The sequence below is a fragment of the Quercus robur genome, chromosome 11 (genome assembly GCF_932294415.1).
Source record: "Quercus robur chromosome 11, dhQueRobu3.1, whole genome shotgun sequence".
NCBI lineage: Eukaryota > Viridiplantae > Streptophyta > Magnoliopsida > Fagales > Fagaceae > Quercus > Quercus robur.
Window position 1 is genome coordinate 30909989 of NC_065544.1, and position 125228 is coordinate 31035216.

Below are 125228 nucleotides of genomic sequence, written 5' to 3' on the forward strand. Positions count from 1 at the left end.
ATCTAACTTCTGCAATAATCTGGTAGTGTGTTTGGAAAAGGATAACAGATGGCATGGTCGGAAATTCGAACCCAACTCCGGCTAACTCATTCTTCCTATGTATTCCAACAACTAATTTGCCCATGTAATACAGTTCTTCCCACAAAGCTGAAGTTAACTATTTTTTGTTTTACAATTTCTTTCAAATAGTCCAAGGCCAGACACTCAATATAAGAAATGCTCAAGCATCTCTACAAATATCATTAAAAAATAAAATCTGTTAGAACATATGTCAATGGAGAATTGGTTAATCCTTTGACAAAATGCATTTTACATATAATTGGATATGAAAGTTCAAATAGTGTAAAAACACCCTTAAACGTTTAGACCCCCAATTCACAAATTACCAATTCAAGCTTTATATCAAACAATTAATGTGCGGAACATGAACAAAAGCTTAATACAGAATTGGTAAACAATCTAAGTCAATTAAAATCACAACCACAGCAGAAAATAAAAGGCAAAGATAAAGGGATGAGAAATGCAAACACAAGGACAACATACGATGTGTTATCGAAGAGGAAACCGAAGCTCTCGGCGTAAAACATCTCCGCCGCCCTCCAAGCGGTAAACAATCCACTAGAAAATGTAGTTGGGATACATGAACAACAATAGACCCTCCAAGCCTAATCTACCCAGTGTACCTAAGCCCTCCAAGCTTCTTGCTCCAACGAGGTTGCGCCGAACCTATTTCTTTTCTAGCTTCCCAGATTCCGCTACTTGACCATAGCATCAACCAATGTAAATTGGTTCCTTCCTAACTGCTTCCCAGAACACCAAACAGCCCTCTCACAGTAATGGATATGGTGAGAAAATGTTTTGGTAAAATGCCTCTCAAGGATTTAACAATGGAGAGGAAAAGAGTTGAGGAATTTAAAGAGTCTCTTATGTAAAGATTATGGATGAATCAATCTTGTTTTACTCTAGGGTTTCTCTCTCAAAATTTTCTTTAGAAGCTCTCTTTCTTTCGTGGGTATAAGGGGTATTTATACTAGGATGAGAATGGAATGTAAAACGTCAAGTTTTTCAAAACGGGATTGGCTCGCGACTTGACTGAGTCGCGAGATCCAGCCGCGAGATAACAGAACGACCAGTTGTCCTATTTTGTCCTGTAGTGCTCCAGCTAGCATGACGCTTCAACTTCTGGCATGTTTGGCACGTGTGTTGCTTCTGGCGGCTTGCAGCTGCGAGTCACTTGCGAGATCTAGCCGCGAGATTCTTTTTTCTTGCACACTCTTGAGCATTCAACACTCTATCTCACTCACTACCCTTACAACAAACCCACCTAAATACAGGGTTACTAATTGCTGAAATAAAAGCAAATTTGGCACGGAATAAAGCCAACAAGATGTGTTTAATACTAGGATGTGTTTAATACTAGAATGTGTTTAATACTTCAAAGAACAAGAGTTCAAGTCCAAGTGTTAAAACCACACAAATCTATCCAAAAATCAAGTAAAGAAGTGTTGGATTTTAAAACTCGACAGCTAGCTCGACAAATAGAATCTATTGAGATTTAAAAGGCTGTGTAAGCCCAATGCTCGACAGCTGCTCGATAGATAAGCTATCTATTGAGATTTACGACAATCAAATTTTCAGTTCTGATTTCACTCCAATCAGTGTATATTTGTTTAGGCTTTCTTTTCTTACAACCCTAAACATATATAAGGATTATTTTAGGAGCCATCACAACTGATGCAACTCAATGCAAAAGTTTTTCACAAACATATTGTAACCGGAAACATATGTACTAGTTCATCTTTCTCTTCAAGAAGTTGCTGCGTTTGTACGCCGTAGGGTTTTGTAACCAAGGAGTTTCGTGATCTTCATCATGTTGATGAACTGAAGAACTTTGCAACCAACATCATTCTCAAGTTGGTGGTTAGTCACGTACTTGGATCTGTGCATCGATTGGTTAGTCACGTACTAGGAGCCGTGCATTGAAAATAAGAGATTATCACTACAGAACAAGTCCAATTGGGTATTGGGGTAAAGGTTCAATTGTAGGTTGGTATAAGGTACTGGGATTCCTTTACTTGTATCCGCTTGTTGTGATAATAATGGATTCTCGGGAGTGGTGACCTTAAAATCACTCAGTAGGGTTTTTGCCTTGGAAGTTTTCCCCATTCGTAAACAAATCACCATGTCAACTTTATTTTCTGCTGCATATTAACTTAGTTGGTGATTTGTTTGTGCTACCACGCATATTGCTTGTTAATTGGATTGATTAATTAACTTGACTAATTAATTGGTTAATTCATCATAAGGGGTCAATACATTCTTGGCCTATCAAGTGGTATCAGAGCAGGCACACTCTGATTAGGGTTAATCTTTGCTGTGTGATCCATTGACCCCTATTGTCATGGCTACAAGCAGCATGAAAAGATCTTTGTTTTCAAATACATCTTGTTTTTCTAATCTCTACTTGTTTGCGTGTATTAGAAAATGCAAGTCTAAAAGTTATTTGAATTCTATCATGATGATTATTGGAAAAGATCTTAGTTGGACAAAGAAAAAACTAGACTGTCTTAGAATGAAATTGTGCAAAGGAGTTCGTCTGAGAAGAGTGAAAGTTAAAAACTTTGCTCATAAATGGTAGATGAGAGAAAACACCATTCCTACTAATCTGTCATCTAAGCACAAGGTGTGCTTCTTGATGAAGTCCACATTTAAGGTTATGGACACGTGTTTGTGGTACCTTGATAGCGGTTGCTCAAGACACATGACTGGAGACCGATATTTCTATAAGGTTTTCAAGTCTAAGAAAGGTGGTAATGTCATTTTTGGTGATCGGAGCAAATCACAAATTAAAGGAAAGGGAACCATCTCTCTACCTGGATTGCCAAACATTGCAAATGTGCTATATGTAGAAGGTCTAAGAGTGAACCTGTTGAGCATAAGTCAAATATGTGATCAAGACTTTATGGTGTTGTTCTCAAAAAGGGAAATGCCTTATGTTGAATGAGTTTGGAAAGAAACTCATAAGTGGTATTCGCACTCTAGACAATTCTTATGGTTTGGTTCCTGGTGCTGATATTGTGTGCAATAGCATTCATTTACCAAATAAAGATCTATGGCACCAAAAAAATGGGACATGCTAGTTACAAACATCTTTCAATTGTATCTAAGCATGAATCAGTTTTGGAGATACCAAAGCTCAATAAAGCAAACAATGTGGTGTGTGGACCATGTCAGCTTAGGAAATAGACGAAAGCCAAACATCTGGGCACTCAAATATCCGCTACATCTAGTCCATTGGAGCTACTACATCTAGATCTCATGGGTCCAACTAGAATCAAGTCTCTTGGTGGGAAGAGATATATCGTGGTTGTGGTAGATGACTTCACTAGGTACACTTGGGTCATTCTCCTAAGTTCCAAGTCAGATGCTTCTGAGCATATTGAAGCCTTGTCCACAAGATTGCAAAATGAGAAGAACCTAAAGATTGATCGAATTGGAAGTGACCATGGTAAAGAATTCGAGAACTCTTACATGGAGTCCATTTGCACTAGATCAGGTATATCTCAAGAATTCTTTGCTCTTATTACTCCTTAGCAAAATGGTGTATTAGAAAGAAAGAACAGGGTTATTCAGGAGATGGCTAGAGCCATGTTGCACAACGAGGATGTGACTAGAAATTTGTGGGGAGAAGCCGTTAACACTGCGTGTCATACGGTTAACAAGGTGTATTTCAGACCCGGTACCAAGAAGACTCCCTATGAGTTATGGAAGGGAAGGAAGCCAAATGTTAAGTATTTCAGAATCTTTGGTAGTACTTGTTTCATTCTCAAGGATAGAGAGAATATGGGAAAATTTGACTCCGAAGTGATGAAGGAATATTTCTGGGATACTCCTCTACAAGCAAGGCTTATCGAGTTTACAATAAGAGAACCAAGAAGGTAATGGAAACTGTGAATGTTATGATTGATGAAGCCTCAAAGTCCGGTTTTGAGAAAATTAGTGAGGAAATTCCCAAAGAAATTCTTCCTCCTGAGCCCAAGGATGTTCAAGAACTTGTTGATCAAGAGCCCGCATCTCCAAGTACTCCCACCACACCAATTGTTGTAGAAGGTTTAGCAGACATGCCCACCTCACCTGATTCTGAATCCCATGAAGAGAAAGGACCTTCCTCTAAGATTAAGTTGAATCATCCTCTTGAAGTCATTGTGGGAAACATGAATGAACTTACACTAAGGAAGCGTACAGTTGATCAATGTGTTGCTAACTTTGTGTCTTATTCTTGTTATTTGTCATAGGTTGAACCCGTTAAGGTTAAGGAAGCTCTTCAGGATGAAAGCTGGGTTGAATCTATGCATGATGAACTGCTTCAATTTCAAAGGAATGATGTCTGGACTCTAGTACTTAGACCAGAAGGTGAGCACATCATTGGCACAAAGTGGATATTCTGCAATAAGTCTGATGGGGAGGGTAATGTGGTTTGCAACAAGGCTTGTCTTGTGGCTCAAGGATACTCTCAAATGGAAGGAGTGGATTATGAAGAGACATTTACTCCAGTAGCTCGTATAGAGTCCATTAGGATTCTACTAGCCTTGGCATGTCACTTGAAGTTTAAGTTTTACCAAATGAATGTAAAGACTACTTTCTTGAATAGGTTCCTTAAAGAATGTCTATGTGACTCAACCAAAAGGTTTCATTAATCCACACTTTTTGGATTATGTGTTGTACCTCAAGAAGGCACTCTATGGTTTAAAGTAAGCCCCTATAGCTTAGTATGATCGACTCACACAATACTTGGTGTCACATGGATTCACAAGAGGAAAAGCTTACCAAACTCTTTTGAAAGTTCAAAAACGTGTACAAAAACACTTTTGAACGTTTAGACCCCCAAAAACCAATTTAATCAACACACGCAATATGTTAAACAACTAGTGTGCGGAAACTTAACATATGCTATAACATGGAATTGATTAAACAACTATCTAAGCCACAACAAAATAAACCACAGCAGATAATGTAAAGGCAGAGATAGAGGGGAAGGAAGATGCAAACACAGCGATAACACCAGATATGTTATCGAAGAGGAAACCGAAGACCTCGGCGAAAAACCTCTCCGCCGCCCTCCAAGCGGTAATCAATCCACTAGAAAATACAGTTGGGATACAAGGACAGCAATAGACCCTCCAAGCCTAATCTACCCAATGCACCTAAGCCCTCCAAGCTTCTTGCTCCAACGAGGTTGCGCCGAACCTTTTTCTTTTCTAGCTTTCCGGATTCCGCTACTACACCGTAGCATCAACCAATGAATATTGGCTCCTTCCTAACTGCTTCCCAGAACTCCAAACGTCTGTCTCACAGAGATGATAATGGTGAGAACCAGGTTTGGTATAATGGCCTCTCAAGGATTTGACAATGGAGAGGAAGAGAGTGAGGGAATTTGATGAGACTCTAAGGTAGAGATTGTGGGTGAAACAATCTGGTTTTTCTTTAGGGTTTCTCTCTCAAAATTCTCTCTGGAAGCTCTCTTTCAATCGTGGGTTAAAAGGGTATTTATACTGAAGTGGAGTGGAATGCGAAACGTCAGGTTTTTCCAAAACAGGGGTGGCTCGCGGCTTGACCTCGCGACTTGACTGAGTCGCGAGTTTCAGTCGCGAGTTAACCGTATGGCCAGTTGTCCTGTTTTGTCCTGTAGTGCTCCAACTAGCATGACTGTTCATCTTCCAGCATGCTTGGCACGTGTGCATCTTCTGGCGGGTTGAAGCCACGAGTCCAGCCGCGAGTCCCAGCCGCGACACTCTGTTTTCTTGCACACTCTTGAGCAATCTTCACACTATCTCACTCACTACCCTTACAACAATCCCACCTAAATACAGGGTTACTAAATGCTGAATTACAAGCAAATTTGGCACGGAATAAAGCCAATTAGATGGTTGAATAAATTCAACCTTACAATCTCCCCCTTTGGCTATTCCGTGACAAAACCCTAAAACAGACTCTAGACTTAACATGTGAGTTGGGAACAGTTGATCAAAACTCACTCACACCTAATTCTAGAAGCTGTGAAGCACTTGAATCATATGAACATAAACTCCTGAAACACAACAATACACCATGATCATTGTAAGCAGAAAATTATAAATGCATATGAAACAGGCAATATGAGATCAAGCAAAAATGGAGTTAATAAACAAACCATGGCTTGATCAACCAAGTGAACACCACAAGGTAGTGATCACAGTGTTCATTCACACTTGGAATGAACACAAGGACATACAAGTTAATAAGCATAAGGCAAGACACTTGTATGTACAACACTCAACCAATGCATAGCACACAAGGCATATGCATCTAGGAACAATCCTACAAGGGCACAAGAGTGACAGTACAACAATCATAATGCAGAACATTTAGATTAAAGTACTGATTTCAACATAGCATAAAGGCTGCACTTAAGCATGGTACATACCACAAGGCCTACAAACTATGCATAAAACATAAACCCTAAAAGCTTACAAAAGCATATGGGTACAAACCAACAAATATCTGAATAACATCATCAAACATATATTAAAGTTTAAACCAAGAGTATATGAAAAGAGTTAGGAACAGTTATACACCAAAACCCAGTGTATTAAAACCATAAAAACCATAAAAACACTAATTACTCCCCCTCAACAAATTACTCCCCCTTAAGAGCTGCTTTTCTGCTTCTCAATTATCAATGAACTTCTCCCCCTTTTTGACATGGAATGGCCAAAGGGTCACTTGTCATGCTGAGTTGTGAAACTGTCGAGTGTAGCAGCCAAGACATCAATCTGGTCTTGCATGGCTCTCATCCTGTCAGAATGCTCAGTCTGGACTGCCCTGATCCCATCAAGCCTTTCCAGAATGATCTGGAAAGCATCTGGAGGTGTGTCTGCAGAGGTTGAAGCTCTGTGTCTTTTGCCACTTCTCCTAGGTGTTGAAGTTGATGCAAGTCCAGCTGCTTCTGCTTCAGTCTCCATTGGAGCAGCCTCTCCTTCATCACCTTCATCTTCTTCTCCTGGAAGCCTGACACTTATCCTTTTACAGGTGAGCTTGTTGATTGCAGAGGGTGTGGACATTGGACTGATGTCTTGAGGGATTGGAACTCCTTTACTCCTAAAAATCCTCATTAGCAAACTTGGAAAGATCAATTTAGGCCTAGAGGTTGTTCTAGTCTCATCCACAATGGTGTCATAAATGTGAGAACTTATGTCTATGAAGTTCTTTTCCTTGAGATCCATTAGAAAGACTGCTCTAGCACAGTTGATTGTAGTCAATTTCCTAATGGGATAGAGGTTAAACATCATGATTATGGTAAGGCACCTCATGTCCACTGGAAAGGCAGTGGTATTCAAACATTTCCCTTCTCTCTGCCCACCTATCCTTTGTTGAATTGTTTCAATAGACACACTCCTATCCTTGTAATTGATAAATTCTTCATCATCTAATCCTTCAAGCCCTAATGCATCATCTATGACATGAGCATCTAAGACAAACTCTTTACCCCTTACCCAGCAACTCAATTCATTATCCTTTATCACAGCATTTGAGTAGAATTCCCTAATTAAGGGTTCACACACAACAGGAAAACCACTCAGAAGTTTTTCCCATCCTCTTCCTTCAAAACAACTGGGAATAAAAGTTTGCCTTAAATCTTCCAAATCCACAAATCTCTCTTGAATGATTCCAGCATTCAAGAAGTTATCCTTGTATCTCTCAAAATGGTGAACTGACCTAAACAATCTAGGATCCATCTTAAGTCTTTTGTCAGCCTTCTTCGCAGTAGATTTCTTCTTCTGAGGTGAAGGAGCCATCTGTGAACAATCAGAAAAGGCCACAACAACATATAGCAATATATGTGCAGAACCAGTCAGAACCATGTAGTAAACAGAGAGAGATATCAACCTAACAAATGAATTTCAAACACTTAAACAGCAAGCTATTTAGTTCAAACATATGGATAAACCAAACCTAGGACAGGAAACACATGAACAACATGATGAAACTATCCTGAAGGCAGATGAATGACATTGAGGCAGATTATGAAAAAATGATATGACAAACAAACAATATATTGAACCTAACAGAATCTTCCCACAGATTAACAATCTAAGACATGCACATCTAGCAAAGGAAAACTCACAACCTCAAACAGAACCAATAGTAACATCTCAACAGCTCAACGTTCAGATTGAAATGAAAGGAATACTTAGCTAAGCACAAGAGCAATAGGAAAAAAAACTACCATTAACACAACCTATATCAACAGCATCCACAAGCTAAGCAAGAACAAAGAGCAGAGACCGAACCACAAACCCATTTCAAAAACACAATCAAATGCGAAAAATCAAGGGTAAAGCACAAAATCAAGTAGAAAAGAGTGAAAATCAGAAAACCCATACCTATAACTCGACGATTTTGGGCTGTAAGAATGCAACACAAGAGATTGGAAAAGGGAGCACGGAGTGTTCGGGAGGGAGAGTGTTTAGAGAGAAGATGAACAGTCACAAAAATTCGAGGGAAAAACTGAAAAAGTTTAAAAACTGCTCCTGTTTCTGCAAAACACGCGATTTTCGCGACTGGTTCAAGTCGCCACACAGTCGCCAGCTCAAGCCGCCAAAACACTCAAGAGGAAAATTTTGAAAAATTTTTCTAAGTGTTTTTTCGCGACTGTAAGGTCTACCCGCGAGTGAGTCGCGAGCTGAGCCGCGAAAATCTTTGAGTGAATCTCGCGACTGGACCTTCCACTCGCGAACAAGTCGCCAAAACTGACCAGCGAAGATGCGACTGGAACACGCGACTTGACATACCCGCGACTGAGCCGTCAAAACAGGGCAAAACTGTATTTTTGAAATTTTCAGATTTTTCCAGCAAAACACTTTCCAAAAACACCTAAAACACTCAAAAATCTTTTTGTGCTTGAATTAACAAAGATTGAGCATGTGAAAACACATTTTATCAAGTACAATCACACAAATGAATATGACATTTATCGAACATAAACTTGTGTGTTGTGTGTGGATATCAACAATGAGATAGTCCTTTGTCTAATGTGAAGCTTCAATGATCAATTCAACCAAGGCATACACAATTAGCACTAGATCATGTGACCAATCTCAATTATAGAAATATGAATATATGACTTCCCACACAACTTGATAACATAACTTGGAGCCTTTCATTTGACTCCACTTTCAGCCATAACATTTGATCTTTTTGAGGCAAACATCTCTCATTGTGAGAGGGATAGACAACACTTTTCTTTGAAGAACAGGCCTTTGGCCTTTTTGAAAGAAATTTCACTTTTGATATAAGGTCGCTTACCCTTTTTCCTAGTCAAATACTAGAATGTGCGACAGGCTTTTGCAGCTCAATATCTCTTTTCATTTGGAGATTTACATTTGGTGAGCTCTTTTTAGCAAAAAAAAATAAAAAGTGGGAAGAGATATAGACACAAGTCTATGCATGTTTCAAGATCAACATAATCATTCACTAATCATTCATGACAAGTTTGAAGATCTATTTACAACAATCACATAGATTTCAAGATTTTTCCCATAGTGATATGAGTGCATGAAGACAAGCAATGCTCGAAAATGCACAAAGCCATTAGCACAAAGGTACAAGGCAAAACGAGTCTTAAGACAAAACTCAACAAAGTTGATCAAGCTTTTTGATTTTCAAATTTTTATGTAATTTTTGGATTTTTGACTCAAGAAACAAAAAGATTGATAAAACACAATTAAGAAATATTCACAAACAAACAACCAAAATCAAAAAAAACAACAAGCATACCAAAACAAACATAGTCACAAAGCATAGGAAGTATTAATGCATGGACATGTTGTAATGCTTATGCATGAGTACCCCTTTTCACCCACACGTCACTTGCGTTTGGGGTGATTTCCTTAAAGGATTGGGTACGGGAGTTAGGGCTTTCAAACCTTCGTGAGAAGCTTTCCAAGCAGTTGGTGAATGCACCAATCATCTTCATCACGTCCATCATTCCGGGATCTCCATTTTGCTCTCTAGGTTGATCCCCTGCCCAAGTTCTCCTATCAATTCTTGGTCCTCCTGACCTTTGAGGAGTAGCACTGTTCTTTGCTCTCAGCTTTTGGCAATTTGGTCGAGTGTGCCCTTGAAGTCCGCAGTAATGACACACATACATTCCTCTAAGACCTCTTTGTGGTCGAGGACGTGACTTGGCACGAGACTCAGACCTGCCCACATACTGATTACGATGATTCAGCATCCGTTGGTCCACCACATTCTTCTTCTCCTCCACCTCGAGCTTCACACCAATAGGGTCAGCTGCAACTGGATCTTTGGCTTTGACAAACTTCACTTCTTTGGTGACATTTCCAGTTGAACTACTTCCTCCGCTATATCCCAGTCCGGATTTGTCTGAGAAACTCTTTTGAGAAGATATAACATCGTCAAGCTTCTTGGTGGTGACCCTCTCTATTTTTGCATTTGCTTGAACAACCTCACTTTCAAGAAATCTCACTTTAGTGTAAGCTTCGGAGAGCTCACCATTCAAAGTTTCAATCTCGCATTTGGCCTCCCTATACCGGATTAGGAGACTTATGTAGTCCTCCTCAGCCTTCTTCATCTTTCTCACAGCAGCCTTGGCCACCCTTGTGTATTCACCAGATTTCTCCAAAAGTGAGTTGTAATTTTCTTGAAGAGTAGCTGTGCTTTCTTCTTCTTCAGCTTCCGATTCTTCAACAATTCCTAGTGAGTCATCCTCACTATGTTCTCCAAGGTCTTGAACAAGCAAATTCAATTCATCCGAAGACTCAACATGAGCAATAGTCATGAAAGCTGAATAGTTCCCTTCTCCATCACAGCTCTCTTCAGATTCTGAGTCGGATGAGTCTGAATCACTCAAGGTCGTGGCATACACCTTGCCTTTTGATTTCAAATAATTAGGACATTCCTTCTTGAAGTGTCCATGCCCGTTGCATTCAAAACAAGTAACACCTTGTGTGGATTGGGATTCTTTTCCATCTTTCCTTTTGAAATCCCTCTTCTCCCTTCCAGAATTTTGGAAATTTCTCTTATCATCAAATTTCCCATTGTTTTTGAATTTCAAAAACTTCTTGAAATTTTTAACAAGATAGGCTACATCCTTGTCCACCATATCTTCTCCCGACGAGCCTTGATCTTCCACCTTCTCATTAGTGGTCTTTAGAGCAAGGGATTTGCCCTTCCGTTGATTTGGCAGCGACATCTTATAGGTTTGTAGAGAACCAACCAGCTCCTGAACCTTGATGTCGTCAAGATCCTTGCTCTCTTCAATGGCTGTTACTTTGGCACGGAAGCTTTCCGGCAATGATCGAAGGATCTTCCTTACAATCTTAGAGTCCTCCATCTTCTCCCCCAAGTTAAACTTGCTGACAACCACTTCATTTAACTTCCCATAGAACGAGTCGAAAGACTCATCCTCACTCATCTTGAGCTCCTCAAACCGAGTGGTCAGCATTTGTAACTTGGTATCTTTCACCTTCTTCGTGCCTTCATAAGTTGTTTCCAGAATCTCCCATGCATCTTTGGCAATAATAATGTGAGAAATCCTGTGAAATTCATCTGGAGACACACCACAGAAAATAGCATTTAGTGCTTTACTGTTAGCATTAGATGCAGTAAGTGCTGCCTTATCCCATGTGGATTTGGCTGCTTCAGGTTTGGTCCAACCCATCTCAACAGCATCCCACACGGATTCATCAATAGAGCATAAAAAGGCTCTCATACGAACCTTCCAAAATGCATAATTACTTCCATCAAAATATGGAGGTGCATTAAGGGATTGAGACCTATCCATCTCAAAAAGAAAGGGAGTCAAGGATCACACAATGGTAATAAAACCAAACAGATGTGTACCCGCTCTGATACCAATTGAAAGTTCAAAAACGTGTACAAAAACACTTTTGAACGTTTAGACCCCCAAAAACCAATTTAATCAACACACGCAATATGTTAAACAACTAGTGTGCGGAAACTTAACATATGCTATAACATGGAATTGATTAAACAACTATCTAAGCCACAACAAAATAAACCACAGCAGATAATGTAAAGGCAGAGATAGAGGGGAAGGAAGATGCAAACACAGCGATAACACCAGATATGTTATCGAAGAGGAAACCGAAGACCTCGGCGAAAAACCACTCCGCCGCCCTCCAAGCGGTAATCAATCCACTAGAAAATACAGTTGGGATACAAGGATAGCAATAGACCCTCCAAGCCTAATCTACCCAATGCACCTAAGCCCTCCAAGCTTCTTGCTCCAACGAGGTTGCGCCGAACCTTTTTCTTTTCTAGCTTTCCGGATTCCGCTACTACACCGTAGCATCAACCAATAAATATTGGCTCCTTCCTAACTGCTTCCCAGAACTCCAAACGTCTGTCTCACAGAGATGATAATGGTGAGAACCAGGTTTGGTATAATGGCCTCTCAAGGATTTGACAATGGAGAGGAAGAGAGTGAGGGAATTTGATGAGACTCTAAGGTAGAGATTGTGGGTGAAACAATCTGGTTTTTCTTTAGGGTTTCTCTCTCAAAATTCTCTCTGGAAGCTCTCTTTCAATCGTGGGTTAAAAGGGTATTTATACTGAAGTGGAGTGGAATGCGAAACGTCAGGTTTTTCCAAAACAGGGGTGGCTCGCAGCTTGACCTCGCGACTTGACTAAGTCGCGAGTTCCAGTCGCGAGTTAACCGTATGGCCAGTTGTCTTGTTTTGTCCTGTAGTGCTCCAGCTAGCATGACTGTTCATCTTCCAGCATGCTTGGCACGTGTGCATCTTCTGGCGGGTTGAAGCCGCGAGTCCAGCCGCGAGTCCCAGCCGCGACACTCTGTTTTCTTGCACACTCTTGAGCAATCTTCACACTATCTCACTCACTACCCTTACAACAATCCCACCTAAATACAGGGTTACTAAATGCTGAATTACAAGCAAATTTGGCACGGAATAAAGCCAATTAGATGGTTGAATAAATTCAACCTTACATCTTTTCATCAAAAGGAAAGACGACGAGTTGATAGTTGCTCAAGTCTATGTTGATGATATCATCTTCGAGTCAACTAAGGATGAACTTGCACATAGTTTCTCCAAGCTTATGCAAGCCAAGTTCGAGATGAGCATGATCGGAGAGTTGAATCACTTCCTTAGGTTGCAGATCCGCCAGCAAGAGTCAGGTATATTCTTATCTTAATCTAAATATGATAGAAATCTTGTGAAAAAGTTTGGTTTGGAATTGGCTAGTTCTGTTAGAACCCTTATGAGCCTAAATGTTAAACTCACTGTTGATTTGTTAGGTAAAAGTGTTGATTCATCTCTATATAGAAGCATGATAGGTAGTCTTTTTTACCTTACTGCTAGTAGACCTGACATTAGTTACAGTGTGGGAGTGTGTGCTAGATATTAGGCTAATCCCAAAGGGTCTCATGTGATTAATTTGAAAAGAATCATAAAATATGTCAAAACCGTTACCAACTTTGGTGTGTGGTATAGCAAGGACACAAATGATGTCTTAGCTGGGTATTCTGACGCAGATTGGGCTGGGAATACTGATGACAGAAAGAGTACATCAGAGGGTTGTTTTTATGTAGGTAATAATGTTATCTCCTAGATGAGCAAAAAGTAGAATTCCATCTCATTATCCACTGTAGAGGCTGAATACATTGCTGTCAGTAGCTATTTCACCTAACTTCTATGGATGCAAAAACTTCTCCTTGATTATGGTATTCGTCAAGAGCACATTATCATCTACTGTGACAATACTAGTGCCATTAACATCTCTAAGAATCTGGTTCAACATTCTAGAACTAAACACATAAAGATTCAACATCACTTCATTTGGGAGCTTGTCGAAGATGGTACTCTCACTCTTTAGTTTATTCACACTGATGATCAGAAGGTTGATTTGTTCACCAAGCCTCTTGATAGTAAACGGTTTAAATTCCTTCGCCAGAACATTGGTGTCATCTCCATGGATTGATCTCTTCTTCTCCTCTTCCATCCTCATGTATTTGCATCTAGTTTTATGCTTTGCTTTTTTTAATATGTTTTTGTTTATTTATTTTCAGTTTTGCTTTATTTTGTTTTCATTAAATTTTTTTTTTTTTGAAAAATCAGAAAAAATACAAAAACAGTGTGTGTTTTGTGTACATTGGTATTGAAACAAAGTTTTATAAACTTTGTATCTTTTGTAGCTTAAATGAGCATCTCCATGCACAACTAAGCAAGTGAGCTTTGTGATTCATGTTTGTGATGAGTAAGATTAAGTAATCTTTTGTATTTAACACTTGTATCACTCTTTTTTACGGGAGGGACTAGAAAATCCTAAGAGAAAGGCATAAATAACTATCTCACCACTGTTGCCCGCCAATTATGAAATGACATCTGTATGCTTCATCATAGAAAAAGTGCAATGTCAAAAGCTTAACATCATTGGGTATTTCTTTTCTCTCTTCTATATGCCCATGCATGGTTTGCTTAAAAGAAAAATATATAAAGAACAATAAAAGCAAAAAGAATCAAAATGCTTTATATATGATTGCAAACGTGTCTTCTAGGAGATGTGGGAGTTATAAGATGTACCTCAAAAGTGATAGTCCCCATCAAACAGTTATGATTGTGTGTGAGTTAAAGTGATTTTCTCATATCTCAAATCGTCATAACATGTAGACACTTATGCAATCTTGCGATGTTATTCACACATAACACGTAATATTCTTTGCTACTCTTGATACATGTGCAGGTACAATGTGATTTGGCCATCACAAGGAATAGAGGTGTTAATATATGCTCACTAAACTGTCTTGACTTTTTTGAAATATAAAATTTGTTAGACTTGTTTAGTGTCTGTGTGTTTTGGATCTGTATGCTTGACATTTTTCTTGTTAAGAGATGATTTTGAGAGTTTAAAATGTTGTTTAGATCTTTGGTTAAGTAGCATGCTTGATTGCATTCATATTTGTGGTTTTCGCTTCTCTAAAAACTATTTTTGAGCAATCTCGACAGCTGCTGGACACCTCTCGACAGCTAGGCTATCTATCGGGCCTATTGAGCTTCCTTTCTCAATAGCTGTTATCGCAATTTCGATCCATCAAGGAAGTTTCTGTATGCTCGATAGATTCTTGATAGCTTCTCGATCTATCGAGGTCACTTTGCTGTGGACACCTCTCAATAGCTCCTTGATAGCTTTATTTGTCGAAATTTAAATCTCGACACCTTTTGGTACCTCTCGATCCATCAAGAATCATGGATTTCTATATAAAGCTTCAATGCAATTTCTCACTAATTTTTCTTGATCTCTCTCGACTCTTTTTGACTCCTCACCTTCCCAAACACCCTTTTCTCACTCTAAACCTCTTCCCCACTCAATCTTCGGCCTTAAGATCTTTTTCTTCCTCTGGTATGATTCTATTTCTCTCATTTAATCATGCATTTCATCTTTTTTGACCTAACTTTTGGGGTTTTTGAAAGATTTTGGGATTTTTCAAAATTAATGAGGTTTTTGTAAAACTTTTGGGATGGGTTTTGTTTAAATGATCTTAAAAAATTCATGCATTGCATCACATTTGCATTTTAACAATGTTTCATATATTATAGACATGTGTTTATTATGTTGAAAGCATGTGTGCTGGTAGGATTGGATTGGGTTAAGCCTATGATGTTTTTACTTTTGCATGTCACATGTTCATGCATTTTTCATGCATACGTACCAATTTTTTTTCCTTTTTATTGATATTAACTGTGTTTGGTACTTTTCTGTGTGTTTCTCTTTCTCTTCTTTTCAGTTAGTTGCTCTATGGCACTTAAACATAAGTACACTCTGTCCCAAAACCCTCTTCGTTCTGGGGTATCTTCTTCTTTTCCCTCTACTAATTCTACACCCTCTCACGTTCAGTTCCATGATGAGAATGCCCATACGAACCTCTTAGAGAACTTTACGCGGCATTCATTCGGAACACCAAGTCGTCCTATCAGACTTTTCTGATACTGACCTTCCTATTGTCATCTACAGTAGGGGTTGGGGGCCACTATGTGGCATCCCAGTCACTTCTGTACAAATTTGATTCTTTTGTACCTTATTTCATCACTCGTGTTCGAGGTACGCGCATTGTAGTCACTCTGGATCTTATATTCGAGGTGCTACACGTACCGAGGGTAGCACATCCTGACTACCTTGGCTATGATTGTCTTAGGACTATGTCCAAAGATGAACTCTCATCTCTCTTCTGTGAGACACCTTCATCTTGGGGTGACTGCCAATATACCCCTTGCTCAGGCTTTACGAAAGATCCGAGGTTCCTTAACTTGGTGATGACATTTGTTCTTCATCCCTTGTATCACTATAACTCCATTACTGAGCCTCGTGCTTGATTTTTGTTATCCTTACTTGAGGGACTTACTATTGACTTTTCCTCTCACTTCATACTCTCCCATATAGATGTCTATAAGGATTCAGTGACCCGTGATAAGCTTATTTTCCCTTCGGCTATCACACGGATTCTCCACCATGCATCTGTCTCCTATCCTGAGTCTCCTCACTTTTCAGTGATGTGTGTCATGGACGCTACTACTGTTAGATGAAGTGAGGCCCATTTTTTACCAAAGTGGCCATAAACCGAAACAGCAACTCCTCCATCATCTTCTACTCCATCCACATCCGCTCCTTCCTCTTCTACAGGTGGTGTAACCCTCGAGGCTATTATGGCGCAACTTCAGTGCATGGATGCTCGCCTTGACACACTCAATGATGAGTTGTGTCAAGTGAACACCCGTGTTGGTCGTATTGCACGACAACACGCTAGCCTTGGTGGCTTCATAGAGTCTCCCTCTCCTTCTCCAGAGGCATCTGAGGACAAGGACGATGATGGTGACTCCAACGATGATGATGATGATGATGATGAGGATGAGGATGCTAGCTCTTCCGGTAACGACAAAATGACTACTTGAGTTACTTGCCCTTTGTCATTTGTGACAAAAATGGGGAGTAGTTTTGGATATGAGAGTAGTCATGTTCTTAGGGGGAGAGTTAGTATAGGAGATAACTATTTTTGTTAAGGGAGAGTTTTTTTATGAAGGATGTAGTGAGGACTTATTGTATCTTTTCTTTTCTTTACTTTTTAGATACATTGTTTTTACTTTGTGATAGCAAACCTTGTATTAATTTTGTTATATATATTGAGGTTTGTTATTACATTCTTTCACCTATCACTTCATGTGTTGTTTCTTTTCTCTCTTTATGCACATGCTTTTTATTAATTGTATGCAATCTTTTATATTTTTGTTTCACACTAAGATGCCGTGATGAGTTTTGTTTAAAGTATTTCAAAAATACAGGTTGTCAAAGTCTTTCTTGCCATGAATTCTCTTCTTGCAAAGTTTTTCAAGAGTTTGTGTTAGGATAGATTATATTGTATTCAACAAGTGAGTATAAGTTGAGTGATTTATGTCCTCTCTCATATGTTCATTTGTTTGTTGTGGTTTTGTCATAGATTACCAAAGGGGGAGATTGTTAGGATATATGTGAATAATGTTAGGAACATACGTAAATGTAGAATTGGCTAATCCTTTGATAAAACACACTTTACTTGTAATTGGATAGATCTAGGATGTGTTTAATACTTCAAGGAACAAGAGTTCAAGTCCAAGTGCTAAAGACAAGCAAATCTTTCTAAGAATTAGGTGAAGAAGTGCTGGATTTTAAAGCTCGACAGCTAGAATCTATCGAGATTTAAAAGGCTGTGTAAGCCCGATGCTCACAGCTGCTTGATAGATAAGCTATCTATCGGGATTTATGAAAATCAGATTTTCAGTTCTGATTTCACTCCAATCCGTGTATATTTGTTTAAGCTATCTTTTCTCACAACCCTAAACATATATAATGATTATTTTAAGAGCCGTCACAGCTAATGCAACTCAATGCAAAAGTTTTTCACAAGCATACAATGACCTAAGACATATGCCCTAGTTCATCTTTCTCTTCAAGAAGCTGTTGTGTTTGATGCCGTAGGGTTTTGTAACCAAGGAGTTTCATGATCTTCATTGTGTTGATGAACTGAAAACTTTGCAGCCAACATCCTTCTCAAGTTGGGTAAGGGTTCAATTATAGGTTGGTATAAGGTATTGAGATTCCTTTACTTGTAACCACTTGTTATGATAATAGGGGATTCTCGGGAGTGGTGACCTTAAAATCACCTGGTGGGGTTCTTGCCTTAGAGGTTTTCCCCATTCATAAACAAATCACCGTGTCAACTTTATTTTTCATTGCATATTAACTTAACTGGTGATTTGTTTGTGCTACCATGCGTATTGCTTGTTAATCGGATTAATTAATTAACTTGGCTAATTAATTGGTTAATTCATCACAAGGACATTCTTGGCCTATCAAGACAATAAGCTTTAAATATATTTGTTGGGTTAAGATAGCTTGACCCCGATTAATTAATTCAATTACCCAAGTTGATTAATTTAGTCAAATGACATGCAAATTATGGAGGCACCAACAAATCACCAAATAAACTAAGAATAGTAGAAATTAAATTGACATGGTGATTTGTTTGCGAATGGAAAAAACCTTTCGCAAGGTAAAAATCCTACCGGATGAATTTAAGGTCACCACTCCCAAGAATCCACTAATCAATAATCAAGCGGTTACAAATATGAGAAATCTTACTACTACCATGGCCTATCTCAAAATACCAACCTACAATTGAATCTTTGCTTTAATACCCAATTGGACTTGATATTGTAATAGCCTTCTTTCCTTTGTTGCACAAATCTCCAATCTGTGACAAACTCCTTTACACGAATCCCAATACGTGACTAACTCCAGCAACTTGAACGATTGTTGTTGGCTACAAAGTTCTTCACTTCATCAATAATGAAGATCAGGAAGCACTTGGTTATGAAACCCTAAGACGTACAAACGTAGTAGTTTCACACAGAGTATATAAGTTATAGGTCTCTGGTTCTATACTTGATGACTGTTAAAATAAGCCTTATATATGACTAAGGTTGTGAGAAATTAAACCCTAATCATCCAAGTCATCATAGGCCGAATTTCAGATCTAGAAATTCTGAAATCGTAGATCTCGATAGATCGAGCTTATGTCGAGCTTGTCCATTAAACTTCGATAGCAACATTTATCGAGCTTCTATCGAGACTTAATGAAATAACTTTTCTTCACTTGTTTCTTGGATTAACATTCATGTCTTTAATGATACCACTTGATATGTTTGAACAACGTACTTCATGATATATTAAACCCATCTTAGATCTACCCAAATATAAGTAAAGTGCGTTTTGTCAAAGAATTAGGCAATTACATAAAATATATGACCCTAACAATATTTATAATATTTAAAAAACTGAATAGATCATAAAACTTACAAATTTGTCAATAATTAGATTGTATTTATTAAGCCAGTTTTTAAAATTTTCAAATACAACTAGTTTGCGACTAAAATCAACCAAGTTAAGTAGGTTTGGGATACATGGAATGTGCTTCCATAAGATAAAAGTTGCAGAAATACAACAATAAAAAAAGTTGACTCAGAAAAATTATATTTTAAAAATTATAACTATTACCAAGGACATACTAAACCCCAAAATTAAAATGACTCATATGTAAACCCTAGAACCTAAAAACTATGGAGTTTCCCATGCTCTTCCCAAAATATAATAATAGTAAATAATGATGAAAATAAGAAGATATTACCATTTTATTTTCGTCATTATTATTACTAGTCTCAACCCCTCGCGATGTACGGGAATATCTGATTATTTTATAAAGAAATATGATCTATAATTTATTTTCTAAAATATTCATAAGATCATATATTATTACTAGTAATCTATAATAAAGCATTTTTCTCATAAGAGAATTTAATTTTAGATTTATTAAACTATTAATTAAGAAGCGGGGTTATATATATATATATATATATAAATATATAACCCTTTACCAAACCAACAAAGGGCTTTTTTTTTTTTTTTTCTTTTTTTAACATAAACAATGTCATATTGCTTTCTTTTTTAAAATAATGAATTTTGTGTCTCTATAAATAAAAAATTATATATATATATATATATATTTTTTTTTTTTACTTTCTTTTTATATTAAAATTTTCATCTACTCATTTTAAGAGCTAAGCTAGAGAGAATATAGGGGGTTTAAGTTTTTCCAATTATGAGAGTTACTGTTCTCCTTACTTGATCAAGGTATCTTTTCATCCTTTCACCCTTGCACTCATAGTCTCCATTCACTTGGCTAGCAACGACCTGAGAGTCGCAGTAAATGACCACGCTCGTGGCTCCTGCTGCTTTGGAGAGGTCAATGCCTGCTACTAATGCTTCGCATTTCGCTTCGCTGTTGGTGGTGGGGAAGTCGAGACAAACCATACATTCAACTGTGTCTCCTTCGGGTGACAGTAGTACGATGCCAACCCCCCCGGCCCGTTTGTTGGATGATCCGTCTGTATGTATGCTCCACTGAGGGGACTCCTTTGCCCCCTTGTCTTCGTCGTGGGTGAATTTTGCTATGAAGTCCGCGACAATCTATCCTTTGATGGCGGTCCGCAAGCGGTACTGGATGTCAAACTCGCTTAATTCTATGGCCCATAACGGCAATCGACCTGCAGCTTCAGGGTTGCTCATCGCCCGTCGCAGGGGCTTGTCGGTTAGGACGTTCACCGTATGGGCTTGAAAGTATGGCTTGAGCTTGCGAGCTGCCGTAACTAATGCAAAGGCAAGTTTCTCCATAGGTGGGTATCTTTCTTCGGTACTGCGAAGCGCCCGGCTCATATAATACATGGGCTTTTGTACTTTTCCTTCTTCTCTGACCAAGGCAGTGCTGACGGCTGCAGGGGAGACAGCTAGATAGAGGAAAAGCTTTTCTCCTGGTTGCGATGGACTTAGCAGCGGCGGGGAAGAGAGATAAGCTTTTAACTCCTTGAATGCCTGTTGACACTCGGCAGTCCACTTGAATGATCTCTTCAGTGTGCAGAAGAAGGGCAAACACTTGTCCGTTGCCCTTGACACGAACCTATTTAGTGCTGCTATTTTTCCGTTGAGGCTTTGTACTTCCTTCACATTTCTTGGGGGTGCCATCTCCATTATGGCCCAAATCTTGTTTGGGTTGGCCTCGATGCCCCTTTGAGACACCATGAATCCTAGAAATTTTCCTGCCGTCACTCTGAAGACGCACTTTCTTGGATTGAGCTTCATGTTGTAAGAATGAAGGGTGTCGAATGTTTCCCTAAGGTCCTCTAAGTGATCTTCCTCCCTTCGGATTTTTACCAGCATGTCGTTAACGTAGACTTGGACAGTCCTCCAAATTTGATGTGCAAACATTTTGTTCATAAGCCTCTGGTACATCGTGCCCGCAATTTTCAAGTCGAATGGCATCACTTTATAACAGAAGAGGCCTTGGCTGGTCACGAACGAAGTTTTCTCCTGATCAGTTTCGTGCATTCGGATCTGGTTGTAACCCAAGAAAGCATCCATAAAGCTTAACAGCTGGTGTCGAGCCGTAGAGTCTACTAGAACGTCGACCCGCGGGAGGGGATAGCTGTCTTTGGGGCATGCTTTGTTAAGGTCGGTAAAGTCCACGCACATCCGCCACTTCCCGCTAGCTTTCTTAACCATCACTACGTTTGCTAGCCAATCGGGGTAATAAACCCCCCTAATGAAACTTGCCTCCTGTAGTTTGCGGACCTCTTCCGCTACGGCCTGATCTCGCTCCGGGGCAAATACCCTCTTCTTCTGTCGAATGGGTGGGAAGGAGGGCGACACATTCAGCCTATGTACCATGACTGAAAGGTCTATCCTTGGCATGTCTTCATGGCTTTAGGCGGATACATCCTGATTACTTCTAAGAAAGGTCGTAAGTGATTGACGGAGCGCGGGATTAGCAAAGGTTCCAATTTTGGTTGTTCAGTCGAGCTTGGAGTTGTCAAGAAGTATTTCTTCAAGCTTTTCTACGGGCTCCGTCGCCATGCAGTGTTCTTCTATGTTCATAGTTTGGAGGTGGTCATCCATCTCCATCGTGGCTACGTAGCATTTGCGTGCAGCCACCTGATTTCCACGTAGTTCTCCCACTCCATACTCAGTAGGAAACTTAATCATTAGGTGGTAGGTTGAGGTTACAGCCTTCCATGAGTTGAGGGTGGGTCGTCCAATGATAGCATTGTAGGTGGACGAGCAATCAACCACTAGGAATGTTACGTCCTTGGTGATCTGCTGAGGGTAGTCACCTATCGTGACGGATATCCTGACTACACCCAAGAGGAACACCCTTGTTCCTCCAAAGCCGACGAGCGGGGCGTTTGTCGGAATCAATCGTTCTCTATCAATCCCCATTTATTGGAACGCTGGGTAGTATAGGATATCCGCTGAGTTGCCATTATCGACTAGCACCCGGTGCATGTTGCAGTCCCCTACTCGAATGCTGACAACAAGTGCGTCATCATGCGGGTAGTGAAGCCGTCGCACATCTTCTTCCGAGAATCCAATGACGGGGCCTTCTGTTCGCGCTATCTTTGGCACGGAGCTTGTCAGCTAGACGCTCTGGACCATCCTGAGGTAAGTCTAACAGGCCTTCTTTGATGACCTAGTAATTGATGTTCCCCTTATGGTCATCCTAATGTCTCCTATGGGGGGATCTAGGGAGCTCATTATCCCGTTGGCGGGGCTACTCTTGAGGAGGTGGATCCGCTTTCTCCTTTCTGACAAACTTCTGCAATTTCCCTTGCTTGATAAGGGTCTTGATCTGCTGCTTTAAGTTATAACAATCAGTTGTGTCATGACCGTGGTCACGGTGGAAGCGGCAATATTTGTCCCTCGATCGCTTGTTAAGATCTCCCTTTAGCGTTCCGGGGTAAGTTAGGGCCTCCTCATCCTTGATTTGCATTAGGACTTGGTCTATTGGGGCAGTTAACGGGGTGAAGGTTGTGAACCTTCTTCTCGAGGGCCTGGAGCATCTTTCATCCCTTTGGTCTCCTGTTCTTGCCTTCTTCCGCCCTTGGTCTTGCCGCGTGTCTTCCTGTCTCTCCTTTTTCCTGGGCTTTTCCTCTCGAGCCAGCAACGCGTCTTCAGCATTCATGTACTTGGTGGCCCTGTAAAGTACTTCTAACATAGTCTTCAGGTCGTTCTTATATAGGGAGAACAAAAATTTTCCCTTCCGCAACCCATTCGTGAATGCCGCTACAAGTATCCTATCGTTGGCTTCGTCAATCGAGAGTGCTTCCTTATTGAAGCAGATATGTAGGATCTCAGCGCCTTGTCCTCTTGCTACTTGATGCTCATCAAGCAAGTCGTAGACTTTTTATACCTGTGTCCCTCGATGAAGTGCGCAGTAAATTGAGTGCTTAACTCCTTGAAAGTGCTGATGGAGCCGGGCGTCAAACGGCTGAACCAAATTCTTGCCGCACCCTTCAGCGTCGTAGGGAAGGCCCTACACATGATTTCATCGGCTACTCCTTGAAGGTGCATCAAGGTCTTGAAGGTCCATCAAGGTCTTGAAGGTCTTTAGGTGATCAAGAGGGTCCTTGACTTCGTCGTAACTATCTATTTGCAGCATGCGAAACTTATGCGGTAGGGGGAAGGAATTGACCGAGGCGGTGAACGGTGAGTCAATTCGGTTAACGAGATCATCAAGATCGCTGGACACTCGTCTCTTAAGGGCGTTCATCATAACTTCCATCAGTTCCTTTATAACCTGTATCTCTGCGGCAACATGCGGCGGAGTCACATCTGTGAGGGATGGGAGGCTTACATTTTGTCGCTCCGGTCTGCTTGGGGCATTACTACCCTCTGGTCACTCTCGGTCTCGTTGTTCAGCACTGGTACCCTCCTGGTCCTCTTCCTGAGCACCGTGTCCTGCCTTCCGGCGTAGTTGTTCTTCCAAAATCTGGTTTTGCTTGATGAGGCGTTCCACAGCCGTTGTTAGAGTCTGCACTTGTCTCTCGAGAGTAGATGGTCGCGGCTCGCCTTTGTGAACGTTGTTGGTGGTCGCCATTGATCGAGTAAGTACCATGCAACTCTTTGTCCGGGAAGCGTTTGCTATGACTTACAAATTCTTCTTTCTCATAGACGGCGCCAACTGATGATGCCAAATAAGTCACCAATGAGCCACTTGCACACTCAAAATAGCACATGCGCAACACAAAAGAGAAGTCCTTGTAGAGAGCACTGGTGTGGTGCCGGCCAAATACCCTCCGAAGGTCAAGTTAGAACTTCTTACAACTCTAGAGTGCTAGAGAGGGGTGAATTATGTGTACCTTGGCTAGTGAGGGCATTAGGATTTTTATAGTAGTAGAGGGTTAACATCTCTTCCTTGGCGTAGAAGTTTTTTCCTTATAGGAGTCTTCTTGGGCATATTTGGCGGGATCCTTTCCGTATAGGAATCCTTTTGAGTAGCGTCAAACGTGGAGGGCAAGACATTTCCTTACATAGGCAATCGTGGGCAGCAAACAATTCTACATCAAAGTCGTCAACTTATTCCATCTCTTTCAGCTTTAATGGTGTTAGCCTATTGATGGTATCAGCCCTTGGGCACGCCTTGCGGACTCCCCATAGTGCCCCTACCAAATCTCCCTTTGTCGGCACCTGTCAATGGAAGCCGATAGGTTTAACTACAACCGTCAGCTTATGCCCTGTCGCTTTAGCCGTTAACTTATGTCTTAGAATGAATAAGAATTATTTTTATCCTTATCAAGAGACAAGGTGCAATGGGATAAAGAGAAAATATTTAATCACTTTGCACACAGGACACGCATGGAGATTATGTCCATTCCTTTGCGACAAATTACGGCTTGGGATGTCTTAATATGGAAGGAGACTAAGGAACAAACTTTCTCGGTGAAATCTGCTTATTAGGTGGCTATTAGAATGAAGGAGCCCACACTGATAGAGCACTCAATAGCAAGCACTAACTAGCCCCTATGGAGGAAGCTCTGGAGACTAAATGTGCCTTCTAAGGTTTGAATGTTTCTTTGGCGTGCATGCTCCAACCTCCTACCAACCGGGGAAAATCTACATAGGCGAAGAGTGCAGGTGGATCCCCGTTGTGAACTGTGCTGCCAGCAACCCAAATTAGTAGGACACCTGTTATGGGAGTGTCCTCTTGTAAGAAATGTTTGGGCACTCTGCTATGGTGGAATTCAAAAGTGCCCAAACAACCGCTGTGATTTTTTCCTGCCTTTTGGATGTTGGTGGACAGACTATCTGTGCTAGACTTGGAAAGGTGGACGGTGACATCTTGGGCAATTTGGAATGCAAGGAATAAGTACTACTTTGAAAGGATCCAAACTCATCCCAAATCAATTTTGAATGGGGCTCTCAGGTTCTTGCAAGAGTACCAGAATTTTATGGCAGCACAAAGGCACACCTGAGACATTGGTTTTTTCTTGGTGCACAAATGGTATCAGGACTTCAATGTTGCTGTGTCCCTGCAATACAACATGATAATTTTTAGGCTTGTGTTAGTTGTTTTTTCTCTTCCCCTGTTTTCGTTGTGCTTGAATAGGGTTTATTCTTACTTGTACTTTGGTTCATATCAATAATATTTCTATCTTTTACCTAAAAAAAAAAAAAAAAAAAACAATAACATCAACACAGTTTTAGTTCTTAATTTTGAGGTCTTTATGAATTTTCAATAAACTAATCAAGAGAATTTATATATGATCCATATTCATAAAAATACTAATAAATTTTATTCTCACCATTAATCTATTGAAATATGGCCCCCATTGTCATCGATTTAAGACTAACTAAAACCAAACATTTTGATGCTAAACACTCACACAAATGAAGTTATAACTTATAAGACTATGCTCTACCTAAATTTTAAAAACCCATGGACTAAGTGAGATAGAGAATTTGTATTCTAATAATAAGTTGGGGAGATATCTCAAAATTGACCTTGAAGTGTAATTGCTAATAAATTAGGCCCCTAATCATTGCCATGATTCACATGTACATGGTCTATAAATAAATAAATAAATTAAGCACAAGTTGGATAGAGGCAGAGGGCCCTTTGACCCATTGGTACCTCCTGTTAGGTTATAGACTCATAGTAAACAAGGTTTAAATAAACAAACCAAACCATTTTCAATAGCAGCATGCATGAGCACAATGTGGTTGTGCATAGTTTGTTTCTTGGCTGTAATCAACTTGGTTGCATCACAGTGGATCATCAATAGCCTCTTGGGCTTTTCCAGTGATCTTCCTTTCAGAGTAGAAACTGGGTGAGCATATATTGTGATCATAGTTTCATTTTTTTTCTAAATTTTTATGAACGATCATAGTTTCATTTAATTTTATGGGTAATTTATAAGTTCACATTATACTAACAATATAAATCCTACATGGTAGACTAAATCATTGTGCACATTTGTATAGTCTATAATATCAGAATAAAGAGAAGAAGCATAAGAAGCATGAAGATGTTTATCAAGAATTAGAGCAGGACTTGACAAAAACAGGAACAAGAGAACTTGCTGAATTAAGACTTGAAGAACCTGCAGAATTAAACTTGAAGAAGACAATAGTAGCTTAAGAAGACAAACATGTAGCTTTTGTATTTATTATTTGATATGTTAGTTGCAACACATGAGATAGTTGGTTAGGATTCCGTTCACACGTGTAGAGGTTAGTTAGTTAGTTTCTCTTAGCAGTTACTTTCTTTCTTTTGCTTTGTATAGTATATAAGTTGTACAGCTCGATTCTTAATGAGATTTGAGAAGTATTTTCCAATTTTCTGATTTGGTATTAGAACAAATTCCCAAATTTTGTCTAGGGTATATACTTCCTCTCAATTTTCTCTAAGAAAACTCTTTCTTTTCTCTAAGAAAATTCTTTCTTGCTAACAATGGCTTCCACTGCAACTTCAAATGCTCCTGTTGGAGAGAATGTATCATCTTCGTCCTCACAGGATTCACCAATGGATGATCCCTTGTTCTTGTATCATGCAGAAAGCCAAAGTACAGTTCTCATTACACAACCTTTGATTGGTGGAGAGAATTACTCGGCATGGGCTCAAGCTGTGAGGAAAGCTTTACTCACCAAGAATAAATTGGGATTCATTGATGGTTCTTGTACCTTATCATCTCCATTGGTGTCTTCTCCCTCAGCTGTTCAAGCTTAGATCAAGTGTGACAATATGGTTGGAACTTGGCTAACCAATTCAGTCTCACCAAAACTTGAAGCAAGCATCATCTATAAAGACATAACTTTAGAGATCTAAAACAATCTAAGGAATCGATTTGCTAAGAGCAATGGGCTAAGGATCTACAATCTTCAAAAGGAAATTGCAAAGCTTCATCAAGGTGAAGTTTCTATGACTGATTTCTTTACTTAGTTAAAAGTGCTTTGGGATCAGTTGCAAAATTACAACCCATTTCCTTCATGTACATATAGGAAGTGTGTGTGCAATGTGAACAAAAGGCTTAGTGATTTGCAAGTCCGAGAATCAATGATGAAGTTTTTGATGGGATTGAATGACTCCTTTTCACATGTTAGGACACAAGTCTCACTCATGGATCCTCTTCCATCCATTAGAAAAGTTTATTCTTTGTTGATTCAAAAGGAAATGCAGAGATCCATTACAAATTCATTTGGTGTAAAGGTTGAGTCAATTGCTTTAGTTGCTAAGATATGCTAATCTTGGTGCTAATCTTGGTAGCAATGCTAATGGTGGCAAGGGTAAAGACAAACCAGTTTAAACCCACTGTGGTAAAACTGGTCATACAATAGACAAGTGTTATAGGTTGCATGGTGTCCCACCTGGCTTCAAATTCAAGAACAAGCCTTCAATGGCTCATCAGGTGTCAGCCATTCAGTCACATGAATTGATGCCTTGCACAAGTACGAGTAACTCAATTTATACTCCAGAGCAGTGTCAGTAGCTTCTTGCACTGATCAGTCCTTGTTCTCCTCTGGTCTCTATTGTTCATGGAAAGGATGCATCCTTGGCAAATGTAGTATCTTCTCCTACCACTGCAATGTCAAGTATAGACCTTTCCTATTCTGTTTTTTCTGCAAAAATTGTGAACATAAGGGCTTATAGTTCTGACCCTTAGGTCATTGATACTAGAGCAACTGACCACATTATTTGTTCAATGAGTCTCTTGTCTACCATTACTGCTATTGCTCAGTCCATAGTTGAACAGCCCCATGGTCTCACAACACAAGTCACAAAGTGTAATACAATGTGAACAAGTTCGGGACACCTTGGTCGGCCCATTTTGTGTAACTTTGTGGGCCCATTTCCACATAATAATAAACTACACCGTGAACCAGTTCGTGACACTTAGTATCGGCCCTCTTCATAGGGCCCATTTTAGCCATCTACCCATTGGATTTTCGAATTTTGTACTGATCATGGAAAGCAACTAAGAATGAATGGTAGGCAAAGAAAAGAGGTAAGTGAAGGTAGTCAGTCGGGTAGCTAATTTGGTTGGTAGTAGTTGACTTTTGACTCTTGAGGTCCCGCTGCTGTAATATTTCAAAATAGATTCATGATACGACAATGATGATTCCAACCTCGATATTTAGCAAAACAGCCAAAACTAAATCAACCCTTAAGTTCAAATTTAGGATTGAATGTCAAACAAATCAAGATCATACATAATACTTTGTTCTTGAACATTAGACTTGATTTAATTATGTATAATATTAATATATTTTTATAGGTAAGTTTAAATATATATATATATATATATATATTTGAAATAGAATTATATAAATTTGTAGATAAATTAATATAATATTAAATTATTGTGTTATTAATTGATAATATAAAAAAAATTTTTGTAGCAAAATTTAAGAAGGTAACAAATTTTAATCATAGTTTTACTATATATAAGAAAAGAATAAATTAATCAAGTAGTCTGTGAATAAGTTAGTGACGATTTTTTTTAGTGCTTCGACTTATGGGTTTTATTAGGTTTGTTGGATTAGGTTGGTTTTGATGGTTTCAAGAGTGTGATGCAAAGGTTTTAAGGGTGATGGGATTCAACGTTGATTGGGTTTATTATTATTATTATTATTATTATTATTATTTATTCTTTTGCAATTTTGGTTGCAGCATTGCCAAGAGAGTCAAACACTTCCATGAAGTCCTAAATCCCAATCCATTGTGACCATCCAAGTTTGTGTTTCGCATTTTAAGTGAAACTTGTCTATTTAAGAGACAAGATCGAAGTGGATAAAAATTTTAAAATGTAATCTACCAAAAAAAATTAAAAATTAAAACGTTCACATTAGTTTAGCTAGATTAGCATGTTGTTTAGAGAAATCGCTTGACAAGATGAGATTTAGAAAATGCTATTTTCCCATAAAAGTTTCATATAGTGCTATTTTGTTAAATTTTAACAAAAAGAAATTATTAAGCAAAAAAGGCCTACATGGGGGGCCCAAAAGTTTTGAGTTATTCATTAATACTTAATAGTTTTAATACTTTTTTTTTTTTTTTTAATAAATTGAATCAAACAAGAAATGTTTCATGAGATGACCTTGCACTTACAAATTACAATATATTTCTTTGAAAAATATGTAATTGAATAATAGGTGATTTCCAAATTTGTGACAAAGCACATTTCGGGGTATTTGGTAACGTTATTCTAGTAATATTATTTGTATTTTTTGAAAATACGTGTGAATGAAAAAATGTGTGAAAATACGTGTAATGTTGTTTAAATATTGAAAACTATTGTTCTAGTTACACTGCCAAACAGCCCTCATTTTCACAGATCACCTTAATTCCTCTGTTTCTGTGTAGGTCCATTATCATTCAACTATGCAAATTCCAGTGGGAATAAACCACGATTCCTTTTGAACCCCTACTCATGGACAAAGGTATGAGAATTTGATGGAAATTTATATAACTAATTTTGATGGCATGACTTCCCCGTTAGACAAATTTATGGAAAAGTAGTATGGAACATTTTATTTTAGGTTGCCAACATAATATTTTTGGATGCGCCTGTTGGTACTGGATTCTCTTATGCAAACAATTCAGAAGGATACAACACTGGTGATACATTATCAGCAGCACAAACTAATCAATTTCTGAGGAAGGTAAGAAGACTCATGCCAAATGAGAAAACAGTTTGGTCATTGAAAGATCACTCCCCAATCACAATTTCTAACCCATGTCATTGACTAATGAGTAGTACCATGTATTAATTTTATCATAATGCATACTTAATTGCAAGAATTCGTTTCTTATCATGGTGCAGTGGCTCATGACTCACTCCACTTTCCTCTCAAATCCACTCTATGTTTCTGGCGATTCTTACACAGGCATAGTTCTTCCTATCATTGTTCAAGAAATATGGAAGGGTAACTTATTTATTTCTTTTTCAATTTTTTTCCTGGAATTTATATTAAATTTGGAAAGAGTAGGAAAATGTTTCAAAATAATTTAAAAGTGCTTTTCAGATATGTCAAATATAATAAAATGGAGGAAAAAAAAATACATGTGATTAACATCAATTAGTCTAACAAGGATCCATCCAATGCCAAAACATTGAAGCTAAAATTTGGTTGTGGTTGATATCATCTGGCTAGAAGGAACTCATTCATATATAACGATTGATCATAATAACCAGATTGTTGAGCACAGGAAACATGATATTCTTTTGTATCTAGTTGTGGCATTTGCCTAATGTTTAATCTTACCACCATGCTGTAGGCAACGAAATTGGACTACAACCACTGATGAATCTCAAAGTAAGTAATTTTAGTTGAATCGTTTGGGTTACCTTTAATAAAATTATGTTCATCATCAATGCATTACTTACATAGGGTTTTGAGCGTTTATCTATTTATTTGTATTATTTTCATCGCGGCTGGGCTTAAATTTCTTCGAATTGAACACAGGGATATGTGTTAGGCAACCCATTTACAGATGTGAAATATGACCTGAATTCAAGGGTAAAATTTTCACACCGAACAGCACTTATATCCGATGAGCTTTATAAGGTGAACTCTCTAGTAATGTTTTCAGTTTACTTTTTTCCCCTGTATTTTTCAGTATACTTCACACACATATACATAGATTAGGTTAGAGTAGAATTTTTAATTAATATGGAGTGTTTGTTTTATGCAATCCAAAACATTTTTTTGGCCTATGGGGGCATATGTGGCAGTGTTTTGGGCTGTTTTCTAGTGTGGTTGGCCTCGTTGTTCTTTGATCTTGTGATTTTAGTGGTTTGTTTCATGAATCAATAGAACGAATCGAATGATCAGTTTAGATTTTTTATAGAACCAAACGGTGTTGGCAATTTGGATTGATGACAATGTTGTTTGATATGGGCAGAATGCTATAGAGGTAGTAGAGAGAGTTTTTTGAGAGCTTAGACTCTGTTACCATGTTCATGTAATGACTGAGAAAGAGTGTACTATAAGTAAAGTACAATATGCTTAAACTGGTTAGGCTTGTATGCTAACAGTCTAACAAAGTCAATATTGTTTGGACAAACCAATGCAGCAAACATAGGAGTTCACCCAAATTTTCCTCTAGACGTTATATTTTACGTTTTTGACAAACATATTTGGATTCCATGATGTTTTCACACGACTTTTCGGATAAGTTGTAATTCATTTCATCTTTGGCTGCAAAAATATTATCTTTGTTTATAGTCAACCAAAACAAACTGCAAGGGCGAATATATGCGTCCAGATCCAAGCAATGCAGCATGCATAGACGATCTTCAAAGAGTTACTGAGGTAAGTAAGATTAATAGTGATGACGTCGAAAACCGTCACCAATGGGTCACACCGTACTCGCGACTCGAATCGAACCTGCACGACGAAACAAACAAAAGAATCCTTCAGAGAAGCACCGGTGTGGTGCCGGCCGAAGGCTCTCCGACGGTCAAGTTAGAATTCCTTTGTTTTACTTAGTGCGTTAGAGAGGGTTCATAAAAGCATACCTCGATTTCTGTGGGTATTACGCCTTTTATAGTGATAAGGGGTTGACTTTCCCTTTTTGGTTCCCACATCTTTTCAATGTGGGACTCTATTCCCAATTCTTCCAAACGTGGTGAGCAAGGATTCTCACTACCGGACCATGGGCCCTTGCTGCGTCAGTAGTGATGGGCCTTCAAAGCTGGGACCATACTTACGCAGGCCCAAGAGACCCAATCCGTCAGGCCCATTAAGGTAAGCCCATCATGCCCAATATTTTATCATCTTCAAATAGCATTTCTTGCTTTACATTTATATATGCCATGGCCTCAAGTTTAAGTGGAGAAAGAAAATTTTACCAATGGAATTTGTAGTGCATCAGCAAAGTACAACAACCCAATATATTGGAACCCGAGTGTAGTGCACTCTCTCCAAAACCAACAAAATTATGGGGTTCGAGCTCTCTCAGCGAGAGTTACATTGATATCCTCACTTCAACACCTCAAGCTCCGGGACCATGGTGTCGGGTCTGATCTCTCTCTCTCTCTCATACAAACACACATGTCGTGCACAAATTCAACTATCTTTAAGCAAAAGAGATTAATTACACTAACGGGTATTTTTTTTCTTCCAGAACTATAACTATCTGTTCTGCTACATTTGGGCTAATGATAAAACTGTGCAAAATGCTCTTCACGTCCGAGAGGTATGTTAATTATAACTGAGATAGAATTTAAATTCTTTACAGATTCACTAAGTTTTATTTAGATGACAATCAGGGAACACTAACAGACTGGGAGAGATGCAATAAGAGCTTAACTTATGCACACGATATCATAACTAGTATTGAATATCAAAGAAACCTCACCAAGAAAGAGCTTCGAGCTTTGGTTTACAGGTAACCAGTATAGAATAATGCTTCCTAATATAGGTGACTTTTACTTGTTTACTACAATTTTTTTTAAGCACTAGAGTACTCCAAATCATATGTATTTTAAGTGTTTCACACAAGCCCAAGTATGACTATTAAATGTATTATAAGTTATTGTTGAATTCTCTAAGCTTTCGATATCTAATAAGTACTTATACTTTCATAGTGATGATCATGACTTGGTTATTCCCTATGTGGGCACACAAGAATGGACATACTCGCTGGGTTTAGTAGTTGAAGATAGTTGGAGACCTTGGTTTGTTGATGGTCAAGTCGCAGGGTTGGTTTCTTTTTTTAACTTCTATAACTTTTGCACCCTACCTGTTTAAAGATACACGTTAATAAATTTGATACCATATTAATCTTAATTATAATTGCTTTCTGCAGATTTGTCACAATATATTCAGAGAATAAGTACAGTTTGACATTTGCAACTGTAAAGGCAAGAACCACTCTCAGCTTTAGCAAGTTTCTTTTTTACGACGAACTCAAGTAAAACAAAGCAAAATGTATTGTCATTTTTCCCTGTGCAGGGAGGGGGTCACACGGCACCAGAGTACAAGCCCAAGGAAACTCTTGCCATGATGGAAAGGTGGTTTGCTTATTACCTTATATAGCACATAATGGTGGCTCCAAATTATCTAACGGCTGCCCTCTTTGAGCGATCACCTTTATATTTTGAAGTAATTATTAAGAGAATTTACAATCTGCATGTCCAATAATAGTGCTATATCGCTGCAACGTCTTATTTGAGGTGAACCTGGTGCCTGGTGAGATATAATTACCCGCATAAACTGAGTAAAATCATTTATAACTTCCATGCCACAAAGAATGCATCGAAGCCTATTTATTTGGAAAAGGTATATAATATGTTGTATCCTGGATACACAACTTGCCTCTTACAACACTTAAATCCACATTATGTGTTGGGAAACCACAAATCAACTCCTTACAATCAATCTAAAAAATATCCATCGGACGCGATGTCAAATGCCCTAAAAAACTTGAGTGCATTTTTCTCATCATTAAAGTAGAGTGGCACAGCTCACAATTGACAAGTGGTATTAGAACCAAGGTCATGGGTTCGAGTTGAGAGAGCATCATCATGAGGTGGATTGTTGGTAGAACCACAATTGGCTTCCTAAGAGCAATGTTGAATGCCATAAAAGACTTAAGTATCTCTTTCTCATCACTAATTGGTTTTGAAGTGAAATAACACAATTCACGGTCTAACATTATGTAAGAGATTGCATATGTGAGATACATCATATTATTGTTTGCTCATCTAACTTTCAAGTAGAAAACTAACTCAATTAAAAAAAAAAACAAATAAATAAAAGATTAAATACCACATGGCAAAATATTCTCTTTTTAGCCCAAATCAATATCATAAATTCATAGATGAGTAATGGAGAACAGTTACCCAAAAATCGTGATTAAGAACGATGACGATAATCGGAGCAAAGTAATTGAGCAAGAACAGAGAAAAGAGAACCAAATATCGTGAAACTAATGAAGAGAAAACCAAGGACTGAGGATATATATATATATATATATATATATTTATATATATGGGGAAGGGATAGGCTAGTATTTTGATCATTAAGCATGAAGTGTTGAAAAAAAATTAGCGGTAACTCAATCTTGCAAATCACATGATGTTGACATTTTCTGAATTGTGAAAATCTACCAAATGCAATTTCCTGAATCGCGAAAATCTACGAAATTAAAAATGCAATCCCGTAGATATCACCTAGCCAAACGTATCATCAAAATCGCGTTTTATTTCTGTTTTGAGCTCTCTAAATGCCTATGTGGGGGCCTATTAATTAGGAGGTACTATTAAGGCTGTACTAACTGGGCCTATGGCCCAATCCGAGGACATTAGACCATCCAAGGATGTCTAGATGAGAATAAAAGGGGAACAGAGTGAAGAGAAGAGTGGAGATAATAAAAGATAAGTCCAACGAATGTCCGAGGAGAAAAGCCATCTCGGCAACAAGGGTCCGAGGTCAGTAAGAGTGTCATATCATCATAGGCCTTCTTCGAAGTTACATCGCAACTAAGGGTTGGACGTTGGACAAAGTGTAAGAGAGGAGAAGGGCAACAAATATCTTTAAAAGGTTGCTACATCCGCATTAAATGCCTCCCAACCAACTCTCTGACCGCATTAATGTGGAGGTGATGCCTGAACAGTGGTCGAGCAGTCTTACAACTATTAGTTGATGGTTCTGAGAGGTGTTGGATGGGATAGGAAGAAGTTCTCTGAATCTAACCTACACGTGTATGGTAAGGATGACACCAAGATTGTAGTATATAGCATGGGAAGATGTACTAAAAAGGGGATCGGAGAAGAAATCAAGCGGTTTTTACGATAAGACTGAAAACTCTTGTAAAGCTTTGTTGATAAACAAGACAATATAATATAAGCTCCTCAAGCCACTCCGAGAACAGACTTTCTCATCTTACTTGTGTTTAGTAGCCTTAAATTAGCAAATTTTATCGTTTTTCTTCTAGAGTAGATCTAGTTCTTTCGTCCACGATCTATAAATTTATTATTTGGGCTTCTTGGGCTAAAACCCAATCCTATATTGGGTCCAATCCAATTTCAATCCTTACAACCTAAACAACCAGCTCAAAGCAACTCTTGGAAACCTAACAAGTCATCAAGTATCTAGCCCACCCTTATAACCTTCTTTCTTTCAAGAAACAAACACACACAAAGGAATGAAAATGAAGTGTTAACATAAAGGCACATCACAAACTCACTAAAATTTCATTATAATTTTTAAAGAAGATTAGGGCAAGTTATCACCCTTATAACCTTATATTCCTTTAAGCCACTTATTATATGATAAACTGTTGACCAAAAGTCTGGAACCAAAGATATTTGCATAAAGTTCACATGGCACTTAAACTGAATTGAGTTTATTACAGAGGTGTAAAATCTGTTTGAGGGTCGTCTGAACTCTCTATAAATGTGCTTCAATTATTGAAGTTCAATACCGAAAAGGATTCGAATTTTTGCTTTTCCTCTGAGTCTTCCCCTGCGTTTGGGTCTGGGGCCTTAATGGAATACCATTCCATATTTCTTTCGTCGAGTATTCCATCTCTATAACCCCCAAAAATTACACTGATCCTTCTTCCTCCATTAGGATGAGACAAAGAGAGCAAGAGAGAGATAAAGGGTTAGGGTTTGATCTAAAACTAAAGGGCTAGGGAACAACTATATATATATATATATATGTATGTATAATTTAATTCCTTTCCCTACTCTCAGTTAAATATACACAGCCGGTAGTTTGGGCTTTAATATATAAAGCCCTTTCAATTTGCTTTACCGGCTTTTTTGTGGGCCATCATTTTTAAAGCCCACCCTATATTCCACAATTGGCTACTATCTTGATTTATGTTCCATATGCTATTTCTTATGGAATCAAAGATATAATGCTTATTAATATAAAAAGTTATGTAAAAACAGAGTATACAACTGGGGAAATATGAGCCATTAATTTCAAATGAGTCTACAAAATATTGATTTGGCCTTTATGGCCTATCACCCCTTTTTCTATACTTTAAGAAAAAAACAAACAAACAAACAAAACAAAATAAACTACAACCTATGGCCTATAATATGGCATGTTCACAAAAAAAAAAAAGAAGAGGATTGTAGTTTTGAAGGCAAGTAACATAAGGAGAACAAGGCTTGTAAGCATCCGAGTCTCTCCCTGAATTAGAGTCTTCTTGGAAATATCAGCCCTCTTTTCCTTTTTGAATATATATTAAAACAATATAGTTTGTTCTAAAAATTCTGTGCACAATCCATATGTTTATTTTTCTGTTCCTCCTTTTTGTTAATGCACTTAAAAGAAAACTAAATTTGTGAAAAAGAGGCTTTTGCACACACGAACAACACATAAACATATCAGTTAATCAAAATACAAAGCAAAGGTGTAAAATGGAACCTGTTGGTGATGAGTCACATCTTTTCACAATTTCTGTAAAGGCAGTTTTTTTGTTAACTAACTTGCCAGGGATCAAACATTTCCCCCTACTAACACGTGTTAATAATTTTCAAAAGATGTCTCACCTTTGAACAGCTCTTTTTAAAAGGAAAAGAATAATTGGCCAAGGTATAAAAGGAAAGAAACTGCTTTCCTATCCCCATTTTTCTCTTTTCCTTCTTATCTTCTTCTTTTCTGAACTCAAATCTTAGAATTTTTCACAAGCACAAAACTCATGGGTGTCAAAAGCAATTTGAGATCTAGTTCTTTAGAGGCCACAAAACCTTCAACCCCCAAAACCGATAGGCCATTGTTCGATAAGAGTTTTGATTGGAAGTCTGTTCCTTACTCTGCAAATCCCTCCTACACAGCATGTGGAGAGCCTGATGGTCTTCTAACTATGGATTTGGAGTTGAAGCATATCCCTCGGCTTGGCACTTATAGAGGAGATTTTGCTCCTACCACTTATGTGATCTTTAAATCTCACACTTCTGTTTCAAAAGGCTGGAGAAGTTGGTGTTTAAGAGTGCTGACACACCCTCCTTTCATGGATATCTTATAGATAGTGCACACTGTATTGGTGTTTTCTAGCCTGGACATCAGCAAGGATAGTGAAAGCCTCGTCTCTCTCTTTCTTGTATTGATGGAATTCTACTACCCACACTTTCTTTACAGGGTGTCAGGAAGTCTCTCTCTCTCTTGAGGATGTTTATGAGATATTAAGACTCCACCTGTTTGGTGATGGAGTGGTAGCTAACATTTCCTTATCTCTTGGTGAGGCCAAAGCTGTAAAGTTCCTTGAAGATGCAGTAAAGAAAACTTTAAAGAAACTAGTTCTGAAGGCAGCGAGGAAAAGGAAAACCCCTAGTGAGGAAGTGCCAAAAAACACTAGTGTTGGTGGTGACAAAAGTTCCAAGGCCAACTTTTAGGGATGAATTAGATACTTCTAGAGGGAGTATGCTGATGGCATGGATGAAGAAGCCAGCTCAGATTCTTTAAAGAAGGGCACAGACTTCGTTGTGAGAGAAGGTAATTCTAACCCTTATGAACTCGAGGCTTTTGTTAATTTCTTACTATCCCATCATTTATTTGAACGATATCCCCATGAAAAGATCCTAGGTAGACATTTCCCTATAATTGTCAAGTTGGCCAAAGGATATTCTTTCCCCTTTGCCCCTTATTTCTTAGGAACTCTGTATTCTCATTTAGATTGTTTCACCCTTGACTTACAACGCTCTTAGGGTAGATTCCAAGTAGAAACATTTGTGCTTGTAGCATCCTTACAAATCTGGCTGGGGGAGCACTTTAAAAATTATGCTCCTGTCCCCAAAATTTTAAGTTCCTTGAAGACCAGTTTGCCATCATCCCAAGGATTACCACAATCATGGGGTTGGAATAAGGTTGTGGTATCTCCTAATAGCTTCCTTTGCAAGGTCTTGGATGGCCCTACTGATTGGACAGCTAGACCTTATTCCCCCCTTGAGAGTGGACTTCCATCTTTATTCCATTCCTTGAAAAATGAAACTATTTCTTGTTATAGAGATGCTCCTTGGTTTGCAAATGAGCTTTCTTTTTTTGCTTGTGCCTTTACTTCCTTCTTTAGGCACATTTTGAGGATGACTTTGAAACCCAAGCCTACAACCTCAAAGATTTGCTCGCCAATTGGTTTTGACCAAGGCGTACTAGAGCATTTCTCCACTACAACTCCACCTGCTATAATGGCATCATTAGTTTTCAAGAGTAGGAATCTCATTAAGGTGTTGGTGCCTAGTTCTAAAGTTCCTCTTGCCCCCCCATCTAGAGTTGGATTACCTGCACCCAGGTTTAAAGCATGGTGGTCTGGTATTAGGAAGCGTGTCAGGAATTTTGGAGAGAGTGAGTCTCAACGTGTGGAGATTCCACCTATCTTCCAAGGTGATTTGGCTTTGAAACTCTCTGCCAAAGCCAAACCTTCAATGAGCAAAAGAAAAGGGAAGAACGTCAAGGTTCCTGCTGTAAAGAAACCAAGAGTATGTACTTTCCTTCGTTATCTTATTTTTTTGTAAAGTTTTTCTTGATCAATGGTGTATGTGGCTTTCTTTTCTTCTTTCTCTTTTGACCTTTAACAAGTTAAAGAAGTTGTTCCTCATACTCAAACCAAAGCAAAAGCCACTCCTTTGGCACAACATGCCTTTGTATAGGAAATGGTTTCTAAGGAGGAAACAAGATCTGATGCTGAAAGAGGGGGATTCTAATTAGGTGTACACTAATAATCCCCAAGACAAAAAGGATTTTACAGAAGTAACTTCCAAAGATCAAGAAAGTAAAAGAACCTAGGCAGACCCCAATCTATTGTGCTTATTGCTTTCTTCCCCTTTGAAAGTAGTGTGTTCCAAACTGTTTTTAAAGTATCCTGAGATAATGGAAGATACTGACAAGTAGATACTACCTTTTAGGAGCTTTATGTTGGAGCAAATTGGGTTTGTCGTATTCCAACTGCAGTCTAAAGGTAAAGAGGATAGTCTGACTCTTTCATTTGATGAATTCCATTCCACACTAGGTGATGCTGAGAGCATGGGTTTCAATGTCAAGTGGCTAAAGAGCCATGTCATCACATTGAAGGACCTAAAGAAGGCAAGGCCTTCTATTTATGCTTCTTTGTCCTCGCTTCAACAATTGAGAGCTAAAAGAACCTCTTGTATCAACAAAGCAAAGGAGACAAAAGTCGGCTATAGAGGCGCACAACACTTTATTCAGCCAGTTCTAGGAATCTATAGCCAAGCTTCAAGGGGATTTGTCATCCAAGCAGGAAGCTAGTTCTGCCTTTTAGACTCAACTAGAAGGTGTTGTAGCAGAACAAAGTTTTTTGGACAAGGAAATTGAAAAGTTAGAAGGCGAGTTAGGTGCTCTAAGCCATCCAAAATTTTCTCTTGAGAATATTAGTACTCTTACAGACATTATTTAATTTTCAAGTTTGTAATATTTTATGGTCATAAGAGACCCAACTATTATGAACTCTATTATGTTTTTATTCAGTTAGGATATTGAACTTTGCATACATATCATGAATAGTGAAAGACGAAGTAATTGAATGGAAATGGTCTTATTTATAGTAGTATAAATAATGTGGAATAGAAAGTATTAGCTTAAAAATTTAATCATAGTACTTCTTAAGGTGAGCTCCGTTAATGGGGCTATACACTTTTGTACCTACCTGATATTTCAACCAATAATGTCCTATTTGGTATGCTTCTTCAACAATGTAAGGTCCTTCCCATTTTGATGAAAACTTGTGTGTGATGGTTCCAGCCACATCTTATACACAGGGGGTTGTTTTCCAAACAAGTTCTCCCACTTGAAACTTTCTTTCTTTAACTTGGCCTTCATGCCTCACCTTCATACTTGCCTGGTGAAGGTAGTTATGAGAGGCAGTGTTGTTGCGCTTTTCTTCAACAATCTCTAAGATGGCTTCTCTAGGTATCTCTGCTATCTTTGCTAACTTCACTACTGGCCGCACTAAATCTATTAGGATGACAACTTACATGCCATAAACTAAGGAAAAGGGTGAGGCTCCTGTAGCTTGGGACTTGGTTGTTCTGTAAACCCACTAAGCTGTAGGAAGTTCCTCTCTCCATCATTTTCCATTCTCCTTAGTCATCTTTCCCAATATCTTTAGCAACCTTTTGTTGAAGGCCTCAACCTACCATTTCCCTTGGGATAATAAGGTGTTGATGTCATGTGAGTTATGGAATACTATTATGTTAAATGACGCACATCCTTGTTTAAGAATGTTGTGCCATTATTAGAAATGAATATTTTTGGTACCCCAAAATGACATATTATATTTTCCCTTAAAAGTATGGCCACAACTTCCACCCACTTGTTAAATAGCTCAGTGGCTACTAAGATCCATATGCATCCTTCAAAAGGGGGATTTATGGGACCTATGAAATCCAGCCCCTAGTTGTGGAAAGGATATGGAGCCATAGTTAGGTAGAGACTTTGGTGGCTAATATGTATCTCATCTCCTCGCCTATAACATTCTTGACACTTCTTAGTGAAATCCTGAGTATCTCCTTGCATGGTAGGCCAGTAGTATGCTTGGTGCAAAGCCATTTGCCATAACTTTCTGCCGCGAGGGTGTCCTACTAGCTGCGCCTCATGCAAATCCAAGAGAATACCCTTTTGTTAGGATATGTGTCCTTTAAATCCTATTGTATGACATAGTTAGGTAGAGACTTTGGTGGCTAATATGTATCTCATCTCCTCGCCTATAACATTCTTGACACTTCTTAGTGAAATCCTGAGTATCTCTTTGCATGGTAGGCCAGTAGTATGCTTGGTGCAAAGCCATTTGCCATAACTTTCTACCGCGAGGGTGTCCTACTAGCTCCGCCTCATGCAAATCCAAGAGAATACCCTTTTGTTAGGATATGTGTCCTTTAAATCCTATTGTATGACATTATGTTGTGATTAATAAATTTGTTTTATTATTATCTAAAATAATGGTAACATGAATATTTGGACATTATCATATAATCCATGAGATGCATAGTATGTGATTTATTCACAGAAGATATAAATCACAAATTCTTTATAAACTAAGAATTTTAGTTCGTAGTCGGTGATGAAATTGGGCATTTCATCTGTGAAGACTATAACTTATCAACTAAGATGATTTGTCTTGATCATGAAAGTCGAGACTTTTAGTTGATATGTTTTAAGTGTTAAGACATATTGAACTAGATCACTGTGAGATTTATTATTTTACTGACGATTGTCAAATGAATAATAAATTTCACGACTTCTATTTACACGAACTCTTAATCCTGAGAGACTAATGAACCTGATCATGAAGTGTAGGTTGCTTTGATATATTAAGAGTGAGATCTAGAGTCACGATCAAAATCTCAGTATGTTGGGCAGCCACATTTAATGTTGAAGGAACATATATTCTCAAGATGGAATTCATAATCTCTTAACGGAAATATAAAATATTCTCTTGAGATAAGTTTAATGGGTTTGGTTATTCAGAGTGTTAGATCTAACCATTTTAGTAAGAAGTTACTAAAGTATATGATGAATAACTTAAAGAATTAAACCGGATACTCAAGGATTAAGATGTAATAATCTTCAAAGTGACAGTTAGCATTCTTGACTTTGTATTACTACGAATAATTTTATGAAAGGCTTGAATGTATAATAAAGTCTTGGTATATAATTTATTAATAAGGCCTAGAGTGCAATTATATTTATATAGTGATATTAAATATAATTAATGGTAATTTTGAGTTTGTCAAGAGTTGACAGAAAGGCCCAAAACCCATCGAAACTAGAGTCTTATTTGTCCCTTTTAGTCCCATTCCAAGCCATATACTAAAGCCCAATTGGAATGGCCCAAAAGGTTAGTCCAATTAGATAATCAGTTATATATAAAGAGAGAAACATACAGAATTTTATATTAAATGAAATGGTGTGTATGTGAGTGTGGGCCACTCTTTTATTCTCCATTGAACACATACATATAAATTGATTGAGAGACCACACTTCTTGAGTATAAAAGGAATTAGAGTGAAGATTAAAAGTGTTCCAAAGTACTTCTAATCTTTGGTTTTGAATTTCACTACACCAAGGAATGCTCTCTTATTCTTAAATTCTGAAATTTACATAGTACATGTTATCAATTGCGAATAAAATAGATCCGTTAATTTTCCACTGCGTATGATTTTTATGCGATACAAACCATGTTTTTTCCAACACCTTTATCTCCTTGTTGGAAATGAATAGTATCCATTTCCCTTGGAAGCTTCTCTTGAACAACTTTCCATCCACCACCTTGAATCTTGTTGCATATTTCTTCAGCTTTTTCTTTTTCAACCGATCAGCAGGCAGTACACCTTTTAAAAGGTACCTTAAGTATGAATCCTACCAATCTTCTTCTTGTACTTCGCCATTTAACACTTCTGCTTGATCTGGGGGTTTAATAGAACAAGTCTTGCAGTCTCTTTCCTCTTCCTTGGCATCATTGGTCATCTCTAACCAAAAGACCCCTGGCCTCTGCAATCTTCTGTATAGGCTAACATCCAGGTTTACCCTACAAATATTGTGGTGTAACCTATGCAGTTATGTTAGCCCTTCTTGCCTTGAGACACACTTCATTAGCAACCCTTCTACTCCTCTGAAAAACAAGTCCTAATTGATCTTGAGGAAGTCATTCACATTTGATGGCAAACTTGACTCAATGTCCCTACCTTGGATCATTGCCTTTAGTAAGGGCTCTCGCCAATCTTCTAGGAGGGAAAACCTGCCTTTAATCAGGCCGAGCTATTTCTTCACATGAAGTTTCATCTTCTCTTTCTTCAACACAGACTTGGTGACTAGGGTGGCCAGTGAATTAGCCAACTTGTTTTCATTCCAGTTAATCACTTTGCATTCTATGGAGGTGAAGTGTTTCATTAGTTCCTATGTTGTGGCCTTGTAGGTGGCCAAGCTAGGATTCTTCACCCCATAGTTTCATCAATCTACTTAATGACTAACTCAGAATCCCTAAATACTTTTAACTTTTTTATGCCAAGTCTCTTGGCAACCTTCAATCCCACTGCTAGGGCTTCATACTCTGCTTTATTATTTGAACAGGGGAAAGGCAACTTGTAGGCAAACGTGTGTTCTTCCCCTAGTGACTTCAACACCACTCCTATTCCCCCTCCTTGGAATGTAGATAAGTCATTGAAGTGCATAGACCATTCTTGCTCCTCTATCGCCAAAACTTCCTGTTGGGGAAGTGAGAAATCACTTGTCCCTAGGAAGTTGGCTAGCAAATCAGCCACTACTTGGCCCTTAATAGTAGATAGTCTTATGCACTCGATTACTCTTGGCCATCAACTGTATACGATGCCTTCGAAAGTAATGATTGAATTTTGACACAACAAAGCTAAGGATAGACATACCTTTTTAGCTGTGGAGTACCTCAACTCTGATCCCTTCATGAGCCTGCTAATATAGTACATTGGCTTCTCCACACCTCTCTGATCTTAGGCTAGCAATGCCCCCAACGATTGCTTCGTGTTGGCTATGTATAACAAAAGAGGCTTGTCAGGCGATAGAGCAACCATGATATGAGAATTTGCCAGAATAGATTGTATTTTCTTAAATGCCCTCTCAAATTAATCACACCACAAAAAAGTGATCCCTTTCTTGTTTTGTTCAACCAAAGGCTTTAAGATTTTAGCTAACCGTAGAATAAACCTTCTCAGGTAGGACATTTTTCCCATGAAGCTCCTTAACTCCTTAAGGTTGCTAGCAAGGTGAGTGCAGCTATTGCCTTAACTTTGGTGAGATCTAAATCAATCTCTCTTTGGTGGACAAGAAACCCTATGAACTTCCTTGAGGACACCCCAAAGGCACACTTCAAAGGATTCATCCTCAGGTTATTCTCCCTGCCTCTTTCAAAAACTTGTCTTAGGTGCAATAAATGATCAACTAGGTTCTTTGCTTTTACCACCAGATCATCGACATAATCCTCCACTTGCTTGTGTAACATGTTAGCAAAAATCAAGGTCATGGTTCTCTGATAGGTAGTACCAGCGTTCTTTAACCCAAAAGGCATTATATTGTAGTAATAATTCCCAAAGGATGTCCAGAAGGCAGTCTTTTGAGCATCTGCTGGCTCCATGAAGATCTGGTTGTAACCGCTATAACCATCCATAAAGGAGAAAAGTTCATGACTAGTAGATGTATCCACTAGAATGTCAATGTTGGGCAGTGGGAACTCATTTTTAGGACAGGCTTTGTTAAGATCAATAAAGTTCACACATATCCTTTTCTACCCAACTTTCTTCTTCATAGGAACTATGTTTGCTAACCATTTTGGAAACTTGATCTCCTCTATGAACCTTACTTTCAAGAGCTTGTCCACCTCAACCTTGATCTTTTTCTTCAACATCCAAGCGGTACTTCCTAGCTAGCTGCTTCATAGGCTTGGCCTTGGGATCAACATTAAGCTTGTATGTCACTAGTTGGACATTCTTGACAACGTCATTCATACAATCTTGGACGTTCTTGACAACGTCGTTCATACAATCAGCACTTCTCTCAAGGATTCTTCAGCTACACGCTCCCCTTTCAGCTGTCGGGTAAGGCTAAAGGGCTTAGGCCCACCATTCTCCCGACCCCCTTCCTTTGACCATTTGAACTCATATACCACCTTGCCATCAGGCTTGGTGATCCTCCTTATCTTAGGAGGTTTCTCGGGCTCCATAACTTCTCCATCATCTTCTTCCTCCCTTTCTAAGATAGTGGCATTGAAAGGAAGAATCTTATTTTCTCCTTTAGGCTCAAACTCTTGATACAAAACTGCCTTTGCATAATGGATTTCTACTCTGTCATCAGGCATTTTGGTAGCCTCAATGGTCATAAGTTTGCCTCTCCAAATAGCCTTTACACATTGGTGATATGTAAAAGTAGCAGCTTTGTGCACTTTGAGCCAAGGAAGGCCCAAAATAATGTGATATGAAGTATCACCATCCATTACATGCATGAGAGTATGTGCCCTAATGGGTCCTACCCATAAATCTAAGGACACATGTCCCAAAGTGCATTACTGCAACGCCCCTATCTCTGCCACTTGAAGTGGTTCTTGAATGATTCTTTTGCGCAAGATACATAAGGCATCCAAAGTTAGAAGGTGCAAGATATTGGTGGAAGCACCAGTATCCACTAAGGCCCTCTTGATTTTAGAGTCTCCCAAGAAAGTGATGACATACAAGGGCCTTTTGCCATCAACTGCTTGGTTGGCTAAGTTCTTAGTAGAGAAGGTCATCGATTCCCTAGTTTCCTAATATGCTACCTGCAATAAGCTTCCCTTAGAAGCAATCAATCCCTATCTTCTTTCCACCACTCAAGTCAAGGCCTGTGCTACCTCCCTTCTAGTTGATGGCCTGAGACCTATTCTCTCAAGAAAGGAATGAACTTTATTATCCTATTGGATTCTCAATTTCATTTCTTCATCTTGCAACTGTAGACATCGCATTTTGTACCCCATACAACTTGGGCCCTCATTCCCCAATAATGGTAAAATTCTAAAGCCCAAGGTTAGTTTTGGGCCCGATCAGATTATAAATTGACTTGAGGAAGGTTTTTATAAAAATATAACTCTTTTATGAATAAAATAAAGCTATTTTTTGGAAAATAAAGGCTACGAAAACCCTAGAGCTTCGTATGCATACACACATATGCATATGCAGGATTGATATATGCGTATGCACATATAGACCCATGTACGCAACTAGGATTCCAGAAGCTATGAAATGCAAGTTTTTTCTGCATTAAAGTTGAGATTTGGAATGAATCCCACATCGTCTGGGAGTCATTCCAAACCCCCATTTTTCAACTATATAAAGCCTTACATGGTATATTTCAAGAGGACACAGAAAATTTGAAGGGAAAAAACAAGATTCACTAGAAATAGTGAATCAAAGAGGAAGTTTTTCACAAAACATCATCAGGTCAATATTTTATGATTGGGGAATTTTTTGGCCTTGATCTTTGAGTTTTAAGATTACTAATCACTCTAATATTTGATTGTGAATAGATTTAACTGAGGGGAACAGTCAAAATCAAGTCTAGGAGCTTTTGTTTTGAGATAATGTTCTAAGTCTCTTTTTCTTTTCTTTGATTTGTTTTGATCTTCCTTTCCTTGTTTCTTTTGTTTATTTTGGTTATAATATGCTTGTTTAGTACAGGTTTACACAGTTTCCTAGTTTTAAAGCATGTTAGGTTGTTAGGTTGTTAGGTTGTTAGTTTCTTTAGTTTTTGTTTTTGCTCTATTTTCTGCATTTCTGTTTCTAGGTTAGGGTTTTAGGATGTGTCTGTGTGCGCATGCTTTTTGCATGCATACGCAGGTTCGAAGTATGCATACACAAATAACTGGGCTGCATACGCAGGCCTATCGATGCACACGCAAACTCATGCCCAGAAACCCTAATCTGAGTTTTTCTACTTTTGTTTCTTTATTTCTTTTACATAATATGCCTCTGTTTTGACTCTCTTTTATGTTTTTAAGTCTCTATTTCTCTGTTTGATTGTTTGTTTGTCTTTAACATGCTAGATAAGGGTTTCTCTTTAATGATTTTTTTTTTTTTTTTTTTTTTTTTTTGCCATGAACATGCATTCAAATGTCCATGCATTGATGCATAGGTGATGAGATGCAATAAGGTAAGTGAGGTAAGGTATGCATTCATATGAACATGCATTTATCTTGTGCTTTGGTGATGGATATGAATATCCCTGATTGAATGATATGTAGGGATATCTATCACATGTTTATTTGATCTTGCCATGCCTCTATTTCTTCCATAATTTACTTGCTGTCTTGGATGTAATGAGATAGGAACATGCTAGGGTTTATGATGATATGATGACATGATGACATGATATATGTATGTTAGGGTTTTGGAATGATTGATGTCATGTTAATTGTTAGATTTATGTCTCTGTGTGTGTGTAGAATGCAATGTTAAATATGCCTTTAATGAGATTAAGATGTAAGACACAATTAGTGGAAGCCAACCCACAGGTCAGGTGATTCTGGGTTCCTAACACCTTCCCAAAATCATACCTAAACTCCGAACACATATTTGGTAGTAAGATTAGTCCTTTCACATAACGATGCTATGTAAATAGTCCCTAAGCATATTCTAGGTGGCGACTCCATCTTTTCTCCACCCTAGTCCACTCAGCTAAGGCATACTCTCCTTTCTTAGGAGAAAACCACTGCGCCCATAGTAATGGCGGGGGTGCAGCACTACAATTAACCATGCTCCCAACCTCAACTTCCATAGGGTTCTCACAACCTATGAAAAAGGTCATTGCTACCTTGGGTCTGTGTATCCTTTGGTTTGTACACTTCCCATTCTCGATGACCAAATCACCCTTGACCACCTTTTCATGAAAGATGTTTCACAAAGTGTAGTAATCCATGGTATCGTGGTCACTCCTTTTGTGATACCTACAGTAAAGTGCACCTCGCTTTTCCTCCTCTGTTGTCTCACGTTTGCACTTGGGCAAGACCATCACACCATCCTACACCCAAGCTTCTAGGATGTTGTACAGGTCTTCTCCTATGATAGAAAAAGGGGGAGGAATACCACTTATTTCCCTTTTCCTGCCTTTAGTAACCTTCTTTGTCTCATCTACCATAGCTATTTCTGTCTTTTTGCTCTCTCACTTCCAAGATTGTGTAGGAGCACTCGTGGCTTGTGTAGTTAAGCTCTTGAAAGGTTGTCTCACCGACATGCTTGTTCTCCTGGATGCTTCCACTAGCCTTATGAAACTTGTTATTTGCAAGTTCTCCAAATAAGGGTGGTACTCATACAACATACTAGCAACGCAAATATCCACCAATCTTTGCTTCTTTCTAGGATCATAGCATATCAAAGAGAGGTCCTTGAACCTACAAATGTAGTCCAATAACCCCTCAGATATCCTATACCTTTCTCACTTCCAGTATACAAAGTAAAGGCTCGACCTTCTAGGGACTTGGAAAATTTCCTAAGTCTCAACTCATGGTCAAGAAAGTGAGCAATCAAAGCATCCACATACCTCCTAATAGGCTCTCTAGCATTCCCAATCATACCATTATACTTAGGAAAGATAGGAGGCGTGTAGTTAGCGGGATAGGGTTTCCTAGCCATCTCCTCAGGATAAGGGGGTCTCGTGTCAATGTAAGTAGAACTCTTCGCCTTTCTAGCCTCAAGTAAAACAGCTGTAACATCCTCCCTAGCTAGATAAGGAGATGCATGAGATCCCTCAGGTTGTGAAGGTGTTGTAGACACCTCATTTTGTACTTGATTAATAAACTTTAGTCCCCAGTCCCAATGATGAGCTTGACATGTCTACGAAAGGTAATTGAGGTTGTTTTGATAGTTTGGAAGTAATCACAACTCAAAAGTGCTCAAATCACTCTGAAAACGATATTGAAAAATGACCTATATTCACTGTTTTGGCCATAACTTTTGATCCATAAAGAATTTTTGAGTGAGGTTTATTTCATTGGAAATTAGACATCTTGGGCTTCAATTTGAATATATATTTTTCCTAATTTTGAATGATATTGAGTGAATTATGGCCATTTGAAGTTAGGTTATCAGAGTTGTCGAAATTAGGGTTTCTGGGGATGCATATGCGCGGGGAGTATGCATGCATACGCAACCCTAAACCTGCGTACACAGGCTGCTTTCTAGAGGTCCAAAAATTCATGTTTTAGGGCCCAAAGCCTCTCTCTTTGATGGGGCCCGGCCCCTAAACCCTTTGGAATGTCCAAAACCCTAAAAATAAGCCTGAAAACTCTAGTTTAAACCTATAAATATATCCTTATGCCCCCAAACTCAAACCCTAGCAAGAGAGAGTTGATTTTTCACCTAAACTTCCCCAAAACACTTTTCTAACTTTGATTTTTTGCACACACAGCCACCATGAACGTTTTTTGGTTCTTAAAAACCTCTTTTTAGTAGCCTTAAGGCCGAAACTACTTTTTAAATCCTTTCAAAACCTTTTTCAAAACAATCTTCTCAAGAACTTTTTTTTTTTTTTTTTTTTTTTGAGTTGTGATCACTTATGAACTGTTGAAATAATTTGATTCCTTTGATTGCCATTTGATCTTGTTGTGTAGGCACTGAGGGGCCGGTTAAACATCAATCAAGTTTGTGTTCCATAGCAAGGTGAGTCTCTTTTCATGGCTTTTCCTTGATTTGGATCTTTTATAACTTGTGTTCTTATTGTTTTTATTTGATTTATTTGTTATGCATGCTTAGAAATATGTTTCACTTTGTTTAATTTTGTTTTGTTGTGTCTTTTCATGTTTTTATTGGAGGGTTGAATGATTTGATATATTGATGAAGAACAAGACTTAGGTATAGTACTTAGGTGCTGTTCCTTAGGTTCCCTTTTAAGATTCTGCCTTGTGGATTTTTTCTCATGGGAAGGAAGTGTAATTTCTAATTAAGTAGCCGCATAGCTAAATCTTAAAATGGGAACCTAAGGAACAGCACCTAAGGTATTGTACCTAAGTTTTGTCCATTGATGAATATGTTTTGATGTGTTAAGTGTTTCTTTTATTTGTTGTTAGAACCAATGCATGTTTAGGAGTAGATTTTTTTTTAATCTTTGATATATTTATTTTAATTTAGGTTGTTTAGATTTATATTAGAAGCATGTTAGGATGTTAGGTTTATCATTTTGAAGCTCTAATTTAGTTTCTATGTTGCTAGGCTTTCTAGGCTGAAACCCACATGCGCATAATCTTGGCTGCATACGCAGGCTTGATTATTCGCACGTGGGCTTGTTCATGTGTGCGCTTGATCTTGCCCAAAAACCCTAATTTTTTTTATTTCATTTCTAATTTCACATGCAATACTTCTGTCTTAGATCTTTTTTCATATATTTATGGATTTAATATTCTGTTTCACATGCTTGTTATTCATTTGCTTTTTCACATGTTTAAATTAGGGTTTGTTTTAAGTTTTCTTGTTTTGAGGCCATGAACACGCATTCACATGTTCAGGTGCAAATCTCACTCTTCCCAAAGGTGGTCATGCCATTGGCACGAGCCAAAGATCGTCTTCTTCAGCCAACATTTCCCTTCCTTTGCTCACATCTATTCCACGTGTAGGGTCTAGACCTAGCCACGTCAACATTCTCACGTGCCTTGGTTCGTGTAATGTGCACATTTTATGTCCCACCAATCACAACTTGCCATGTATTTGTTTAAATTTCCTTATAAAATAACCAAAGTTTAAAATGAAAAAAAATAAATACATGACAAGTTGTGATTGGTAGAACATAAAGTTGAACACAAAATGTGGTACAGATGATTTGTATTCCTACATTTCCATTAGTGTTCAAATTAATTTTTTTTAACTGTTAGTATAGTTTAATTTAGCAAAAAAATTAACTTCAACTAAAATTTATTATCTTGTTAATTGTTAATATTTAATTTGGGTAAAAATTCTACAAATTAAAATTATACTCAAATTAAAATTCTATTACCAAAATTTCAAAGAAATTTTAAACTAAGTTTTAAGAAATTTAAAAATCTACTTCAACAAAATTTCTATTACTTGGTTCAGCAATAGTCTATTTCCATGGGTAGAAGGGGATGAATTTACTATATTAAAGAGATATTACAATGTTAACTCACTCATAGGAGCACTCACAAATAACAATGATGGTGTAGAGGCACTTTCACATAACCTAAAACTCCCAACACATCCAAATAATGATCAAGTACAAAAAAACAAATAACAAAATCTCTTTAGGGCTCTCTCAAAGTAATCCAAAGTCTCTCCTCAAGTGGAGGACCTTTAGGCCAAAGCCATCAAACCCTTTGCGATATTGTCTATTTATAAAACTACAATACATATTTCTTGGTAGACAAGAAATACTTTTATTGGTAGACAATGAATTTTTTTTCTTGGTAGACAAGGAATAAATTTCTTGGTGGATAAGAAATATATTTTCCTTCACACCAAGAAAATCCAAACTAAATCAAATTACAGAGACAAGTGGCATTAATCTAAGGGAGTTATGAGATAATGGGCAGTTACCTTAAGGAGGACACGAGCAATAGTTGCCTCAGGGTGTTTTTGAGAGTTTTCCAAGTCCTGCCAGCAGCAAGACACTTAGCAATGGGAGAAAACTGGATAGCAGCCCATGGAAAGAAGAACTAGGCATAACCATTAAAGCCTCAAGTATATATAGAGATTGAGTTTACAAGAAAATGACATCATACACAATCAAGAACATGCCAAAACACTTCTGAGATCATATGTACTTAGATTCTTAGGATATCTAGTAGTTCTTTTGCAAGTCAAGTAATCCTTAGGATTTGTAGAAGATTTTATGCTTCTAAATTGGTTCCATTGTAATCATGATCTTGTTTATTCAAGTATTTACTATGTTTGATGCAATATTTAGTTATCTTTTTCGTGTCTAATATGATTTCCTGCTTACTTTGAATCAATTTGGTGCTGGAAGAAACACTTAGGATTTAATCTTTTGTAATTTCTCCAATCTAATTCACTTAGAGATGATTTTGCTCTGGTTTGTACACTTCAAGATGATTTACTTTGATCTGATTTTCTTCAAGATGGTACACTTTGAATATGTTTAGTTTGATTAGGCTTATTTCGAATCAAAGCAGTTGGAAACAATCAGTTCAATTACTTTGAATCAATAGTTGTAGTGATAACTTAGGCTTGATAATCTAGGCTCAATAGTTCAACTAAGTCATTTAGAAATTTAGTTATCCAGGATTTCTTATTCTTATCGTTAACTCACGTATTTCCCAAAAAGTCCTCTTAAGTGAGACATTTCCAAACCCTAAACCCTAATCTATGAAGTTAGATTTTCACCAAAAACTAGTCACAATATTTGAAGTTTTACTTCTAGCAAAACCTGAAAACATTAATAAGTGACCAAGGTTAATTCATTTAATATTCTGCTTTTGTTTATGATTTTCCTAGTGCCTTAATGGATGTAAGTCCTTGTTTCATTATAGTTTAATTCATTGCAAGTTCATTGGTACAGTTTTAATCATCAATGGTAGTTATTTTTTTATTTTATACTAGCAGATCATTGATGGTAGTTTATTTACATTAGTTTTAGCATCGAAATATTAAAGACTTGGATTTATATGTTATAGAAATTGACCTTAGCTTAGTAATGCATTACATGGCACCTGTAATTTGCCTTATTATTATTATTATTATTATTTAATTTGATAATTTGGGATGGAAATTTAAATTTAAATGTCTTTATTAAAAACACCAAAATGCACAAACCAATTGAGTTACAACATTCTTCACATTCGATAATTATCATTGCTATCGAAATTGCTCTTCGAACTTTGTCAGAGGTAAATCTAGACCTACAACCCTTAAAATGAATTCAAAATAACCCATCACCATCCAACTCTGTAATACAACATCAAAATTCAACTCTCATAAAGGTTAGACTGCGATATGGCAACAATTTCACATAAACAATCACTTAAAAACCACATAAAAAAGAAAAAAAGAAAAAGAAAAAAGAAGTGGCTCCAAGATATGTTTACGAGAGATAGAGAAAGATATTACATTTGATAGCACTAGGGGTGTAGCTAGAAACTTTTGTTAGGAAGATCAACTTATGATACTAATTTGTTAGCCTATACAAACTTTCATAAACATGCACAAACACATACATACATATAACTTAGTATCCTTCATAGTAAATTCTTAAAGTTTTCATTTTTTATTTAAGTTACCAAATTGTCTACCAAAGTGAGTAAAAAAAATTCAATTGAACTAATGAAGTATTCAAAAACATGATTGATCCAAAAATTTAACAGCATAAGAACACATTTTACAATAAAAAATGAATGTGAGGAAAAAAAATATATATTCTTTATAACTACTAAATCAATTGGACAATTTTTTAAGAGCATTATTAAAATAGCTTAAATATTTGGAAAGACCAAATCTCATTTTTGTGAGCTAATAATTAAAATGTTAAATATTTATATATAGTATTAAAAAAATTTTAAAATTTTGTTTTTGGGGGGCGGGGGGGAACAGTCAGGGACATGGGGCAATCTACCATCATATTTCCATTCTACCCTTCAGGCTTCGGACATTTAGTTGGGAAAGGAAGCAGTTCATGCACGTGACTCGAAGTCTGGAACTGGAAGGTGAACCAGTGACAGAGGACCATGGTATCTAATTTTTTTGGACAAACCCATAGAGATAGGACTGGAAGGTCTATCATGCTTTTTTTGGACAGATTTGACCTCATGTCATGTTGTGTGACACATATGTTGCTGTTTTGTCAGATGATTATGGTCCAGTACATGACTACATATTTTAGGAGTAAAAATAAGGCTATAAGCTAATTAAAACTTAAATTGTTACTGAAGTGTAAACCTATAATTACTTTTTCATTATAGTTTAGAAAAACTTTAAAGTTGAGCTGGTAATTTTTTATTGGTTCTCTTATTTAAGTTTATTACTAACATTATTTTTTTACTTATTTATAACAACTTGTCGGATAGATAGAATTTGGAGGTTTCCTTTTTCATTTTTTTACTGAAAAAAAATATATCATGGAACAAAAGAACAAAAAGGGCCACTCATAGGTCAACTTGGAGATTTGAAGTGTTTTTTTCTGAGCATAAATTATGGTAAAATGGCATAAATGTCAAATATTGCCTAATTAACCCCAAAAAATTACTCACATCAACCTATATATATATATATATATATATTTTTTTTTTTTTTTGGAGGGAAACATCAACCTATATATTTATTGTGCAAAATATATTATTACTACATTATTTGTGCCAATATACACAAGTGTTGTTGTGCATTTCAAAAATAATTTTAAAAAATCAAGAAAAATTAATATTTTAATGAATTAGAATTTAGAACAAATAATCTAATATAGGTATTTTAAAAGAATGATTAAGTAAAATAAATAAAATAAATAAAAGTTTTTATACTAAAATATATAAGAATTTTTGCACAAGTTGATATGCACGCCAGAAAGAGTCTAATAGACTTCTCTCAATTACGTGGTTCTTTGGCTAATCCCTCCTATTAAGGGTCCGTTTGAATACAACTTATTTTTGCTGAAACTAAAAACTGAAAACACTATAGCAAAATAATTTTTAAATGTGTGAATAGTACTGTGGGATCCATTTTTAATTTTTAAATGCATGAACAATGTTGCTACAGTGTGGGATCCATTTTTAATATTTTTAAATGCACGAACAGTGCTGCTACAGTGCATGAACAGTGATAATTGTCTCTTGTACAGTAAATCCATGTGATTTTACTATTCATGTGCTGAAGAAAAAAAAAAAAGTGAAATGGAAAACATAGACGCACAATAATCTCTATCCAAACCGGCACTAAGAGAACAATAAATTGGAGTATTATATTATATAATATAAAATTATGAACTTTAATATTTACAATTACATGAAAACCTTTAATATATATATAGATATATATGCACACTCTAGGACGAAGTCATAACATAAAATAAATATATTATATAATAAATTAATTAATTGTTTATTCAAAATCTCATTCTCTCCGTAATATAAATTTGTTTAGTTTCACAAGTTTTATGGTCGAAAAAAGTCACCCTTCATCAAGTTCCAAAGAGGTAACATCTATTTCTTCAGCTTGGATATCGGCTATGGAAGCATCACAAAACTACTAACTGAATGTGTCTGAATTTCAATAAATGAGTCACATCTCCTTTATTTTTGTCTTGCACATATGTCTTTAAATTTTAGGAATTTAACTCAAGAAACTTGAAAAGAATGATCTCTATTATTCTTCTGACATATACTTTTTCTTATGACGTGAATGGATAACTTTTAGGCATGGCAGCACAGCAGCAGAAGTTTGAAAGTAGGTTCAGCTCCACTGTCATCACCTTGCTCTGGCTGCTTGCATTTTCTATGTTGTGCATGGTCCCGTCCCAGTCAATTGTCGAGACTCTACCTGGCTTTCCTGGTAAACTTCCATTCAAACTTGAAACAGGGTAAGTCATATTGAAATGCCATCTTTCCTCTCTATCTAGCTCTCTCTCTCTCTCTCTCTCTGTTTTATATATGCTTGGATTTATATGTTTTGCTTCTCAGATATGTGGGGGTGGGTGAAGCAGATGATGTGCAACTATTTTACTACTTCATTGAATCTGAGAGGAATCCCAGGAAGGACCCTCTGCTGCTTTGGCTTACTGGAGGCCTTGGTTGTTCTGGCTTCTCGGGACTGGTTTATGAAATTGGTTTGACTTCTCAGTTCTCACTCCTTGTTTTTTCTTATTCCTTATGGTATTAAGCTACTATTAGCCTACTTCTATGGCATATAATTCTAAAATGCTCTCTCACCCTCACTACTTGATGTGGGATTATGTTCATTGACAGTGTCTAATTGTTTTTTTTTTTTCTTTTTTTTGAGAATCAGTGTCTAATTGAATAACAATGTTTATAACCTTCATATAAAGTAACTTAATCAGCAAAAAAAAAAAAAAATTTGTAAACTGCAGACTATTTTTTTTTTTTTGTTGCTGATAATTTGCACTGTAATGTAGGTCCACTGTCATTTAATTACGAAAATTTCGATGGGAATGAACCAACATTCCAATTGAACCAATATTCATGGACAAAGGTATGTCATCATATACTCCTATATTTTTTTTTGGGAGTGGGGGGGGGGGGGGGGGGGGCATCGGTTTTTATGCAATGTAAGTGGTGATTTCAATTGTAAAGACTTCTTCGGCTCCACTTCAACCATAGTAATTATTGATTTATTTCCAGGTTGCTAGCATTATATTTTTGGATGCTCCTGTTGGCACAGGATTCTCCTATTCAAGAACCTCCCAAGGTTACAATATGACAGATACATTATCAGCAGCACAAACCTATGAATTCTTGAGGAAGGTGAGTGAAATTCTACAAAATAATGAAAATTTTTCGTTTTGCTCACCTTTCTTTATAATCAAACGGGAAATTTTCTAGCAAATGGAAAATAAATTTTTAAGATTACCCAGGCAGGTTTTATTATGACAATTACTCTACTTTTGTTTAGATATGGCAAAACGGATCAGAATTTTCTAACCTAACCCAACTCGACCCGAAAAATACATGATTGGAACCCGATTTTTTTTTACCTGAAGCAAAAATGGGTTGACATGTGATCCGACCCGTATTTTTTTGCGGGTCAACCCGTGACCCGACCTAAACCCGAACCCGAACCATTTTTTAAAACTTTTTTTATTTGGTAAAAAATAAAATAAAATTAAGACAATATTGATTTAATTGTTTTTTGTGAGTTTTAAGGAAACAATTGAGACATTTACATAACTATATGCAAATTAATTGAAAAATTAATGATTGAACATTCTGTAATGAGTAAAGATTTTTAGATATCAAATAACAAAATACATGCTAAGATAATCTAATTACAATACAGTTAAAAATATAGATTTAAAATTATAGATATGTGTGAGAAACATTCACAAATGTGAAAATAGTAAAGCCAAAAATCAAAATGAATGCTTAGACCTATTTTTTAACAATTTATGTCCAAAATAAACGATTTTTCAAAATAAATTATGATATTTCCTAGAGTATGCGCTGCTTAACAATGATATGATATTCATAAAAGAGATCATGTATGAATAAGTAAACAATCAAACTTTACTATATATCTCAAATTGAAATCGAGCGTCAATTACAATTGACAATAGATTATAAAATTAATTTTCAAAATTGTAAATTTCTTTTATATATATATATATATATATTTGAGGGGGAAAAGCACATACTTGCTAATACATTTGATTTGACACAGTGGCTATTGGATCACCCAAAATTCTTGACAAATGTACTCTATGTTGGTGGCGATTCATATTCAGGAATTACTGTTCCAATCGTCGTTCAAGAAATACATAATGGTAATTTGTGATGACTTATGATAACCCAATTTTGGCATCAAATCGAATCCAATTCGGTTACCGAGAAAGCATAGGACGAGTGGTTTACTTCAAAACAATCAGAGTTAACACTTTTTTCTTATTTGCATCCATTTCCCCTTTCTATTATCATAAAGGTCAGTTTAATTTTAATCTATCTTACATTCTTGCAGGTAACGCTGTTGGAAATGTGCCATTCATGAAGCTAAATGTAAACAATTTTAATCACACAACTTGGATCACAAGAGCTAGTTCTATCTTATTCATTTAAATGTCTTCTGGATTTTGGTTTCTACTAGCAAATAAATCAAGATGTTTAAATTGAAAACAGGGATACTGTCTTGGCAACCCAGTTACAGATCGACGTAGTGATGTCAGTACACAAATTGAGTATGCTCATCGTGTGGCACTTATATCTGATGAACTCTACGAGGTAGTTCAATTCCCCCCAAAATGCAAAATTGGAGTTTCTTATGTTTATGTAACTGATGTGGTGGCAGATTGAAATGGTGTAAAATAAAAAAATAAAAACTTACCACTTCAGCAGAAGTTGGTATTGAAAAATGTTGTGTATGTTGCATTACTCATACTTGTATACCCTCCATCAAAGATAACATTAGACGATTAAGACTAACAAATAATCTAACAGCTCTGTCTTAAATTTCCAGTCAATCAAAGAAAGTTGTCATGGTGAGTATGTGAGGGTAGATCCAGAAAATGTGCAATGTCTGAAAGATATTCAAGCTTACACAGATGTAAGAAAAATCGCTACTTCTGTATATCCAAATTACATATGATATTCATCTTTCACTTTCAGTGTGACTGACTGACTGACTGACTGACTGACTGTGCTTGTAGTGCATTTCAAAACTTGATCCTGCCAACATTTTGGAACCAAATTGTCCTGTAATTTCCCCAAAATCAAAAGGAATAGGATGGGATCAAGCAATTTTTGAAGAAAACCCTATGGATATACTCCTTTCGTGGTCTCGAACTCCTACCTTATGGTGCAGGGTAAATTGCTTTTTCTCTATCTCATGTTAAAATGCATGACTAATTTTACATTACTGTCTAGTAAATTCCTAAAATTTATTTTGCAGGTTTATAATTATGTGCTCTCATACATTTGGGCTAATGATGAAAATGTACAAAATGCTCTTGGCATCCGGAAGGTACACTGATTGTACCATTACACTTTATAGTTAACAAAATCCAAAAACGAATGGATCACTTCATCATATTGTTATGATGACACGCAGGGAACAAAATTGAGCTGGTTTAGATGTAATAAGACTTTGTCCTACACATATGATGTTGTAAGTACCATTGAATATCATCGAAATCTCACAAATACTGCCTACCGATCTCTGATTTACAGGTGACAATGATGCACAACATCCCTTTCTCCTTTTATTTTTTCCCTATATTTTAAGCGTCTCGTTGAAATTATATCAAAGTTAAGCTTTTTGGTTCACTTATCTTCTTCTTCTTCTTCTTCTTCTTTCATTCTTTTTTCGAATGGTGAAAATATTCATTTGGACCATGACACAAAATGTTAAAGAGAAGCTAATAATATGTGTTATTCTCTTGTTGTTGAAAATTGAAATTCAAAAAGCCTGACATAATTTGTTAGAATGAGTCGAACATAATAATGTGAGCCTCATTATGTTCGACATTTTTTTTAACTCCTCATGCTAAGTATTTCTCCTCTCACACAGTGGAGACCAAGACCCAAGTGTTCCATATGTTGGCACCCAAGAATGGATCAGATCCCTCAATATGACTATCACAGATGATTGGCAGCCATGGTTTGTTGAGGGCCAAATTGCCGGGTTGGTATCTAAAATTTGGAATTAATATATCTTTAGCACTATTGTCAAATTTTATCTTTTTGCCTGTATGAAATAAAGCTACTTTTATTATTATGACACAGGTACACAAGGTTCTTTACGAAGAATTTATACCATATGACTTTTGCTACGGTTAAGGCATGAAAAATACGCCCTGATTATTTTTCTTCTCCATTAATGTTATGTTATGCAAGAATAATTAAAGTTGACCTTTTATTTTCCTATTCTAATTGTACATGTAGGGAGGGGGTCACACAGCTCCAGAGTACAAGCCTAGAGAGTGTTTTGCCATGGTGGATAGGTGGCTTTCCTACTATTCTCTCTGATCTAAAAAAGTTGTAGCTGCAAATCTTAGCAACAATTTGATATGTAAGCAGCCAGATGATGATAGAAATTGCAAGTATGGCCACTGTGATGATGAAAACAATTGGTGTTGTTTGTAATAAAAAGACTGAACCAACCAATAAGTATTGTCGTAAATTTTACTATATTTAGTAGGCACTTCAACTTTTAAAAATATAGGAATATTAAATTATGAAAGGCTTAAAGGTGAAATCTGACTCTAATGTAGGTGGTTATCTCATTATGCATTTGATTTTTAGTCAAAGGCATGGCCCTTTCACCATCCAAAAAAAAAAGTAACATCCTACTCACATAATTGTTAAAAGTTAAAATAGTACTCACTGACTTTGATCACTTCATACTGAAGTACTAGTATTTTCTTAATGTAACTTCTCTGTTTTTTGATCTCTTTGAATTTCAATTCCTAAAAATTTCTTATCAACACCAAAATCTTTCATCACAACCTCACCACTAAAAGTAGAGGGTCCTCGACATGTTTGTATCAATCAGGATCTTAGCTGCGATGAGCATCTCATCGACATACAGCAAAAAGAAGACATAACTATAACTATCTCATTGGAGAGCTTGTGAATTGTGATACACATAACTATCATACTCACTTCTAGACATAGAGTAATTGTGCCTAATATCATGCTAGTATCAAACTACATATACCACTGATTTGGACTAAACCATATAGTGATTTGTCAAAAAGCAAACATGGTCTTATTTTTCTTGAACCTCGAAATGCTCTAGCTAATGGATATAAACAGAGTACTCTGCCCTTAAAATAGAGTACCCTGTTATAGATGTAGCCTACATTGTTCCTACAATATATATACAAGGAATTTGATTTCAAACATTATAAATCGTCGAAACTTGAAAGGTGATCTAGTGGTTGAGGGTCATTACCAAAAACTACTCTCCACATGGGAATAAATATGAACATCCTCTAAACACCAAATTCCCTTTATGTAAGTATATTTAGCTCATTGGGCTTGGGCCCAATATCCAATACTTACAGTACAGTCATATTACTTGTACTTTATACAAAATGTGTCTATTAGCCTCTCTGTCTTTAAATAGAAAGTGTTCAAACCCATACTCCTCAATAACAATTAAGCCAACACCTATAACCCAATCTTATTTACTAGAACACTATTAAAATTCCCGCATGAGTTGCTCAGTTGGTGTGGAGTTGAATTTCCTTTCTTGTTTTATTAATCTCTCTTTTTCTTTTTCTTTTTTTTTTTTCTTTTTTTTTTTTTTTTTTTTTTGAGGATAAACAGCAGTACTAATCTTTCTAATTTAAGTATGTAAATTGTGTCAATTGGAGAGGGAAATCCTTTAGAAAGCAATTCCCCCCAAAAGTTTTTGAGGAAACTGGTCCAAAATTATATCACAATGGTAAAGAGGTGCTCTGCCTAATCCATAGACTAGAGTCCCAGTTCAAGAAAAGCCTAGATTGTTCTGGGTGGAAACTACCTTTTCCAATTCTTTTGAAGTTCTGATTTTTTTTAGCTATAATTTTCCTCAGTCCCCAAGTCAATTTTGAGTTCTAGATTCATAGTGGCATCCCATTAGGGACGAGCAATGTACGCTAGTGGTCGTACGATTTCTTCCTTGAGGAGACGATTTTCATTCAAAATTGCACAAATCATTCTATCTTCTCACTTAAAAATAAAAATAAATAAATAAATAAAAAAGACCCTTCTTTTGGGCTTTTTTTGAGATTTTTATAGTTTTTTTTTTTTTAAAGGCTAAGGTCTTTTTACTAATTTAACTGGTAAAGTACCCACACGATGGGTGGATAACTTTGTAAGCTATTATATGAGAATGTTAAGTAAAATGTTAAACTTATTAAAAGTCATAACATGAAGTAAAACCTTCTTAGTGTTTATCATTCAAAAAAAAATAATTGCAAATGAATTTTCAATCATAATTGCTTAATCTATACCAATGACATTCACAAATTAGTTATATGTTGCATCAATACATTTTTCCATTAACATAACATTTATCCTCAACTCCATAAATTGCAAATGACTTCAATAATAATAAAAATAAAAATAAAAATAAAAATAAAAATAAAAAGAAGAAGAAGGAAGCACCAATTCACCTGAAGTTAAATAAGGGCAGCACTAATTGTCACTAAACTAAAAAAACTCAAAAGAATGTGTTGGACTTAGGAAGCACTAATTGCATATGTTGCTTGCGATTCTCTTTCAATGTTTTATAGAGCATTAAGCTCCACCACAGGAGATTTTTATCTATGTAGAAAGAAAGGATGACGGATCAAATGAGAATTAAAAATAAAATTGGATGCCTTTCATCATACATCTAGCAAATATAGTAATTTGTTTTTATTTGACATAATCCTAATGGAAAAATAAACAAAAGATATGGTTTATAAAGCCTAAGTATTATCTGCCAACTTAAATCCTATAGTCTACGGCAGATGAGTCCATAGCAGAATGATCAAATATTTGGATGCTAACCAATCAAATGTCTTCACCCAAGCACATCCCATTTTCTGATAATTTGGTTCAATTGGTCTATATGTTAAAGGTCTATTGAGGTACAATTTTTCAGGTCCTAATTTCATTGGCCCACTCAATAAAATACCCATACAAGCCTATAAACTATTTTGTGCCCCCACAAATATTTCCAACATATTACCCAAATATTTCCCACATGTTACCCAACTTGGGCTCTCACAAATATTCCTCATATAATTACCCAACTTGGGCTCCCACAAATATTTCTCATACAAGCACCATAAATTATTTTGGGCCTACACAATATTTCTCACATATTATTACCTAACTTAGGCCTACACAAGTACTTATCATACCGTTACCAAATTGGGCCACAAAATTATGCCATCTCTATAAAAGCCCAAACTCATTTACCTTATGGGCAAAACCCGAAAATCCCAACAAAACTCTCTTACTAAAACTTGTTTCTACACGGCACTTCTAAAATTCGTTGCTACATGGCACTATTACTAAGTCTGTTACTACATGGCACCTTAAAGTCTGTTGCTACACAACACTCTTACATAACCCATTGCTACACGGCAATATTTTTACAAAATCTCAAAATATTACAAAAGCCCAATATTATTTTGGCAACACTCTTAAAAAAAGCCCAATACTATTTTGGCAACTCTTACAAAAAGCCCAATTATTTTGGCAACATTTTATAAAAAAGCCCAATACTATTTTGACAACTATTTACAAAAAGCCCAATATTATTTTAACAACTTTTACAAAAAGCCCAATATTATTTTGAAAACTATTTACAAAAAGCTCAATATTATTTTGGCAACTTTTACAAAAATCCCAATAATATTTTGACAACTTTATTTTGACATCTTCTATCAAAAACCCAAAACTATTGGGCAAACAATTATTCTACCAAAGTCCAAATATTATTTGGCAAAAGAATTATATTATGCTCAAAACCCAAAACTATTCTTTGGCAAAAACATATTTTGATATACTAAACTCCCTAACTCATGGGAGACATAAATTATTTATGATATATTACCCATATTTCAAAACTATTTCTTCTACAAAATTTATGAGAACTATGCTTATTTTTTTCCATAAGAAACTCTAACTACATTAAAGTTCACTTGAATAACTAAAATGGTTAGACCAGCCACAAGTCAAGTTTCAACATGACTAAGTTGACAGTTGGGACCCACTACCATCACTTTCAGCTTGTCAAATCAGATCAGAAAAGGACACGTGTCCAACTGAACTTACACCCTTCCTTGGCAAGCTAATTTTCATGATTATTGATGTGACATAAAATTGTGATGACAAGACATAAAGCTGTGAGGTTGAAGCCAGCCATGCTCTCTCTCTTCTCTAACACAATCGGTCAAAGAACAAGGGGCAACCATGAACAAACCATAGAAGCTTCTGGAATCACTTATAAACAACTCATTTGCATGCCAAAAATGTATATTTTTTGGTTCATAAACCAAGCACATGAACCCTAATGAGGAAACTTAGGAAAATGTGGTTTGGAGGGCACCAAAGAGATTTCTAGCAGAGTTTCCAACAGAGAGCTCCAAGATTGACACCTGGCTTGGGGTGACACAATCTGCCTTAGGAAGCTCTAATACTAGCAGCAGACAACTAAGGTCATTAGCCTAATACATGCTCTAATCTCATTGGTTGAGGACAATTCACAAATATCCCTCACACCTCTACTCATAAGCTCTCATCCATCCCCCAGCAGAAAGTCCCAGCAGCTTTGCTAAATGCTCTCTCTCACTACTCATGCTACCAAAATAACCCTCACTACTCACTAAATATACTATCTTCATAAGCATATCCTAGCATAATAATGATCTTGCTGCGCTAACTGGAATCTCTCTCTCTCTCTCTCTCTCTCTCTCTCTCTCTCTCTCCCTTTATGTCACACTAAACTTTCTCCATTATTTGCTATAATGGACCCTGTACTATTTGTTTATCCATTTACTATTGAAGGCTATAATGTATTTGTTACTATAGAGGTTTTTCCTCATGTTTTTATAATGGAGGACTTTCTTTCAATGGATCCTTCAGATGATGATTTTGGAGATATAGAAACTCTCTTTAATTTATGAAATAATTGACAGCTAGAGGTTTATTCTGTTTTGTCTTATTTTACTGCTGGAATATTTTACTACTGGGCTATTTCTTTATTGTAGTAGGCATTTTCTATTATGCTGATGTGTCTACTGTAGGAAACGTTTTGTGTCATCCCATAATCTTTGCCAGTCCTAACCTAGGCCCAAGGCATAAATAAGGTGAATTTCTCAAAAGTTTCACCAATAGCTTTTGGGTCGTGCTTCAAACCCATTGTCGAGTTTAGGTTTAGGCTCCCAAACCAAAACAAATCTCATTTGTTGGGGGGGAAAACTTTTCCACACTTGAAAAGTTCTTCATAAACTAAGGCAAAAATAATAAAATGAAGTCGATCAATGGTATAATAAAATAAATAAATAAATAAAAAAGTAAGATGCTTCATTGTTGGTTGAGCTAGAAATGATTCAACATATTTTATGAATAATTAACAAAGGTGTACCTATAAAAACATATTTAACAAACTTTTAATACCAAGAAGCAGACACATTCTCATATAAAGAGATTCTAAGTTAATATATGTAAAGTTGAATTTATTCAACTATGAGTTGGCTTTATTCTATGCCAAATTTGCTTGTAATTCAACATTTAGATATCCTGTATTTAGGTGGGAATGATGTAAGGGTTGTGTGTGAGAGATTGTGAAGAATTGATCAAGTGTGTGCAATCAAGAGGCAACTTGCGACTGGATCTCACGATTGACTTGCGAGTGGTAACTCGCCAGAATATGTCACACGTGTGGAGCATTCCAGAAATTGAAGGGTCAGGACAGTTGGATCACTACATAACAAAAAGTACAATTTGGCCATTTAGTTATCTGGCGACTGGAACTCGCAACTCATCCCAGTCACGAGTGACTCACCAGTGCACCCTGTTTTGTTGAAAAATAACTTTTCACATTCCTTCTCATACCCTACTATAAAATACTCTTATACCTACAAAATGTAGAGAGTTTCTAGAGAGAATTTTAAGAGAGAAATCCCAAAGAACAACAAGATTGATTCATCCACAAACTTATACATTTGACTCTTCAAATTCCTCTACTTTCACCCTCTCCATTGTTATACCCATGAGAGGATCTTAAGTCAAATCCTTACCTCACCACATTCAAAGCAGTGAGAAGGTTATTGGTGTTTGGGAAGCAGTTCAAGAGAAAACCAATTCATTTTGGTTAATGCAATAGGCTAATTACGGGATCCGGTAAGCTAGAAAAGACAAGGTTAGGCGTAACCCTGTTGGAGCAAGAAACTTGAAGGGCTTAGGTGCATCGGGTCGATTTGGCTTGGAGGATCTCTTGCTATTCATGTATCCCAATTGATTTTCTAGTAGATCATTTTACCGCTTGAAGGGCGGCGGAAAGATTTTTCACCAAGTTCTTCGGTTTCCTCTTCGATAACACGTGCCAGTGTTATCTTACGTTTGCTTCTCTCTATCCCTTACTCTTTGCTTTTAATTACTGTTGTGTTGTGATTAAATTATGGCTTAGAGTAGTTTGCATATTTAGGTATAACTTATATTTATCATTCTGCACATACATTGTTTGAATATAAGCTTTGTATTGGTTAATTTAAATTTGGCGGTCTAAACATTCACTAGTGTTTTACACACTAAGTGAGCTTTCAATATAGATTATGGGCTTACCTTCAAATAATGGAGAAACTATATAATTTGTTGCTACCCACATAATGGAGACATCATTCTGAGTTAAACAACTAACGTAATTTTTTTCCCTAAAAACAAAAAAGAATAAATAAAAAAACCTCAACAAAGCAACTATAAACTTGAATCACACGAGATCTTAAACTTACCTAACAAATGTGATATTCTCATCCACCATTCCTATGAACCATAATGAATAAAAGAATGAGAACATAGAATATTTGAGTATCAATGAAATTTAAAAGAAAATATTTTATTACAGAATTTTGAAACAGAATGTGAGAGGAAAATAAATATAAAGAAGTTGGAGAAGGGTACTACACTGCATATTTAAATTTTTAAAAAGAAAAGAAAAATGAGAACAAATAACTCAGGAACCAAAAAAATACCATTTTATCAAATCATATCATTCACTAATCAATAATATGTTGCATCAATACAATTTTCCATTAACATAACATTTATCCTTGGGGTGAGCGAGGGGTTAAGTTTGACATGGGATTATTTTATCAAAGTTTGACATGGAGTAAGTATTATTTTATTCTGAATCCATAATATTCTCTGCTTTCATATATATATATATATATATATATATTGTAGGGACAAAGTTTGGAGCCTAAGCCCAAATGTATGGAATCCTGGTCCAATAAGCCCAATTCAATGAATTTTGTAGAGTATGGGTCAAAGAACTAGATCTAGATGAGTTGGACAACGGCTAGCATGGAGTTAAGAATCAATCAAACACGAATAAAAGCTAATATGACCAGAAGACCTTTCATCCAAGGAGACCAGAATTTGACGTATATATATCACAATATTAGGATTGTTTAGCATGCTACAGTATTCTCTCTCACTCTCTTTTTCTGCCTCCCCTTCATGGGGGCTCTTCCACATTATATAGGTCCTTCCTGATCATCTAGGCCTTACACTTGTTGATCACCTGGATCCCTACTTGAGTTCCCATCCCATCAGACACCCATTTCAATCCTCTGTGAGTTGCGGCAGCCGAGACAGCACTGTTCAGGGGTCTTCTCCACATTAATGCGGTCAGAAAAGTAGCTGTAGTGCATTTAATGTGGTGGTGGCAGCTTTTCTTTAGATATTTTGAGTTTTCTTCCCTCTCACATGTTCAGGGGGCGCACTTCAACTACTTGAGTATACACTTGGTCTGCGTTTGTCGCGTCCGAGGAGGAGTTCCTCCTCAGACCTTCTTCTCTTTGTCTCTAACTGATGAGACTTGTAACGTAGATCATTTAAGTCGTGTTTCTCTCCTCGGACTTGTTAGTGTCCTCGGACAAGGTCCAAGGTCCAATACATTATTTTGGGCCCTAGCCCCCACATATATATATATATATATATTGATTAGTTTTTATTAGTGAAAATAGTTAGGTGATAAAAGTGAATATTAATCTTCGAATCAGCAGAGGGTAGGTGTCTAATAACTTTCCATCAAAACTAACTTCAAACTTTGAAATTTTGGTTAGGACTTTTGCCCAAGGTTTCAAAAATCGATTCTTGGACCATAAAATCAAGTGCCACTCCAATTTCTCCATTGCAATCCCTGAAACTTGAAGTGAATTTTCAGACTCATGTTTAGGGTAGGCTACATATGCATACCCAAAGAACCAGTCATATATAATCGATTCAAGCAAATGGGTTGAACCCACATTTTGAAAGACTTCCAAATATGATTTTTGCCATTCAATTTTTGTTTGCCTTTTTTTGTTGGTATCGTATATTCATATTGATGTGATATAGTTTCAAACAGAGGAGAAATTATAAGCCTTCACTTCAAATGGCATTGAATATTATATTGTACTATATTACTTATTAATGTGAAAGTTGAATAAATTCCAGGAGAAATTATAAGCCTTCATCTCCTCTTGCAAATAGTTTGATTAGGAATTATATTTTGAAAATATGAAACAAATGTTACCCTTCCTCTCCCGGATCAATCCATGAATCTTTCACTTGCTTAAAAGAGAGAATTATGTTTATTGATGTTATTGTTTTTGATTGATTGTGTGCAACCCAAAACCTTCCTGTTTTGTAATTGGAAATTTCTTGAATTGTCTTCAGTATTTCATCATCATGAGGATTTGATGATGGCCTTCAATGATTGGAGCTCTAGGAATTGAATCTGGCAATTAATTAACTCTCAATGTTTAGGGTTTTGGTGGAATGATTATGAAAGCTTGTTTGATGAGGGAAGAAGATTCGGTGATTAAAAATACACTTCTCTCACTCATTGATTTTCTTAATCCTTTTCTCTTGATTTTACAAAGAAAAATGGTCTAGGAAATTTAAATTTTAATCGATCTCTAGAGTATTTGTACTCATGTTTATTCTCTTGGTGATTTGGATAAGAATCTAAATCGAAAAATATTGTCGAAAATTCAAGATCGGAGGTTTCAGAGCAGAAGTGTCATTCAACACTTCAAAGTGATCACATTTTCTATTCCCTATATGTCATTCAAACACTCTGATTTTAAAGTGTTGTTTGGCACTTCAACTAAAATCTTGGTTTTTCTCCAATTTTGAATTTTGCTCGATTTTAACTCACTTCTCTAATTGATTCAAGGATAATTAAGAACTTAAAACTATATTTCAAGCCACTTTATGATCAAATTACCTCTAGAGATAATAAAAGTTTTTTATATTTCAATTAGTCATCTTTTTTACGATATAATTATTTAATAATTCAAAGCCATGTTTTTCTATAGAATTTATCCGGTGCATTTTATTTCATCCATGTCTAAACCAATGAGATTTTGACATCTAACTAATTCAAGTCATTCTTTTTAAAACCAATCAAAAGTAACTAATACTAATCACATGTATTGAACCCTAGTTCATAAGAATGCATCTGATCAACTGTTTAAAGTTGATGTGTATTGATCTGGTGGTCCAATTTTGGCATTCAACGCGTTGTTCAAAACATTATGAGCATTAATGTATTTTAAAATTAAGTTATTGCTCATCCAATGATTTAAAGGATGTTTTTACCCTTCCATACTTAAATTTACTGTTTTCCTTTGATTTGTGAATAAACTTCTGGCTGCAAAGTGGGGTGCTTACGTTTGCACCTATGCGTCCATTAATCAGATAGTTCGAGTGCAATTTCGACCTCTCTCAATCTATTGAAATTTAAAAAATAAAAATAAAATAAAATAAAAGTTTTATTATTTTTTTATTTGAAGTAGAAAGATTTGAATATTCAAAATGATATAAAATGAAATATAAGAATTAATTTTGATTTCATTACTCTTTCTGTATTCCATATGAATTATTTTTAAAAAGTTGTTTCCATAAAGAAATTTACACTTTAACTCGTGTATTCAATATACTCCCTAAAAAATCCTTTAAAAAGGAGGGAATTAAAAAAAATTAAAAAAAAAAAAAGGGATCTACATTAAATATAGGTAAAACCATGCAGATATATAGTTTATATATATAAAATATAAGAATTTTTTGGAACCTTTGAAATCCGGTATGCACGTTGGTAATAGTACATAATAATAATAAAGCAATAATAATTATAGGTTATATATATATATATATATATATATATGAGATGGGTTTAAGTTATATCTAGTTAAACCCATGCGTCCATTAATCAGATAGTTCGAGTGCAATTTCGACCTCTCTCAATCTATTGAAATTTAAAAAATAAAAATAAAATAAAATAAAAGTTTTATTATTTTTTTTATTTGAAGTAGAAAGATTTGAATATTCAAAATGATATAAAATGAAATATAAGAATTAATTTTGATTTCATTACTCTTTCTGTATTCCATATGAATTATTTTTAAAAAGTTGTTTCCATAAAGAAATTTACACTTTAACTCGTGTATTCAATATACTCCCTAAAAAATCCTTTAAAAAGGAGGGAATTAAAAAAAATTAAAAAAAAAAAAAGGGATCTACATTAAATATAGGTAAAACCATGCAGATATATAGTTTATATATATAAAATATAAGAATTTTTTGGAACCTTTGAAATCCGGTATGCACGTTGGTAATAGTACATAATAATAATAAAGCAATAATAATTATAGGTTATATATATATATATATATATATATGAGATGGGTTTAAGTTATATCTAGTTAAACCCATGCGTCCATTAATCAGATAGTTCGAGTGCAATTTCGACCTCTCTCAATCTATTGAAATTTAAAAAATAAAAATAAAATAAAATAAAAGTTTTATTATTTTTTTTATTTGAAGTAGAAAGATTTGAATATTCAAAATGATATAAAATGAAATATAAGAATTAATTTTGATTTCATTACTCTTTCTGTATTCCATATGAATTATTTTTAAAAAGTTGTTTCCATAAAGAAATTTACACTTTAACTCGTGTATTCAATATACTCCCTAAAAAATCCTTTAAAAAGGAGGGAATTAAAAAAAATTAAAAAAAAAAAGGGATCTACATTAAATATAGGTAAAACCATGCAGATATATAGTTTATATATATAAAATATAAGAATTTTTTGGAACCTTTGAAATCCGGTATGCACGTTGGTAATAGTACATAATAATAACAAATCAATAATAATTATAGGTTATATATATATATATATATATATATATGAGATGGGTTTAAGTTATATCTAGTATAACTCTATTAAAATTACACTTTTTTACATCATAGATCTTTAAGAGATTTAACAGTTTAAAAAACACCATTAAATATTAATTCCTTACCAACTCATTTACCTAATTAATAGCATTTTTTCTCACTCCTTATTTATTACTTTCCATATATATTTTTTATTTTTTAATGGTTGAGATACTATTCTTTTCCACATCATTAAATGTCATTCTGCCATTTTTTCAAGAAACTTTTGAAGCCTTAAAGGTCACCCCGCCATAGCCAAAACCTCCAATTTTAGCCTTGTAGTACCCTGATTGAAAGGTTTTCTTATTGACACTATTTCTTAACCCCCAAAAAAAAAATAATAAATAAATAAATATAATAAAAGAATTGCAAAGATGTCATCTTTAGTAATTTGTTGCTTGATAGGGCATTTAACTATATCGCGGCTTTTGTTTTAATAGGGTACCAATGAAATTTTCCTAGCAAGGAGATATCAATGGTTTTTCACTCACTCATAATCGCATTATGAAACAATTTTTTTATTTAGCCTTTTGGCAACAATATCTACTAGTATTTATTCATGAACTTGATTGTTTGTAGTGGCGTCAACTATATATAAACTGATCTTTCAAATTTTTTTCCTTGGATAGTTTCGACTATTTGCTTGTTCAAAATATTACAAGGTTGTGTCTGTTTTTTAAAATGTAAAGTGGGAACTTGCTTCTAATTTAATAGAGTAGTTCTACCAAAAGAAGAAGGAGAAGAAATGGAAGCTAGGAGGGTAAGAATAATTAAAGAGAGAAAAAAAAATTGCTATTATTTAGGTAAATAAGTTGGAAAGCGATAAATAGTCAACTATGTTTTTAAAACCATTAAATCTTTTAGATATCTACAGTGTAAAAATGGTGTAATTTCTATTAAGTGTAACATAAAAAAAAAAAATATATATATATATATATATATATAAAAAGTAGGAAGCAAATGAAATGTGTACCACGTGGAACAATATTTAAGTTAGGTTGTACGTACCCCGTTTTATTGGCAGCTACTGAAAGTTGGTTGTAATTGAATTTCTTCTATGTACATCCATTCATCAATTTTCATGGCCTGAAAGTCAAAGCAAAGCATGTAGTACTGTTGACCTTACTCAATTAGTTCACCTACGTATTAAACATAAAATTCATGAAGATTTTCATTTTTGAATGAAGTGAAAGTTAGCTGCAATTTTATAGGTAAGAAACTATTTTCCACTGTTGTTTGATGAATTGACTCCAACCTCAATGGAGAAAATGTTAACAAACCTTCATAACTTGGACCTACGGTTTGGGGGAAAAAAATGATTTTTTCATGGCAAATACGAAAGAGTACCTATCAAACAGATATGATCAACTCCCCTTTTTAAGTTTCAAAGATATTCACTATTATCTGTTAAAAACAAATGGTATGAGTAATATTCATATATCCTTCAATTTTTTTTGGCACATTCTTGCTTTCCGTATCACCCACCACAACTAATTAAGGCATAGCAAATATGGCAACTGAATCGATATTTCTAAAAGTTTCGTGCATTAATGGCAAGTATGTTGGTTTAATGTGTCTTCATGTACTTCTTGTATTACTTCTCTCAAGCATTGCAACATCTTCGAAGACGATCTTGGACACTTTACCAGGCTATACTGGTACACTTCCATTCAAACTGGAAACTGGGTGAGTTTGTAGATTAATTCTTCACTATTTTCATGAAACACATTTGTCGTCTTCTTCTTTTTTTCCTCTAATTTTCCATGGTTGTATGTATAATTGGAAATGTAACAATTGTGACAATGGCATTGTATATAGATATGTTGCAGTAGGGGAAACAGATGATTTAGAGTTATTCTACTATTTCGTTGAGTCACAAAGAAACCCAGTAAGAGACCCTCTTGTGCTTTGGCTTACCGGAGGCCCTGGTTGTTCAGCGCTCTCCGGCCTCCTTTACGAAATCGGTATATCACTCAACTTTAATTTCTTTTCAATTCTCGTACCTAAAAGAAAGAAATTTTGAAATTTTGTGTCTACCATTCAAAACCTTCAAAGAGACAATGGAAATGAAGAATGGTAGGAAACTGTATAATTTATATTACCTTTTCCCATAACTTGTTAAATTGGTTGTTAATTAATTAATTCTTATCTTTTGAATTTGGATTTGCTCATGAAATGATAACATCATTGTTTCGAATTGTTTGTTCTTTTCCGAAGCATGTTATGCATCACTAACACGGACACTAGACATGGCAAAACGGGCGGGTTGGGTTCAGGTCAGTTCAAACGGGTCATTTTAAGCAGGTTAAAAATGGGTTCGAGTTGCGGGTCGGGCTGGATCGGGTTGACCCGTATTTTTCACATGAATTTTTTTTTTTATTATAAAAAAAACAATATGTATTTGCCATTTGAAAAGTTATGCAACATATTACTTGATGTAAAATGCATTATTTTGAATTCACAACTTATATCAAGAATAAACTCAATTAAACTTATTAATACTTATTCAATAATTTTAAAATTATACAAATCCTAACATTGCTATCTAAAACAAAATAACACAAAGATAAGTAGAACAAATACACAAGTTTTATTTTTACACAATATCAACATTCCAAAAAAAAAAAAATTACAAATGACTTATTGGATAACTCATTTGATAAAGAATAAAAACAAATAAGAAAATTACGATTTTGAAAATTAATTTTATAATCTATTATCAATTGTAGTTAGCATTCTATTTCAATTTGAGATATACATTAAAGTTTGATTGCTTACTTATTTATACATGGTCTCTTTTATAAAGATCATATCATTGTTAAGTAGCACACGCTCTAGGAAATATTATAATTTATTTTGAAAAACCGTTTATTTTGAACATAAATTATTAAAAAATGGTCTAAACTTTCATAATTTATGCTAATTTAATACTTTGGCTTTACTATTTTCACACTTGAGTGTGTGTCTCACACATGTCTACAATTTTAAATCTGTTTTTAACTTTACTGTAACTAAATTATCTTGGCATGTACTTTGCTATTTGATATCTAAAAATCTTTACTCATTACAGAATGCTTAACCATTTATCTTTCAATTAATTTGCATGCAGTTATGTAAATGTATCAATTGTTCCCTTAAAGCTCACAATAAAAAATTAAACCAATATTGTCTTAATTTCACTATTTTTTTTACCCAAAAAAAAAGTTTTAAAAAAATGGTTCGGGTTTGAGTCAGGTTGGGTTGACCTGCAAAAAACACGGGTCGGGTCATGGGTCAACCCGTTTTTGCTTCAGGTCAAAAAAATCGAGTTCAGGTCAAGTATTTTTTGGATAGGGTCGGGTTGGGTCAAAAAATTATGACCCGTTTTGCCATGTCTAATGGACACACCTAGGAACTTAAAGGAGCTAGCAAATGTGTTCCCCCCCCCCCCCCCCCCGGTCTCCCCCTCCACTCAGTCTTGAACTCATTATGAATACATGGGGATATTTCTTTTTAGGAGAAAGAAAAAATGGGGCTCATATGTGCAATCATTGCCTCATGCCCCATGATACATTGCCACTTGAGTCTTTTGATAAATTTATGGGTACCACCAGCATCAACATGGCATGCTACTACTCGACCCTATTACCACGATTGATGCATTTTGAAGTATGGGTCAATACTGAACTCAAATCCATGACCTTTTGACGCTTGATCCAAAGTGATGGAAAATACACGGGTTTTAACTTTTAAGTCTTTTTTTCGCGTGTGATTCCAAACTCAACTTAGTGGTATTAATTAGTTTACAATCAAATATAGTTATTTAAATAAATACATAATTTATATTATTTAATTATTTTGATATATTGTATAGGAGTAAAAAGGTATTATATAACTAAAGTTAGCTTCAGGCTAAATGCTTTTTAAATTGACCGTAATTTTTAAAAGTTTGGTTTTCTTTTAGTGTTTTTGTGTATTGGATTTGGAGGTAAACATGACACAAATATGATAGGTGTCATAATTAAAATAATTATGCGTTAGCTTAGCGTCTTGTCCAATGCTCTCCATTTGCCAAATTCTCTAATAAATTCTTTGAAAACTCAATTTTCAACAAAGTAGTTCCATATTAGTCCAATTTATTATTCGTACTCAACATTGTCAACGCCTAGTGAGTAGTGACCGTTTGTTTAGAAAATGCGATAAGGTAGTGAAGCACAATAGTTAGGTACATTATATTAGTTGGATAATAAATAATTCTTCTAAAAAAAAACATGAGTTGAATAATGGTTTTATCTGTCCAAGTTACAATATGAGTTAAGGATTTAATGCCCACACTCAGCCCATACATACATACATATATATATATATATATATATATATAAACGCGCATGCCCATAAAGTCATTATCTATCATTTCTTCTCTTATTACGATGTTACATATGGTTCCCTAGCAATAATGTTCAACCTTACTGAGAAGTGGGTTGAACAAGAATAAGATACTTTTCATTTCAAATGAAATTTAGAGGATATATTTTATTATTAAGATTTTATATTTTTTGGATTTTGCCAAAAAAAAAAAAAAGGATTTTATTTTTTGGATTTGACCATGTACAAAGTGACACTAAATATTCTTTTAAATTTATAACATCTAATTTAAACATAAAATAAATCCATTTTAAATAGAGGTGAGGGGGAGAATCCTCTACATTTGCTTTTGAGATATGGAGATTGTCTAGGTCCATAGTCAAATTTTATAGGTACCTGACCTATCCAGAGACTCAAAACACTCCTAAGGTCAACTTCAACCTTCAATCTACTCGTCCTCTCTTTAGCAAATAATATGTTGCAAAATGACCAAACTTTCTTTGACAATTAGATATGTTCTAACCCATTTAAATAGTTGAAATTCCCCCATATGATTTCACTTACCAAAGGAAAACGTATATGCAAATTAATCATATGACAATCAACATTAATAAATTCTTATCCCTAAACAATTTAATGAAATAAGAACTTAAGAGCGATCCTTTTAATGAAAGCCTAATCATATATTGTCATGAAAATTGCTGCAGTATGTCATTGTTGACATGTATTTTTGAGACAGTGAGATAAGACAAATCATATATGTCATTTACAAGACTTTAGGTAATTTGCCGAGGGGTAAGGATGTGTATGGGTCACGTTGGAGATTTTTTTTCAACTCAATTTTGGTGGGTTGAGAAATTTCTAACCTATCATATATGTAGAACTCAGCCCAACCCAACTCACATGGGTTGGATTATATTGGGTTGAGTTGGATTGGGTAATTTGGGTATGCAGTTTGTGCATATATATTTAGTGCTTTCTAAAAAATTGATTTTTTATCGATGATTATATAAGAGATCTTGAATTCAATCTTTTACACCAAAAACTGATTGGGGTTTTGGTCTAATGATAAAGAGCCTATTATCAAAAGCGAACGTCATATGTTGAAATTCTCTATTAAAAAAAAAAAAAAAAAAACTCTTTTCTATAAATTATTACAATTTATATAATATATTTATATTATATTCCAAATTTTCATATTCATCGAAACAATTTCTCAAAATATGAAATTAAATCAAACTAAAAAAAATTAAAATAAGGATAATAAAACTAAATTTATATATATAATGAGTCAGATTGGATTAGATGAGTTGATAGTTTCCAAGACTCAAAATAAAATTTCAAATTATCAATTCATGAAAACCAACTCGAGGCATCAAGTTGGGGGAGGATTGGGTCAATTTTGTCTTGTTGGTGGAATTGACGCACACCCCTACCACCGAAGAAGATCATCTCCATTGACTTGAATGTTTTACCTATAGTAACTTTTACTATTGTGCAGGACCACTAACTTTCGACTATGCCGCTTTCAATGGTAGCAGCCCAACGCTGGTTCAGAACCCGTACTCATGGACTGAGGTACTAAATTCCTATCCACCATCTTCATTCTTATGCAAGGGAATATATATATATTTTTTAATTCTTTTATTTTTGATACACTATATATGGCTACAATTTTCCAGGTCGCAAATGTAATATTTTTAGACGCACCTGTTGGTACTGGATTCTCGTACTCTCATACCCAAGAAGGTTACTACAGCTCGGACACTAAATCACCTCAGGCCATATATCTTTTCCTTAGAAAGGTGAGCAAAAAACTATGAAATCAAATGGGTTATTCTTGTTGATTTAATTGAAAGTGTTAATTATTTTTGCAAATTGTGATGCAGTGGTTGTTAGATCATCCCCGATATAGCAAAAATCCACTTTACATAGCTGGTGATTCATATTCAGGCGTAATTGTTCCCCAAGTTACTCTTCTGATATCAGATGGTAAACATTCATTCATACAGTTTATTCAAAACATTTTCATTGTAAACTAGTCATAATATTGGTCGATTATGGCATTGCAGGTAACAGAGATGGAAGCGTACCTCCCATGGCTCTCCTAGTATGTGCCTAATTATCATACTTGAATTCCCTTTCTTTGTCATGGTTGTTCTGGTTCACTCTGACTCACACTGAACTTTGAAATTCTGGTTTAATATTTATATTGTTTCAATTCAATCAGGGATACATGCTTGGCAACCCAGTGACAGACCAACATGGTGATCAGAATTCAAGAGTGAAATATTTCCACCGGTTGACACTCATATCGGATGAACTTTACGAAGTAATCTGAAACCTCTGCTTATGCTTGATTCTTGTTTGTGATATTAATGTACTTACATAAGGAAGTAAGACAACATACGTCTTGTGTCCCGTGCAAAAAGGCATTAGACACAAGCTTCACTTAGGAAGATAATCTTTTTTCTTTAACTAAAATGAAAAAAAAGTCAATTTTTCTGTATAAGATTTTTTTTTTTTTTTTTTTTTTTTTTTCAATCTAATAGCGGTACAGAATATCACTTGATTTTAAATTTAATTGATGTAGTACTAAGGGTTGGTTTGGTTTGCCCATCCACATCCAGATTATTTACGTTTTCAACTTTTTCCTTTTTTTTTTTTTTTTTTTTTTTTAAAGTAACACCTTTTGCATTGTGCATGGGACATGAACAGTGCAATCAAACATATGAACAGTACTTTCAAGCATGAACAATAATTTTTTATTATTTTTTTATTGATTTCCGTTTTCAGTTTACAGTAAAATAAACAGTATCCAAACGCACACTAAATACACTTTCAGAATTGTAGTATTTGAGCAAAACCATATAATATGATTATATGAAAAGGCATTGAACCATTGTCCACTTGAATTATGTATCAGGGTTTGGCTTTGTAAAGTAGTATTTTTTTTTTAATTCAAAAGGAGAAAAATGATTTTTTTTTTTTTTTTAGTTGTAACTTGTAACTAAGGAGGTAATCATTTGTAACAAGTGCTCAAACCATTTAAATCATTATCTTTGACTTGCAAATATTTTTCCCCTTAGTTCATGAGTTCATCATTTGATTACTTGGATGTAATAGTAATATAATTTGATTACAACAGATAATGATGTTTCTAGTTTCTACCACTATTTAATTTCTAGCATGTGTCCTGAAAATTTTACACATATGCTTTTCCAGTCGATAAAAGCAGGTTGCAACGAGGAATATGTTGATCCAGACATAAACAATTCAACATGCGTGGATGATATTGGACTTGTCGCAGAGGTTAGAGGACTTGCCCATCTAGTTGTTTCAAAACAAATTTATTTATTTATTTATTTATTTTTAAATTCTAATTGTCTGTCACTAGTGAGAATTACTTACTGAATTTTCATTTACTTCATTTTATTTTATTAATCCTTATGTTTATGTAACTAAATGTGTGACTGAATTTGTAGTGCACAATAAGAGTAAATGATGCACACATTTTGGAACCCAAGTGTAGCTTTGCAACCCCCAGACCAAAAACCATGAACTGGGGAAGAAAATTTTTTGACGACATACCGGATGAGATCATTCAATCACCTACTACACGCGAAGAAAAGTGGTGTCGGGTAACATTAATGTCTCTGACTGATTTTGTAGAATATTGATTCCCACACATCCACTATTTCACATCTTTTTTTCTTTTCTTTTTTTTATATACCCATATTTATATATTAAAATATAAATATTTTCATGTCAATTGTGGATACATGTGTGAAATATTGAATTTGAATTGATCATGAAAAAATATTTTTCCAATTTTGTAAACTAGATTCTCTTGTTAAGGTCACCTTTATACTTCCTTGCAGAATAGCAATTATGTGCTCTCTTACATGTGGGCCAATGATCAAACTGTACAAAATGCTCTTGGTGTCCGAAACGTAAGTGACATTTCTCTAACTGTCAGGTTAATAACGTTTTATTGTTGCTAAGGGTTATGTAGTTCAACTATTACTATCTAGTATTTCTATCAAAGACGTTTAGGCTTTAAATTTCCCTCTCCAACCACCCACGTAAAAAAATTACTTTAGAAGTTAATTTATGCCGAAAAAATAATAAACCAAGGCCAAAAGTTGTGGTATCCCAAGTCAAATTAATTTCAATAAGATGTTTTTGAAATGAAATTTTAGGGGACGATAATAGATTGGAAGAGGTGCAATAAAAGCATAGCTTATGATAGCAACCTCCACACCGTGGTCCATTATCATGAAGAACTCCTAACGAGAGGCTATCGAGCTTTAATATACAGGTGATTTCTCATTACTATTTTGCTTCTGCTTCTGCTGTGATCAACTCAAAATTGATCAGCTTTGTCACATTTATTAAATTAAAAGCATATGCATCTTTCAAAAAAATTATTCAAAATAATTCATTAATTTTTTTTTATTAAAAAAAAAAAAGGAAGACTCGCGTGTGGCAATTATTGTCTCATACCTCATGGTACATTTGGATAAGCCCATGGGTACCACCGGCTCGAACCGGAGCTTGGAGACCCCAAACTCACACACACCCCAAGCTCTATTAACCTCGAATTAAAATCATTTTAATATTTCTTGATCATATAACTGTCATTGTTACAGTGGTGACCACGACATGATGATTCCATATGTGGGTACACTAGCATGGATAAATTTTCTGAATTTGACAACGGTTGATGGTTGGAGGCCTTGGACTGTTGATGGTCAAATTGCAGGGTTAGCTTCTAATCTTTCTTTTTTTTTTTCTTATTATTTTTGTAACTCTGTACTTGTTAAGCTATATTAATACATATATGGAGAAAATTGTCATACTTATAATTCACCTTTTTTTAATAGATTCACAGAGAAATATGTTAAAGCAAGTGGAGACGGCTTAACCTTTGCTACAGTGAAGGCAAGAAAAAAAAAATCTGGGTTTATTTAAAAATTGCAATAGTTTTCACAAGCAGGAAATGAGTAATTTTGATATTTTTACTTGAACAGGGAGGGGGTCACACAGCTCCAGAATACAAGCCTAAAGAATGTCTTGAAATGGCAGATAGGTGGATGTCTTTCTACGGTCTCTAAGTACAATTTACACCTACGAAATTGTTCGAAGATTTTGATTTGTAATGATGTGTACGAGATCAAGAGCCCCCAATTTCTTACTGTTGTACTGAAAATAAAATCCCCAAGTAGTTTTGTTTCTCTTTTCTTTGTTTTTTTACAACTACCCTATATAAAAGGTTGTCGCTTCTCAAAAAAAAAAAAAAAAAATATATATATATATATATATATATAAAAGGTTGTCAAAATCAGGATCTTATGTAGGATCGTGGAAAATATGTGGGATTGTGGATCGTAGAATCGAATTGTGAATCATAAGATCCTACATATTTTTAGATTTAAAATAAAAAACACATTGATAATGACTTTATATGTTAAATAATAATGTAAGTAGTGATTTTATCCATAAAAAAAATAAATAAATAAAAATAAAAAACAGAGATTTGCATCATTTGATGCAATTTGTATGTCATACATCGCTACGTCTATACTGACGAAACAAATATATTTAAGTTTTGACCCAATGTATCTAAAAAGTTCAATAATATGGAAATATTTTCCAAGTTTCAAGTTTAAAATCCAAAAGAAGTTATTATGGAAACTAGCGAACTAAAATATGAAATCCAAAAGTGAGATGAATATTAATGTGAAGTAAACATTTAATTATTCTCATTCTAAGTTTCTTATAATTACCGTCCTAATCAATATCATCCAGTTCATTATCTATATAGACATTGTATATTTGTATACTAAATCTGCAAAAGAGATCAAAATACAACTCCATACTCAACTATTCAAGTTATACCACTTAGCAACAATTATAAAGCATGCTAAAAAAAAATCAATCAATCAATATACAAATACAAACATACTAATAAAATTATATATAAGAAAAACATTTTAGTAATATTAGAACTCAAATTAGTATATTAATCAAACAAATTTAACATCATTGTAGCTTAAAAGGTAGCAAAGCCAATATAAATTCTTCATTTAGAAATGATGAAGCATTCCTTCATTTTGATTACAAGTGAACAAGAAACTAGAAAACATTTGCTTAGGTTAACACAATTATATAAAATAAAATAAAATAAAAAAGTCATACCATCACAACATAGAAAAATAAAAACCCTTAAAACTTCATCAAAACCAAAAAAAATTCCCATAAAAAAATAAAAATAAAAAACCAAAAATTGATCTTACGATCCTACATGGGTCCATATTTGGTGTGTCCACTTTTTAAATTATCCAAAATACCTTCACACATTCCTCTTAGTGAACAATGTTTCTCTTTAAACTAGTTTGGGGAAAAAACTCTTAAAACTCATCTTATATCTTTTGAATAGATGTGAATTTTAAAAAACTAATCATTGGATTTTATGTTTTTAATGCGCATGTCAAATTTCATTCAAATCGGATGTTATATACTATTTAATTAATAAACTTACTTTTTATGCATAATTTTAAATCATAAAAGCTTGAATTTTAAACATTTAACTATGACAGTTATTAATCTTTGATTTTTTTGAAAATTTTCAAGCATTAAGGATATAATAAGAACATATAATCCAACGGTTAGATTTTCAAAATTCACATCTAATAAAAAAAATCGATAGAGTTTGAAGATTTCTTTTCAAACTAGTCTGAAAAGAAACATTTTCCCCTCTCAATGAACTTGAAAAACTTCAAATAAAAGAGTCAAAATAACAAATTTCAAACACCTAAAATTTATGTAATAATTAAAATTTAAAATAAATTCTCTATATTTCCCATTTTTGCACTAAAATAATAACTACTTATGACTACCTATATCTTTCTCATTAAAAAATAAAAATAAAAATAAAATCTCTCTATCTTAGAATTGAGACTAAAGAATAAATATGAATGTGTACTTATAACCTTTTATTCTTTTTTTTTTTTTTTTTTATTGAGGAGTTTCATTTGAGAGTTCATAAGGGAATGGAATTGAATGATCACGAGGAAATGGAAATGAATAAAATAAAATGGAATGTATTTAAGCAAGGGAAATGAATAAAAAAGAATGGAATGGAATGGAATTAAGTAATCTTGATTGGATATTTTAAAATAAATGAATGGAATGTAAGTAATCTTATTTGGAAGTAACATAGAGGGAATGGAATGGAATCATTTTATGATAATATTACTATTAGACCTCTATTTTAAAATAAATGGTTGAATATATAGGGATATTTTGAAAGTTTTAGTAAAAAAATCATTAAATTTAATTTCATTCCCTCTCATTCCTCCCAATTCCAGGGGAAATAAAAATGTAAGGTTTTAAGAGAATAGAAAGTAATGAGTGTTCCCTCCTATCCATTCTATTCCCTCCCACTTAAACTTCTAAACAAAGAAATGTATTTTTCATTCCCTCTATTAAAACTCTTAAACAAGGGAATGAAATAATATTCTGAAATTATTCTTTTCATTCATTTCCATTTCATTCCATTCCCTTCTCCCAAACGAGGACTAAACAATTATGTAACTTGTGTGAAGAAGCTAATAACAATATATAAAGATAGATCAAGAATATTGTAACTCAATTAGTTGACCTTTTTTAGTATTTTTAAGCAAGGTGTCAAGTGTTCAATTCATCTCTCTCTAACCTTTTTCCTTAAAAAAATAAATAAATAAATAAATAAAAATTTTTTAAAAAAATCTCTAACTTTAAATTATAAAATATAATAATAATATAAGACAGAGAGCAAACCACCAAGTCATTGAATACAATGATATGAACCAAATCCTTGTCAATATTAAGTTGACATTTGCATCAGTGCACATGTAAAATACAATACAATAAAGCAACAAATCACCGATCGATTAATGACAATGGCTGACACAACATTTACATCTATCGAAAAAATATATATATATATTTCAAGGTTTTTCTCTATACTAATTAATATAGTCCTAAAAGCTCAAAATCAGATATTACCTATGCCAAGTTGCCAACAAGATTGCCTATACAAAAGCATAATATATATGTGCACCTCAGATAGCAACCAGAATAGGTGCCATCTTGTTCAGTTTCAACCTGGGACTTCATTTCCTCGTATTGCACTATCTATAAAAGTTATTAAAATAGTAGCATTGGTTTGGATATTACTTAGATTATAGCCATTGAAGAGGTACAGAGTGATGCAAAGGAATAGAGAGAGATGATCTCTGGTGGTGATTATCATCCTCCTCCTCATAAATCCAAGTCCCACATCGGCCAAACTAATGATTTCAGACCAAATCAAGTCCGGCCACTACCAACTGGGCCTCGTAAGAAGAGTACAGGAATTCAGGCCTGGATGCTGATCAACAAAAAGGGTGAGGCCCAAGTTGTTGAGGCCGGAAAGTATGCGATCATGCGGCGAACGGGCCTTCTGGCCCGAGACCTTTGAGTCCTCGACCCACTTCTCTCATACCCATCAACCATTATGGGCCGTGAAAAAGCCATTGTGATCAATTTGGAGCATATAAAGGCAATAATTACAGGACTCGAGGTTCTCTTATTGAATTCTAGGGACCCAACTGTGATGCCATTCATTGAGGAGCTCCAAAACCGGATTCAACGTTTTCACCATGCTACCATAGCTCAGGTTTCAACTGAGATTTAATTTTTAGGTTTTTTTTTTTAAAAATATTTTATAATATATTTGATGGTAAATGAGAAAGAATGATACATGTCACTTTAAATCCATTCATGATTTTTTTAAAAAAATTAAAAAATTCCATTTATAATGGCCAATTTGTATTCAAGATACTTACCTAGACATCCTAGGCTCAATTCCCACTAGGAGTTCTTTTGGATTACTTAATACAAAATTCTAGCAGGTAGAATCTTGTATCTATGGGTTACTCCCCAAGAGTTGATCCAAGGGATCTTGCCATGGTGAGATCCACGACATCAAAATTTTGTATTCTTGATATTATAAAATGGATAAACTTTAACTACAAAATTGGTTGTAACTTTATGCTACAATCTTATTTAATATCTTCTTATTAGAGGTGAATTTTAACAAATCCACCATTGAATTTTGTATTCTTGATATTATAAAATGGATAAACTTTAACTACAAAATTGGTTGTAACTTTATGCTACAATCTTATTTAATATCTTCTTATTAGAGGTGAATTTTAACAAATCCACCATTGGATTACATCTTCTTTTTATATCCTCCATGCTTGTAAAATTTCTAGAAAATTAAAAATTAATAGCTATGTCATCATTAAATTGTTTAAATTGTAAGTTTTTTGTAATTTAAAATTATACATAAAATATAAGCCTCTAGATCATATAGTAACTAATATCCGATTGACACAAATTTTAACATGTGTATTAAGAGCGTAAAAAACATGCAATTTAACAGTTAAATTTTTAAAATATGTAATAATATTTATTTTATTGAATAAAGTTGTAATCTAAGGTTACAATAAATTTTGTATCTAAACTATGTCCTTATAAAATTATTATGACTATACTATTTAAGGTAAGAGCCTTGAAGGTTAAAATTTGTACACATGAGTTCACATGTATAATTTTTTTTTTTTCTTTCAATTCAACCATATGGTTAGAATGATTCCATTTTTTTTTTTTAAATTTTTGGCCTATAATATATAAATATATAAATATATATATATATATATATATATATTTTCCTTTTCCAATTTTTAAGGTTAATCTTGGGACAAGATTATTACCCTTAATTTGATTCTGATTTTAATTTGTAATGTAATGTTAGAGTAGTGGTTGCATTTTTTTTTCTTGGGCAGTCTTCTTATAAAAGCCTAAGTTCAAATTATTATCCAAATTACTTACCATGCTAATAAATCTTTAAGCAATTGGAATAGAAGACATTAATTTTCTTCCTTTTTTTTGTTTATTTCTTATTGTATTTATTTTAAATAAGAGAATTTGGTCCTAAGATGAGAGATTTTTGTATCTTATTGTGTTACTATTATAGAAGGGCGATGTTGATGGTTTGAATTTCTCTAAAGAATTTTCGAAGTTTGAAGATCAAGACGAGATCCTAAGGTGGAGGGAAAAACTGATGTAAAGAATCAAGATGGATCAAAGGTTCTTCCATTTGAGTTTGTTGCATTGGAGGCATGCCTTGAGACTGTTTGTAACTGCTTAGAGAGCGAAGTAAATTTTACTTCTTTTTTCCAGTTTGATATATAGTCTTTTCTTAGTCTTTTATGAACTTGAATTTACATATGTTGTTTTACTGATTTCCTTTATTCTTTATTGTTATATTTTTTCCAATTCAGACAATCACTTTGGAGCAAGAGGCTTATCCAACCTTAGATAAGTTGACCTCAGTGTTAAGTACTCTCAATTTGGAACGTGTCCGCCAAATTAAAAGCCGCTTGATTGAAATGTCTGGACGTGTTCAAAAGGTTGAGAGGATTAAAGGTTCTGAACCCCAAATAAATAAATAAAAAACATATTTTTTCCTTACAATATGGTTTAATTCACTGTGATGATAGGACTTCACCATTGTTGATTTATACATTAGATTACACTAAAGAATTATACTATAATAATGTATTCATTTTTTTTTTTTTTTTTACTTTTAATTGTGGTCACACTCATCTGCAGGTAAAGGATGAGTTAGAACACTTCCTAGATGATGATGAAGATATGGCTCAAATGTATCTTACCGAAAAGTTGGTTTATGGTTCCAATATGAATGAGGGAGATGATATGGAATCAAATTTCGATGATAGGCATGTGATAGCACCACTGCCATATTTATCATATGAATTCCAATTTTTTAGTTGTTTTAAACTACCATATATATGTGACATTTAAAATTTTCATTTATTTTATCAGGATGCCAACTAAAATCTCTTTGGAAACTTGTAGGTTTTCTATTTTATCTGATGATGAAGGCCAAAACCTTGAGAACCCCCATGGGAACCATGCTAGCAGTACTCAAAGTTACATGAATAAGAACCTTGATGTAAAGGAGCTTGAAATGCTCTTAGAGCCATATTTTGTGCAAATTGATGGTACACTAAACAAACTATCAACGGTACGTAGTCTTGTTTTACCTTACCACTTATTGTAGATATGAACATAATTTAAAAAAATAAATAAATAAATAAATTCTTATATGAAGAACTTGAAGTACTTATAATAGTCCCCCTAGTTAAAGCCTATGCAGTTTATCAGATTAATTTTAACAACATATTATTAAGGTGAAATTCCTCTCACCAATTACTTGTTATACTAAAGTATAAAGCTTTTTGCATCCATAGCTTTGTAGTTTATTCCCACTTATTTGAGCATGCAAATCTCAACACCTAGTATCATTTTAAAACTTTAATAGAACATGATAAATACCCAATATCTAAAGAAGTCTTTGATGCTTGTGGTTCAATTGTCATAGTTTGACCATTTTCATTCAAACTACTAAGTGTGTGTTTGGCTTAAAAAAAAAAAAAAAAAAAAAAAAAAAAAAAAAAAAAAAAAAAAAAAAAAAAAAAAAACTTAACTTATTTTACTATTCAACTTATTTTTGCTACTATTTATGGATTTCATTATACTTTTTGATACTATTCATAAGTCTTACTATATTATTTCAATTAGCTTTTGCTTTTATCTACAATACTTTCAGCAAAAAAATTTCAATTTCAATAAAATAAGCAGATGTTAAACAAATTCTTAATAAAACTTCCTCCACAAGCATGCGTTTAAAGTTGAACACTCGTGCACACTAAACATTCTTCTTGAATAGTTTGACTTTGACCAAACAAGACCATTGACTAGTTAGATATTGACCGTTGACCAGCCGTTACTCGTTCAAGTGTTTCATCACGGTGTCTTCCTTTGTCGATATTCCTCAAGTCATTAGTGTACGTACCATCCTTCAGCCACAACATTCCCTCCTTAGTCCATGATGTAGCCATTCTTAGGCTCTCGTTTATAGTCGTTTTTCAATATTCCTCCATTGCACGTTCATTGTAACATTATAGGATAATTGTAATAAAACAGTTAAGTATGGTGAGAAGATATAGCTATCAAAGGTGTTTGTTTATGTTTAGAACCCTTAAACCATATTAGTTTAACCTAATAAATTAGTCAAATAATTACTTAGATTAATTATGAGATCTAAATTAAACACATGCAAATATATTACTTAGTGCGGAAAATTATAAAAGACTGTAATATGATAACCTAGGAAAACCAATAAAACTAACCGTTTTAAGGAAAAAAAAACTTGAGGAGGATTTAACCTAACTATCCTTAAGGTAAACAAATTCACTATGATAGAATGAAAATTACAATGGATTTAAACCCTAAATATGAAGTTACCTCTTGTAGAACTTACTACCCCAATCACATGTAGCTCCCACTCCACAAACTCTTCTATCTTGGATTTACTGAACACAAACTCCCACGCTTGTGACTTTGACTTCCCACTCAAAGGTTTCAAATCAGCATTAGTAAATCTTTATGCAGTAACTTGTTTTCACTAGTTCTTGATTGTAGATATCTTGTTTTGGTAAGTGCTTGTTGAGTTAGAAGGTACATAAACATCACAAATCTCACAGGAGTAACTCACAAAACTTCCAAGAGCTTGTAAAATATAGTTAGGATTTTTCTTTTATACCTAGTAGTGTTAGACTGAAACCCTTAAACGCTTTCGCAGGCTTGGGCTTGACTTAAAATTCTGCAATGATGTTCGATCAGTTGAGCTTCACAGTAGCTTGCTTCTATTTTCTGCAACTTGAAAGTTCTTAAAACTTGACTTGAACAAACTTGAGCAATGTCTAATACCTAATCTAGACATGTTTTTATTATCAATTTGCCAACATACAAATATTTGGAAACTAAACATTTAATCCTAAATATTTAGAACCTAACAAAAGGCTTTCTTCTAGTGAACGCAAGCCAAAATTGAACCACAAAATCCCTTTGTCCACTTTCTCTCTATTCTCTCTTTCTTTGCTTTAGATTCCAACATAAGGAAACGAAATTATATTATTTACGAGCTTTGAAGTTTTATTTATCTTATTTAAGATGGAAATTTTAACTTGGATTGTAATGGTTTTTAACTAAACCTTATTAAAATTGTTCAATATCATGCAAGCATCACAAAAATGCACTCTAATTTTTATATATATATATCCTTAATAAGCATAAAAATGTGTTGAAAATTTAGCATTGAACTCCATTTAACGTCGCTAATATTCTCTATTATTTCAAGAACACCATTAATTTTTCCATTGTTAATGTATAGTTCTTTTTTGGTGATTGTATTTTGAAAGCTAAGGGAGTACGTACATAACACAGAGGACTTCATCAACATAATGTTGGATGACAAACAGAATAAACTACTGCAAATGGGGGTCATGTTAACAACAGCTACCCTTCTACTAACTGCCTTTATTATTTCAGTTGGGTTCTTAAGCATAAACGTTAGAATTGCTCTATTCAATGATATAATAAATGGAGAGAAAAATTGGTTATGGACTGCTGGGGGTGGCAGTATTGGGTGCATAGTCCTATATCTCTTTGCTTATAGCTGGTATAAATATAAGCGATTGATATAATAATGGAGATCAAGGGGCCATTGATTGTAAAACATTTATTATATATTATGTTGAAAATACTTTGTATAGACACAATTTTGTTTGTTTGCTATTATTCTATACCTCTTATTGCATTTTAATTATCATCATGGACATGGTTTGTTTATGACTTAATCACAATTTGAGAGACTTCCAATGGCTAATTGATATACCAGTCACGCGATGTTTGTAATTTTTTATTTTAATTTCTTTTAAGTATCTAAATGTTTGAAAAGTTAGGTCACCGTATTTTTATTTCTTTTCAGCAATGTTGTTTAATGTTTACCAACTATTTTCTTATGTTATAGTAAATCTCAATCAAACAATCACCTAAAAAATGGTAAATTACATTGACACTGTCAAGGTATAGCAAAATTAGAGTTGTTATACCTAATTTTTTAAAAATGACACTATTGCCCCAAATTATCAAAATTATGACACTCAGTGCCCCGGCCCCCACCCCCCCTCCTTTTTTTTTTTTTTTTTTTTTTTTTGTGAATTATTTAGGAAACGGAGTGTTAAATATATTATTCATTTTGGAAGTGGAGCATCATTTCTTGAAAATCAGGTATAGTGAGTTTAATTTCGCTACACCTTAGGAGTTTCAATGATGTTTACCCTTAAAAATTGGGGTTTTAACTTTTTAAAACAGTCTTTTTGGCAGTAGCTACAAAAGCCCTTGTGGTTTTATCGTAATACATAGAATCACATTGAGGTTTTAAGTGTAACGCTCAATCCTATGTGATATTGTCCTATGTGTAAACTGCTAATTATGTGACACTTAAACCCCCTGTGAGTTTTTAAATTGTAACACAAAACCCTCCATGTGGCATTGTTTGTGTGAAAAATGTAACTCTAAATATACATGTTATCGCTTGAGTTACTCTTTTTTCTTTTCTTTCTTTGTTAATTTCAAAGATGATTAATAGTTTACACATAAATAATAAGTATTACACTCAAAACTTCAAGAAGGATAATGTGTTTTCAAAGAAACCTCAGAGATGTTGTGTACTTTTCCCTTTCTTATGAAAGGAAAAATAGTGAAACAACAGTTAAAAATTTAAATATTAGTGATAATACAATAAAATATATACTATAAATTACAATAAATTTAAATTTAGAATTGAATCACTAGATTAGATTATAGGCACGAAAGTAAAAATTAGAATGAAACTAATGAGACTATTAGATATAAATCTCACTCTAATTAAAAATATTCCAGTCCTTTACCATTGGCAAAAGTCGCAAAACCCATAAATACGTGTAGCATATTTTCTATTTGACTAGCTCCTTGCATCATACATTGCCTAACTGTGTCATCCAATGTCTTAAGGTTATTATGCACTAATAACCCAAAGTTTTACCAAATAGAACAATTTTCTTTACTTGAAAATTGTCAAAAATAGTGAGTTTCAGTTAGGTTAACTGGTAAAATTTTTTATGATTGAATAATAAATCTGGGGTTCAATCTCTACCTACACCAAAAGGTGATTGATGTCTTGGTCTGATAATAATGAGTATAATCATCAGAAGCATGTGTCATAAGTTAAAACTCTATAAATAAATAAAAATATGTCAAATATACATTATTGTATTATAGGTGTACGGCACCGAGCTCCCAAAGCCCATACTGGCCTTGGGCCCAGACCCATCTAGGCCCCGGGCCCAAGCCCATACCAGCCTTGGGCGCAGGCCCAGCAGAAAGTTCCAGTTACCTGATGCCCTTCTTGAAACTGCCTTAGAGCAAAAACAAGTTTTGGGTATTAAGTTTCCGGGGTTGACCGGTTAATCTTTCCCGGTAGAGCGCATGAGTCATATCCGGGAAGGTCATGATATGTACGGGAACGTGAGTTGCCGAGCATAATCGGTGAAAATGGAACCAAGTTCCAAGATCATAAATGCTGCACCGCCCTTTCACCTAAACAACCACTTTAACCAGATAATACTGGACCTTCAATAGCACTAACGGTGACTGTAATCATGATCTCCCCACTAACCTTGGCTATAAATAGAGGAAAGTTTGGAGAAGAAGGGGTTCAGAAAAATTGAGAGAAAATAGTGAAGGAGAGAGTATCAACTGAGTGTTGCTTAGAGTCCCTCTGCCGAGAACGACCCATTGTAGGAAATCCTTAAACCCACTACAAATAGATTGTGAGCCCAAGTGATCTAAGGCCCAGAATTCTTGTACTTGGTTCTTACAATTGGCGCCCACCGTGGGGCTATCCTACGAAGCTGTGGTTCGAGTGAGACTCAAGCAAAGAAGATGTCTGAGGAGCGTTCAGGAGGGCACGTTCCGAGCAATTCCGCAGGATCTTCTCGAGGATCGACATGGAGGGAGAGAAGGCAGAAGCGGCTGGAGGATAGGGAGCATCCAAGAGGAGAGGAAAGGTCCGGATTGGGAGAAGGATCGGCCCAGACACACCGGACGATTTCCAACGTTTCAGCACATCGGCAACATGATGATAGAGACCGGACGATTTCAAACGTTTCAGCACATCGGCAACATGATGATAGAGACCGGGAGCTGGAGCGGTTGCGCAGATTGGTAATGGACTTGGAGCTGGAAGCAAGGAGTCGGCGCCACGAAAGGAACCACAACCCCCAACCCAGGAGGAACCGTGGCGAGGAAGGTTCCAGCCGATCTGTTACACAACAACACCGAGACCGATCACGTTCTCAAGAGTCACGTCGTCACTCCCGGGAGACGCGTCGTAGACGGGACCGTTCCCGGTCGCATGGATATGATAACCAAGGGTCAGAGTCGCCAGAGGAGCGAAGGCCAGACAACGCCGCGATGGACGCCATGAGCAGGGCCTTGCGGATGGCAGCCCTGTCTCCATTCTCTGATGAGATTGAACGGGCACCCATGCCGAGCAGATTCACGCGTCCACCATTCAATTCCTATGAGGGGAGGACAGACCCCGTGGAGCATGTCAGTCATTACATCCACATGATGTCATTGCATGCGCACAACGATGCATTGATGTGTAAAGTATTCCCCTCTAGTCTCGGCTCTACCACACTGAGATGGTTCAATGGGTTGCGGAAAGGTTCTATACACAGCTTCGCCGAGCTGATTCAAGAGTTCGGCAGCAGGTTCGTAACATGCAGCCGAGTGCAACAACCGGTCGACGCGTTGCTTTCCATGAAAATGAGGGTCGGGGAAACCCTTCGGAGTTATGCCAGCCGATACTAGGAACTCTACAATGAGATCGGTGGGGGAAACGAGAAAATCGCGGCTAGCACCTTCAGGATGGGGCTCCCCGAGGATTCTGAACTGCGAGAGTCGCTGACGAGAAGACCCCCGGAGGATATGAGGCAACTGATGAGACGCATAGAGGAGTACAAACGCCTGGAGGATGACCGGCTGCAAAGCAGGGGGAAAGCCCCTTTTACGGGGAGATCTCGGCAAAGCATCTTGCCGCCAAAGCCGAAAAGGGACTTCAGAATGCAGGAACCAGAGGTGCAGATTGAAGGGGTTAATGTGTTGTTTAAAGAGCCCGTGCACAAGATACTGGAACGGATAAGGAACGAGCCATTCTTCAGATAGCCGAACAAAATGGGGGGCGACCCATCTCGGAGGAACCAAAGTCTATACTGCACTTATCACAGAGACAAGGGGCACACCACCGAGCAGTGTAGGGTATTGAAAGATCATCTCGGGCAGTTAGTGAAGGCAGGGCACCTGAAAGAGTTTGTAGCAGATTCCACTGACCGGGAGACCGAGCAGGGCGTCCAACAGAAAAGGAATCCCCTTCCACCACCCCGGGGGGTAATCAACGTCATTCATGCCGCCCCGAGAGGGGCAGCAGCGGCAAGGATGGTGATGACAGTGGCTTGCGCGGAGGGAGAATCATCCAAGAAGCAAAAGAGAGTTGGACGGCTAGACATCTCGTTCGGAGAAGATGACTTCGAAGGAACCATCCAACCTCACGACGACGCTTTGGTGGTGACAGCCCGGATAGGCGGATTCCTGGTGAAGAGGGTGATGATTGATCAGGGTAGCGGGGCTGACGTCATGTACCCGGACCTCTTCCAAGGGCTCGGGTTAAAAACCCAGGATTTGGCGAAGTATAACACGCCATTGGTCTCGTTTGACGGGAGAATTGTGATTCCCGAGGGGTAAATCTCTCTCCCAGTGGACATGGAGGGCAAGGAAGTTGTAGTTACGTTCATAGTAGTCCGATCATTCGCACCTTACACCGCAATCCTGGGGAGGCCGTGGATTCACGCCATGGGGGCTGTTCCGTCCACCCTTCACGTGAAAGTAAAATTTCCTACTGAGTACAGAGTTGTAGAGGTAAGGGGGAATCAGCAGGTGGCGAAGTAATGCCTCGTAGCCGCGGTCCAGTGGGAAAAAGAACAGCTCGGCCAAGCTGAGCACGCCGAGAAAGAGACTGCATAGCAATTACAGATACCCCAGGAAAAAGGGGCGGACGTTGCCGAGGAGATGCTGAAGGTAAGAATTCTCCCAAATAGTGACAAATACTTCCAGATAGGTACAAGCATGAATGACCGGGAAAGGGTAGAGATGTTGTTGTTCCTGTTGCAGAACATGGATGTCTTCGCGTGGAACCCGTACGAAGTGCCCGGCGTAGACCCCGAGTTCATTGTTCACAAACTCAATGTGGACCCATCGTTTCCCCCGAAAAAGCAGAAGCCGAGAAGAGCATCAAAGGAACACGTCGATGCAGTAAACCTGGAGGTCCAGCGACTGAAGGAAGCCGGGGTCATAAAAGAGATATTCTTCCCGAGATGGCTAGCAAACACTGTCGTAGTGAAGAAGAAGAGCGGGAAATGGAGAGTTTGCGTGGACTTCACCGATCTAAACAGAGCGTGTCCCAAGGATCCATTCCCAATGCCCAAGATTGATTAGCTAGTGGATGCCACGTACGGGCACCCGAGAATGAGTTTCCTGGACGCCTTCCAAGGCTACCACCAGATTGCCTTGGCGCCCGAGGACCGAGAGAAGACAGCATTTATATCCCCGAACGCAAACTATCACTACGAGGTCATGTCGTTTGGATTGAAGAATGCCGGGGCCACCTACCAGCGTATGATGACAAGGATGTTCCGGGAAAAAATTGGGTGCACGGTTGAAGTTTATATCGACGACATGGTAGTAAAAAGCAGAAAAGAGTCGCTGCATACTGAAGACCTTCGGGGAGTATTCGAGATACTACGACAACACAGGCTGCGCCTCAATGCTGAAAAGTGCACTTTCGGAGTGGGGGCTGGCAAGTTCCTGGGTTATCTGATCTCCACTCGGGGAATAGAGGCTAACCCCGACCAAATAGAGGCCGTCAATCGCCTCCAACCACCGAGCAATCCTAAGGAGGTGCAAGTGCTCACCGGGATGTTGGCCGCCCTGAACCGATTCATCTCCAAGTTTGCCGATCGCTGCCGGCCATTCTATCAACTTCTGAAGAAGTGGAAGGGGTTTCAGTGGGACGAGAGCTGCGATGAAGCTTTTCGAGAACTAAAGGATTATTTGGCAAAGGCGCCGAGGTTGACGGCCCCGGAGCCCGGGGAGGATCTGTTTATGTACCTTGCAGTCACCAATCATGCCGTAAGTGCTGTGTTACTAAGGGACCGGGGAGTGCAAATGCCGGTGTATTACGTGAGCAAGACCTTGGTCGACGCCGAGACAAGGTACCTGCCTCTTGAAAAGTTGGTTCTGGCCTTGGTACACGCCACGAGGAAGTTACCACACTACTTCCAAGCACACACAGTGTTCGTCCTCACCGAGTATCCATTGCAATCACTGTTGAAAAGATCCGATTTCACAGGACGGATTGCTAAATGGGGGACTCGGTTGGGATCGTTTGACATAAGATACCGACCTAGAAGCTCGGTGAAAGGGCAGGTTCTCGCTGATTTCATCGCGGAATTTACACCTAAGGGTGAAGGCAAGGTAATCTGTAGTGCGGAGATTCGCCCGTGGAGGTTATTTGTGGACGGCGCATCAAATGCTATGGGGGCTGGGGCTGGTATTGTCATAGTCACCCCTGAAGGTATGCGACTGGAACATTCCTTCAGATTGGGGTCCAAAGCCTCGAACAACGAAGCCGAATATGAAGCCCTGCTGGCCGGACTGAGGGCAGTATTGCATCTGGGCGCCAAGGACGTGGAAATCTACTCGGACTCTCGGCTGGTTGTTTGTCAGATCACTGGGGACTTCGAGGCTCGGGATCCCCGAATGAAAGCTTATCTATGTACGGCAAAGCAAATTATCGGTCAGTTTGGAACGGTGAAGATATCCCAGGTAGCCCGGTCACAAAACAGGCATGCTGACTCTCTTGCCACGTTAGCCTCATCTGCTACCGAGGACACCCCGAGGCTTATCACGATTGAACTTGTAAGGGAGCCAAGCATCTGTGTGAAGACTGCTCTCGACCAAGCCGGAGTAGAGGTCGCGCAGGTGGCGGTGGCCGGATCATGCTGGATGAACCCGATCATAGACTTTCTTTCCGAAGATAAAGTTCCAGAGGACGAGGCCGAGGCCAACAAGATTCGACGAATGGCTCCCAGGTACTGGTTATCTTCGGACCGAAAGTTGTACAGAAGGTCCTTCGCGGGCCCTTACCTCTTGTGCCTGCATCCTGAAAGAGTCAAGGAGCTTCTAACCGAGCTGCATGAAGGAGTATGCGGCGGTCATGCTGGGGGACGATCTTTAGCACACAGAGCAATGACGCAGGGGTTTTGGTGGCCACAGATGCAGAAGGACGCCGCCGAATACGTTCGGAGTTGCGAGCAATGTCAAAAGCACGCCCCAATGATCCATCAGCCGACAGGACATCTAAATCCTGTCAGCAGCCCGTGGCCATTTGCACAATAGGGGCTTGACATCCTCGGGCCGTTCCCCCGAGCAACGGGGAACCGCCGTTTTGTATTGGTGGCTGTGGATTACTTCATAAAGTGGGCTGAAGCTGAAGCCTTGGCCAATATCCGGGATACTGACGTGAAAAAATTTGTATGGAAAAACATAGTCACAAGGTTTGGGGTGCCGAATTCACTAGTGACAGACAACGGGCTACAATTCGACAGCAACGCTTTTTGGACTTTTTGCAGCGAGCTCGGCATCAAGAACAAGTATTCAACCCCAGCATACCCCCAGAGCAACGGCCAAGCTGAAGCAGTAAACAAGACTATTTTGAACGGGCTCAAGAGAAGGTTGGATGGAGCGAAAGGAAGATGGGCAGAAGAACTACCCAGTGTTTTATGGGCCTACCGCACGACCCCCAGGAGATCCATGGGGGAAACCCCATTTTCTCTGGCATACGGAGCAGAAGCAGTGATACCAACCGAGGTGAGCTTATGCAGTGCACGGGTCGCCGGGTTTGACCCCGTACAGAACGCCGACCTTATGATGGAGCATTTGGATTGGCTAGAAGAGTGCAGGGAGGCCGCGACCGTACGTCTTGCCGAGTATCAGCAGAAGCTGGAGCAAAGGTACAACCGAAATGTAAAGACCAGGGAGTTCAGTGCCGGGGAATTGGTGTTAAGAAGGGTAGTGGGGCACATGCGAGACATGGCTGCAGGGAAGCTTGCTCACAGTTGGGAGGGACCGTACAGAGTCACAGCCGTCGCAGGTGCAGGGGCCTACCACTTGGAGGACCTGGACGAGAGGCCGCTCCCCCGACCATGGAACGCCAACAACCTGAAGAAATTCTACGCGTAACCATCGATGTAAGCCAAAACTTGTATTCTATTAAGATTATGAGCATGATGAACTTTTTTGTTTATGCTGTTTTTTGACCCTGTAACCACACCAAGAGAATCGCCAATAAAGCCTAAGGACAGAAACCTGACCTTCGGCTCGATCAACATCGCCGAGCAGGTGAAAACCTTACGAATAAATCCTAAGGACAGAAACCTGACCCTCGGCCCGATCAACATCGCCGAGCAGGTGAAAACCTTACGAATAAATCCTAAGGATAGAAACCTGACCCTCGGCCCGATCAACATCGCCGAGCAGGTGAAAACCTTACGAATAAATCCTAAGGACAGAAACCTGACCCTCGGCTCGATCAACATCGCCGAGCAGGTGAAAACCTTACGAATAAATCCTAAAGACAGAAACCTGACCCTCGGCTCGATCAACATTGCCGAGCAGGTGAAAACCTTATGAATAAAACCTAAGGACAGAAACCTGATCCTCGGCTCGATCAATATCGCCGAACAGGTGAGAACCTTACAATCAAATCTATAAGGACGAAAGCACAATCCTCGGTTAAACCAAATCCTGATAAAAACCTAACCTTTTTTTTTCAAAAACTAAGTCCAATAGCGCTCTCAAAATTCTCACAGCGCCGCACAACAGGTTTTCGGGGGTACCATTCTATTAAGCGGCCATAGCACTGGTATAATTCGAGCAAAACACAAAACAAAGATAATTTCATTCAACAAATTGGAACGGAAGCAGAAAACGGACTACTGATTAAACAGGTAAAAGCAATTGTTCAATCACCACATCCCGGTGACATGGGCAAATAAAACCGACAAACTAAAGCAAGTGTTCAATCACCACATCCCGGTGACATAGGCAAATAAAAACAAAATAAAAATAAGCTAACAAGTAAAAATAAAATCAGCTGGGAGGTTGAGTCGGTGTTGGCACTTCCTGCTGGACGGTCAGTAGAAAAGGCTGGCCCTCACCAAGAAGCTCCTGCACGGTAGGTATGCTCGTGGCCTCCATATCCTCGGGCTCAGCATGAGAGTCGATTTGCTCAACCAACTCCCTCATACTGGCCGTCTCCTCCTCGTCAAAAGCAGCGGGGGCATTCTGGACGGCAGGTACAGGGTTCGGAAATGGAATCTGGCCGGGGTCTCTCAGCGGCGAGTCTTCAGGAACTCCCATTGCCTAAAGAGCAGCAAACCACCCGGCCTCGAAACCCATATGCCGAGCCCGAGCCACCACCGGCTCTGTGGAGTTCTCGGCGTCGGCAAAGCCTACTTCATACCACTTTTGCTCCGCGGCCGCCAAGCTTGCCCTGAGATCAGCTATCTCGTCGGCATGGGAGGTGTTAAGGCTGAGGGCTTCGGCTAGTTTGAGTTCCGTCTCATTTTGCCTGGCCAGGAGGTCTGCACACCTCTTTTCAGCCGATGCTCGGAACTTCTCCGCGGCAGCAGCCTTCTTCTCGGCAGCCTCAGCAATCTTTGCTTTTTCCTTGGCCGTTTTTACTGCTGACTCCCGCGCCCCCTTCTCGCGCTCATTTTCCTCATCAAGCTCCCGTGCCCGGGCAGCCACAATGTGAGCCAGTTGAGCGGCCTAGCAAGCACGAAGGTTAGCAAAGTGACAAAAGGAAATCTACATGGAGCAAATGGACAAAAGAATTACCGCAATGGCGTGCCACTCTAACCGGCGCCCCACGGACTCCTCGGACCCATCATCAAAGGCGTGCATGTCCTCGGGAAGTTGGAGAGCTCCGGCCAAGGTTTGGGCAATACGGCCGCCCTCGCCCTTATCCCACATCCGAACAGAGGCCGTCGATGGCAATGGCTTGCCGTCCAGAAGGAACTTTGGCTCCCACGCTGGAGCCACTTGGGAGGAGGACGTGCCCCCCGTGCCGGCTTCGGTTGGCGGCTCGCGGATAACAATTCCCCCTGTTGGTCGGGGAGGAGTCTGGACAGCGGCATCCCCCGGGCCCGTGGAATGTTGCTCGGTTACTTTCTGTTTCTTCCGGGCACGTCCGGACTGCGAGGGGGGAGGAGGTTGAGAAACTGGACCCCGACCCTGAGTAGGCGGGGGCTGGTTGGTCGGCCGGGCACCAGGCACGAACCTGTCAAGGGTCATTACTCTCCTTGCCACCATTCTTGCACCGGGCTGGATCGCTTCAGCTAGCAAGTTAGCCGCGTCTATCACTTGCTGTTGATGCTCGGCGGGTGGATCCTCGGGATGGGGCTGCTCCCCTTGTTGTATGGTTTCGTGAGCTCTCTCTCTAAGGCGCCGGGATACCTGTTCCGCGGAATCGTCTCGCAGGGGAACTAGTTCGTCCGCGGCAGTGAACCGCCGACCAAATTCCCTCGCTTCCCCGGTTGTAAGCTTCGGCGGCAAGAAATTCACGTACCGGACGTCTATGTACGATAGCAGGGGGCTGTCAACTATCAACGCCTGCTTGAAAGGCTGCCAAGTAGAGTAAACCGGTTCCACGCCGAGGATCAGGTGTGAGGCCCGGAGTTGCCCGTCCCAATGCACGTAGATCTCGGAACGGAGGACGAAGTTTAGGTCCCTGATGTGGACGGCTCTGAGGTCCTGAACAAACACTTTGCCGTCTGCAAAAGAACAGATAACGCATTAGCTTTTAACAATAAAAAATTTCTTTTACTCAAACAATTATAAGAGGGGGAGGGTACGAACCCACTTCACGCCGTGTGAGGGGGCAAGGGATCTCCCCGGCAAACCAATTGCCGCGCACCCTAACGAACTCCCCGGCGGAGTTCCTGTTCGAATCGGGTAGGCACGATATCAGCCGTACCCGAGCATCCCTCGTCTTTAAGTAATAATTTGTGGATTTGCTCCCACAGAGGCTGTACATTTGGTTAATATCATGGTGGTCTAGTTGTAAGTCAAAGGTATGATTCAACTGGCCGACACAACTAACTACCCGGTAAAAATTGGGGGGAAGCTGGTCGGGGCACAGCCCATAGTAGGTGAGTATGCTTATCAGGAAGGGATCTACCGGGAACCTAACCCCACCTTCTAAAATGGACATCAAAGGAAAGAAGGCTGTACCCTGCCCTCAGTGGAGTTCCATATCACTCTCATGGCAGTAAGCCACGTCCACATCATTGGGAATACTAAATTTACTCCTAAAGGTGGCCAAAGCAGCCGGGGTATCTAGAAGGTAAGAATAACCCATCTATAAAGCCTAAAAATACAAGAATGAACTCAAAGAAACAAAGCTGAAGGAACAGGAAGGGGAAGAAAGACTTACTTTGGGTTCTAAGGAGGAAAAGAACGCTGAGCAAGCAAGCGCACAGAAATGTGGTCGGCAGAGAGTAGGCACTAAAGATCAGAGGCGAAGGAAAAATGGAATGATGTTTGGAGAAGGACTATTTATAGAGCCAGAAGAAATGGGGAAAGAAGAAACGCTTAATCAAGCAATAAATGGGCACAGCATACGAGCGACCCAACAAATGCCAAGCGTAACCGATTTGCGCGCCGCTTCGGTTCACGAACCGTCAGGCAATAATGACGACTGCGCCTGGCGCCGCGAAACGGCGCGTCTTTTGAGATGACTATTAATGAGAAGTGACAGCCAGAAGTCCCAGACTAGAAGATTCCCGAGGTCAAAAGGCCCAGGCAGCTCCTTGATTCTCCTCGGCGACCGAGTATGAATCAAGGGGGGGCAATTGTACGGCACCGAGCTCCCAAAGCCCATACTGGCCTTGGGCCCAGACCTATCTAGGCCCTGGGCCCAAGCCCATACCGGCCTTGGGCGCAGGCCCAGCAGAAAGTTCCAGTTACCTTATGCCCTTCTTGAAACTGCCTTAGAGCAAAAACAAGTTTTGGGTATTAAGTTCCCGGGGTTGACCGGTTAATCTTTCCCGGTAGAGCGCATGAGTCATATCCGGGAAGGTCATGATATGTACGGGAACGTGAGTTGCCGAGCATAATCGGTGAAAATGGAACCAAGTTCCAAGATCATAAATGCTGCACCGCCCTTTCACCTAAACAACCACTTTAACCAGATAATACTGGACCTTCAATAGCACTAACGGTGACTGTAATCATGATCTCCCCACTAACCTTGGCTATAAATAGAGGAAAGTTGGGAGAAGAAGGGGTTCAGAAAAATTGAGAGAAAATAGTGAAGGAGAGAGTATCAACTGAGTGTTGCTTATAGTCCCTCTGCCGAGAACGACCCATTGTAGGAAATCCTTAAACCCACTACAAATAGATTGTGAGCCCAAGTGATCTAAGGCCCAGAATTCTTGTACTTGGTTCTTACAATAGGTAAATCATATGATGTATCTATATAATTTTATTGTTGTGTTGAGTAATGGTATAGTTGGATGATGATAATTCAATAGTTATAATGGGGAGGAGGAATTTGAACCCTAGACGTGTCGGTTAGAAATGCCAAGAGGTGGTAGTTGAGGGATCAAGATCCTCTAAAGTTTCTAGGGTACCTTTCTTTCTTTTTTTCTTTTTTGAGAAAAAAAGTTTCTAGGGTACTTAATCGTATAGAGTTTTTTTAATTTTAATATTTCATCTATATATATATAACCGAAGCCTCTGAAGCTCTCACAATTTTCAACGTCAGCACAATATTAAAAAAAAAAACAAACAAAAAACAAAACGTAGTTGAACTTTGCTAAAACCCAATTCTGCCTTTCACTTTCACAAAAACTCATCTATGAGAATGTGATGTGGTTGGCACCAGCATGTTGCCTATTTGCCAAGATGCAAATCTGTTAGAGATTCATCCTTAAAGCGGTGATGTAATTTATTGAGGATGAAGAAGACTATCCCACCGTAAACTCCAAAATAAGCCAGAGAGGTTTTCCAACGAGGATGGAGCAAAAATTAGAATTTTTTTTCTTCTTTTCTTTCACAGTTTATTATTATTATTTCTTTTGATAGCCACTAATACAATTGTAATCCTATTTATGAATGTAAATACTTTCTTATAAAATCAAACTAATAATATTTATAAATGCTTATAAACACCGAACAGTTGTGACTTTTCATTTTTTAATAGGCACCTTTTAGGTCAATAGGTACATTGTTATACAGTAGACATTTTTTTTTTCTATAAAAAAAAAAAAAAGACACTTTTTTATTCAAAAGATACCTTTTTAGTCAATAAACACCTTTTCATTCAATATACACATTTTCGGCCAATAGAAACTTTGTGTTATTTTTTTCAATATTTTTTTTTTAAATAATTTTATGCATTTTTGCTTACTACTCCAATTTTTTTTCCTAAAACTCATTTCGAACAAATTTAGTAGCTACTCCCATGCATCGCATGGATTAGCAACTAGTTTTTATAATAAAGAAGTCCAAATTTTGCCATGTCATTAATCTACTAGCAAATCCCCTAAAATAATGTTAAAAATATAATTACTCATAAATGATAATTATTACCTTATATCTTTTACTTAAACAGTATTTGAAAAAAAAAAGGAAAAGTCATCCCAGTTAGGTTCCCTTTCCCCTCCTTTTCAATTTGTTTGACAAATCCTTCTAGTTATTGGATAATTTTAAAGAATGAGTGAGAACAAAGGTTAGCCACCACCACTTGGGATGGAGCCATTTTATAGGAAGTTTAGTCAGCTGAGGTTGGAGCAACTATTAGAAATGATAATGGCTATAAGCGAGAAATTATACAGTCCTCATGGTGGACCACGCCATTTATCCCTCATTCCAGTAAAAGACTCCTACCTATTTAAAATTGTTGAGTCAGTATTTAGGTTTTATTTAAAACTCCACAATTTTAAACAAGCGGAAGTTCTTTTATTGGAATGGCGGACCACATCACTTGTCCACCATAAAGACCTTATAATTTCTCACTATAAGCCTATAACACTGTAGCCTTAAATGCAAAAGAACCACATGTAAGGAGTGCTGGAGAAATGGAGTGTTAACTTTGCTTATTTAGTAAATTGAGTTGAAAACTCGAAATGTGTGAAAACACAAGAGCTTGTTTAGACCCCCAATTCAAATTATGGCTTAGTTGATTTTACACTAACTTAATACTAAGTGCAGAATAATGTAAACACAAGCATACAAACACGAGAGCTACTCTAATCCATATTTAAAGCAACACAGCAGTAAAATGAAATGAACAAAAGTAGGGAAGAGAGGTGCAAACACAGATAACATCGAGACGTGTTATCGAAGAGGAAACCGAAAAACTCGGTGAAAAACCTTTCCGCGGCCCTCCAAGCGAAAATCAATCCACTAGTCAATTAGTTGGGATACATAAGTAAGCAAGAGACCCTCCAAGCCTAATCTACCTTCTATACCTAAGCCCTCCAAGCTCCTACTCCAACAAGGCTTCTCGGAATCATGTCTTGTCAAGCTCTCCGGATCCCGCAACAAGCTCCATGTTGCATCTATCATCCTTGGCTTCTTCCAATGTTTCCCAACAGCACCAAAACCTCACTGGACACTCTCAAAAGGTGTGGTAAGTGTTTGGGCTATTGACCTCTCAATGGTATGGAAATGGAGAGGTAGGAGATGAGGAAAATCCACAAACAAATGTGTAGAGAATTGTTTGGATTAACAATTTCTAACTCTCAATTGTTTTAGCTAGGGTTTTCTCTCCGAAACTCTCTCTTACATTTGTGGGTAATGTGTGTATAAATAGTGTAGGCACAGAAAGTGTGTATCAGACTAGACAGGCTGGTAGAACAGAATGTCTCGCGGGTGTCTCGCAGGAAGGCCTTACTCGCAAGATACTCGCGAGACACAACTGTCTCCATCTGGCCTGACTCTTTGCATTCCAGTCATGTGCAAGGCACATGCTTCTTTTCGCGGGATGCTTAGTCGCGATATACCCGCAAAAACTCTTCAGTCTTCAATAACTTAAGTCTTCACACTCTCTCTCACTATCACACAACCCTTATAATAAATTCCCACAACAAATACAAGGTACAAAAGATTGAATAAAATTACAATCAAATTTGGCACAGAATAAAAGCCAACAAAATACATATTTGTAAATCACAACTTTACATGAGTGTCATGCTCATGCACATTGATCGAGAAGGGAACAAAGTTTCCTAGGAGTTGGAAAATTCTTTTGTTTAATTGAAAAGAAAAATGAGATGATAGACAATCTATATTGTATAAATTTATTCTCATGACCCTAGTAAATAATTTTTTTAAAAAAAATATATCTTTTAGGAAAAAAAAAAAAAAAAAAAAAACCAAAGTTGAGGTAAAAGGAATAAAGCCAAATCCCTAACTTAAAATGGAAAAAGAAAAAGAGACCATCACTACAAATATGTGGGGGAGGATTGGGGTATTCTTCTCCCACTATTTTCTCTTCATTTTTGAGGATTGAATTTTGGTGGGATTGGAGAGAAATTTTATAGACTACCATTTTCACCCCACTATCCTCTCCCAACCAAACACACTCATTTTCTATTTTCTCTCCTCCATTTGGAGTATGTTTGGATCGGTTGAAAATAGGAAAAATGGAAAAGATAGAGAAGAAAATTTCATATATCATTAATTGGTTGAGTTGGAAACACTGAGGAAAGAAAATGGTGGGCCCTGGTATTTTCCATCCAATCCCACAAAAATGCATCTTTCCGAATTGGAGAGAAAATCGGAAAGAAAATGAGAAAAGAAACCCGAATTACTCTTTTGCCCTTGTTCCCTGTTGTCTTTCCCTTGCCAAAGTTATGTTTTTCTTTTGGATGCCGAGAATTTCCTTTCTTAACACAGCTGCAGATATGAAAAGAGAATTTGAGCATCTGGGAAGGTGTTTTGCAGTATTGCTAATGGCGAATCAGTGAGAGTAGTGAATAGTGAAAAGAGAACAAATTGCTCAAATTGGTTAAAGCCAAAATAAATAGGCCAAAAAAAAAAAAAACATGAGTGGCTAAAACAGGGAGGCCATGCAAGACTCCACATATGAGAAATTCATTACAAAACTAAAAGGCAAGATTAAAGTTGTAGTGTTTCTAATTAGACCAAAAAAAAAAAAAAAATTGAATTGTTCAAACGTAGACATGCATTAGGAAGAACTTATTATTATAATATAGGGTAAATTCCAGAAAACATCCCTGAGGTTTGGATTAATTACAGTTAGGTCCAAGATATTTTGAAAATGAACAATTTGGTCTTTAAAAGACAAAAAAACCCTTACACTGTTATTACCATTTTTGTTTCCTACATTACTTTTTTTTTTTTCTCAATCCTGTCTGTCTCTCTGTTTCCTCTCTTCTTCCTCATACCTCTCATTCCCCCTCTCATCCTCTCTCTCTCTCTCCAAGCCAATCCACTCTCCTCCCTCTCAAGCCTCTGTTTCTCTCGTCCATGCCTCTTTTCTTCATAGTGGAGCATGGGTTTGGTGGCTGTGAGTTGTGGTTTAGGTGGTTTTTGCGGTGGTGGTGCGTTTTCTAGTGGTTGGTTTTGGTTTGTTGATGATTTTTTTGGTGGGCTTTGATGTGGTTGGTTTGTGGGTTTTTTTTTTCTTTGGGTCTTGTGGCCGGCGGTGGTGGTGGGATCTGATGTTTGTGTGGCTTGTTTTGGGTTTTGGGGTTTTTTTTTTTCTTTGGGTTTTCTGGCCGGCGGTGGTTTTCAGTGGTGGTGGTGGTGGTTTCCGGTATGGGGTGGATTTGCAGTGGAGGATGCTAAAGGTTTTTTGGATTTGGGTCTTGATGCTATTTGGCTAGGTTTTATGGCTGGTGGTGGTAGTAGCAAATCTGAGGTTAGAGAGGGAGAGTGGGGTTTTGGCTGTGAGAATCAAAGGAACCACCAAGAGGGGAGAGTGGGAGAGCAGGTCTGTGAGGAATAAAGACAAGAAAACAAAAGTGTAACGAAGGGTTAAGAGGGATAACGGTGTAAGGGTTTTTTTGTCTTTTAAGGACCAAATTGGTCATTTTTAAAATATCTTGGACCTAACTGTAATTAACGCAAACCTCAGGGGTGTTTTTTGGAATTTACCCTATAATATATTATTATAACTAGCCTCTAAGCACACGCTTATGTGCGTGCTCAGAGGTTCTTTTTTTTTTTTTTTTTTTATTGGGTAAGGGTTAATTTAAAGTATTCATTATAATTTTGGATCAATACATTTTTCAATTAAAAAAATACCTAGAGATGTGATGAAAAATTATTTCACCACATATAATACTCATCACACCCCTAGGTTTTTTTTGTTATTGGAAAATGTAGTGATCCAAAATTATAATGGATACTCTAAATTAAACCCTTACCAAAAAAAAAAAAAAAAGCTTTTGAGCACGCACATAACCAATAAATCATTTATCCAATTTAACTTTTGTTAACTATAAATATCAATTGGAATGATATTACCAATATTCTGTCGTAATGCACATTGAAAAACACAATAGTAAAAGTTTGGGTTGATTTCCAACCAAATACAGTGAGCAAATTAGATATGTAAAACATTATCTTTCAAACACTCAGATTTACTACAAAAATCAAGTGAAAATGTAATGACCTAATGGACCAATCGGAAGCAAGAGCAACTAAATTTAGTTTTTTTTCATTAATGTTTAGACAATTTTTCATACCTTTGTATAATGCCATCAATGAACAGAAGCAACAACTAAACGCAAAAAGTTGTAACTTTTTAAATTTTCTAAGTTCTAACCACAAAATACAAATATAATCCCAAAGATATTGGCAGTGAGAATTTTATCTTGTACAGGAACGAAAAAGTAAAAGAAAGAGTGTGTGAGAGAGAAAGAAAGAGATGTGATACTGGTTGCAAACTGCTATCTTCAATCACAACCTTTCCACCAAACCAAATGAAATTCATCATTGAAAACCATTGAAAGAGAAGCAAATAAACACCAACTTCATATCAGGGGAGAAAGTGAATAATTAAAATTTTTTTTTTTTTTTTGAAAGTTATCAACCTAGATGGAGATGTAAGCCCTATAAGTATATTTGTAAGCGGTTCTTTGTAGAGAAAGAGAAATAGATGTCCATATAAAACAAAAAAGAAATAGATCAATGTGTGTGGGGCTGGTGACCTTTTTATGGGATAAATCTTCAATTGCGGAAGTTATCATTGAGTAGTTTTGGTTAATTTTAAATTTTAAATTTCAATTTGAGAATGGTGAGACAAGTGATGATAACGAGGTGAAAAGGAAAAAAAAAACATATAAGATAAATGGATTAGTGGGAGAGAAGAGAGGAAATGTGTGTTATTTAACTTGTTTTCCTAATTTTGTTTTAAAGAAAAAAAAAAAGGGCACGATTGATTAGAATAAATGGGTTAGTGGGAGTGTTCCTATTTTGTAGTAAACATTTTTTCAAATTTATCTAAAATTTAGGAGTTTTTAAATTAGTAATTTTACATGTCTAACCCTATTATTTAAGATTTACAAACAGGTAAATTTGAGAGTATTTTGGATGTCGAAATTGAAGAATCCAAACAAGAGAAGCCCCTTAAATAGTAGTATAGATACTTAAACATAGGTGTGTAGGGGCATTTTTGAACTAAAAAAGTGAGGAATCCAAACAGGGAAAGCCGCTTAAATGGTAGTATAGATAAACATTTTTCAAAAATATATTATAATAAACCTTTATTTATTTTGAAAGGGCATGAAAGTAAATTTATACAAACTACATTATTTATCTTCTCATTTTCTTTTTCAACCAAACAAAAGATTTTTCTATCCTCCCAACCAAACACAAATGAGTGAAAAATTAAATATTTTCTATCCTCTCAGTTATTTAATCGTCCCACTTTTCCATCATCTCAACCAAACGGACTCTTTATATTTAGGTTTTCACCCCAACCAAATACACTTAAATGACTTCTTGTGTTTTTTACAGAGACCTTGTTTAGGTAAAAGAGATATGGTAATATTATCATTTATGAGTTGTTATTTTTTAAACATCATTTTAGGGAACTTGCTAGTGGATTAATGAAAAGTACCCTAAAAACTTTAGAGAAGATCTTAATCTGATAATTGAGTTAGAAGGATCTTGGCCAAATGGATCTATTTATAGGTTCATAGATAGTTAATGGAAAGTTTGATCCATTTATACACAACTATTATGCCCATTATCTTCATAAAAAAAAAAAAAAAAAAAAAAAAAAAAAAAAATTATGCCCATTACACAGAGAGAAAATCACAATTGATTTACTAACCAACTATAAGCCATAGATGAAAATAACAATAAGAATTTCACAACTCATTTATTAATTAGTCTTAAAAGATGCACCAACACTGAATAACTGCTTCTTATTTCCCTTCTCTAATTTTAATTTAGATATATCCTAATCTGTCAGAAAAGTTTTTGGCTAAACTCCAACCGGATGCGTTTAAGAACTAGCTAGTCTTGTTAACTGCACACGTTGGATAGAATGAAGCAACAAATCACCGATGCGCACGCAACGCAAATAAGAAAACCACAATGAATGTAATAATGGTTTTAATGCTAAAGGTCTTCTTCTATACTAATTTTAAAAGATTAAAAATTCCAGTACAATCAAACTTTCCCCAAGTTGACATTTCAAATTTTCAATCATATTAATATTAGGAGTATATATTTTCAAGTAACTACGGTAGCAGCCTGAACCAGACACGGTACCAACCTGTTCAGTTGCAACCTAGGAGTAGGACTCACTCTTGACTCTCCTCCAGGCTCTAACTAATCAATAATCAATAAATAAACCCACTTACCACTTACCACTACTAGTCTTAGAGGAGGAGCAGAGAAATACTGGTTAAGAAGATTTTGATCATGGGTGGCTCTATTCCTGCTCACAAGTCTGAGTTAGCTCTGACCCAAAGTCCACATCTGGTCCGAGCCACAGCGAGCGGGCCTAAAAAGAAGGGAACAGTTCGAGCCTGGTTGGTGCTGAACACAACAGGCCAGGCCCAGGTGTTAGAGGCCGGAAAGTCTGAGATCATGAGCCGCACGGGCTTGCCAGGCAGGGACCTTCGGAGCCTGGACCCAGTCCTGTCATACGCATCAAGCATTTTGGGGCGTGAGAGGGCCATAGTGATCAATCTTGAGAATATTAAAGCCATTGTTACGCACAACGAGGTTCTTTTGCTGAACTCAAGGGACCCATCTGTCACACCCTTTATTGAAGAGCTTCAGAAACGGCTTCACTTTCATTACCATTCCTGTCATACCCAGGTTTGAACTTTACTCGTTAGAAGCAATGTTTGAAACAAAACCCATGCAATATCACATTGGGAAAAGATAGGGTCTTAAGTGTTTGGAAAATTTTCTTATGTTTTGGGCGTATAAAGCGACCAGGGGGGCCTCCATATGTCCGGCACACAAGATGAAAACCCCTATTGCTCGCTTTAGTGCACTAGACCTGATGCCATCGAGTCCAGTGTGCCGGAGGCATTGGACCCAAGTCAATTTGTATCACATAAAAATGTAACTTTTTTTTTTATATATAATTAATTTTGTCACATATCATCTAGTTACTTATGATAATGTTAGGTAAAAGTTTAACATTACCACCGCACCTATAGGCCAGTTGGCATCTCTCTACGCACGGAGTGTTTGGGTTTCGGGGAGAAGGTAGGATAACATATTAGTAATTAGTAATACTAATAAATAGAATTTCTAACTACCCAAAAAAAAAAATTTTAACATTATTTGAAATGTTTTTGTTGTGTTATTTATATGTAAAATATATTGTGATGTTCGGCAGTTGTGCACGTCATGTATGTGAAATTTAGAATAGATGAAGTCGGTGGTCCTTTTCAGATTCCTACTCCGTTGACAAAGCTATCAAAATGATATAAATTTGCAACACATACTATTATTATTATTATTATTTTTTTTTTTTATGGATTGGGTTCATAAAAAAAATATATGCTTACAGATGATTGATATTTTCATGTAATTTATTATATGTCAATTACTATCTGGAACCTCAGCAAGTATGAAAAAAAATTTATAAAATTTGTTGTCTCATTTTAGTTATTTTTCGTGAAGTTCTAATTTACAAGGTTACTACACAAACAACAAAAGCTGGCTGGATGTGGTAATGTGTAGCCTTTGAAGTCTGTGTGTGTGTGTTTGCAGGCATCCCTGATGATTGTATAAGACAGTGACTATTAAGTTTATATACTAATACAAAAGCCCACAAACTTTGGCAACAACAAAGGGTGTAAAAAAAGGTTTGAGCCTCAATAAAGTTATAATTTGAATAGTAGTAGACCAGTAGTAATTGTTTTCTCTAGTAAATGTATGATGGAGAGTGAAGTTATGATTTTTTTTTTTTTTTAAATGGTTAATGCTGCAGAATTGAACTCTTCACTCTTAAGGGTGAACTCATTTTGATTCGAAATGTGTTACTGGAGAACTTTCCTTTCAACCATGTGAATGCAGCTGTGTCAAGTATTAACCTCTGTTTGCCATTCAACCGCAATCATATAAAATATTAATTTAATTATTTTTTATAAAAATTCTCTGCTGGGATTTTTTTCCCCAAAATCCTGAGGTTGGTCTTGGAATTGGGATTTCTACATGTTTCATTCTGCTTATAATTAGTAATGCAATGGCCAGCGTAGTTGTTTCAAGATTAGTGTTCTATGGTGATGATCCTCTTGCCTTTGGAAGGCCTTCAATTTTCAAATTATTATTCAACTTGATTACTGAGCTAATAAATGTTTAAGAAACTTGAAGAGTAGACCTTAATTTCCTTTTCTTTTGCTGATTTATTATTTTCTTCCTTTTTATGAGTGAGTTTAGCCCTAAGGAAAAGACTCAGTATCTTATGTATCAGCTATATGAAACATCTTTATCACATTATATGAGTACCTAAGTGGGACCAACATAATGTGAGAGAGATGCTGCATATAACTAATACATAAGATACTTTTTTCAAGAAAGGGGAAGGATTAATTTGTTAATTATTTATGTGTTTTCTGTTTGTTATTTTGTTGCTTTTATAGGAGGCCGATGATGAAGTTTCTAACAAGAATAATGTACATGAATTGGAAGATTTGAAATCAAGGATTGGTAGTTCTCAAAGGTTCTCCAAAAGATTTTCAAAGTTCATGGATCAAGATGAGTCAATTAAGATGGAGGATGAAGTTGAGAGTAAAGATGGATCAGAGGTTCTTCCATTTGAGTTTGTTGCATTGGAAGCATGCCTTGAGGCTACTTGTAGTCGCTTAGATAGTGAAGTAAATGTCCTTTCCTCCGGTTCTATAGTTTTTTTTTTTTTTTTTTTTTTTTTAATTATTACGGGCCTTCTGTTATAAATGTTATTTAATTTATTTTACAAGGGATCACAATTTATATTCTTGTGGTATGCTCTAATTACATTTATCTTCTGACTAATAAATTTCTTTGCCTTACAATAAAATTATTAACATTTATGTCCATGTTGCAGCTACTAGCACACAATAAATCAACAATATGAAGACACTTAACTATTTGTTTTTTTTCTCAAAAAAAAAAAAAAAGAAAGTTTTAAACTGTTAATCTCACTTTCTTTTTCTTCATAATTTTATTTACTGTTCATTTATCCTTTTGTTATTTGTCTCCAAACCAGGCCAGGACATTGGAGAAAGAGGCTCATCCAGCCTTAGATAAACTGACTTCAAGTATTAGTACGCTCAACTTGGAACGTGTTCGTCAAATCAAAAGCCGCTTGGTTGCAATAACTGGACGTGTTCAAAAGGTTACTTTATTTTCAGATTATGAACCAATACAGATGTTCTATTTTTATATCATGTCATTGATTGTGACCATGATACATTGTGGTTGTCGGTTTAAACTTCAAATCACCCCAAACAATTGAACCACAATGTCGTGTTCTTCATTTGTAAATTTCTATTGATTGTAGTTATTCTCATCATCAGGTAAGGGATGAATTAGAACACTTACTAAATGATGATGGAGATATGGCTGAGATGTATCTAACTGAAAAGTTTCAACAAAGCCTAGAAAATTCTTCTACTTCCTCTATAAATGAGAGCGATGACACGGATGATGAAGAATTTCAATCAGCCATTGATGATAGGCATGTGATAATATTACTCACTTTTATGATATGAACACTGATTTTTAGCTGTTTGGTATTACTAGCTGTCTTCTATGACACTTAGAATTCTCATTGTGTATTACCAGGGTGGCAGCTGAAATCTCATCTGAAGTTAGTGAGTCTGCTAACGATACTCACAGTGCTATGGTCAAGAACTTTGATGTTAAGGAGCTTGAAATGCTCTTGGAGCCGTACTTCGTGCAAATTGATGGTACATTAAACACAGTATCCACGGTATGAACCCCATTTTACAGCTAAATTTTCTTTTTGGCTTTCATTTTCTTTAGGCTCTCTTTTTTTCATACTTAGTAATGCTGATATATTTCCACCATCCCACTCAAAAAAAAAAAAAAAAAAAGATTCTAATGCTTGTGGTTTAATTTTTATGGTTGACCATTAGCATTCAAACTGCCCAGCAGAAATTTCAGGACTAGAATGCATTGATAGTGCAGAAATTCGCAGAAATTCACCCATACAGATTCTTGACTTTCATCCTAAAAGTATCAATATATATATACTGCCTCCTAGACAAGGAAGAGAAGTTACTAAATCATGTGATCCTTATATTTAGTGGGTCGCTTCCTTTTAATATGTTGTTTTTTGCTCGTCTCACTTGAGCTTTTACAAAGAATGAACTACTCATGTGGTTTATGAGCTTTAAAATTTCTGTTATTTGATAGAAGATGGAACATTTAACTTTGAAAATAATTTGGTTTCAACACAACCTTCTATATTCATTAAAAAGTTATTCAATGTAATGTATGCATTGCACAGATTCCACTTAAATTTTCATATATTTATTTTCTTAAATACTTAATAAGTTTAACTTATAAATGTGTTGGAACTTTAATTTTCAATCTGTGTTATGGTTTCCTTTTGTTTCAAGCATCCTATTTATTGACTTTTCCATTGTTAGTACTTAGTAATAAGTATATCAGTCTTTTCTGATGGTTGGTCTCTTGAAAGCTGAGGGAGTATGTAGACGACACAGAGGACTACCTCAACATAATGCTTGATGACAAACAGAACCATCTCCTGCAAATGGGGGTTCTATTATCAACAGCAACCGTTGTGGTGAATTCCTTTATTGTTGTGGCTGGAATTTTAGGTATGAACATCAGATTCAATCTATTCAATGACGTACCACCTGGGAATACAAGATTTCTATGGACTTGTGGAGGCGGCACGTTTTCTTGCATAGTCTTGTATATCTTTGCTATTGCCTGGTATAAACAAAAGCGATTGCTAGAAAGATGAAGGGAGAGAGACCATTAATTCGAAACTTTTGTTGTGTCATAAAGTTGGGAGTTGTATGGACCCATAAAACTTTTATATGTAATGTATACCTCTTATTATGTTTTGGTTATTATCATGGACATGCTTTGTTAATCTGTTACAATTTCAAATACTTTCAGTTTACTGGTTAATAACATTCACGCAGTGTTTGCAGGTATTTGATTTTAAATTTTATTTTCAGGCTAAAGTGAGAATGTTTAGACAATTATGTGATCAAATCAAATGCTTTATTCTCCTGAGCAGTGATGTTCGAAGTTAACAGACTATTTTCTCAGGTTCGTTGCAAATCTCAATCCAATCTAAATCTGTGGCATATTTGATGGATCATATGTTAATGAAATACTAACGCCCTCAACCTCCCTTATCATGCAAATTTGTGGTTTATCAGTTAATCAAAAATCATCTCCATTTCCCATGAAAAAAATAAAATAAAATCATCTCCATGCTTCCTGGCGGAACTATCACATCATCTATTCATTTTATTATATTTTTGGATATGTTTGGCAAAGGCCACTCATGGGAAATATTAAAAAAAAAAAATAATATATATATATATATATATATATATATATAAGCTACACAAGTTAGCAACTAGTATATTATATGAGTGAAGTTAAAGCATACCCTTATGTGGTGCATATGTCATGTCTAGAACTTACACCATTTAATTTGCCACGAATTCTTACATCCATTTTAAATTATTTAACCATTTGCATCCATGTGGAAAAACATTTTGTGCACCTGCCAACTTTATTTACTACCTAATTATCATCTTTTTTTTCTTTTTTTCTTTTTCTTTTTTTTTTTTTTTTTTTTTTTTTTTTTTTTTTTGTAGAAACAAAATACATACACAAATAGAGGAGAAGAGCTGAGATTTTAACACAAACTCCACTCAAAAGTTCTGGTAGTAATTTTGTTCTATCTATCATTAGAGATTACATGTTTGGGTTGAAACTATACCATCAGATATTTCAAATGTACTCCATATTGATGTTTCCTCTTGAAATAAAACTATATATATATATAGGTTAACAGGACACAGGATAGAAGCATGCTACAAGCCTACAACTACATAATTATAATGCTAAAGACAACATAGTGGATGGTAGTAGTTAGCAAATGATAAATCATAATGTGTGGTTTGGAATGGAGAAGGCACTGGCGACTCTACGCCTCTACCTGTATGTGAGGGTGGTCCTCACATACAGGTACTAGGACCACCCTCACTTGTCAAAAAAAAAAAAATTATATAAATAATTATTTTATATTAATATATTATGTGACCACCTTGACTTGAAAAAATTGTATATATATATACTTTTAAAAAAAATATTATTTACTAAATTAACTTATTTTGACTACTCTAATAAAAAATTTGAACACTTTTACTTGAGACTCATAAGAATTAGAGTTCAATAAATATAAGAGTAATGCTACATCCACAACATTTTCACAATAATTTCACAATAAATCTTATGTGGTAAGCTATTATTAATTTTAATTTGGGTTCAATATTGACATGTTTTACCCACCAATAGCAGGCTAACAACTTATTGTATAAGATTTGTTATGAAATTGTTGTAATCACTTTGTTATTCTCATATCAGCATTTTCAATTTACACTTTATCTTTTATTAGTTTTTTTTTTCTTCTTATTTTCTTTGTTAGTACAAAAAAATTATAATATTTCATGTATTTGCATTTTTTTTGTGACATTGATATATTCAAATTGTCTATTTATTAAATTTTGTATAATTTAAGTTTCTTAGTGACCATCCTAAAAAAATTTTCTAGAACCGCCACTGAGAGAAGGTATCTCCTGCGCCAGTCTTACGTGGGACTCACATGTGAGTCTCACATGAGGAGGACGCATATGGAAATTTCACTTTGGAATGACCTCAACATAGATCATGCAAATACAATAACACAATATCTCATTAGCCTTAATTTACTAATACAAACAATAATATTATGTCCTTAGTACGTTTTTGGTGGACAGGGATGATGACATATTCATATGTTAATGGTACCACTTGAAAATATTTTTCATTGTGGATATAACATATTAGTATCACTTGAAAATTTATGATCATTCATCAAGAGTTTTTTAGTGTTTTTAATAAACATATTCTGGCCTCCCTTAGAAGAAGGGAATGGAATGGAATGAAAAGAATAATTCTAGAATATTCTTTCCTTCTCTTGTTTGGGAGTTTTAATGGAGGGAATAGAAAGTCCATTCTATTAAAACTCTTAAACAAGGGAATGAAATAATATTCTGAAATTATTCTTTTCATTCATTTCCATTTCATTCCATTCCCTTCTCCCAAACGAGGACTAAACAATTATGTAACTTGTGTGAAGAAGCTAATAACAATATATAAAGATAGATCAAGAATATTGTAACTCAATTGGTTGACATTTTTTAGTATTTTTAACCAAGGTGTCAAGTGTTCAATTCATCTCTCTCTAACCTTTTTCCTTAAAAAAATAAATAAATAAATAAATAAATTTTTTTAAAAAAAAATCTCTAACTTTAAATTATAAAATATAATAATAATATAAGACAGAGAACAAACCACCAAGTCATTGAATACGATGATATGAACCAAATCCTTGTCAATATTAAGTTGACATCTGCATCAGTGCACATGTAAAATACAATACAATAAAGCAACAAATCACTGATCGATTAATGACAATGGCTGACACAACATTTACATCTATCGAAAAAAAAAAAAAAAAAAAAAAAAAAAAAAAAAAAAAAAAAACTTCAAGGTTTTTCTCTATACTAATTAATATAGTCCTAAAAGCTCAAAATCAGATATTACCTATGCCAAGTTGCCAACAAGATTGCCTATACAAAAGCATAATATATATGTGCACCTCAGATAGCAACCAGAATAGGTGCCATCTTGTTCAGTTTCAACCTGGGACTTCATTTCCTCGTATTGCACTATCTATAAAAGTTATTAAAATAGTAGCATTGGTTTGGATATTACTTAGATTATAGCCATTGAAGAGGTACAGAGTGATGCAAAGGAATACAGAGAGATGATCTCTGGTGGTGATTATTATCCTTCTCCTCATAAATCCAAGTCCCACATCGGCCAAACTAATGATTTCAGACCAAATCAAGTCCGGCCACTACCAACTGGGCCTCGTAGGAAGAGTACAGGAATTCAGGCCTGGATGCTGATGAACAAAAAGGGCGAGGCCCAAGTTGTTGAGGCCGGGAAGTATGCGATCATGCGGCGAACGGGCCTTCTGGCCCGAGACCTTCGAGTCCTCGACCCACTTCTCTCATACCCATCAACCATTATGGGCCGTGAAACAGCCATTGTGATCAATTTGGAGCATATAAAGGCAATAATTACAGGACTCGAGGTTCTCTTATTGAATTCTAGGGACCCAACTGTGATGCCATTCATTGAGGAGCTCCAAAACCGGATTCAACGTTTTCACCATGCTACCATAGCTCAGGTTTCAACTGAGATTTAATTTTTAGGTTTTTTTTTTTTTTTTTAATATTTTATAATATATTTGATGGTAAATGAGAAAGAATGATACATGTCACTTTAAATCCATTCATGATTTTTTTAAAAAAATTAAAAAATTCCATTTATAATGGCCAATTTGTATTCAAGATACTTACCTAGACATCCTAGGCTCAATTCCCACTAGGAGTTCTTTTGGATTACTTAATACAAAGTTCTAGCAGGTAGAATCTTGTATCTATGGGTTACTCCCCAAGAGTTGATCCAAGGGATCTTGCCATGGTGAGATCAACAACATCAAAATTTTGTATTCTTGATATTATAAAATGGATAAACTTTAACTACAAAATTGGTTGTAACTTTATGCTACAATCTTATTAAATATCTTCTTATTAGAAGTGAATTTTAACAAATCCACCATTGGATTACATCTTCTTCTTATATCCTCCATGCTTGTAAAATTTCTAGAAAATTAAAAATTAATAGCTATGTCATCATTAAATTGTTTAAATTGTAAGTTTTTTGTAATTTAAAATTATACATAAAATATAAGCCTCTAGATCATATAGTAACTAATATCCGATTGATACAAATTTTAACATGTGTATTAAGAGCGTAAAAAACATGCAATTTAACAGTTAAATTTTTAAAATATGTAGTAATATTTATTTTATTGAATAAAATTGTAATCAAGGTTACAATAAATTTTGTATCTAAACTATGTCCTTATAAAATTATTATGACTATACTATTTAAGGTAAGAGCCTTGAAGGTTAAAATTTGTACACATGAGTTCACATGTATAAATTTTTTTTTTTTTTCTTTCAATTCAACCATATGGTTAGAATGATTCCATTTTTTTTTTTTAATTTTTGGCCTATAATATATATATATATATATATATTTTCCTTTTCAATTTTTAAGGTTAATCTTGGGGCAAGATTATTACCCTTAATTTGATTCTGATTTTAATTTGTAATGTAATGTTTAGAGTAGTGGTTGCATTTTTTTTTCTTGGGCAGTCTTCTTATAAAAGCCTAAGTTCAAATTATTATCCAAATTACTTACCATGCTAATAAACCTTTAAGCAATTGGAATAGAAGACATTAATTTTCTTCCTTTTTTTTGTTTATTTCTTATTGTATTTATTTTAAATAAGAGAATTTGGTCCTAAGATGAGAGATTTTTGTATCTTATTGTGTTACTATTATAGAAGGGCGATGTTGATGGTTTGAATTTCTCCAAAGAATTTTCGAAGTTTGAAGATCAAGACGAGTCTCCTAAGGTGGAGGGAAAAACTGATGTAAAGAATCAAGATGGATCAAAGGTTCTTCCATTTGAGTTTGTTGCATTGGAGGCATGCCTTGAGACTGTTTGCAACTGCTTAGAGAGCGAAGTAAATTTTACTTCTTTTTTCCAGTTTGATATGTAGTCTTTTCTTAGTCTTTTATGAACTTGAATTTACATATGTTGTTTTACTGATTTCCTTTATTCTTTATTGTTATATTTTTCCAATTCAGACAATCACTTTGGAGCAAGAGGCTTATCCAACCTTAGATAAGTTGACCTCAGTGTTAAGTACTCTCAATTTGGAACGTGTCCGCCAAATTAAAAGCCGCTTGATTGAAATGTCTGGACGTGTTCAAAAGGTTGAGAGGATTAAAGGTTCTGAACCCCAAAAAAAAAAAAAAAAAAAAAACATATTTTTTCCTTACAATATGGTTTAATTCACTGTGATGATAGGACTTCACCATTGTTGATTTATACATTAGATTACACTAAAGAATTATACTATAATAATGTATTCATTTTTTTTTTTTTTTTATTATTTTTTTTTTTTATACTTTTAATTGTGGTCATACTCATCTGCAGGTAAAGGATGAGTTAGAACACTTGCTAGATGATGATGAAGATATGGCTCAAATGTATCTTACCGAAAAGTTGGTTTATGGTTCCAATATGAATGAGGGAGATGATATGGAATCAAATTTCGATGATAGGCATGTGATAGCACCACTGCCATATTTATCATATGAATTCCAATTTTTTAGTTGTTTTAAACTACCATATATATGTGACATTTAAAATTTTCATTTATTTTATCAGGATGCCAACTAAAATCTCTTTGGAAACTTGTAGGTTTTCTATTTTATCTGATGATGAAGGCCAAAACCTTGAGAACCCCCATGGGAACCATGCTAGCAGTACTCAAAGTTACATGAATAAGAACCTTGATGTAAAGGAGCTTGAAATGCTCTTAGAGCCATATTTTGTGCAAATTGATGGTACACTAAACAAACTATCAACGGTACGTAGTCTTGTTTTACCTTACCACTTATTGTAGATATGAACATAATTTAAAAAAATAAATAAATAAATAAATTCTTATATGAAGAACTTGAAGTACTTATAATAGTCCCCCTAGTTAAAGCCTATGCAGTTTATCAGATTAATTTTAACAACATATTATTAAGGTGAAATTCCTCTCACCAATTACTTGTTATACTAAAGTATAAAGCTTTTTGCATCCATAGCTTTGTAGTTTATTCCCACTTATTTGAGCATGCAAATCTCAACACCTAGTATCATTTTAAAACTTTAATAGAACATGATAAATACCCAATATCTAAAGAAGTCTTTGATGCTTGTGGTTCAATTGTCATAGTCTGACCATTTTCATTCAAACTACTAAGTGTGTGTTTGGCTTCAAATTAAAAAATAAAAAAATAAAAAAAAAAACCTCAACTTATTTTACTATTCAACTTATTTTTGTTACTATTTATGGATTTCATTATACTTTTTGATACTATTCATAAGTCTTACTATATTATTTCAATTAACTTTTGCTTTTATCTACAATACTTTCAGCAAAAAAATTTCAATTTCAATAAAATAAGCAGATGTTAAACAAATTCTTAATAAAACTTCCTCCACAAGCATGCGTTTAAAGTTGAACACTCCTGCACACTAAACATTCTTCTTGAATAGTTTGACTTTGACCAAACAAGACCATTGACTAGTTAGATATTGACCGTTGACCAGCCGTTACTCGTTCAAGTGTTTCATCACGGTGTCTTCCTTTGTCGATATTCCTCAAGTCATTAGTGTACGTACCATCCTTCAGCCACAACATTCCCTCCTTAGTCCATGATGTAGCCATTCTTAGGCTCTCGTTTATAGTCGTTTTTCAATATTCCTCCATTGCTCGTTCATTGTAACATTATAGGATAATTGTAATAAAACAGTTAAGTATGGTGAGAAGATATAGCTATCAAAGGTGTTTGTTTATGTTTAGAACCCTTAAACCATATTAGTTTAATCTAATAAATTAGTCAAATAATTACTTAGATTAATTATGAAATCTAAATTAAACACATGCAAATATATTACTTAGTGCGGAAAATTATAGAAGACTATAATATGATAACCTAGGAAAACCAATAAAACTAACCGTTTTAAGGAAAAAAAAACTTGAGGAGGATTTAACCTAACTATCCTTAAAGTAAACAAATTCACTATGATAGAATGAAAATTACAATGGATTTAAACCCTAAATCTGAAGTTACCTCTTGTAGAACTTACTACCCCAATCACATGTAGCTCCGACTCCACAAACTCTTCTATCTTGGATTTACTGAACACAAACTCCCGCGCTTGTGACTTTGACTTCCCACTCAAAGGTTTCAAATCACCATTAGTAAATCTTTATGCAGTAACTTGTTTTCACTAGTTCTTGATTGTAGATATCTTGTTTTGGTAAGTGCTTGTTGAGTTAGAAGGTACATAAACATCACAAATCTCACAGTAGTAACTCACAAAACTTCCAAGAGCTTGTAAAATATAGTTAGGATTTTTCTTTTATACCTAGTAGTGTTAGACTGAAACCCTTAAACGTTTTCGCAGGCTTGGGCTTGACTTAAAATTCTGCAATGATGTTCGATCAGTCGAGCTTCACAGTAGCTTGCTTCTATTTTCTGCAACTTGAAAGTTCTTAAAACTTGACTTGAACAAACTTGAGCAATGTCTAATACCTAATCTAGACATGTTTTTATTATCAATTTGCCAACATACAAATATTTGGAAACTAAACATTTAATCCTAAATATTTAGAACCTAACAAAAGGCTTTCTTCTAGTGAACGCAAGCCAAAATTGAACCACAAAATCCCTTTGTCCACTTTCTCTCTATTCTCTCTTTCTTTGCTTTAGATTCCAACATAAGGAAACGAAATTATATTATTTACGAGCTTTGAAGTTTTATTTATCTTATTTAAGATGGAAATTTTAACTTGGATTGTAATGGTTTTTAACTAAACCTTATTAAAATTGTTCAATATCATGCAAGCATCACAAAAATGCACTCTAATTTTTATATATATATATCCTTAATAAGCATAAAAATGTGTTGAAAATTTAGCATTGAACTCCATTTAACGTCGCTAATATTCTCTATTATTTCAAGAACACCATTAATTTTTCCATTGTTAATGTATAGTTCTTTTTTGGTGATTGTATTTTGAAAGCTAAGGGAGTACGTACATAACACAGAGGACTTCATCAACATAATGTTGGATGACAAACAGAATAAACTACTGCAAATGGGGGTCATGTTAACAACAGCTACCCTTCTACTAACTGCCTTTATTATTGCAGTTGGGTTCTTAAGCATAAACGTTAGAATTGCTCTATTCAATGATATAATAAATGGAGAGAAAAATTGGTTATGGACTGCTGGGGGTGGCAGTATTGGGTGCATAGTCCTATATCTCTTTGCTTATAGCTGGTATAAATATAAGCGATTGATATAATAATGGAGATCAAGGGGCCATTGATTGTAAAACATTTATTATATATTATGTTGAAAATACTTTGTATAGACACAATTTTGTTTGTTTGCTATTATTCTATACCTCTTATTGCATTTTAATTATCATCATGGACATGGTTTGTTTATGACTTAATCACAATTTGAGAGACTTCCAATTGCTAATTGATATACCAGTCACGCGATGTTTGTAATTTTTTATTTTAATTTCTTTTAAGTATCTAAATGTTTGAAAAGTTAGGTCACCGTATTTTTATTTCTTTTCAGCAATGTTGTTTAATGTTTACCAACTATTTTCTTATGTTATAGTAAATCTCAATCAAACAATCACCTAAAAAATGGTAAATTACATTGACACTGTCAAGGTATAGCAAAATTAGAGTTGTTATACCTAATTTTTTAAAAATGACACTATTGCCCCAAATTATCAAAATTATGACACTCAGTGCCCCTCCCCCAACCCCCCCTCCTTTTTTTTTTTTTTTTTTTTTTTTTGTGAATTATTTAGGAAACGGAGTGTTAAATATATTATTCATTTTGGAAGTGGAGCATCATTTCTTGAAAATCAGGTATAGTGAGTTTAATTTTGCTACACCTTAGGAGTTTCAATGATGTTTACCCTTAAAAATTGGGGTTTTAACTTTTTAAAACAGTCTTTTTGGCAGTAGCTACAAAAGCCCTTGTGGTTTTATCGTAATACATAGAATCACATTGAGGTTTTAAGTGTAACGCTCAATCCTATGTGATATTGTCCTATGTGTAAACTGCTAATTATGTGACACTTAAACCCTCTGTGAGTTTTTAAATTGTAACACAAAACCCTCCATGTGGCATTGTTTGTGTGAAAAATGTAACTCTAAATATACATGTTATCGCTTGAGTTACTCTTTTTTCTTTTCTTTCTTTGTTAATTTCAAAGATGATTAATAGTTTACACATAAATAATAAGTATTACACTCAAAACTTCAAGAGGGATAATGTGTTTTCAAAGAAACCTCAGAGATGTTGTGTACTTTTCCCTTTCTAATGAAAGGAAAAATAGTGAAACAACAGTTAAAAATTTAAATATTAGTGATAATACAATAAAATATATACTATAAATTACAATAAATTTAAATTTAGAATTGAATCACTAGATTAGATTATAGGCACGAAAGTAAAAATTAGAATGAAACTAATGAGACTATTAGATATAAATCTCACTCTAATTAAAAATATTCAAGTCCTTTACCATTGGCAAAAGTCGCAAAACCCATAAATACGTGTAGCATATTTTCTATTTGACTAGCTCCTTGCATCATACATTGCCTAACTGTGTCATCCAATGTCTTAAGGTTATTATGCACTAATAACCCAAAGTTTTACCAAATAGAACAATTTTCTTTACTTGAAAATTGTCAAAAATAGTGAGTTTCAGTTAGGTTAACTAGTAAAATTTTTTATGATTGAATAATAAATCTGGGGTTCAATCTCTACCTACACCAAAAGCTGATTGATGTCTTGGTCTGATAATAATGAGTATAATTATCAGAAGCAGGTGTCATAAGTTAAAACTCTATAAATAAATAAAAATATGTCAAATATACATTATTGTATTATAGGTAAATCATATGATGTATCTATATAATTTTATTGTTGTGTTGAGTAATGGTATAGTTGGATGATGATAATTCAATAGTTATAATGGGGAGGAGGAATTTGAACCCTAGACGTGTCGGTTAGAAATGCCAAGAGGTGGTAGTTGAGGGATCAAGATCCTCTAAAGTTTCTAGGGTACCTTTCTTTCTTTTTTTCTTTTTTGAGAAAAAAAGTTTCTTGGGTACTTAATCGTATAGAGTTTTTTTAATTTTAATATTTCATCTATATATATATAACCGAAGCCTCTAAAGCTCTCACAATTTTCAACGTCAGCACAATATTAAAAAAAAAAAAAAAAAAAAAACAAAACGTAATTGAACTTTGCTAAAACCCAATTCTGCCTTTCACTTTCACAAAAACTCATCTATGAGAATGTGATGTGGTTGGCACCAGCATGTTGCCTATTTGCCAAGATGCAAATCTGTTAGAGATTCATCCTTAAAGCGGTGATGTAATTTATTGAGGATGAAGAAGACTATCCCACCGTAAACTCCAAAATAAGCCAGAGAGGTTTTCCAACGAGGATGGAGCAAAAATTAGAATTTTTTTTCTTCTTTTCTTTCACAGTTTATTATTATTATTTCTTTTGATAGCCACTAATACAATTGTAATCCTATTTATGAATGTAAATACTTTCTTATAAAATCAAATTAATAATATTTATAAATGCTTATAAACACCGAACAGTTGTGACTTTTCATTTTTTAATAGGCACCTTTTAGGTCAATAGGTACATTGTTATACAGTAGACATTTTTTTTTTTTCTATCAAAAAAAAAAAAAGACACTTTTTTATTCAAAAGATACCTTTTTAGTCAATAAACACCTTTTCATTCAATATACACATTTTCGGCCAATAGAAACTTTGTGTTATTTTTTTCAATATTTTTTTTTTTAATAATTTTATGCATTTTTGCTTACTACTCCAATTTTTTTTCCTAAAACTCATTTCAAACAAATTTAGTAGCTACTCCCGTGCATCGCATGGATTAGCAACTAGTTTTTATAATAAAGAAGTCCAAATTTTGCCATGTCATTAATCTACTAGCAAATCCCCTAAAATAATGTTAAAAATATAATTACTCATAAATGATAATTATTACCTTATATCTTTTACTTAAACAGTATTTGAAAAAAAAAAAAGGAAAAGTCATCCCAGTTAGGTTCCCTTTCCCCTCCTTTTCAATTTGTTTGACAAATCCTTCTAGTTATTGGATAATTTTAAAGAATGAGTGAGAACAAAGGTTAGCCACCACCACTTGGGATGGAGCCATTTTATAGGAAGTTTAGTCAGCTGAGGTTGGAGCAACTATTAGAAATGATAATGGCTATAAGCGAGAAATTATACAGTCCTCATGGTGGACCACGCCATTTATCCCTCATTCCAGTAAAAGACTCCTACCTATTTAAAATTGCTGAGTCAGTATTTAGGTTTTATTTAAAACTCCACAATTTTAAACAAGCGGAAGTTCTTTTATTGGAATGGCAGACCACATCACTTGTCCACCATAAGAACCTTATAATTTCTCGTTATAAGCCTATAACACTGTAGCCTTAAATGCAAAAGAACCACATGTAAGGAGTGCTGGAGAAATGGAGTGTTAACTTTGCTTATTTAGTAAATTGAGTTGAAAGCTCGAAATGTGTGAAAACACAAGAGCTTGTTTAGACCCCCAATTCAAATTATGGTTTAGTTGATTTTACACTAACTTAATACTAAGTGCAGAATAATGTAAACACAAGCATACAAACACGAGAGCTACTCTAATCCATATTTAAAGCAACACAGCAGTAAAATGAAATGAACAAAAGTAGGGAAGAGAGATGCAAACACAGATAACATCGAGACGTGTTATCGAAGAGGAAACCGAAAAACTCGGTGAAAAACCTTTCCGCGGCCCTCCAAGCGAAAATCGATCCACTAGACAATTAGTTGGGATACATGGGTAAGCAAGAGACCCTCCAAGCCTAATCTACCTTCTATACCTAAGCCCTCCAAGCTCCTACTCCAACAAGGCTTCTCGGAATCATGTCTTGTCAAGCTCTCCGGATCCCGCAACAAGCTCCATGTTGCATCTGTCATCCTTGGCTTCTTCCAAAGTTTCCCAACAGCACCAAAACCTCACTGGACACTCTCAAAAGGTGTGGTAAGTGTTTGGGCTATTGACCTCTCAATGGTATGGAAATGGAGAGGTAGGAGATGAGGAAAATCCACAAACAAATGTGTAGAGAATTGTTTGGATTAACAATTTCTAACTCTCAAGTGTTTTAGCTAGGGTTTTCTCTCTGAAACTCTCTCTTACATTTGTGGGTAATGTGTGTATAAATAGTGTAGGCACAGAAAGTGTGTATCAGACTAGACAGGCTGGTAGAACAGAATGTCTCGCGGGTGTCTCGCAGGAAGGCCTTACTCGCAAGATACTCGCAAGACACAACTGTCTCCATCTGGCCTGACTCTTTGTATTCCAGTCATGTGCAAGGCACATGCTTCTTTTCGCGGGATGCTTAGTCGCGATATACCCGCAAAAACTCTTCAGTCTTCAATAACTTGAGTCTTCACACTCTCTCTCACTATCACACAACCCTTATAATAAATTCCCACAACAAATACAAGGTACAAAAGATTGAATAAAATTACAATCAAATTTGGCACAGAATAAAAGCCAACAAAATACATATTTGTAAATCACAACTTTACATGAGTGTCATGCTCAAGCACATTGATCGAGAAGGGAACAAAGTTTCCTAGGAG

The 125228-nt window shown here is 36.0% G+C and overlaps 5 protein-coding genes and 1 pseudogene across 6 annotated transcripts; all 6 read left to right on the plus strand.

The window, feature by feature from the left end:
- The first annotated feature begins 25638 nt into the window (after nt 1-25638).
- LOC126704949 (serine carboxypeptidase-like 18) lies at nt 25639-33821 on the plus strand. The gene is made up of 14 exons (XM_050403926.1): nt 25639-26288; nt 27295-27365; nt 29819-29895; nt 29995-30117; nt 30279-30381; nt 30734-30771; nt 30922-31023; nt 31684-31770; nt 32325-32477; nt 32585-32656; nt 32730-32848; nt 33048-33161; nt 33269-33323; nt 33415-33821. The coding sequence occupies exons 1-14, from the start codon at nt 26164-26166 to the stop codon at nt 33496-33498; spliced, it is 1323 nt and encodes a 440-aa protein (XP_050259883.1). The 5' UTR covers nt 25639-26163; the 3' UTR covers nt 33499-33821.
- A 21128-nt stretch (nt 33822-54949) lies between these two features.
- Nucleotides 54950-59789, plus strand: LOC126705834 (serine carboxypeptidase-like 7). The gene is made up of 15 exons (XM_050405051.1): nt 54950-55065; nt 55287-55449; nt 55550-55695; nt 56002-56078; nt 56228-56350; nt 57264-57366; nt 57558-57595; nt 57716-57817; nt 58053-58139; nt 58243-58398; nt 58485-58556; nt 58644-58762; nt 59103-59216; nt 59318-59372; nt 59477-59789. Exons 2-15 carry the CDS (start codon nt 55289-55291, stop codon nt 59558-59560), a joined length of 1437 nt encoding a protein of 478 aa, XP_050261008.1. The 5' UTR covers nt 54950-55065; nt 55287-55288; the 3' UTR covers nt 59561-59789.
- Nucleotides 59790-71889: 12100 nt separating this feature from the next.
- LOC126707151 (serine carboxypeptidase-like 2) lies at nt 71890-80087 on the plus strand. The gene is made up of 14 exons (XM_050406750.1): nt 71890-72191; nt 72324-72469; nt 76351-76427; nt 76532-76654; nt 76739-76841; nt 76922-76959; nt 77080-77181; nt 78075-78161; nt 78335-78490; nt 78731-78802; nt 79052-79170; nt 79502-79615; nt 79736-79793; nt 79883-80087. Exons 1-14 carry the CDS (start codon nt 72016-72018, stop codon nt 79964-79966), a joined length of 1455 nt encoding a protein of 484 aa, XP_050262707.1. The 5' UTR covers nt 71890-72015; the 3' UTR covers nt 79967-80087.
- A 2842-nt stretch (nt 80088-82929) lies between these two features.
- LOC126707157 (magnesium transporter MRS2-3-like) lies at nt 82930-88635 on the plus strand (annotated as a pseudogene).
- A 19153-nt stretch (nt 88636-107788) lies between these two features.
- On the plus strand, nt 107789-112591 carry LOC126707154 (magnesium transporter MRS2-3-like). The gene is made up of 6 exons (XM_050406755.1): nt 107789-108347; nt 110129-110362; nt 110734-110862; nt 111044-111204; nt 111312-111459; nt 112192-112591. Exons 1-6 carry the CDS (start codon nt 107946-107948, stop codon nt 112480-112482), a joined length of 1365 nt encoding a protein of 454 aa, XP_050262712.1. The 5' UTR covers nt 107789-107945; the 3' UTR covers nt 112483-112591.
- Nucleotides 112592-112751: 160 nt separating this feature from the next.
- Nucleotides 112752-120975, plus strand: LOC126707152 (magnesium transporter MRS2-3-like). 2 transcript variants are annotated; one of them, XM_050406751.1, is made up of 7 exons: nt 112752-112796; nt 115525-116001; nt 117229-117411; nt 117536-117664; nt 117888-118015; nt 118155-118323; nt 120538-120975. In XM_050406751.1, the coding sequence occupies exons 1-7, from the start codon at nt 112767-112769 to the stop codon at nt 120820-120822; spliced, it is 1401 nt and encodes a 466-aa protein (XP_050262708.1). In that variant the 5' UTR covers nt 112752-112766; the 3' UTR covers nt 120823-120975. The 2 variants fall into 2 exon arrangements, with proteins under 2 accessions (XP_050262708.1, XP_050262709.1); XM_050406752.1 differs by having other exon boundaries at nt 120543-120699.
- Nucleotides 120976-125228: the final 4253 nt, after the last annotated feature.

Coding starts and splice junctions, on each gene's coding strand:
- LOC126704949 (XM_050403926.1), top strand. CDS start 26,164: ATGAGCACAATGTGGTTGTGCATAGTTTGTTTCTTGGCTGTAATCAAC. Junction 33,162..33,268: donor GTTGATGGTCAAGTCGCAGG/GTTGGTTTCTTT, acceptor TGCTTTCTGCAG/ATTTGTCACAATATATTCAG. Junction 33,324..33,414: donor TGACATTTGCAACTGTAAAG/GCAAGAACCACT, acceptor TTCCCTGTGCAG/GGAGGGGGTCACACGGCACC.
- LOC126705834 (XM_050405051.1), top strand. CDS start 55,289: ATGGCAGCACAGCAGCAGAAGTTTGAAAGTAGGTTCAGCTCCACTGTC. Junction 55,450..55,549: donor CCATTCAAACTTGAAACAGG/GTAAGTCATATT, acceptor TTTGCTTCTCAG/ATATGTGGGGGTGGGTGAAG. Junction 58,763..59,102: donor TACCGATCTCTGATTTACAG/GTGACAATGATG, acceptor CCTCTCACACAG/TGGAGACCAAGACCCAAGTG.
- LOC126707151 (XM_050406750.1), top strand. CDS start 72,016: ATGGCAACTGAATCGATATTTCTAAAAGTTTCGTGCATTAATGGCAAG. Junction 77,182..78,074: donor TATCGGATGAACTTTACGAA/GTAATCTGAAAC, acceptor ATGCTTTTCCAG/TCGATAAAAGCAGGTTGCAA. Junction 78,162..78,334: donor ATATTGGACTTGTCGCAGAG/GTTAGAGGACTT, acceptor CTGAATTTGTAG/TGCACAATAAGAGTAAATGA.
- LOC126707154 (XM_050406755.1), top strand. CDS start 107,946: ATGGGTGGCTCTATTCCTGCTCACAAGTCTGAGTTAGCTCTGACCCAA. Junction 110,363..110,733: donor GTAGTCGCTTAGATAGTGAA/GTAAATGTCCTT, acceptor TCTCCAAACCAG/GCCAGGACATTGGAGAAAGA. Junction 111,205..111,311: donor CAATCAGCCATTGATGATAG/GCATGTGATAAT, acceptor GTGTATTACCAG/GGTGGCAGCTGAAATCTCAT.
- LOC126707152 (XM_050406751.1), top strand. CDS start 112,767: ATGTTCGAAGTTAACAGACTATTTTCTCAG. Junction 117,412..117,535: donor GCAACTGCTTAGAGAGCGAA/GTAAATTTTACT, acceptor TTTCCAATTCAG/ACAATCACTTTGGAGCAAGA. Junction 117,665..117,887: donor TGTCTGGACGTGTTCAAAAG/GTTGAGAGGATT, acceptor ACTCATCTGCAG/GTAAAGGATGAGTTAGAACA.